This window comes from Chiroxiphia lanceolata, chromosome 9 (genome assembly GCF_009829145.1).
Source record: "Chiroxiphia lanceolata isolate bChiLan1 chromosome 9, bChiLan1.pri, whole genome shotgun sequence".
NCBI lineage: Eukaryota > Metazoa > Chordata > Aves > Passeriformes > Pipridae > Chiroxiphia > Chiroxiphia lanceolata.
The window spans coordinates 16041983-16186161 of NC_045645.1; the positions used below are offsets into that span (position 1 = coordinate 16041983).

At 40.3% G+C, this 144179-nt stretch overlaps 2 protein-coding genes and 2 long non-coding RNA genes across 13 annotated transcripts; all 4 read left to right on the forward strand.

Moving 5' to 3' along the window:
• The first annotated feature begins 1782 nt into the window (after window positions 1-1782).
• On the forward strand, window positions 1783-60575 carry LRRC8D (leucine rich repeat containing 8 VRAC subunit D). 8 transcript variants are annotated; one of them, XM_032697170.1, is made up of 4 exons: window positions 8813-8915; window positions 20224-20363; window positions 40740-40801; window positions 54890-60204. In XM_032697170.1, exon 4 carries the CDS (start codon window positions 54892-54894, stop codon window positions 57457-57459), a length of 2568 nt encoding a protein of 855 aa, XP_032553061.1. In that variant the 5' UTR covers window positions 8813-8915; window positions 20224-20363; window positions 40740-40801; window positions 54890-54891; the 3' UTR covers window positions 57460-60204. The 8 variants fall into 8 exon arrangements, with proteins under 8 accessions (XP_032553062.1, XP_032553061.1, XP_032553060.1 ...); XM_032697171.1 differs by lacking the exons at window positions 8813-8915; window positions 40740-40801 and adding an exon at window positions 1783-1799; XM_032697169.1 differs by lacking the exon at window positions 40740-40801 and having other exon boundaries at window positions 54890-60575.
• A 7529-nt stretch (window positions 60576-68104) lies between these two features.
• Window positions 68105-72043, forward strand: LOC116791321. Its single transcript, XR_004358693.1, has 2 exons — window positions 68105-69040; window positions 69179-72043. It is a non-coding gene; the product is annotated as an uncharacterized LOC116791321 (long non-coding RNA).
• A 422-nt stretch (window positions 72044-72465) lies between these two features.
• LOC116791320 lies at window positions 72466-77777 on the forward strand. The gene is made up of 2 exons (XR_004358692.1): window positions 72466-75825; window positions 77470-77777. It is a non-coding gene; the product is annotated as an uncharacterized LOC116791320 (long non-coding RNA).
• A 704-nt stretch (window positions 77778-78481) lies between these two features.
• On the forward strand, window positions 78482-104162 carry ZNF326 (zinc finger protein 326). Of its 3 annotated transcripts, XR_004358691.1 has the most exons (14): window positions 78500-78612; window positions 79110-79184; window positions 84729-84855; window positions 86905-87310; window positions 89947-90145; window positions 91855-91889; window positions 92848-92935; window positions 95182-95299; window positions 96314-96461; window positions 96779-96878; window positions 98054-98184; window positions 99117-99212; window positions 99646-99761; window positions 103438-103548. XR_004358691.1 is itself a non-coding variant. In XM_032697177.1 (13 exons), the coding sequence occupies exons 1-13, from the start codon at window positions 78597-78599 to the stop codon at window positions 103597-103599; spliced, it is 1701 nt and encodes a 566-aa protein (XP_032553068.1). In that variant the 5' UTR covers window positions 78482-78596; the 3' UTR covers window positions 103600-104162. The 3 variants fall into 3 exon arrangements, 2 of the variants coding, with proteins under 2 accessions (XP_032553068.1, XP_032553069.1); XM_032697177.1 differs by lacking the exon at window positions 99646-99761 and having other exon boundaries at window positions 78482-78612; window positions 103438-104162; XM_032697178.1 differs by lacking the exons at window positions 79110-79184; window positions 99646-99761 and having other exon boundaries at window positions 78489-78612; window positions 103438-104162.
• The last annotated feature ends 40017 nt before the right edge of the window (window positions 104163-144179 follow it).

Genomic DNA, 144179 nt, shown 5'->3' on the forward strand with positions numbered 1-144179 from the left:
AGACCAGGGTTGTTAGTCTGAGGGTGGAGTTAGCTGTGGTGCTGGCTGGAATCTCCTATTCAGAGGACAAGGAAGAAGAAAGGTGAGTAAAGGTGAGATTTGGGGACAAGGATTGGTTATAATGTGCTTACCTTGGAGGGCTTGATGAAGTGAGATTTTGAAGAGGTAAAGGATTGAGTATGGCTAAAGGAACAAACTGTTAGGAGGTAGGAGGAGACACAGTTTCTGGGGTATTTGGATAATCAAGAGCAGAGAATAGGAAATGCTGTTGACTGTGTAAGAGCCAGGGAGGGTGCAGGAGAGGGGCAAGACTGGCTCGGACACAGGAGAAGGAGAACTGGGAGAGAAGATAGAGCAAGAGGCGCTAGGGAAGAGCACAGAAGATGTCACTGGTAGGAAGATAAAGAGGGGGAAATGGTACAGCAGTGCAACAAAGCTTTGTATGGCTGAGGAGTGCAAGAGAAAAGTGGGTGGGAATCAGAAAGCAGAGTTAGTGTGAAGGTGGAAAGGATGGAGAGATGGAATTATTCCAAGGTGGGAGGGAAGGGGAGAGACAAATGAATAGGCAAATTATAACTAATGCAAGAATTAGCTGCTACAGCAGTAACTGAATTGTCACCCAAAGAAAGAGGATGAAGCAGGGAGTCTGTGAGCGAGAGGGTGGTATGATCAGGCTGGCAGAGGAGCAGAGGGGGGGCTGAACCCAGTGGGGGGGCAGAGGCAGCTGGCAGGGAGCAGCAGGAACAGATGCTGGGGCTGACGTTCCTATGGTAACACACGAAGTTTAATGCAACAAGTGTAGCAAAGTGGTGGCGTTAGCAGGGGACCGCTCAGTTCATTTCCATGTCATGCTCCTCAGGATGGGAGTGGAGCCATGCACCATCCCTGGCTACCAAGGCAGCAGAGCTCAGCCTTCAGCCCCTGCAGAAACCAGCACAAGTTACTGTCACGTTTTGAGGCCAGGCCCCCCCACTGCTGAGAAATGGATGTCCTGTGCTCTGTTTCCTCAATCCCAGGCATCTCAAAGCCCAGCAGAGCGAGAGCTGCTGAGCATATTGCCAGCAGCAGGGTGTGTGCATGCTATGAGGGGGCAGCTCTGCAGCATGTGGCCTCTGCAGGGGGCGATGGAGGAGCGGGCATCCCCCTCCCATCCCTTGTGCCCATGTGCCATGGGGCTGGGGGCTTAAATCCCTGGCTCACCGTGGCTTGGGGCAACTGGCACATAACCTCCAGGCACCTGCAGTGTGTGGGGCTGTCATAGCACGAGGCCAGTCTCCTTACACCAGGCAGAAAAAGCGTGTGTTTTTTATAGGCTGGGGCCTTATTATTGTTTCTTCACTCATTAATTTTTGGCAGAATTTTCCCTTCCTCTCCTATAGTATCTCCTGTATTTAATTGCTTTGGGTCTGCAGCTACTCTGCAGCATTATGCTCATGTCCTACGCTAAACAGCTGGAGACAGAGTACAAAGGCCAATTCTTCTGTTCAAAGAAGTCGTCTCCTAACGCGCTGACAGAGAGAACATCCCTGCAGTGTGTCGAGCAAGGATGCTGCTCCTTTTCCCTTTACGAGGAGACAGCTGGCAGGAGGAGGCTGACCCTGACAGGCCATGCTGTTCGGGCTGCTCCCACCCCAGGAGCCGCCTGTCTGAGCAGATCTGCCAGCTGCGCTTGGCAGTGCAGCTGCATCCGACAGCAGAGGGAGCTCCGGGAAAGGAAGAGGAGCAGGCTAAGCCCGGCAGGAGCAGCCCCGGGAAGGAGGGAGACGGGCTGGGCTTGGGCAGAGGCTTTGCTGCACTAGGTAAGGAGCTTTTAACAGCATAAAGGGGGAACGGGGCCTGAGAGAGGGAGTAGTTGAAAAGCAGCCACCATGGAAATGAAATGCCAGAAAATCTGTAGGTATAAGAAGACAAGAAGGAGACACGAAAAAGAAGTGTCTGGGTGCTCTTTCTCTTGTAAGATTTAAGACTTAGGCTAACTTCAGGGTACCTGGTGCTAAATAGCTGTTAGGAGGAGGAGCGTATCTTAGTTACTTGGAGAGTGTTTTCAGTGTATCTAAATGCTAAAAAGGTCTGGCTCCATTTTTTTTCCAAGGAGAATGCCCCGTGTTGAACACAGTTCTCAAGTCAAATTAATTTCAGAAAGTTTCAGCGACATTTTGAGAAACTCTAGTGCCATGAATTCACACCAGCATCAAAGCAAAGCATTGAATATGCCTTTGTGGCAGTGTAAATGCACCCGTTGGAAGTTGATGGCCATTTCTGTCACACTGGGGATGACAGCAATACCAACTAGCCACATCACAGCCCCTACAAAGCCAGAGTGTGGATATGATTCCCTAGCCACAGAATCTGAGCAAGAAAATAAATATTCTCGTCTTCTCATCCCTTGTTCCCCGTGGTCCTGGGTGCAGCACAAGAATGGGCATGATTCATTCTACAGTCGCCGGGCAACCCAGGGGAAAACTGCCTGCTAATTTCAGTTTTTGATGTCAGAACGTATAATTAACCTGACAAAGCAAAATGTTATTTTGAGTTAAGGCATGATCAGACCTTCCTTCTCCCTGTACCTATTTCCAAATGGTGATAAAAAAACTTGAAGGTATTTGAGGCTGGGGGAGATAGATGTTTTGTGGTGGCTATACAATTTTGGCAGTGTCCTGTAATACATAAAAATATTACCAGTGCTTTCCCCAGTTAATTTGTATTCAAGGTAAACACAGAGAAACAGAATGATTGGGACATCACAGTAACCTTCTTCCCTGTCACTGCATGTGTCCAATACTCTTCCCTTATATAAGTCTTTGGAACAGGAGATGAGGCAGGTTTAAATAAGCATGCTGATTGCCACAGTGGCTGTGGATAGGAATCATAGGAATACTTGGAATCTTTAAGGTATGTAATGTTAGAGTGGATAGTGTGATGCTAGATTGACAGTGGATATTTAATTGTAGAAGCTTTAGCGACTGGAATACTTTGGTTTGCTGTCATTGTATTTGAAAAAGTATTGAGAAGAGGATTTTAGAGGTGAAGCTATATCATGTTGTTGTTATGTTTTCCCTTGGGTAGAATCTCTAGAATGGAGCGATTGATTTTGTTTGATCTATAATTTGTACACATAACTAGCAGAATATGCTGCAGTTAATGTGAAAAGATTAATATCATTTCAAGCAAAATCAACTTTTTTTAGTGCTGTGCTGGCAAGCCTGGGTTCTGTAGGCTCCCAGGCACAAAAAAAAAGCAGCCCTTTTGCAGTTCTTGAGGTGAGAAAAGAGCTCCAAGTCCCTCTGGGTCCCTGATTAAGGAGCTCCATTTTAAAATAAGAGTTCTATGCTCTTCTTCTACAGAGTGAATGGTGGTTTCTTTGCTCCATGGCAAAACAGGAAGGCAAAGAGAAGATGCAGCATGTAAGAAATTAATGATATATTATTATTCTCTTATCCCTTTTTTTCTGCTGTTTTTGCCTGGTCTTCCTCAACTTTTGGTGGAGTTTTTGTATGATCTAGCTGGGTGAGTCCTTAATCTTCAGCCATTTGAATGACTGGAGATCAGTCATTTGCAGGCTCTGAGCATTTTGGTCCCACAAACGTTCCTTCTTTTTCCTCCTGCTGCTCAGAAATCTTTGTCCAGCTGTGCACCTCATTACATCCTTGTGGCTAGGCTATTTTAAGAAAACTTCTTCTAAAGGAGTAACAAAATCAGCAAGCTCTAACTATTGTACCTGTGTGATTGGGAAGTAAAGGTTAAGTGCTAGCACAGGTATAGCTCAGTACTCTGAAGATAACTGTTTTGCCATTTCTTTAAAGACCACCATTGTCCTAGATCCAGGTAGGGCACTTAGGGTTTGTGTCAAGCCATTTGCACATGGAGCCACAGCCATTTCACTGAGAAAACCACTTGAGATCTGAAGGGGGAAGAATAGCTTTCAGGCATGATTTGAAGAAAGAAATAACAGACTGATATGTCCCAGGGGGAGGCAGGGAAATTGTTCTCATGAACAGGGCTGGACAAACTGACAGCTGAAAGCTTCTTTTGGTCTTACCCTGCTAATTCTGATTATGACAGGTTTTTAATTTTTATTTCCTATTCAGTCTTCATGCTTTTTTAGTGTTTGTGGAAACCATGATGAGCAGAAGAGGTAGATAACAGAAGTAGTAAAGTGCAAAATTAGGAAAATAGGAAGAGCTAAGTAGATTAAGTGGACCAACACAAACTAACCCCCTCCTCCCAGCCCACTGGCTCTAAAGATCTGAAGGTACTCAACACCTCGGTGGTGGTTCTTACCTGGTGCACTACTGAGCTGGGATCTGAGTATGAAGATGCTGTGTTAGCAGGCACTACATTTGACTGACACAGGCTCTATTTGGGTTGATCAAGCAATGCACAATCTTATTCCTGCTTCTGCCAAATTAAAGTCCTGCTCAGGCAAGCTGCAGGGGTGAAGGGCAGGTTTGCCTGCAGCACAGCTTCCTGCCTTCCTGCCATGCCTCCCTTCCATCTCATATGATGCTGTGTGTTTTGTGAATTTATAGTCCTTTATTGATAAGTACAGAATGAAACAGATTTGCCATCTGATTTCATCCACTGGATGAAATGTGAGAACTCGTGAAAACTAGGTCTTCTGTGTAATCAGAAGCAGCCAGCATGTGTTGTTCCTTTGGTGAGCTGCAGCGTGATGACACGTGCTGCTTACAATGAACATCATCACGGCTGCTGCTCTTGTTTAAAAATACAAAGATACTTGCTAAGAATAAGGCCTCATCCCCCAAATCTCTGTTCCGTATTCAGACAGCCATATTGCACATTGGTGACTGCATTTGTATTATCACAAATTAAATAGAACTCGTGAGCACATTGTGGAGTTCTGGACATAATTAGAAGGGGGAAGAAACTGCTGTTTATCTAAAACAGCCATTCTGATGATGATTAAGATACAGAGACCCCTTCTCTTTTCAGCACAAAGACAAGGTAAGGAGTGACTTTTTTCCAACCAGGAAGTTCAGAAGCTGGGAGAGTCCCAGCTCTGGAGCAGAACAGGCTAGCTCGCAAGGCCTCCACAGAGGCTGCTGTGCCGGGTGTTTGAAAATAAGCATAACAGCTAAGTGTCTTCAGGAAAAGTGATAACACAGCATGGTAGGGACAAAGTTTTGCAATGCTCTTTATAGTGGAAAAACATGCTTTTTTGCTTCAGTATCTTTATTAGTAAAATGGTAGTTAAAGGAGGATTGTCTGACGTAACTTAGTTGGACTTTTGAAAGCTTTGACATTGTATCCTAGTGATGGGGCAGACTGAGCTGCAGCAGTCTTGCAGTGCAGCATCACAGCCCTCAGGTGACAGGCTTTCTTCTCCTCTCTGGAAGAGCAGAGGCCCTGAACCCCTCACCCCATGGTTGACTCTCCATGCAACAGGCTCTCCACAGCCAGCTGTGGGCAAATGCAAAGAAGGTCCTTGCCAGCATCATCTGATTGCAGGGCAAAGAAACAGCTGCCAACACATTGCCTAATTTTGCCTGGAAAGTCAGCCTCAGTGCTGCTGTGGCAGGGTGCGTAGTGCAGAGGGGGCACTAATGGGTGGGTGGGTGAGTGGATGGGAAGTGGCAGATCGGGGCTGACAAGTCTGACTGCAGCCCTAACCCCATCTCCCTGCCCATGTCCTAGATGAACACCACAGGTTGAACTGTTCAGCACTTAGAAACCCTTTTCTTGAGAACAGGTGGCCAATAGCCAAGTGAAATGACTCATGCATCCTCCTCCTCATTTAAACTGGAGTCTTCCCCTTCAAGCTTTGCCCATTGCATGAAGCCAAATTGCCCTGTTTCTGGAGAAGGGAAAGCCGGTTCCCTGACTGTCTCTCTCTTCTATGTAGCCATCCGCACTTCTTCCCAAGTAACTACCTCATTTACTTCTTAATCATAGAATCATAGAATAGTTTGAGTTGGAAGGGACCTTTAAAGGTCATCTTGTCCAATCTACAATATTAAGATTCCCCTTCATCTTAAATTTGCTTGGGAGAAAAATTTATCAGCCTACTTGAAGCCAGGACTGAAATACTTCCTAGTATGGAATTTCCGCACTGTTTTCCGAGAAACCACTGGCACTCTCTATTTTTGGCACTATCTCTTCCTTATGTTCACCTTCTGCTGGTGTCCCTTTTACACCTGGCTCCCTTGGACTGAACTTGGACACCCACTGGACAACGTCAAGCAGGCATATCTGAGATGCAAAGGACAGCTGTTTGAGTGAAAAAGAAAAGAACTGGAAATCATGTCAGAATAAATTATCAGCTTTCAGCCTGGCCAAAGCCATAACTCTGTTGGAGGGCTGATTTTTCTGAAATTTTTTAATTATATGCAAATGGGGACAATAATAAGGTTGAAAAATATGACATATTTGGCTAGTCAAGGTTATGGAATTTGAAAAATTGAAACTAAAATGCAGTTGTAAAAACAAACAGGATTAATTTATCCTGTGAGGCATATGGCTGCATTGCTATTGCTTCTTAATGTAATCACTAATTCAGTCCTCTGAGCCATAGATCAAAATAACAATATTAGCTTATTTTAATTGTAAAGGGCCAACGTCAAAACCATGCAAGCAGAAAGAAGCCATTTCCCCCCACTGCCTCTGTTTTTCTGGCATCTCCTTTATTACATGGAGTAACTTGGAGCTGGCTGATTTGTACTTCTGCTGAAACAACCCTATAGACTATAGCAGGATAACAGAACAGCTGGTATGTATATTTGTCCCAAGTGGAGCTCTTTCAGGTTTTTAACTCCCCTCTTCTCTCTTCCGTCCCACCTCAGCATGTCTGAGGTGATCAGAGCCAGAAACAGCAATCGAGAAAGAGCTGGCCAAAAGCACTCAGGCTTGAGCCCGGAGAAGACCAAACCCGAGACAGTGGGGGAGGTCTTTGCTAGAGAAGTTTGAAAGGGAGGAACGTAAAGAGTTTTAAATTAAAACTCCTTTGCATTACCTTTAAATCCATATCAAAACAAGGAAAAAAGAAACCAAAACAAACAAGTAACCCAGCATATGTTCTGTAGGAGGTAAGTTCTTCACACTTGTGTTTGCCCAGTCAGAAAGGGAATCTTAATTGGATCTCTGTCTGCCCAGTTCCAGGTGTCTTCTCTCTCAACTCCCCAGAGCTATTTGTTTGTTTTGCTGGTGTGCCTCAGCTTGGCAAAGTGTCTTGATTGCTAAGTGAATGTAGATTCAGCCAGCTCTGACCAGCTCTGGCATCTGAAAAAATCCTTTTTCTTCCGCTTGAATTTCTCTGCCAGCTGCCTTTGAGTCAGGATTTCCCAGCCAGCAGCTCTTGTTATTATCTGTTTTCACTTGCCTTGATGTTTACCAGATTGGACTGCTTTTATCTCTGTAAACCCTCCCTCAATGTGGAGCCCCAGGATTACACACCCTATGTGGCTTGGTCACTGGGTCAGAGCAGAAGTAAATAAATAGATAATAAATTCACCTTATTGAAGAAACAGTGAGGTCTAAAATGCTGGCCAAAAATAACGTAAGTGATGATGATCTCAGGGAAGAAAATAACCAAAAGGCCAAATGAAGATATTAAAAATCAAAGCTGAAAATAATTGACAGCTCATTAGACTAAATTTGAGCTCTGCTAAAATTCTCCACCAGATGAAAACTCTGGTATGAAAATAGTGCTGAACAGCTGAGAGCAGGACAAGCTGGCCTGATTTTCTTTGGTCTCAGAAGTGAATTGCTGCTAAGAAGTGCTTTTATTTGTAACCTTAGATACATCTAACAGTCATTTAGACCAGAAGGTCTGATTAAAAATGCATCTAAAAATATAAAGAGGAGATTCTCAATCTTTAAAGGGCCATAAAACTATTCTGAACAAGCACCAAAAGATCAGTTCTCATCTCCAGTTCCTAGAAATCATGGTGAGGAAATAAAATTTGGAAAAGATGAGTTTTAGGGGTTTTTGTTTGTGTTTTTTTTTTTTTTTTTTTTTTTTTTTTTGTGTTTTTTTTAATTCCATTCTTGGTCAAGACCAACGTAGTTTCGAACATAATAGATTACACCCAGTTCTAGTTAAAGACATGCAGGTCTGGTCAGTTGTCGGGCCAGTGTTCCACAAGTACTTCAGTATATCGGTGTTTTTTTCAGTTAAAGGAGGAAAAAAGTTTCTAATGGATTTTGAGGTGAGGATCAGGGTCAGTTCGGCTTCCTCAGCCCGCTGTGTTCAGCCTCTGGAGCCGCCGGGGAGGAATCAGTCCCTGCAATCCCAGCGGTGCCGCCCCCCGCCCAGGCTAACACCGCCTTCGACTTTCTGGTTCCCTCAAGGGCTCAAGGCAGATACAAGAAAATTAACTTTTTTCTCCCTCCCGGTAATATTTTAGTAATTAAACCACGCAATTTCAACTTGTCGCTGTTTTATTCACCTCACGCACTAGGTTTCATTTACCTGCACAACGAAAACAAACGCCTGGCTTTGCCACGAGGCGTTCTCGCTCCCGCTGCGCCCCGCGGACGCCGCCCGGCGTCCCCGCACGGGAACTCACCCCCCGCTCGCCCCGTCGCCGGGGGCGCGGGGCCCGCGGCCACCTGAGCGCGGCGGCTGCGCGGGGGGCGAGGGGCGGGCGGGGCCGGCCCTGCCCGGCCCTCACATGCGCGGCGCCGCGGGAGCCATTGGCCGCCGCCCGCCCGTCCGGCCCCGCCGCCGCCGGCAGCCGGTGCTGTCCGCTCGCCGAGCCATGCGGGTGCGCGTTGCAGGGCGCTGGTAGGAGCTGCCCGGAGCCCATCCCGCCCCGCCGCCCCCTGCTCTGCCCGCCCGCCGCCGCCCGCATGGCAGCGCCGCGGCAGTGACCGCGCGGAGAAGGTCTGCGCCGTGCGCACGGCTCGGCTCGGCCGGGCGGCTCTCGGGGTCCGCAGCCCGCGGAGCTGTCCCTGAGGTGAGGCGGGCGCGGGGGGCGGCGGGCAGGCGGCGGAGGGGCCGTGGGGAGGGGGCGGCATCGGCACCCGCACCGCTCCCTCCCCGCGCTTTCCGTCACGCTTCTCTTTTCCTTTTTTCCTTTTTTTTTTCCTGCGTGCAGACCGGCCTGGGCTGGTTCGCTGGTGTTGCTGCCAGCGCCGGTGTGGCTCGGGGGCGCAGCTGCCGGTGGGACACCGAGGGGCGGCTGCGGCTCGTCGCGGTGCTTCCCGCGGGATGCGCATCCACGCAGGACGTGCCCGCATGTGCGGGGGGCGAGTGGCGACAGCGGGGCCGGCCCGGCTGCGGGTCTGGGAGTACAGCGTGCGGCTGGGGAATGCGGCTGCAACAGCGAGCCCCTTTCGAGGCCATTGGGGTGGGATCCGACCCGTGTGGGGGCCGCCAGCTGTGCGGCTTTTGTGTGGGGTCAGCTGTGCTTGGTGTTGCAGCACACGCAGATTAAACGGCCCAAGCCAGTCAATAAAGCACATCTTCAGGACAAAACCAGCCCTTGTCAGATAGCCATCTCTGTTTCGTCCAGGCGCGTCTCCTCCCTTCCCCCTGCTCCCCAGTACGTGGCAATACCGACTCCTGCTCCTTTAGGATCCCTGAGCCTGGCACAACAGCTCCTGTCTTGCAGCCTCCATTTCTCCCCCGTCCCCGTTACAAGTGCTGCCAGTGCTCTTAAACAAATACGAATTCAGGCGCAGGCGGCTTGTGACTTGCCCAGCATCCTTTAGGGAAGCTGGTCTGCGGTCACTGGGGGGATGCAGGCTCTACGTGTGCTGTACGCCAGCAGCCCGTGGCAGTTTCTCATCTGGACGCTCCCAGTGTGTAAGAGCCATGAGGTAGGTTACTCAGACTTGAAAATGGAGGACGGTAGTGGTAACCAGCCTGTTGTTTGGTGGAATAAGTCTTAGCAGTACTTCCTGTAATGGTGGTGCTGAAAGTGATGTTTACTTGACTTAGCTGCTGGTGCAGAGAGCACTTTGGGGTACCTGCTACTTATAAGTCAGTTACAGCTTTACAAAACCCCCAAAACTAGAGAAGCATATTGGGTTTTTTCAGCATTATGTCTGTCAGCCATGATAGGAAAGGATCATCTTTTCTGCCTCTAAAATGGGGCAGGTGGGGAATGGCTGTGCCCCCTTGTTCGTGAGAGGGCTTAATTTGCAGAAACAATGCTGAGATTTTAACCCCAGAGCTCTGAGCTATCAAAAAAGCACTCTCTTCCCAGATGGTGTAGCTGAGTACCTTTCTCTGTGTTGGTTTATTTTCTTACTTTTTTTATTTCTGTTTTGTTTTTTGTTTTTATTGGTGGTAGTGGTTTTTGTTCCCCCTCCCCTCTTCCTGCAGGCAAAGGAAAACCCCTTTCTTCAAACTTAGGGTAAAGATTGGTATTATAGAAGGTTAGTCTTGTGTTATTGGCTCTTGATTGTCATCTTAAATTAATTCAACAAGTCTTACTCAGAGGCCAGGATCCTATTCATTCTTTGTGCCTTACAAATGCCCTATAAGCCTTTTATTGTTGGTTGAAACTGATTTATGAGGTCCTGACCCAGGAATATACTACCATAGCTATATTTTCTTTACTATACCCAATTTTCTCCTGTGTGTCTAGGCAAGCATTGCATTTATAGTATACTCATGCTTCTTATAGTAAACTTGTATCTTGCCTAGTGTGAAAAAACACTTGTCTGTTTTTTGTTGTGTGTTGCACATAATAGCAGGGAATAATAAATAGATGCTGCTATTTGCAATTGTGATTACTTTGATGCAAAGATTCAAAGTTTACAATGGCTAGGTGAGATAATGAGAGGAGCAGCATTAAGCTGTCATTTCTTTTGTAAGATCCAGGTATGCACAATAGATATCCATCCCAGTCCTGACATCCTTGAGGGGACAGTAATCTGCCCAGTGTGTTCAGACCTGGAGAAAGAATTCTAAAGCAGCAGTACCAGCAACTGAGAAAGTCTGCACGCTGCCGTCACAAGAAGGTAATTATTAATAGGACCCAACCTGTATAATAACAGTGCAAAGAGAGTGAAAGCACTCAGGAAAGATTAACTAGTGTACATTGCACTGACTGACGCATAGCCGTACACATGAAATATTGTTCTTGTAATCCAGTTTTTTCTTAGCCCTGTGTGCCTGTTGCCTCAGACAAACCTCCTCTCGCGTAGCAATACGTAAGTGGTGCTACAGGGGTATGACAACTGTGCCTCCTATGTATGGACACTTTTCATGACTGCATGCTTGGATAGGGAGGAAGCGCTTGCAGCTGTGTGTGTTGTGGCTTGGTGCAGTTTATTAGAAGTGACTATTGAAATTTCCTGCATTTAAGTTGGTTCTTTTAAATTCTCTAGGTCTTCCCATTCCTTCTGTGTATTGAGGTCCCATTCAAAGTCTGCTAAAGCCAGTGGGAGTAAGTGGCTTTTGAATCAGGCCCTGTACGACTGCCTGAGTTTCTTTCCCCCGGTGTGTTTTCTTATAGCACCAGCTGCTGTGTCAGGTCCTGCTTTTGTGGTATACTTGTGAGTTGGCTTGGGATGCCTTACCGGCAGAGTGCTGACTCAGCACATCAGCCCAGGGTCTCCCTTTGCACCTCTAAGAGCTAGAGAAGGGTTTTGATACAGGTACATGGATACTGTGATCACTGAGGATGAATTCACGTTCTGAGGCTTAAAGCATTTTATCAGTGTGTAGCTGTTCACGGCTGTTTTGCTGAGAAGTAGCTTGAGTCACAAATGGAGGAACATGATAGAACTCAGTAAACAAGTTTCTCAACTGAGTGAAAAAAAAAAAAAGGGAGTTCCAGAGTTAGTATTTTACAAAATAATGAACTCTAAAGGTTTTTCATTTCCTTTCAAAAAAGCAGTCTTTATCTTCTAATTAATTCATAAAGTTGCTGTAGATCCCTAAATATTCATAAAACACAATTAACAGTATTTGTTATACTGAAATGTTACATATAATAACATAAAGCGTAAAGAACAAAACATTTCAGTTTCTGCTGCTTAAATTTCTCCATTTCTTGCTAGCATTGAAATGAGGCTGCACAGTTCTCCTTTTGTTTTCTTTTTTTCATTTCTGTTTTATTTATTATGTCTCTTGGTGGTGGGAAGATTATATCCTAGCCAACATAAAAATAAAAAGCTATTGATGATTTAAGAAACACGGAAATATTTTTCCTCAGAAACCTTACGTTTAGATAAAGACTCGTCTGTGCTTTTGCATAACTTACATTTTAAACATTTTTTTTTCATAACGAGCAGTGAAAAATCTGTGAACTTCACCATGCAGAGACTTATGTCCACGATTAATTTTCCACATATGTATAGTTTCATGGGTACACACAACATGCATAAGGCTCTCTAGGGTTGCAGTAAAGTTACTTGATCTTGAAAGTGTTTATTGTTGGCCGTGATTTTGAGGTGCTGTGGACCTACACAGGGCTGAGATATGAAGAAGGTTGTTTGTGAAATACAGTTTTCTAGCAGTTACCAGCATTATATTTTGTAGGAGAGATTGTAATTAGTATTTCAAAGTTATTCTGTACCTCTCACCTTGAGAACACTTTGAGCTATATTTTTAAAAAGTTTGACTTGCTTACATTGGGGATGGGTTTGGCTAAAGATCTTTTGGTCTGAGCGAATTGAATGCAATTTTCTTTTAGCTGTATAATAAAGAATAGGTACTGATTGCTTGCCAAATGATTTTTCCCCTCAGAGATTCCAAACAAATTTAGGACGTAACAAAGCCAGTATTTCTAGTGTTTAACTTCTTGAGAATCATCTTGGCTTTGGCATGTTAAAAAGAAAAGTGCGTCACAAGTCAAGCTGGCACTCACTAATACCATCAGTAGTACTAATTTCCACATTGTTAATTTGAACTGACACTGCTTCAATCTTTCTCTCACCGCAAATTTATTTAATTAAAAAAATTGAAGCTCTTCTCACTTATTTCTATGTTACTTTCGGTTGTATTTTTCCAGTCTTGCAAGAACAGGTTCCTGTCCCCCTTCAGGAGATGGATAGGTAGAGAAGCTAAAAGACATTCATGTAGCAGCTGCCAGAGTGTTCAGGGAGATAACTTTGGAAGGAGAAAGTTTGTTTTCTTGGAATCAAGCCAGCAAAATGCCACTTTTGCCCAACACTTGGAAGAAAGCAGTAGCATGGGAAGAAAGTATGGCTGCACCAAGGAGTCATTTGTTGGAGCCATTTAAGAAGAAACACCTTCGTTTTTCTTCTTCCTCCTCTTCAAGTATAAATCAGGATACAAAAACACATTGTTCATGTAGCCTCTAAACCAATTTTCCTTCTTTCCTCTTGAGCTCTTTCCTCAGAAGTGATTTGTCCTGAGATTGAAGTAGTTGTGATATTCAAGACTTGAGAAGCAATCATGGTGTGAAATACAGCCACCCTTAGAGGCAGAGGAAAGATAGTTGTTGCTGAGATTTTTTCTTTTCAGAGGGTCTTTTGTAGTTGAAGGTAACTCAGATTAAGAAGCAGAAAAAAATAACCGGGCTGAAAGCATGTGGCAGTCAGTAGTGGGTGAGGATAGTATTTGCCTTTATTCATCGTGGTCTTCCATTTTGTATTGTGTGATCAATAGAAGAAGAAATGATCTGGTTCTTGTGATCTGCCTTGCTTCTTGTTAGTGTTAAAAAAAAAGCACCCTCTGTGTATACGGTCTTTTTGTCAAAAGTTAGTCATCTCAGGTGTTCTGTCTTATGAAGGTCTCCTTTGGAGACCAGAAAGTTGCAGTGGAAGATTTCTCAGACCCAAGGGGTGGGCATAACAGGTCATCAGATGCTGTTGTTACCTTTTTCCAAACAAATATCTTTTTAAACTGTTTGCTGTGCATATAAATGTGGAGAAAAAATTTGCACAGTTCCCAAACTGGAGTTTTAAAATCTCTCTGTTCACTTGCTCAGGATTTTTCTGTCTAAGTCACATCTCCTGATGATTTCCACTGAATGATTAGACCGTGGATGAGGCTGACTAAATACAGATGTCTGTTTCTTTATTAGATGTCTCACCTGTGACACTCACGTGGAGCTTATAAATACAATGAGACCATCTACTGGAGACCAGTGATAATCTAGATGAACCCTGTCCCTGGATTCATTATGTAAAGATACACAGAGAAAGGAAAAAGCCAAACATGAAGGCTCTTTGTAGCCCTTGTGATAAAGCAGGCTCCTACCTGTCCCCATGTAACCTGATGGCTACAAAGCCTCAACCAAGATGTAGGGTTGTCCTTTTTCCTCCTTTGAACTTCATTCTTTACAAGTCAGCACTGAGATAAGTTTCTCTGTAAAAGGTATTCCTGATTGCCCTCGAGTCCTACAGAAGCCAGGGCTGCCACACCTCTAGTGTTTTCAGGTCTGGCAAATGCCACAGATACCAACATGATTGCTAAAAACAGTGGGTTTTTTTATGTGGACTTTGTTTGAAGCACTTTACTCTTACTGTTGTGATTTTCCCAACCTGGGATTATAGCTCTAAGAAGACAAGTGTGTATGTGTATATGAATATGAGTTTGAATATTTGTTCTTCAGCTGTTGCAGGATAGGAAGGAAAGGAAACTTACACCCTTTCAGCTGGTGTGACAAGTTGTATAAAAAACACCGATGCCTGCAATTACTCTAGTACAGGCTTGCTGAAGCTGTGTGTGCTACAGATGGATATATTTTGATATGTGCACATAGAAAGTTGATTTTGTCATATTTTGTCAATAAAATGTATGGTTTGTTGTTTGTCTCAAATACACTGATTAAATAATCAAGCTTATACAACACTGATTTGTTAATCATTTAAAATGACCTTTCAGTTCAAAAGCTTCCTCTGCTAATATTAATATTTTATACGGAAGTGTTATGTAATAGACATTTTGTTGCCTTTGCAGTCCTGCACAGAGGAACACATTGTTAAGCTGATGTCATTTGGATTGTTCAGTATAAATTTGTTCACTAAACCAATGCAAATGTCAGTGAATAATTAAAAAAGAAGTCCATATTGAATATTTGTAAATGGTAGTTTGTGTACAGATCATGGAAAGGGAGGGTAGGAATTACTTTGGTCTGACAGTGTTTGCATTGAAACTTGAGTGAGAAGTGTTAGAGGTAGTGCAGTAGCTTGCTTTGTTTCCAAGCACCACTATGGTTACACACTTTCCACATGCATTAGCAATTGCCTTCATCAAAGATGCTTGGAGGAACCAGACTTCACGGTTAATCCGACTGGTGTTTAAAAATACAAACTGAGAAGTCTACATACAGGGTTCCTCTCAATGGCTGCCATCCAGAAACTTTTATGTACTTGCTTTCTGACTAATTAAATTAAGAAATAAAGCCTAATGTACCTAGCTTAGAAGAGGAACTAACAAAAGGGAAATGAAACTTTGCACTTGAGTTTTTAAAGTAATGTTTGCCATTTTATAACCCTTAGTAAATTTCTTCATAATTTTACCTCGTTGGCAAGGGAAGACTGGCTTGATAGTTCTGCTCCTCTCCTTTCCTATCCTTCTGACAATAAATCTGTAGGCTCTGCAAAAAAGGAAGTAGAGGAATGCGGAGACATAAATGCTTGTTGGCGCTGCAGAAAATGTGAGTTTAATCAGTGCTGGTGTTCCAATGGAAAGTAGATAAGAAAGTATCTAACAGTAGAATAATAGAGGAAAAGTGGCTCTTGGAAAAAGGAGTGGACTGAGTGAGAGACAAAATAGTATAAATAATAAATCAGGAAGATGAAAAATACACTGGTTTGGACAAGATTCTATTTCCAGTGTTTAAAATTTGTGTTTACACTATGTTTATTTTTAATGTAAGTTGCTTTAGGATGTACCTAGATTTAAAGAGTGTCTTTATTGTCATTGATCAGTTTAACCCAACCAGATTTTAAAGAAAGAAACACTAGGGCCAGAGTTACAGGAGAACAAAGATAGTAAAGCCTGAAAATAAAAACATGAGAGGGATGCAGAAATACAAAAGAAAATAGTAACAGTGTGGCAGAGAAAAGGAGATAATAAAATTGTTGAGGTAAGTGTGAGAAAATATAAAAATCATAAAGCATGAGGTTCTATATACTGTTCTGCATGTGGAATGTGTATGAACTCTGTTTGTTTGACTGAGAGCGTCTCATCCTAGAAACGCCGCTTTCACGCTCAGAGTGGAACGGCCAAGTTCTCCCAGTTTGCACTCAGTTTGAAAGCCTGTTGCAAAATAATGCAGACCCCTGTGTTCATTACAGCAAATGTGATGGGTACCTAAAGCTTATGGGTTGAATTGGTACAAGCCTGGTTTTGATTTCCGGTGCCTGATTTGTATTGTAAAATTGTGGTCTGTCCATGTGCACAGTGGCCCGGAGCAGCCTGGGCACAACCGGTGTGCAGCTGGTCAGTGCAAGGAGCAGAGTGCTCCTTCTCTGCTCTTCTGTGAATGAAGAGAGGATGATGGCCTTCTACACTCTGATAGCTGCTGATTCTGTCACCTCATCCGTGTTAAGACCTCTTCAGTGTCTGATTATTTACCTACCTGCTGTCTGAACTTGCAAGATCTTAGATCTGGCTTGCTATCTGCTAAAGAATGTAATACCAGAGCTACCAGCAGCAGCCCCCCTCTTCTTATTGCCTGTGGGTCAAACACCAAGTTACGTGTAGAAGTTTTGCTTCCTTGACCAGCAAGGTTTGATTCCTTGATGTCTTGGTTATATTCCTGCCTTCTGCAGCAGAAGAGAGGAAGCAGGGAGAAGTTTGCACACAGCTCCTGAAGAGGAGGTGGCTACAAAGAGAAGGAAACACCCCCTGAAATAAAGGGGGTGTTGGGTGTCATGTGAAAAGCTGCAGTGAGGCCGTAGAGTGGGCAATGAACTTGGCAGATCCTGTAGGCTCCCGTGGAGTAGGAGCAATGCCTAAGGTGCTTTCATAAGGGACTGTAGTTTCAAGACCAGCTAGAGCAAATTTGAGCTTGTGCTACTGTTGAAAGAGGAAGTTCAGCTTTGGGCAAGACACGACACCTCTCGCAGGCACACACCAGGGGAGAGAGTGGGAATGTTAAGTACCAGGGTGGCCACAGATCAGCTTCAGCTGACTGCAAAACTTCACTCAGAGCTGGCAACAAAATCTGACATTTATCTGGTTAGGTTACTTTTGACAATACTTCTACAGTAGATTTCTGTGCTGGGGTTTTTCTTCTCTCTTGATGACATGACACTTTTCCTGTGTGGTGGTTTGTTGTTTTTCTTATGGAGTAGCAAAGGAGGAAGATGGTGTTTTAACTGAAGTGATTGTCAAATATCTACTGTTGTCTAGGTATTTGGAGATACACGTAGAACTGATAATTACTCAGTTGTGCTGAAATTAAACCTCTAATGACTGGAACTGCTTCACTTATTTAATTAGCTGAGATTGTTTTTTGGTTTTTTCCCCCAAAATCTCTACTTCTCCAAAATGCTGTGATTTTCCTTCTTCTCCTTTCTTTACAGAATTCATAATAATTTGCTCTAAGTGCATGGTTTGTTTTTTTCACTCTGTTAGCAATGATTGTTTCTCTGTTAAATGCAATCCCTGTTAAATGCATCAGAAGTATTATTTTCCTTAGTGGAAAAGATGTTTGATCAAGTGACTGTGCAAATGAAGGCAGCCTCATGTAGGCTACGGTATATAGGACGTGGCGTTTGGAGGTTGCACGTGTTATGCCTGAAGTGCCAAGTGCCTGGCTGTGATTCAGATAAAACTGGCACTGGTTGATGCCAACACCCCAGTGTGAATGGGGTTTAAGTCTTTCCCTATACTGTAGGGCCCTGAAAGAAAAGTATTGAAGGGAACGAGTGCCAAAGGGTACTAGGTTTAAATAAGGAGCACATGTATCACTTCTCTTTTATCTCCTTCATACCTACTGTTCCACATACTGACTAGACCAGTGTGTGTTTGTGTGTATTCTTGTATCAAAGCAGATGTTCCTGTAAGAAAGATATTGCTTTGTTTTAATAAATTGAGATTGTCACTTCAAAAATGGGAGAGGGAGGTGAAAGAAGTAGCATAAAGTGAGAATATGTCAAATGGGATTGGGAACAAAATCCATGAGAATTTTTGTGGCGAGAATTGCCGGGGAGACTCCCTCACTGGTCTTGGCTATGATTTATGTAAGAATTTCTGCTTTAGGCTGGTTTTTGGTTTGGTTTTTGTTTTGTTTTGTTTTGTTTTAGACCAAAATTTTATAAGTGTTTTGTCATTTATTTCCCTCCATCTCCACCAGGTGTGATCCATCCCATGTGCTCAGCCTACTCTGGGAGGGGGAGGGTGGTGGTGATGGACCTCAGCAGTCTTTCAGATTGTGACTCCTCTTGAAGACGAGCTCTCCTGTTTGTCCATGCCTTACCAAGTGTGATGGTGGTGCTGTTTAGTCTCTCCTGACACCTTTTCTTAATGCTGATACATTGTCAAAAAACACAGCCCTCCTACTTTGGAAGTGGGAATGCCTTTGACTTGTTTTCAGAAACTGTTTGTTGCCTTTGGGGTGGCTGCTGAGGAGGGACTGGAAGGTGTGATCAGCTTTGTTTAGGCCCTTACTACGTAGGTCTCTGACCTTGTGAAAAAAAAGCTGCAGGAACAGACAAGGTGAATGGCCCTGTGGCTATGAGAGCATTTCCTGTTAGACCTCAAGTAACATCCAGAGGTCTGTTCTGAAGCCGACTTGCAATAGACTGGGAATTATCTAGTCACAGCTTTTTCCTCCAAGTATTTAAAAACCAGCGGTCTCTGAAAACTCCAGTTTTGGTCATGAATGCTGCACAAAGGGATTTACTTCTCCTGAGACCACTTGACCACCCCGACCCTTTTGAAGAAGAAAATTCTAATAAGAGGCATATTTTATTTGAGGATTTGACAGTATCTTTCCCATCCTGGGTCTCCACTGCTAAGAAGAAACCTGGAACAGCCGGTTTCTGCTGACCTTTAAAATGCTCTCAGTGGAAAGCCTGACACGGAGTTTGTTCCTGTGCGCTTCTGAGTGCCAATGGGTGCCAGCCCTGAAAAAGCTTCAGAAAAAATTTAAGAGTGAGATGTGTGTGGAGGAGGTTGGTTTTCGTTATTTGCTGCAGTGGTTAGGGAGCAGCTCGGATGGGTGAGTGCACTGCACTTGGTGCTGTGGGCACAGACCCGTGATCTGCTGCGGCTGCTGCTGGGCTGGGGGCTGAAACAGGGGATGCAGCTGGTTGTCCCTGCCTTTGAGCCTTGGCTGTGGAGCATCCTCCACACTGGGGGCTGCCTCTGTACCTATACTGTGTATCTGGGGCTTGCTAGCCTTGCAGTGAGCACCTGCTGTGCTTGTGTTTGCACCCTGGCGCAGCGTGCTGTGATCGGTGGTGCTTGGAAGGCCTTGGGGTGCAGCCAGGGCAGGAAAGACACAAGAAGGGCAGCAAGGCAGCCAGCTGTGCACCGAGAGTCCTGTAGCATCCTGCCTGTTGCTAGGGGACTCGTTTTGGATATGGAGCAGATTTGGTTTACATAGCAGCTTTCCCTGTGTTTGTTGATTGGAGGCAATTACTGTAAAATACTTGATTTATAACAAGGTGTACTTAATAAGCAACAAACTAAAATAAATATTCATGAATTACCTGCTGGAGGCTGGCTGTTCGTTTTGCTGAGTTGTCGCTTTCCATCTGCAGGCTCTGCACAGCTCTGGAGCCTCTGGATGTCTGGAGGTGGAGGCAGCCATGCTGGGTCTTGGCTGGTGGAAGTTTTGGGCTGAAGAGGGAGGGGCAGAATTCCATTCCTTTTCTGTTTTGTTCATCCTGGAGGATAGAGGTGTTTTCCTGAGGTTTTTCCAAGCAGCTCATTGACTCAAGATGGTCTGCTTGCCTGGCGTGCTGCTGTAATGCAGTACTTCAAGTGTGATCAAAGTGATTGTGTGTAGCACACGCAGGGTGCAGCTACCACATCACTGGGTTCGGGTCTGGCTTTTGTGGTGGTGTAGGGAAGTGATGACGTAGAAATAGCAGTGTTCTTGGTTAAATTAGGATAAACCAATATGTTTTAAGAAAATATGTGGGAAATGACAAATTACTGGTTTGGGATCTATGCTCTTCAAGAACAGGACAACTCATTTAGAGTAGTTCTGAAATTATTAAAGTAAGGATGTGTTAAGTCTTCCCCAGAGATGAAGTGCTGTCAGCAGAAGTATGACTAACACTGTGCTTCTGTGTTGCAGATTGGCATTCTTCTGACACCCTGCTACCGTGAACACTTTATTTGGCCGGTTTTACTAACAGCAGTTTGTTTTCATATAGGAAGAGTCTGTGGCGCTTGTCAAAATGAGAGAGTGACCTTCAGAGCCTGGCTTGGTATTCCTGTCACTGGAGCCTTCAGGAGCCAGCACTCAGCCCAGCTGAAGCCAGAGCAGGAAGGTGGAGAAGCACAGCCTGATCAGGTACTGAGCTAGTAATGGCAAAAGTTGTCTGATGCCAAGCTGAAGTTATGGATGATCATTAGTTATAAAAATAGTTCCTTAAAGGTCTTGCTAACATGTGATGCATTAGTGGCCCAGTAAGGACAACCATATCATCTGTGGGCCTAGCATGGGTGCATATTATACGTCCGAGTTCTGTAACAGATCTGAGGTAAACATAAAGAAATGTTTTCTGGGGTATTTGATTTACACATCTAATGTGCAGTACACCTCAGTACGTGTTTGCAAATACATGTGAGTTGGAAAGAATGGACTAGGAATGCTCTTAAAAAATGTTTGAATGTTGAAGAGCAATTGAGGGGGAAGAGTTTTTTTCCTCAGCTTTATTCTTTCCTCTAGTAGGGAGACTTAAGCGCCAGCTTTTGAGGAACACAATGTTATGTGGGAACCATGGAACACAGAGAGATATCAGCCCTCATGGGTTTTAGACAAAAGTGACTGTCAGCTTGCTAACAGTGTTTTTATTTGTTGAGATTTCCATAACTGTCCATGGAAATTGGTATTTATTCTTGCATTCATATCTTTCATATTGGCATACTTAAAAAGATTTAGTTTGGCTGATCTTGTATGAAGACAGAGAAGTTAAAGGTTTTGATTTATTGTATTTGATTTGGTTTTGTGGTTTTTTTCTTATGTAACTTTATCTTCCAGTTTATATGGAACTTCTGCTCTGAGGACCATGTTCTGAAGATATTTTGCATATTTTTATGTACCCTTAGAAATCCCTTAAGAACCGGGCTACTCCTTATGTGGACTTGGGTTGGCAGTGGCATGCAATTCACTTTTAGAGGGAAGAATTCTTTGAAGAGTTAGTATTTCTTTACCTTGAATGATACTTTCTCTCCAGAAATACCAGCATCTGTGCTTAGACTGTCTGAATTTATTAGTCACATTTTTGTTATTTTTTTATTTACTGGCCCAAGTGGAAGCAGTGAGGATTTGTTTAAATAATCTGTTAAGGAAATTATTCCTAATGTTCTAACGGTAATTTCCATCTCTATCTGACTATATCTTTCTTTGTGTGGTTAAAAAAAGGGAGTCTTCTTCTAGCAGGCGTTGGGAATACTTCACTTTTTTTTTTTTTGTCTTGGGAAATAAGAACCAGCATTTATTTGATTCAACAACCAGCTTCCTGCTTCCCAAGGAAGAGACAGTGGCTCATTTGCCTGCAAACATCCTCCTGTGGAGAGTCTTTGTTGGGGAGTTAGAAGGAAAGCTAGCAGCTACTAGTGAAATAGCTGCATAGCAGGATGAAGAGGGATTATTGAAGCATTACTAGGAAATTTATGGCTGTGTGCAAGACCTTATGTACTCTACAGACAAGCTGACCTAAATTCTGCAGCCAGGCCTTACTGGTTTCTGTGTTGATGTGATGTGGCAGGCTGGATAACCTGCAGCAGATCTGGGGTTTAAAAAAACAAAGGGAGGGAGTACAAAGAAGACTTATATTTGAGTGGAAACACAGACAAGCACATCTTTAGAAGTGTACTGAATCTGTCTTAAATTTTCTTGTTGTTTTCTAACCCCTACTTCTCTATTCTTAGTATTGAGTACTTCTCATGTAGTCAGGATGAGTCTGTATTTAAGGATGCTCATTAGGAAGAGTGGAAAAGTTGTTTACTGGATGGAGAATACATGGATGGTTTTGCTTATAAGAGGCTTTTACAGATGGTTTGGAGTTGAGGTAGGTTTTAGCGAAGAAATGGTGCTAAGCATCTTATCAGTAGTGAAATACTTAACACAACTGACACTTTATCTCTTGGGGGGAATAGGATTAGTATCTACTTGACATAAATGGAATGGCTTACACTTATGTTTTCAGGCAACGTTTGTTTCTCAAGATTATACATTACACGAAACATGAGACAAAAATCCAAATAGAAAACAAAATGTCACCTCTATCAAAGTAAAGTTGGTCAATCTGACCTACTGCAGTGTTTTCTTGCTGTTACTTCTTGTAGAAGTGTTGTGACTTTGCAGTTTAGTTTCTGCTGGCACTAATGTGGTGTGATGGCAGTTACTGCTTCCTCCCTTCTTCTGCAGATATAAGCTCGATTGATGCAATGCTCTCCTTTGCTTTCACACTTCCCACCTGCATGCTTTCATTACCTGATCTCACCACTTCCTCCAGAGGTGCCTCTATGGGTACAAGAGGAATTTTTTTGCTGGTGCTGCTTAAACCAGGTCCTGTGAAAGAACCTTACACAGGCAGAAAAATTTTGCAGCCACTAGAAGGGCTTCTGCAGTAGGGCTTTTGCTGGCGTAGTTGGGAAGCAAGAAAAAAATATTGGCTGATACAGTTAAATGAACAAAATGTTAAAACGTGGCTAGGGGCTTTCCTGTGCTAGTGTTCTGGTCTGGTTACTGTGATGGAGTATGTGTGTATATTTGTGTCTGAAAACCTCTTTTTGTGGGAGCATAAACTTTAAGCTCTTTTGAATTTTTTTAGAGGAAATTTCTGCAGCTGCAGCATCCTCAAGTGCCAGGGGAAACAGTGATATCCTAAAACATTGCTGACTTATTTTAGATCATGTTTCACTTGATGTGCTTTTGATTTGTTTTAAGAACAACTTGTCTGTATAAGCTATTTGTTTACTATATGCACATAATAAGCAGCAGTGCCGACCCTTCTTCTGGAAGCAGGAATGAAGGGGGACCCAAGGAGGGGTGGATTTGCTTAGTTATTTTGTGTCCTGCCTTAATGGCATTCTGGCACGTAATTCCTCCGTGCAATATAAGAGGTAGGCAAATCCGATGGATTTTATTGCTGTATATCAGCTCTCCATGAGTTAATTACAGAAGTATATTGTTACCAAACTCAATATTAGGAGGTAACCTGTCAGCTTGCTCTGATCTGTTCATAGAGTGAGTGCCAGGTGTAGCTTGTGCTGCTGGTCCTTTGTATTTTGTGTGTTTAAGCTGCGTGAGCTTGTGGCACAGGGTGAGACCTGGTGTAGCTCACTTATGAAAATCAATTTTTGACAATGGCTGCCAAAGGGCAGACAAAAGGTGGATATCCTGAAGAACTGTGTGTTTTAAAGTGTCCCCCAGCTCCTGGGCTGGGGTGTGGAGGTTCCAGATGTGTTCAAAGGGTAGACTTTCCTGGGTGTTTACGCACAGATAACTTCTAATCCAATACTGAGGCATGCTCCTGCCATGTTTAGGGGCTCCCTGCAGCTCTGCCTGCTCACTTATTAACTTGTGCTGATGCTGCTGTCGGCCGTGGTTGGCAAAAGTGCTTGCAAGGGCTGAGGGAGGGAGGGCAGGGCTGCCCCTCACAGGCTCCATCCATCTCCCCAAACAACACAATGTCTGCTGTGTGCCATAAGGGAGGCAGAAGACTCTCCAGGGACTGTGACCAGCAGAGGAAGCACCAAGTGCTGTCCCTGTTGCCCCACTTCCAGGAGCAGGTTTGGTGAGGGGAGCGGAGGGCAAGGGCTGTTTCCCCTCTGTGTGTCTTCAAAACCAGAAGCAGAAATTAGAAGTTTATTAACTGACAAATAAATTAAATTGATTTGAATTTCCTCCAAAATGATAAACTGCTTTCTACTTGCAACAGTGTATTGCCAAGGCCACCTCAAGGCAAAAGCAATGTTTTCCTTAGGTGTAGATATAGATGTCATTTTGACTGCTTCTTTGCAATGAAAAGAACTTTTGTGTATCTTGCTCCAGTGTTACAATTTTCATGTCAGGTTATCTTTTCTTTCTTCCTGTCCTCCCAGTAGAATTTTCAATGTTATCCTTAGGTACAGAAACTGGAAAATAGCTGGAAAATAGCCCTACTTTGATGTCCTTTTCAGTGTTTTTGCTCTCATATTTCTTTGCCTAGACAGGAGAGTTGTCCATTACTGATAGCAAAAGACAGTCCCCACAGCCATGTGTCAGTGAGCTGAGCTGCTTCCAGCCAGCTTGTCCTTCTGCGAGCCTGAACCCCGCCTGGCCGCGGGCGGTGGCACCAGCGCGGGGGAGGAAGGAGACGGCGCTCACGGGTGTTTGTCGGCGAACTTGCTATTGCAGAGAAAGATCTGAGCAGGGTCAAAATGCAGCAGTGCTCTCTCTAAACCTTCACTGGAGGAATGCCTTGTTACCTGTTTTCATGTGTATAGGCCTGTTTCCTACTGGATGTGTATCAAGTTCAGTAGGCAGCAGTAATCTTAGCCGTGTGTTTTGACACAATATGATGTTGTTTTGAAATATCTACCTGCTCTCAGTTATTGACTGGAATCTCAGGAGGTGTCTTTTGGATAGATGGGAAGAGATTCATCACGTTGCTCCCTCAAGCTTCATCCATTGTCTTTGGTAGGTGATGTTCTCTTGGATAAGGGAGCACCATCACAGAGTGCATGCTCTCTTGGAGGCTGACTATGAACACTGGAGCCCTAAATCAGCATAGTGAGGTTCAGCATCAAAGAGTAAGGTCTGTCTGTCCTTCTTTGTGCCTAATTTGTTTTCAGAGAGAGGTGAAACACTTCCAACAACTGAGAAACCACAGAAGAGATTGGGCTGGGGAAAAGTTAGCCTTTCCAACACCTAACAAGTTGTCTAGTAATGCTGTATTTGCACTTGATGGTAAAAAGGACATACTGTAAGATATTGGTGACATTGTTGCCTGGCACCTCAGACAGTAACGATGGGGGAGAGAGATTTACAAGGGAAAAAAATGAACAAACTGTTCTTTGTTGCTCAATTATTTTAGTGCTGCTGTGGTTTAGCTGTAGTATTGTGTTACTCTGTCCACAGCTTTTCATGGGCCTCTTGTAGAAAAATTTTAAATTTAAATAAATAATACATTTCTCTAGTTTTATTTATTATTTCACGTCCTAGAATATGCTTGCAGTTATAATAACATTCCACTGCCTCCAGTGATTGGATATATAAAATTCTGGCATTTGTTGCAGCAATGTTGAGCAATGAACTCCAAACTTTGTGCTTATCTGACTTTGCATTTCATGCATTTCATGCATTTTGGTCAGTGTATTATTGGAAACATGGAATGGTCTTCTGTGCATAATCAGAATTGTTTTAATCAATAAGGCATAAGTCTCTTTTCCATTCCATTAACTCTTATGTTCTGCAGGAGCCGGGAAAAAAAGTGATTTTTTTTTTTTTCCTACTTATAAACTGATTCTGCTACCTTTTGAAATAAAATGTTTTTTCAGGCAGGCTGCAAAATAATTTTTATGGGCAGTTCAAGTAGTTATGTAAGGAATTTAGTGATTGTTAACATTACTGATGTTTGAAACACTGGGGGGAATAAAATTCCATGAGAAGAAATTTTGTAAGAAAGGAAAACCCCGTGCAGCCCCTTCTCTCCTACCCCATCATGTGCTGTTTTGAGGTTCTGCGATAGTTAAGGAGAGCACTGCCCGGGTTTGGGATTTTTCTGTTTCACTCTTTCCTATGGAGGAAGCGTCGTGGTCTGAGGCTTTAGAGGCAAAGCTCAACTGCCATCCCACCCCCCCACCAGATTGCTGTTGGCACCAGAGCTGCACTCTGGGGTCCAACTGTTCAGTTTGCAGTTGGATGTGGCAACCCCACATGCTTTGCCTTTCTGGCAGGTTGTATGTTGTGGTGACTTGCTGCCTCCCATGATCCCGGACTGGGATGCTGGTAGTGCTGCCAAAGGTTGGGAGCAAGCAGGCATTCCTGTGGCACGGATGAGATGGAGAGGGCTGTCGAAATCAGGGTGTTAGATGGGTTTTTCTTTAGATGCAAGAAGCAATGGGCTGTGATAGAACTAGGCAATCCCCTGTCAAGACACCACCTGTTGGTTAATGAGTAATGGCTGTTTTTTCCCAAGTCTCTGTGCTCCCTAGTCCCTGGGCAGCAGCTAATTGGTGGTGACTTGCAGTCATGTCCACAGCAATGCTAGTTTTTCCCTTTCAGCTGAGGGAATGGGATGGGAAGCTGCAGGTAAGCTCTGCAGGATCTGGATGAATATTTGGGAAGACAGAGGTGGGCGGTGATGAAGCAGGGAGGTATGAGAAGGGAGAGCATGGAGCATAAAGCACAACTAATCTTACAGGAGTATATTGGCCTACTCCTCTGGATTGTGCTGTCCTGGTATGTGTGTTTGGACTGAAACAATCTGTGATAACTGGCTGTTAACTTGTTAAAATAATCAGGTTGCCAAGAACTCCATTATCTTGTTAAGCTTCACTTCAGATTTATTGCATATTTTTTCATCTTTAATGGAGCTAATTCAAGGTATGCAAACCCTGCTGTAGTTCCACTCCCTGCAGCTTATGTAAATTTTCTTTGCATTTGGTTTTGCACTCCTGCTCTGTCTCAGTCAGGGTTCAATCTGAAGACAACAACTGGGAAACTTTCTTTCTCTAAAAGAGTGTGTCTAGGATATAGGGGATGGGAAAAGGAGAATTGGAGCTCTCATCCATAAATATTTACCAGATTTTGTTTCAATATCCACTTCTGTCTTTCTTAGAATAGTTGGAGCTATGCCAACCTAAAAAGCCCCAAACCTGCTTTGCTTTGACATTTAGCTAGATCCTTATGTGTAATACTCTAATGAGGGGCAGAGCTACATCTGTTTTCCTTTTCTGTTGGATAGCACTTACATACATTGGTGGTGGAACTTGGGTGATTTTTTTTTTTTTTTTGCAGTGTCATTGAGTTTCTTTTGCTTGTGTGGGTTGTTCAAATAGCTGTGGGAAGATAAAACACTTGAAATAGAAAAATATGATGAGGCAAGGACTGTCAAGTATTATGCATCAGTTCTGTACTTTGCATGCTGAGGCCCTGACCTACTTGAGGCCTCTAGGTACTTCTGCAGTGTAAGTGTTTAGCAATGATAAACTGCAATGTCTGGCAGAGGGATTCAGTGTGCAAGAAGGACACCTGAAAAAACAACCTTTAATCCTTTCACTGAAATGAGCTGGTTTCAAGGTTTCTGTTCTTTCAGAGGAGTTGGACAGGGTGCTTCCATTCAGAGTGTGCTGGTATGCTATTCAGAGGTCAGCACCTTAATACTTGTCAACAAAGTAATATTGATAGAGCTGAGTTACTGGACTTTTTTTTTCTGTGCTGCATTTTTGTGTGCTGCATTAATTCTTTGACTGTATATATTTTTTTCCCCTCAGAAGTAATCAATATATCATGAAAAGCCCCAGTCACCAATAACATCTGTAAACAGCAAAAAAGGGCAGACAACCAGAAAGCCCCCAGATAGTCCCTAAACAATAACAACAAAATGAGCTATAATGTGGTTGAGGAGAGAGCTGCTTGTAGCCAAGGGCACTTGCTAAGAGAAATGGGTTATGAAAGCCTACAATTTATCTTTGATTTTTGAGTGAAAGCAAATATAGTTGTGTTCTCTACACTATAGTGTAGTCATAGTACTTATTGTTCCATATGATATTAAATGGCTTATTAATAGTAATAGCTTCACAGCTTGTCACAAAGCCTTGAATTTTATTCTTGGCTTTCTAGATAGTCTGATTACAGATGATGGAACTTGACGGGCTAAAGGGTCATGGCATTTTAGAAAAAGTTTCTACAAGAAAATATCTCAAGGACCTTATAGAATTGGAGGTGTTCCCAAGATAAGCTGTTACGGATTGATCTGAGGCCAGGGATATGAGTGTTTCGTGCTCATTAAATGCACCAAACATGAATAGGTGTGTGTAGGGTTAAAAGGCTGTGTGGATCAGCACTGGTTGAAAATGTTTTCTGAAGTTCCAGTGGATTAAGTGGTGTTACTGATGTTTCTTGACATCTTTTCTGCAGTGTCATCTACCATATTAACAGCATATTTAGGGGATGGGCTCGTTTTCATTCAGTACAACTGGAGGGCACATAAGGAGTGTCCGTCTTGTTTTCAAAGCAGTCATAGGCCAGTCCTCAGGAGCTGACTCACTGCTATTTTGTAAGCAGGGTTTGCCTTCCTTTCATGTGGTTCTGCATTTTTCCATTTCATAGTCCGTGGTAATTTAGATCTTAAGTGTGCTGGTGTCTAAAAGCCTGCTTCCTAGAGTAGTACCTTATCCCCATGTATGTGGGGTGTACTCAGCCTAATTTAATACTAACAAAAATAATTTTTGGTTGTTTCATTTATTTCCAGTTGGGTCTTCATCAAATTATGTTACAAAGGCACTTCCCCTGCAGCTAACATGTTAATTAATAAACGCGTGTTAATGATTTTGGGGTTATTGTATTTACTCTGTTAGTTATTGTTACACTGTCTCACTTGTATGGGCTCATTTTCAAATTTTCCTGCACAATATTTAAGACTTCCCTGAGTTTCAGATTGTCTTGTTCTACTTGCATTTTAACTGAGCTTTGCTATTGGGATGTCATGGTAGGGTGAGACTGGTAAAAAAGGACCACTGGAAAGAATCAAAGGGAAGACCATGGCTCCATACAATTTGAGCATTGGAGTTTCTAGTGTGTAGCACACCTTGTGGATAACATTGGATTCTATTATTGACTTCTAAAATCTCTCAAATTCTTTCTCACACCTTAGTAACACTTTATTCATGGCGGATCAGGTATTTTCCTGTGATTGATAGTAATTTTCTATTACTTCCTTTTACTTGGCTCAGTGAAATTTTTTAAACTTTTTTTTTTTATACTGGCATCTTATGAGGAAGTAAGGTGCCAGAAATCTTCAGTGCTGTCAACATTTTTATTTTTTAACGAAAAGCTTTTCTGAAAATAATGGTGCACCAATGTGTCCAAAAGGTCGGCTTACCTCTGTGATTTTTTTTTTTTTTTTAATAGCTTTGCTAGGTAAAAGCTGGAAGATCAGATTGTTTTAATTGATGTTTTTGCAAAACTTGTGTGGCTGGAAAACTGACAATAGTCATGTGAATTTCATGTTACTTCTGCATGATTAAAATCAACAGCAGCACTGTGGACTGCCACTAGAAATAATTCCAGAAAAACCATACAAGAGAGACTAGGGGAGATGACCCAGCAGAGGCTTCTTTTTCTTCCTCTTCTATTCCATGGTAGCTCCAAGGCTGAACATGTGAAGAGGAAAAATGTTCCATTCTTATGGAAAAAGGGTGGAGTGATACCAGTTTTTCTGATAGTAGTCAGGAGGCTGTGTAGAGGAGAGAAACAGTAGGAAGCTTTTTGTTTCCTGGGTGGAGTTTCACATTTGACACTGGTAAGTGGGAGCATGATACGAAGGCATTGGGCTGGTAGAAAGGCAGCACCTTCCCTGTGAGCTGCTGGACTTCAGCCTGGGTGTTCCTGCAGGAAACTCCATCCTCTCCTATCTCTGTCTGGTACGTTTTCTGAGTCTTGATGTCGTCTTGTTACTGCTGGCAAAAAGTTACGTGTGGGAGGTATGCAAATGTGTTGCAATGTTCTGATATAATTTTAGCACAGGAAAAGAGCAAGCTCTGTACATAGGTATCACCAACTGAGCTCAGTCTTGCTGCTTAGTTTATTTAGTAGAGCTTTTAAACTTTGAAAAGATGTTTTCATGGATGTGGGGGGTAGGATCAAGTTCATAATTTTGTAAGCTTAAAAGATAACTCCTATCAAGCCATGATTCTATAAAACTAAATTCCTTTGCCGACAGTAGGAGCTATCTGAATGAGCGTAAAAAGAATTGTATTGTTTAATGGCATGATTATTGAGAATTTCTGATGATGTGAATTCTCTTATTGCTTGCAGCATATACTGTCACTGGAAGAATACTGGCTTTGTAATGAATAACTGAGAGGGACTTTAACTTCTCTTTTTCCTCTCAATGTAAAATTCTACATACTGTTTTACCTTTTCTCTCTTCTTTTTTTGTGCATGTGTGTGTGATCTTTCTTTCCAGGTTTAATGGAAATTTGATCTTTTTGTGGGAGAGAGGAATGAATCTACTAAAATCCTTTTTCATATGCAGGGTTAAGTATTGCACTCAGGAGGGTAATGTTCCGGTGGAATTTCAGTCTTTCCATAACAATTTAGACTTTGGTAAAGCAAGTGGATGAGTCATTGCAGGGATTTGATGGCTGAAAAGATTGATTAATAATTAATTGAAAAACAAGATGCCCTCTCCTCTGTCCTAGCTTTCAGCCATTCAAAAGATCATCAGATTCCCACATGTAGTTTAACATTTGAGTACTATGGACATGTTTGTTTTGATGTCTTTCCCTGAACTGCAAATGTTGTTTTTTCTTTGCTTTTGCTTACAGATTGTTTATAGAGATATAAATGTCAAATTAGGTTTGAGTGTTTTGATGAGGTTACAGCACTTTGAAGGAGCCAAATGTTCCCATTATTTTGATGTCTTAGGGTTATACTTGCTTCATAACCTTTTTGAGGTGCACTGGTATACTAGGTGCTTCATGGGTAATGGCGATTCTGATTTTCTGTGTTTCGGTGCTCTTGCATAAAGGTTTGTTTGCTTTTCTTCAATAGGCGTTTGTCAGTCAAGGACTTGTATTTCTGCATGTTTGCCTTTGAGCTGGGTGTCGAATGGGAAGGCCTAGGTCCACGGTGCTTTACTGCCTTTATGCTGGGATAGTGGTAAAAGTGAAGAATGCTGCAGACTGCAGTGTGACCCTGAAGAGATGACTCCAAATGGGCCCATTGAATCTAGGTAAATTAGCATAAATATTCTCTGTTTGAGGGATATTTCAACAGCAGTAGGTCAGAGATGAAGGGTCAATCAAAACCAATTCATGAAAGGCACAGAAGCTTCAGCAGCCTTTTGAAATCCTTTAAGGTGTAAATTGATACTGGCTGAGTGCTCCAGACTGGGGCAGATCTTTGAGACAAGGTAGATCTTGCCATTCTGATCCTAGAAGAGGTAATAAACTGAGTTTGTCTTTTTTGTTAATTGAAAGCAGCTATGTGCAGTCCTGGGCATTTTTGGTACTGAATCTCGACTGTTTAGTGCATGATGAACATGCATCAAGGTATTTGTTTGCTGACAGTGTATGAAAAGCCACTCTCCAACTTTACTTTCATTTTTATTTATTTATAAGCCTGAAAGGTGAATGAAAACATGTAATAATTTTAACTTGAGCTGTCACTGTCATTCATAATTTAAACCTGAAACGCTTCACATTTTCAGTGCAATGGTCATTCCTTAATCATTAAATCGTGAACTGTGGCTCGGCTATAGTCTCTAATCAGGCTTCTCTAGAATGGAGAAGGCTGCCAGATATTTGGCACTGAGATGTAGCTACAACCTTCTGGTGTTAGTTTGTGATGTTGCATTTTGTGAGATATGCAGGGTGCTGCAGCTGCTGAGCCTTGCTCTCTTCAAGGCTTGAGTCTGGAGATCTGTCCAGATTTTCCACCTTGCGGATAGTGACACACTTTGGCCTCCTTTAATTGTGAACTTTAATTTACTGTAGTCAAAAGTTAAGATTTAGTTGCACTGCTTTATGAGTTCTGTATAATATTTATTGTGTGGTGCAAGAGTTGCTGTGAGTAGGGTTTTTAGGCTTTGAAAGGATAGCATTAAACTCCAGTTAGTTTTGTAAAACAAGATTGTTTGACCTTTGTAATAAACCCACAATTTGCCTGGGCACAAAATATGGAAGGAGAAGGCCTTTTTTTAATTTGTGTCAAAAGGACTGAGGATGGAAAATGTGGAGATGATGAGATTTTGGCTGCAGGGAAGGGTATGCAATTTTATTTATAAAACTAGACCTCCTTGAGTGCTTGTTTTACTCCAGTAAAACCTCAGTTGGTAAACGTCATGTGCAGGAGTGAGTGGGTGTTCACCTGCTGGGTTGTAGAGACAGGAGGACAGGAAAGCAGTTTGCTCTTGAAGGGTGCTGGGAAGAAGTGGATGTTTTCACGGCTTGAAGTAGATAAACTTACTCTGGTGTCAGTATGGGCAGTGAAATTTGACAAGAAGTGGGAGGGGAGAAGGATATGTGACAAGGGCGATACTTTATGTTGTGGAAGGAGGAAGCAGGGTCTGGAATTCATAGTTTAACATTTTTGAATGTGTGAAATAAGCCCAAGGAAGCTAGTGGGTGTTGGGACATGACTGATTTGCGCCAGTTTGCAGTGTAGGTGTGGACAGAAGGACAGCAAGAAATCACCAGGTTTTGTTTCAGCAAAGAGGCAAAATCTATGCAAATGCAATGGTCACCCAAGGCACCATGGCCTGCTCTAGATCCTGATCTTGGAGTCTGGCAATGCAGCTGTATTCAGTTCACAACTCCAGAGCCGCTTTGCTCTGGATTCCTGCCATTGGAAACCTTCTAATGCAGATAAGTCCCTGAAGAGTAGTTGCAGTTACATTTGCTTTTCCTGTGGGATCACTGCAGAACTCCTGGACGGATGAGATAGTGGTCAGAAATGGCCTGTGTTTCCTCCAGACCAGAGCAGACTTGCCGGAGGAGAGAGATTTGCGAGTTGAGCAATGGTGCTGTAAGAGGCTTCCATGGCAGAGCGGATGAATCTGGCTGTTGAAACTTGCCCCAGGGCAGCTGGCCTGAGTCTCTTGGTCCAGAGCCTGTAAAGCGAGAGTTAAGATACACTGTTACAAAAGTTACCAAAGTTAAAAGCAGAAGGATTGCCTAAATACATATTTTGTGTGTCTCCTGCTAATTACCTCACTGTTGAATAGGTGAGAAGTGAGATTGTTTGTTGGTTTTTTTTCTTTTCTTAAGCTGAAATGGAAATAGTCCCTATGGGTTTTGAGGCTTGGCCACAAGAACGTTACTTATCATGTGGTGTCACATCAGCTGAAATCCTCAGACAGTAAGCCTGCTGGATTTCCTGACACTTGCCTTTCTCCTATTCTGTCACAATTCTTCCATCATTCAGGCTGACTCTTCATGTTCTTTTGGGTTATGGGGGTAACAAAGCCTGTTTGTTACCTGTTTTCATGACCATCCATGAAAAATAAGTCTGTAATGATTCTTTCAGCTTTTCTAATGAGACAGTTTTTCATATGTACACTTGAATTAATAGCAGTTGGCTTCTAGTTAATAAATACAGTGCCCTGTGAAATTAATGGATTATTAAGATTGGATGGGTTCCTGTGGTGCCCTTAGTGCTGCAGCTTTCACTAACTAGCTGTGCCTTTGCTTGTGTGCACAGCAGAGTTGTTTACATGTTAGGAATATGCTAGAGGCAAGGAGAAAGGAACAGCTTTAATGTGATGCAGCTTAGATGCTCTGTGGGGGAGGCCTTAGAGTTGTTCATAACAGGATCAAATGTCAATCAATGTTTCAAGAAGAATAAAGTTACTGTTTATGAGAAAATTGAAGAATAGTATATTACATATTTTCCAGCCGTCTATTTTTGATCCTGTCTAGGAAAATGTCCCTCTTCTGTGGTTTTTTTGAACCCTGTAGAGTATCGGTGTGCCTAGGAGAAGCATCTATCTGGACCTCTCCAGCCGCTTCTCTGCCCTGCCTTTGGTAAGGAAACAAGTAATGTGCCAGCCAGCTTCTTTCAGCTCTTCCATGAAAAGTGTGGTGATTGTGTTGGTGAGGGTGCTGCCGGAACATTGTGGCTACTATTAAATTTCTTTTACAGGCACATCTGGAGATTTACTGGCTCCGTAGAGTAAGAAAACAGTTACTCTGACACCAGGCCATGAACATAAGAAAATGGCTTCTCCCTCATTGCAAGGGAGGCTAGAGAGGACTGGAGAAGAAAACAGCTGAAAACCTCTTCCTCCTCCCTCCAGAGCTATTTTTTGTCAGTGACTGAGAATGGTGGGATGAGCAAAGCTGATCTATATCTGCAGCAGGCTGTGGCTCTGATCTGAAAATGTATCCCCAGCAAAAAAACAATCAGAGCCTAGCTGTGGGGGAGGGAGCCTCTGAAGTCAAGGCACTTCTCTGCTGGATCTGAACCTCCAATTTCTGTTCCAAGCTGCTTTGCATTGTATTCAGGTGATGCTTGAAATCTTTCAACAAGGGGCTGTTTTGTGTTAGATTGTGCCCCATGTGTCAGCTGTCGGGGCAACAGGCTGGGGTTTGGGAAAGAGCAGCTGGGGGATGCAGCTTGTGGAGAAAGGGGAGGGAAGGAATGAAGAGGAGTCATGGATATAATTGTGTCAGAATAAGAGACTTTTCAAACTAAAGCTAGGTGCTTGCTGGAAATGCTTCTCTAAAACAGACCTGGCAAATACAGAGTCAGAAATTCATTTACCAGAATTCAAGCTCTTCTGATTCTGTGTCTTGTTGCATTCTTCTTAGAATGGTTTGGTGTTGACCCAGCATCCTGATGTGTTGTGTTGTCTGGGCCTGTCTCCCAGGGGAGATATTTTGGACAATTACTCCCAAGTAAATTCTGTGTGTGGTTCTGAAGTTAAGGGCTTGTCTTCACATGCCATTAAGAAATTATTCAAGTCAGCCGAAGGTGTGAATTTGAAGTGAATTGCTTCAACTGCCCTACATGTTTGAGGCAGAATAATTGAGAATCACTCTGATCTGGAAAGGAGCATTTGAAGAGGTTCTCAAGCAGTTTGATCAATCAGTTTTTTAATTTGCATGATTTTTGTCTTAAGTAATCCAAAGTGCCTTACGCAGACAAAGCCTCAAAGTGGATTATGTTATATGGGAAGGCTCTTCTTAAGGATTTGCGAGGGTTTATGTGGATGCAGATGGGTTACTAGTCAGGAATAACACTTGTATTTTAAAGTCATTCTGTACTTTCATCTGAATTTAATATTCAGGTAAGTCCTTCAGACTCTGCTAACCTTAAGCAGAAATTATGAGAGGATATGAACTGACTTCAGCCTTTGCAGTAGGCCTTTGAAATGCTGTTAATGGCATCTTAAAACTGTCATTAACTGTGTGATGACTGAAAGTTACAGTAGAAACTTCTAGTTCACATATTTAATCTTTTATAGTGAATGGAATGCACTTCTTAAATGGATAAAGCTGCTGATTGACTCTGAGATTTTCTAAGCTCATGGGAGGAGGATAAAGGAAGTTAGAGGAAAACAAACCCTCCCAGCAAATTGTGGACTTCCACCCCAAACTGAAATTCTTCCCATCCCATACAAAATTTTTTTTAGATATGTGTATGTAGCAGGGAACTTTAGTGAAATCTGGGTAGTAGAAAAAAGCTGAATGTTTTGTTATCTGATGCTTTTGGCAACCTGCATAGTTATGTTTACCTCAAACCTGAGAGGAGGGGACAGAGGAATCCAGCACAGGGTACAGGCTAAACTGTCTCTGCAGCCTGTCAGTTTTGAATATTTACTGCATAATTCAGGAGGAATTTATTGGAGAAGGTATAGGCACAGCTCTCCATTTTGCTTTTTAATGGACTGTTACACTGTTTTAATGACTGAACCACTGTAGGTGTTTTTCCTTAGTCATTTTCAGTTGTGCAAAGTAAGTTGCAGTGGCTGATGTACAGCCAGAACCCAGCTTATTTCCTTTTCAGCTACTGAATTTAGACTTGTGAAACATCATAAGGAATTTCTGCTTTAACTAAATGCATGCAAATATGTACTTCAGCAGCCATGTGGGATTATGTGGAAAAGTCCATCATGTATGTTGAGCTGCAGAATTCCATCTGCAGACTCTGCTGCTGCCGTGCTTCTAGAACATCTAACAGATTGCTGTGTGTGAATAGTTAGCATATTATTTTAATGACGTTGTGAAAATGAAAGGTTCCAAATATTTTTCTTACTGTTCAGGCAATTACAAAGCCAAATGCTGTGGTCTTCTTGCTGCATACTTTGATTTACTGCCCTGTGAAAGACTTGCTCCTAGAGGCTAAGGACTGATTCTGTACTAAAGTTTAATTGACTGCAGTGCAAATCTAGGTAGAGCATAGATGCTTTCATCTTGGGCAGATAAGGGATGTCGTATCTGCACTCCAAGTGCATGTGCTTTGCACTGCCTTTCTTTGCCAAGGAGCAGTGCAGTTTCTGTAGCAGTGTCCCACTGGGATTGGACTGAGGTTGGTTCATTTTGCCTTGTTCCTCAAACAAACAGCAGATGGCTGTTAACCTGAGTGAGGGTCAGGCTGATGAGGAGGAGCCTGAATGTCTATGTTGTCCAGTCTGGTTGACTTACCAAGTTGGTTACTTGGTACATACCTTACCTTTACAGTCAAAAGAATAGGAGAAATTAATATATGTCTTTTTTTAAATGCTTTTTAGGTCTTTTTAAAAATGCTTTAGATGTCCAAAGTGGCTGATCAGCAAACCTACAGGTTTGTTTCCCTTTATGCACTCTGTTTTGTTGATTTCAAAGTGCTGAACATCCTGTTGACATCACGGGAAGGTGTTCAGTGCCTTGGAAATTCAGCCCATTGCAGGTCAGTTCTTGTTTCAGCTCTTCATCTGAGACAGCTACTGTGGACTTTGGTATCACACAGCTGGAAGTTGGTGGTTGCCATGGGACCATCGAGTGTGACCCAGTTATGTAAAGGATAGACAAACAGAGAACAGCCCCAAAGAAATTATACTTAATGCTTCAAAAGAGCATCTTTTGTCATCACAGAGAACTTGATGTTATTGTAGGAAAAAAATGTGAATGGAAAACAGCGATCTCTGTAAGAAGATACTAAATATACCAAAGGCTGAAATTCTGGTTTAAAGAAAAAAGACATCTACACTAAAAGCCATCTGGCTTCAGGACACATCTAGAAATTTCAAAGTAAAAACAGTAATGAAGGGGACAATGGATACATGAAAATTAGCACAAGTTAGAAGTTAGGAAGTAAGTTAGAGAATTAACTACATGTTTTATACAGCTGAAGTATGCTAGAAATAGTTCCACTTACTAGACAGAAATAATAAATGTAGCTTTTGCAAGAAAAGTAGAAATATTTGTTAATACTGTTCTGTATTTGGGAAGGCGTAGAATGTGATGCCATTAATGCCATTCCAACAGAGAATTAAATCTGTCTTAATGAATAAAGATTCCTTCTAGGGATGCACATATGTGAATCAGCAGTGCTGTGACTTGATTGTTTTAAAGACCTTGCTGAAAATTCTGTAGGCCTGGAAACAATTTTTAATGACTGTTGGTACTGAGGTTCCTAAAATTAACTTAATCATATTCCAGCTATCTTGACTCTAATAATCATCAAAATATAGGAGAAGTTAAAGCAACCAGGACTGCAGGTGATGTAGTAAAGCTGTGTCTTCAAAAGTCATCTGATGCAAGGTCAGGGAGACAGTCCAACCCCTGCAGTCCTCTGCTACTCCCCAGCTCCTCCTCAGTCCTGTCTATGGTTTGCTTTCTCAGCAACAGCAGAGGCAGTCAGTTAGGACTGCTATACCCCTTTGGAACTCCTGTCCTGACACGTTACTGCTATGTGATATTGCAAAAGTAAGTGAATTAAGAACTGACTAACTGATGTTTAGAAGTTAGTCATTTACGGTGAATCATTATCAAATGGGAATGCTTCTGGAAATCTTGTTTTAAGGATTGAGGTGAGCCCAGATTCCATTGAACCTTTTCATCAAGTACCTAGAGACAAGGACAGAATCTGTACTGATGCAGTTGGCAGGCCATGCCATGCTAGGCGGCGTGGTAAATGAGGACGAGGCAGCATGCACGGAGTAATTTGGGCAGCCTGGTAAGCTATATCAATCAAGATGCATTTTAATATAATCTGTAATATCGTGGGGCCTGCAGGTGTTTTTTTACTTCAGCGTGGTGACAGACTAGGCGTTTGAGGAGAAGACTTCCTTGGGGGTACAGTGAGTGAACAACTGGATGTCACTGCCCTCTTGCAGGGCAACAAGGGAGTATAACTTTGGGTGTAGGAGGGACAATGGGCAAACGAAGGTGAATCGTGTGTGATTCTGGGGTCATGGGCAGCCTGTTGAAAACGAGAGTGCGTTCAGATAAGAGTCAGAGGAGATACTTGAAAGCTGATTGGTGTTCTGGTACCACAAGGAGAACTTGAAAAGCTCCTTCTGTGTCTAGATCTCTTGTTTCTTGATAGATAAAAATGGAGTGAGTTGATAATTGGTGGAGAGCACCTTCTGAGGGAGAGCGTGCTGGAGGCGAAAACGCTCACAGAAACACGCATGGCACAGAAGTGATGGCTGGGACCTGCAGTTGGGCAACTGGAAATAAGACACGCATTTGTAATGGTGAGAGAGCCATTTCAAGAGCAATAGAAGAAACTGGAGTTCACAAGTGGTGGTCAAGAGTTTCCTAACCATGCATACGGTTCCTCATGGACTCAAACTGGGAAACATGGGTACATTTCCACTCTGCTTGTGCTAGGAAGCCATTCCTCTCTGCAGCGTAGATTAGCTTGTGTGTAATGCTGTCCAAACTCTGCTCTCCTTTTTCTGGAACTGGTCTTTCTTACATATAACCAGTTTTGGAGTCTTTGTGCTGCTCTTCTCTTGCAAAGTAGCAGCTCAGATCTTTCTGTTCTTCTTGTAGGTGCATCTAAAGAAGTGTCAAGGAAAAGTAGGATGGAATGGAGTAAGTGCAGCACGAGGCTCACAAGCGATGAGTTTATAAGCAATATTTTTGAGTGTTTTTTTGGGAAGGTTTTTTTTCTGTGTTATAGTGGATAGTTAATCTCTTGTTGCTGCACGGTACCGTTATGCATAAGAATCGATAGGATTCTAGGAAGAATTAGACACCCAGGAAATGAAATTATTTAGTTTCATATAAATCTATACAATCTCTTGTTCTAGGCTTATAAAACACTTTTTAACAATGAGGTGTAATGTGGTGGGCAGGTTATTCTATAACTATTTACTAGGAAACTTCTTTTGCTTCATCTCTTTCTAGCTACTTGCAACAACAGGAACTGGTGATTCAGAGTTCTGTTTCTAAATTTAATATGAGAAGGAGCGTAGTTCGGGCTGAAGGAACACTGAGGGTGTGTGTACGAAGGGGAGGTGATGATAAAGGGAGGACGCACCCTGCATGCTAAAATGTGTCGTTGTACCTCTGATTGCAGGGCATACATACTGATCTACAAACAGAATATACATGGATCAGAGTAACAAACTGGTTTTGAGCATTCAGCTTCTCGGTGATGATACTTGCACAGTATTCCTGTTGTATTTAAAGTAATTGATCTACAGGGAAAATGCACAGTCTTTATTTGGAGATTGATACCATCAGAAGAGGAGAGAGAAATAGAACAGAGCAAGGAGATTTAAGTTGTGGAAAGAAGCCTGCTTCTTTCAAGGGAAAGTGTTGAATTTCATTTACAACTACCTCTCGACGCTTGTTTTGGATAAAGCTGCTCTTTGTTCTTAAATTGAGAGTTACAGATGTTGCAATTTTCATCACTTTTTTTCTTTTTCCTTTTTTCTGCTCCCAAGGTTGCATGTAGGCCCAGCAGGCACACCCACAACTGTATTTGTGTGTGACAATTGCATCTGGTGGACAGGAAGTATTGATGGGGAAGTGTAGCTACAGGCATAATGGCTGTGAGGATTGTTTCACTGCTGCTTCCCTTTCATGATCTCCTCAGTATGTCTACCTCAAGATGCTCCTGAGATGTCAGGTGAAGAGCAGAGAGCTCTTCTGTGTTTGTTACTGTGTCCACACTGAAACACATGTACCTGCTGGAACCAGTCATCTCGCAGATGTGTCTTGTGACCCACATCTGTGCGCTGCCCGAGTCTTGGTGCAAAGGAATCTGCAGAATTGCAAGGAGAGGGAAGTCTTAGAACAAGAACATCAGAAAAATGGTGATGCAATATGAAAGTTTTAAAACTTGAGCAGGTGCAAAAAAAATGAAGCATTTTAGCATCTCTGCCCTTGTAGGTGGGAATGGTTATTTTGTTGTCATGCCATTTGTGGTCCAAAGGTAGGGTCTTTCTTTGAAGCTCTGCACGGCTGTCAAAGGAACAGATTGGTCCTACCTCCCTGGGCTGCCTTTCTAGCTTAATCTAGCACTAATCTGGCAAAGCATCATGTAGGGATACTGGACTCTGAACAGAGGAAAATATGATGTTCGTAGATGCTATGAATTAGCTCCTAAGAGCTGCATGAAGAAACACAGTAAAGTGTGATATTTTGTGGCTTTTGTATGAATGCCATATTTTTCCCTGCATGTAGTCATTCCAACACAAGTTAAATTCTTTGTTGTAGAAAAAGCTAAATATTTTGGAATGTTGAGTCTGAAACACAGATGATATACTGCAGCGAAAGACTCCCGTGGGATTTTTTTACGAGATGAGTTTTATTTGTTAAATGAGTTTCAGTAGTTCTTCAGTACATGCTATTGTATTGCTTGTGTGATGTCTTACAGTGTCACTGGTCTGATCTGGACTGTGATGACTGAATAAATTGCATCATTTGTTAACTGTGGAAAGATGGCTTGATCTGTAAGACACATTTGTGTGTATGTGCGTTTTGTAATGTAATTGTAAATCATAAATTAAAGATGTTCAGTGAATGCCAAAGTGCATTCATAACTCGTGGTGTTCTTGTCTGCCCACAGGAGTTCCAAAAGTCAGAGTGGATCATAGAGGAAACTGAAACTGCTTTTGTACTCTGTTTGAGGTGGGATAAAGTAATGAAATAAGTTATGTAGTCTAAGACATCTTGAAAATGGAGACTTTTAAGTGGTCTTTGGGCTTCTACCAAGGAGCATGCTGCTGGCATTTTGGTTTTGTGCATTAGAGGAAACAAAACACTAGAAATCCCTTAGCTTTCATCTCTAGAGAAATAGCTGCACTTTGCTGCTATGTTTTGGCTGTGCTGGGTTTTGGCATGGTTGTGGTAACTTATAATTTTATGTCCTGTGGGTTTTCAGTGACTTAAAATTACTAAGAAGAAATAGTTTGTCATGCAGTGGTTGGTGAGATGGTGTTAGAGTTGTCAGGGAGACCTTGTCTGGGAGTTGGAGGATCAGACCTGTAGTCTGTTGTGGCTTTGACAGTGAAAAATGTCACAGAGGAGGACTGCAGGAGACTGTAGTAGCTGTCTGTGGTGACATTACCTGGTTGATAATTTTTTGCTGACCCTTGCCTTGGATGATAGAGTTGTAGATCTCATAAATAAAAAGCTTAAGTACAAGTCTCACTGGGCAAATTTGAATACTCTGTTAATCTGATTATACTTTTGCTCATTGCTAAAAAACTTAAGTTTTGAGTCCGTGCTACAATGAGGGAGTGAATAGAAGGATCTTTATTTGTGTTTCTGTTCAAATTGCAGCTATTCACAAACAGCAACTCAGAGGCAAGAAATCATTTTATGTAACTTGATAATTTCAAGTGTGCCATCATCACATTATTTTTTTGTTAACTGAAGGCAGTAAAGATTCCCTAATAAATGAGTCACACTAGCATTATTGCTCTTATTTATATAACTTGAGATCTTGTAGTCTAATTCTGTTGGCCTTTATCTCCATGACTGTTTGAATTTTTGGTGGGGATTTTGTTTCTGTTTTAAAGCCACTTCATGATTACTCATTTTGTTTGTTTCCTGTACGTATACAGTCAGTTATTTCTTCTTTCTTTAGGAGTGGGAGTAAAGCTTTATTACAACTTGCTTCTCTTAATTTGACAAAGCAAGTTTCAGTGAATATGGCCAGTTTCAGCAATTAAGTCTATGCAGAGCACTAAGTGCTGTACCCAGATTAACTATATGTTGAAAACTCAGTTACACTCCCTGAGGAGTGTAATTATTAAATCAGTTTTCAGAATAGTCACATATTAAGGAATAATTTCAATACACTGTTAATACTTGCAAACTCTTTTTAGTATGACTTTACTTTGTGATTTCTCCTGTGGTCAAAGTTTAGCTAATGTAGAAGATAAAATATTTATTCCAGCTTCTAGCCCGCAGCAGAGACTTAAAGGTTCTTCCATTTTGTAACTGGTCAAACTTGAAACTTTACCTTCCTCAAACACTGTTGTGTTATACAGTATGAAATCTGATGCAATTCAACTGAATTTTTGGGCCATAATCCTTTTGAGACAGGATTACACAATGTATAATGCAGTAAGGCTTTTATATAGAGTAGGAAATTGAACCTTTTATGCAATATAAGTGTCAAGTGCTAGCAGAGTCTAGTTCTTTGTTCAAAAATAACTTTGTTTGTTTCAATGTGATGAAACTCTGACTAAGATCCAGGAGCTGGAGATGCAAGGAGCATAGAGCATAGAATTCAGGTATTGTGGAAGGTGGTAGCATCTGATGCATGGAATGATGAGACAGAGACAGGATGCCCCTACTGAATCAGGAGCAGGATTGCCATAATGGTCTGTCATGTACAGAGTGTTTTAACCGAACAGTAGCTCTACCACTTGTAACAGAACAAGCAGCACAATAAACCATTACCCATGTTTCGGGAGAAGGCTGCAGCTTTCCATCAAGCCTAAAGAATGCTGTCTGTCTGCCTGCCAGCTGGCTGTTGTGCTGGCTCTACTCTTTCTTGCCTTCAAATCCTAGATAACAGCCATCTCATGCATGCTTATGTGTGGTGAGCAAGGATTCAACTTTGGTATTTCTGTAAAGGCCTTCTGAGCTGGGGCTTCTTCACAGTCAACACTGAGATGGCTGTGTCCTTTTGCGAGAATTGAGAGCTTACAGCAGTAGCACATCACCTGCCTTCTTAAGGTCACCATTTAGGATCTTTCCTGCTGAGTCAATTGGTGCTGTGTGTGGATGTCCCAAGCTTTGTGATGGGGGTACAGAACAGTCCTTCACTTTGGCTTCCTAAAGCAAGTCTGTTCTTGGGAAACTGAAACCTGTGAAGGCTTAAAGGAATAATTTACTTAAACTCTGTTAATCCAAAGTCGCTTGGTGGTTTTATATCTAAGAGAAAGGGTTTTTGTTTTAGCCTTTGAGGAACTTGAAACAGAGATTAGAATTGCTGTTTAGTCTAAAAGGGAACAAAAACTATTATAGAGTTCTAGACCTTGATAAAATTTTTCTTATTTAGAAAAAATGTACTTGAGGCACAATTTGGCAGGCAAAATTATTAGTGAAAGACAGGCTGTTACAAAACTTTATCTTAAATTAAGTGGATGGTTGTGTTCACGTTTTGGTCTGGCCATGACAAATCCTAAACTCTTGACTGACGGCTTATGGGTATGTAGTCATATGTATATTATTGCTGTACACCTTCCCCCCACAGGCAGTAACCCAAGTGTGCAGATGAGATAACAGGAACATAAAGTGGTTGGCTAGTTGTCCTAATGTTCTTGAGTAAAACTTTGTTAAAATAATGCCAGTCACACTTATGAATAGATCTGCTGTATCACTGATGACTTGCATTCAGTTGTGACGCGATACAGGTCACTGTGTAGGAAATTTGTGGCTGTGTTGTGTTTTGTTTTGTGTTGAGTCAACAACTTGAAATGCAAACCGAAAGCTCAAGTAAATGCTACTGTCCCCTGATAGTTGTAGGATGCTTCCAGACTACCCTGTTCTAAGAGAAGGTGTTTGAGGCCTGTAGGGCTGTGCCACCTGATCACTGGGGAGTGCATGGAGGTCTCTTCGTGCCTGTGGGAGGGGAACACTGTAGTTGTCTGGTCTCTCAGCAGCACCACTGCACTGGAACTGCTGTTTTCTGGTGGTGTTACAAGATAAAAGCAGCATTTTCTCCATTGTTTCTGCTTTGTGTGTCTGAATAGGTGATACCCTGTCCATCATACATGCCTATATAAATACTGCCAGAAGTGATGTTAAAGAAGAAATTGCCTTAGGACAAGTCCTGAGTCAGGACACCAGGGCAGCAAGGGGGGGCTGGATCGCACCTCTTTCTGAAGGCCTTGCGTTGTGCTTGATGGAAGTCACAGTGAGAGCCAAGGTGCTGAAATCAGTGGTGGTGGACTTGCACAAGCTCAGACTTCTCATATCCCCTGTTTTTTGAAATCTTAGCATGCTGATGGAAGGGCTAGAAGGTGATTTAGAAGAAGGCAAGGACCCTTCTTCTGCCAGGTCTTTATGATGTTAATGCTGTATCCTGAACTTGCCTTGCTTGTTCCTCACTCTTGCACAGAGTCCTGGGGACTTGCCTGGGGCCTGCTGAAGGATGTGAAAATTACCTGATTTGACTGTGTACTGAAACAATGGCAACAACAAAACCTCTTTTGTTTTCTTCCAGTTAGAGGGCAACTCTGCATTTATTTCTGTAGCAGCTGGGGAGCAGCTATTGTGCTACCATTAAGTGATATGAAACTTGCTAAAACAAGTTCAAACGGCAAGCACTTGCAGTAAGGGGAAGCTGCCTCTGCACTGATTTCCTGATTTGGCCATTCAAGCAGATAGCACACTGGCTGTAAAAGTCAGACAGACATGGTACATGGCTGCATGTCTGTGAAGGTGGCTGCCAAAAACTTTATTGTGGGTGTGTGGGGAAGGCTATAGTAATCACGGAAAGGTCGTAAGTGCTGAAGCAGAAGTGGTATCTGTCTGTAGATGAGATTGAGTGAAATGTATCCTTTTCTGTATTTTTATTTTGTTTGAGTTGAAGTGTATACTCAAAAGCTTCATTGTCTGTTTTATTTGACTGGAAGGGAAAGCTTCGCTGTCTGTTTCACTGGAAAGGTACGTTTCAAGATCTGCGGTGTTTAGTGCCTTATTTTTGAGATAGCACCAAACCAGTGGGAAGGAGTAAGGCTAAGTATATAGCAATGCTGTAACTGTAAATGGATTTATCTGGACATAATGTTAAGCCTTCTCAAAGATAGCAGTGCATTAAAATGTTAAATTTGATTATACTTTAATCATGCTGTTACCCCCCTTTTTTTTGTCTTCTTCTGGAAGCCTGAGGGGTTTTGGCTTCTTGCTTTGAATGTTACAGCCACAAACATGCTTATCATTGCCTAACAAATAATCACTTTTAGATTGTGAGCCTTCAGGGGCAAGGGTTGTCTGCCCACTCCCTGCTGGAGAGCCCTCAGTGCAGAGGTTAAATTGCAACTGGAGCATTTGGGTCAAATAGTAATATAAATTTACTAATAGTAAATATTTAAATTAGAGGCTATGTGGGTCTGTCAGTGCTGGTGAATGGCAGCAAGCAACACAACAGAGCCTTACTGAACCTTTTTACAGAGCTGAAAGTTTTCTTGTTAGAGCAGGAATGCTGCAATCTCAGTGAGGACAGCAAGTCTTTTGGAACATTTTTTCTATCCTGAAGGCAACATTTTGAATGGGGTTTTGAGAAAATAAAGCATAAAAATGGAGGTGACCTGAACTCATCAGCAAAATTTCAAAACAACAGCCTCCAAAATATGTGTTGTAGTGCAATTCCTTTTTATGTTTAAGTACTGAAGTACACACCCTGAACCAATTATGGGACTAGATGGACTAAGCAAATAGCTTACCTCTTACAGAAAGCAGCTTAAGTTTAGAAGAGGAAAAAGAAGTATAGTAAACTTAAATAAATCCCTTTGAGGATAAATGCTTCAGCTGCAGGCATTTTTCCTGGCATGAAACCACTGGAGATTCAGCTATTGAAAGCTTGGCAGGAGTGCGGTAACATTAATAAGTCATCCTTCATCTGCTGATCAGAGTTTTACATGAGAAGTCATCGTTGTTACCCATCTGGCAGGATGTCTGAAGCGTAGGAGATCTCTTCTTGATAAAGAGCAGGTAGGGTTGGGAGCAGGCTCTCAGTTGTGTGGTGTGTGCCCAGGGTGGGGGGAGACAGAAGGGGGGGGTGTCAGAGGCTGCTTAGCTGTTACCTCGAGTAGTTTCTGTGACATGGCTTGACAGCTAGCCCTTGACTTGAGTGAGGAAGTATCCCCTTCTCTCTGGGGAGAAAAGAAGCTGCGTGACATTTAAGTAGGAACACAGTTTGACTGCTGTCCCATAAAGAGTTGGAGAGAGTGTGTATTTGAAAAACTGAGGGTGCAGCCTATTTATTGAGCTATAAGCTAACCTTTTTATTTTTTTATCAAACCAGCATAGTGGGTAAAAGGAAAGGTGGAATTAAAGCATATTTTTTCATATCCTGATTCTCAGCTGCACTTGATGCACCTTCCCACTGCTCTTGCTACAGAAAAGGTCTTGGCAGAAGGAGAGGAACTGATGTGCGAGTAGGAGGGTCCTGTTTACATGTTGCTTGTTGTGTCACTGGGTGCTTTTTTTGTGTGTATATACTTGTTTAATTTGCTTTTGTTGTTTTAATTTTTTAATTTATGTTATCTTTCCTAAGTTGCTTTTAACTAGTGGATGTAATCAGTGTCACTGCAGATACTGGAAAATACAGTAGCTCCTATGTGTGCAAATCTTGTATGAAACTTCTGTTCAGTGTGTAACCCAGTGCAAGTCACCGTGTTTGGTGGCTGAGGAGATGAACCAGCTCACACAGGGAACAATAGAGTCTGTTCTTTAGTTAAAGGAACTTTTTGTCTACTTCTGACTCTAGATCTCCTGAGGATGCTGTAAATGTTCCAATGCAAGGTTGCTGACAATGCCCATTAAAAATAAAAAGAAGGGGAAAGTATTAATTGAAAATAATTTACTTTAGTTACCTAGTAAACCTGCTTCCATTCAGATGGGAATGCAGTTTAGAAATTAAGTAAATCTAGACTTATGGTGGAGAGGTCATTTTGCCCTTAAGAGGGGCTATGAAAATCTACAGCAAAGTGGACTTCAGCAACACATTTTCTCTGTGACAGGCACTCCTTCCTATTCTTTAGGTATGTTTAGGGTGTGTAGTTAGAGCTACAAATATATCCTGTAATAAGATTTGTATCTTTACATTCTGTGGCTTAAAATCACCAAACTATCAGCTCTGTGTATGCCAAGTTCAATTTCTTACCACTTTGAAGTTGCTCTGGTTCCAAGTGAATCCAGAACAAGATGAGACGGAGACTGGCAGTGTGTGTGGCTGTGGATCAGAAAGGAGAATTTTTCAGAGGAATTGCATGAGTCACTGAGTATCATCTCTATCTGAGATAAAACAATTGCATCTAACAAGCTTTGTGGACTTAATATTTAAATTTGCTTTTACATAAATAGCTCAGGATCTAAACCGTTTTTAACTCTGTTCTGTTTTTCAGATTTCTAAACTAAAATGGAAATAAGTTTGTTATATTTTTTTGCCTTTTTCTCTTCCAATCCTTTTATTTTTTTAATTGTATTGCTAGAGTTTTTTAGTGATAAAAAGCAGCCTCTAGGGACTAGAGTTACCAGATGTGCTTTTATTTTGGTGCAGCTTGCTTCTGCAACTGGATAAATTCCCAAAGTGCTCTGGTTAGAAGTGCCAGATGTTTACTGTGTGTTCCTGCACTTCTGATAGTGGTCATGAAAACACTGCAGAAACTTCACTGCCTAAAAGATAGGGGAACAGCAGATTTAGAAATGGCAAAGAGCTTAAATGTTTACACTTGAGCGCAAGCAACTGTACGGTGTAACTTTTAATTGCATTGTACGTCCATGTCAACACAGGTTGAATCAACTGCAGTAGCTTTCAGATGTGTCTACACTTGAATAGAAATTCTTGGTGTTAAACTGGGAGTCTTACACACACAGATTAGGCTGTCTTTTCAATATTCTTGGTCTGGGTGTTTTGGGAATTCTGTGCAATGAGATACAAAGTGTCCTCTCACTGTTCTTGCTCTAGGTAAAACAGAAAATACTGTGGGAAATTTGATCACTCAGCCTTGGTGGTGTGACTTTGGTCGCTGGGGATGTGCTGCTTCAGATAAAAGAAGGATGAATTGGCATTGCATAAGTAACAGTGGTTGTAACAGCAGTGTAAGGTTGGGAGCGCATGTGCCACTGAGGTGCGTTCTTTGCCTTCATCTGCAAGGTCCTTGCTACTCTGCTGGAGGATTTCTGTTCTGGCAGTTGTGCCCCTCAAATGCCTGGGTGTTGGTGGGTGGTTACTTACAGGTATGAAAAAACATGTAAGTTCAGTATTTACCCTGCTGGGGTTTAGCCTCATTAACCATCTCTTTTGGTTTCTTGCGTGTTGCCTTGCTAGGAGGTTTGTTTTATAACTATAAATCACATGTGATTAACTGACTTCAATTGTAACACATATTATACTGAGATCTTTACCAGCTATAGGGACCCATGAAAAGGGATGCTCATGGACCTCCCTCCAGACTTATTTCCTTCTCCCATCTCTTCTTTCATGCTCTTTCTGGTCTCTGCTGCTAACCTGTGAGAAGTAAAGATGGAGAAGTGTTGCTGAATGTTCAGCTTAGGGCCTCTCTGAGGTTTTCAAGGTCAAAAACCAACGAGTTGTATTCTGAAAGATCCTGGGTGCCTTCACTGCACTCTGAAGCCTGGGAATAAATGTCAGTGAAAACTGAAGCTTGGACTTTTGGTCAAAGCAGCTCTCTTGTAAGAGTATCTCAGGAGTACTGCAGTAGGCAGAGTGGGAAATTGCTAATTTTCTATGCTCTGTAGACACAGAGTTTGATGTGGCAAATACACAGTTAATTGTGTTAATAATCTTCCGGGGGGATTTGGGGAGCTTTAATAGTGTTAATAATCCTTGAGTATTTTGGGGAGCTACTCAGAAATATAACATTGGGCTCCTGTTTGGGAAATCATCCTTAAACAGACCTCTGGTCGTTTACAGCAAGGCAAGAATGAGGTAAGGTTTGACAAGTTTATTGTTAGGGAAATAATGGCTGCTAATACTGCTTTCTAAATATCACATTGATTACAAAACCATCTGTGTAGGAGTGATGTGTAGCACTAGACCTTCAAAGAGCTGGTAAACAAGGAAGATTCAATGTAAACACTTAAATAGCAGCATCCAAAAGTAAGTTAGAGTGTTATACAACCTGAAAAAGCCCAGCTTTGAAGGGCAGAATTTTTGAAGATTTTAAAAAAAGAAAAAAGTTTTTTTGTAGATTTCATTTTTGTAAGTGGTACCAATTTGACATTGATTAGGTAAAGAAGCTTATTTTTTGTCTCCAACTTACTGAAACCTAATATTTCTGTATGCAGTCTGAGAGAGATTAGATTTTGATAATTTTTCATTTAGCAAGTTACTGTCAGAGAGGTTTGTGTTGCTCATAAAGGTGTTGATTCTTTAATTGGAGAATGTATTTGCAGACTATATCAGAGATTATATGTTCCCTTTAAGGGAAAGTCCAAAATTATAGCTGTGCAGTTTGGGCAGTGGGATGGGGGAACTGGGGATACGGGTGATGTGGGAGTTTTTTGTTACACTGATTTTGTTTCTCAAATGATGAGTGTATGAGTAGTGCTAATGATTCCTCCTTAATCATTTAAGTGTGTTATCAAATAACAGCATCATACGTTTCCATATATATTTATCTAATTAGATTTAATTATAAATAAAAGCTATTGGAGAACTTACTTGAAATGTTTTTCTATAGGAAATCTCCTTTCAGCTTTGTGTTCATTCCTTTTTCCTTGTTCAGTTACCATCCATTATGGGATAACCAAACAAAAATAAATCAACCTAGATCTTTCAGATTGATTTTAAAATGAGTAGATTTGGTTGCGGTCAGATGTTTAGGGAAGAAACAATGAGAGGGAATTCTTATCATTCTAATTTGGTGGGAAAATATAATGAAAATCTTTTTCTATGAAGCTTTTTATGTTAAATCTATTTCTGATTTTTCAGAGACAAAAGCACCAATCAGGAAGTATCTGATAACATAAGCCACTCTCAGCCTTGCTTTCTGGTGTTAATGTTCTGCAGTACTTTTCATCACTGAAGAAGTAGCAAAACACTTCATATGGTAGAGAAACACTATAAAAATGAATGTGTCAGCATGCTCAGAATGCATAAATTCAATCGTAGGCTTTTCTGTATGTTTTTATGCATAATTTCACAAGGGTTCTGGGGCTCCTTACACTTGGTTCTTTGGAGAAGAAAAGAAAAAAAAGATAATGCCATCGTTTTGACCTGTGCACATTGTGTGCGGAACAACTGATATTTGCAGGGCCCTGGCTAACAGGAATCTCATAATCCATTCTTATCTCATTAAGGTCTAATAGTCTGCCTTCAGAGGTAGAAAAGGGAAATAGAAATGGTTGGTGGAAAGAGACAACAAAATATACAGTGAAAATAAATTTAAACCTGTGGTCACTTGATCAAAAGCAAGCTAGCACAGCCTTTTAGTTATGGGAAAACTTAATTTCCTGTGGGAAGGGAGAAAACAATTTTGTTCATGGTAGCACTTTCTGTTTTCAGCTAGAAATGTTGAGGTTTTTTTAGAAAATTCTTTACCAGTTGCAGTGACAAGGCGAATTCAGGAATCTTTTTGTTTCCTGAAACAAAGTGGACTTGTTTGGAGTCTTGGGAACCTAAGAGTAAATTGAGTGGATCATATGCTGCAATTCTTGTTTTATTTGTTTGTTTTGACTTTGAATTTGCTTTAACTTTAAATATGCTTTTAAGACAGGAGGGCCAGTGACTTACAGGACAGACAGTTTTTATCTGTGAGTACAGGAAGAAGTAGGATGTAAATAAACATTAGTGACATACCAGTCTGCTGCTTCCTTTTCCGCTAACTTCTGTATTTAAGCTAGAACAGTTTCTTAGGAAATATCCCCAATATATCCATTTTGTATTTCAGCATTTATAGCCTGAAATATGTCAGAAATTCACCAAGCTAATCACATTCTGAGCTCTTTCTATTGTAATTTTTCTTTCAAACTAATGAAATTATTACAGTTTTTAGGAATGATTTATGAAATTAGTTGCTACCCTTGCTGATTTAACGTGAACATGTAACAATTTTATTGTCATTGTTAATTTTTTCCTCTTGACATTCCATTCCCACTGTAACTTGTTTAACTGCAAAATGAACAAAGAGGGTTTAAGTCTACAGGTCCAGGTCAAACTACCACACTGCTTTTAGAATTTCAAGTTTTTCTACCTGAAATCTTAGAAAATAGCAAGAAACAGCTGTGCTTAGAACAGTTGCATTTATTTAGGCTAGAGATTTTTTTTTTGTTTCTTTTTGTTCAGGAGAGAGCATACACCCAGTAGATAGGAAGTTAATGGATGGAGCTTGGAGAAGTTAGTGTTATGCTAGAACATCATCCAGGTTACAGAACTGGAGACAAAGGGGTTGGGAGGAAAAAAAGATTATTTGTTAAAATTAAAAGTCCTTGTGTAGCTGTGCAGCCCTAAGGATCATAGGCTGCAATAGACTTGAATTAAAATCTGTGCTTATTAAAACTAAACTAAATATGGTATTTTAAAAAGGAGGCTGTCCTTAAAGTCCATGTTGGGAATTAAAAAATATTTCTCTTCGAGAACCACAGTTTTCTAGTTTGAGTCTCTTGGGATCTTGGTTTGTTAAGACCCCATGTTCTGCTGAGCCTCAAGGTCCATTTGGTGCCTTGCAAGCCCTGAAAAGGGCTGAAATAAATGTATGTTTTCACTGTGAGACATCAGAAATTTTAACATTTCAGCTGCACAGCACTTTGTTCTTCAGTTTGAGCTACCTGCTTACAGAGTTCTTCTGCATCAGGGTTGGGAGCAGACCATGCTCTGGTCTTGGGGGGGGACACCTGTGACAGGGTGTTCCAGGCTCTGCCTGCCAGACACAGACTGGCATTTGCATCCTTTTTTTCTTTCTTTTTTCCTTACTTCTGTGTTATCATTGCAGCTTATAATGAAACCCAAACCCCAGTCTGGCACTTCTAAAATAAGAGTTGAAAATTTGTGATGAAAATACGATCTACCTACTCCAAGGAATATTCTGGACATTAGGGTTTAAAAGCAGGTTTAAAAAGCTTTGAATAGTTTAAATTCAGCTGTGGAATAAAGAAAACCCAAGCCCATTATGATACAGTACAGACCCGTTGCTCTGAGTACCTCTTAATAGTTTGATTTTTAAGCGTGTGCAGAAATATAATAAAAGTTAACTTATATGGTTATTAGTTTAATAAAATCAAGCACCACTACATGTAATGATGGATTTAAGAGAGAAGATATCAAATTTATTTGCAGCCTGTCAGAATGTGTCTTATACTGTGTGTAGGTTTATAGTTTTTCATTTTGGTTTTAAAGACTCAGAGCATTTAAACATTTTAGACATGTGAGGACAGAAACCTGTTTTCAGCTCTTGGAATTGATTTTTGCCAGCTAGAAAAAGGTCTGCCTGTCTTTTATGAAACACAGTGTTAGTAATGCCACAGAGGAGGTTTTTGTGTTTTATAACTGCTAATCTCTGCCAAAACAGCAGCTCTTCTGTGAGTATCAGTAACTTGAAAGAAAAGACATGTTGAGAACATTGAATGTGGTACTTCTTGGTGTAAAGCTCCTGTTACACCATGCTGCCTACTGCCTTACAAAGAGGATCACACAGGCTCTGTTGTGTCTCCTAACCTTTTTGGAAATCATTTTGTTTGTGCAAGACAGAGGTCTGGTAGAGGCGATTTTTAGCTTTAGATTTTTTTTTTTAATTGTTCTTTCTAAGTCTTTAGCTGGAACCACTTTGTGCTCTGTTATTTCTGTCCATTATTTCACTTGTTTAGAGCGCTTATGTCTGCACTGCTTGGGTTTCAGTGCTTTAGCCATGTGTTCTCGTGGCAGAAGCAAAAAAATCACCTTTATTCTGTGAAAGGAATTCTGCAGGCTGTGCCCCAAACCGCAAAGTAACTTCCCACGTAATTAGCTAGTGCAAAGTTGAGGGAAAGGCTAGCCCCAGAGGAACAAGCAGTAGCAGCTACCCATGTTTGTTAGAGCAGTCAACTCATTCCTCCTTCCCATCCTGCTTGCCCTCCTCTCCCTGGACATGGCATAGCTGTGTGAGCAGCTGGGTGTGTGCAGGACTTGCCCTTGTTATGCGTTTGGCTTTTTGCTCTCCTGCTGAACTACTGCACTAGTAACCAGTGGGTGAGAAGTTCTTGTGGCAGCCAGCGTAGGTGAGACCACAGCGAAAACAGTCTGGAGACTGAGACTATCTCTTCCAAAGAGCTTCCTAGGAAAAAAAATCCATGCAGGGAAAAAAGTCACCTCTGCTGCTGTTTTGTGGTTCTCCTGTCCTGAGCAGGTGACAGCTGGGCCTTAGGAGTTTGGAGGATCCTTTATATCTATCTGTTCACACTTGCACAAATGACTAATGCTGTTCATTTGCACGCTGTTGTTATTTAAATGTCGAAGATAGCAATTCTAGGGCAAGCAGTCATGCTGTGACTCAGTGTAGGTAAGCCCTGGGAGACATTAAAGGAGTTGGGAGTAGCTAACTCCCAAGTAAGGCACTGCAAGGTTTTGATAGCTGTAGGGTGTGTTACTGCTTCAGCACTTTCTACAGCAACTACAGCCCTGGGGAGGTATGTGGGAAAAGGCTTAGGAACCGTGCTGCTGGGAGGAGGCTCTTGTGGAGCTGGGAGAACTGTAAGACCTCGACAGCTTGTATTACTGATGAGGGAGGAGTATTTGCCATTCATTTCCCCACTGGAAAGTAAAGTGAGAGCTGGAAGCTCCTTCTGCTGGTTCCCTGAGGAACTGAGCCCTAACTTCTAAGTTTTGGCAACTGCGCCAAGAGCACCAACGGAGATGAGTGCTGCAGTGAGATAAAGCCCTCTCCTATCTGGCTGCTTTCACCAGATCCCAGGCTTGGTATGCAAAAGTGGTAAAAGCTTCTGGGAGCAGAATGTGGGAGGCTGGGGCTGGGATCCCTCTCTGTGTTGGAGGAGATGCTTTCATAGTGAGCTCCATGCCAGTAAAGAGGACCGCTGGCCTTTCCCACAGACCAGGATATGGGAGCTGCTTGCACTGGTGTGGGAAGGAGGGGTGTTCATGCATGCCTTTGTATGTACATTGCCTGTGACACTGTCTTTTAGGGTGTATAAGGTGCAGGTCTGTATGAACTGGTATGCTACAAGTTAAAAATAATAAATCTAATGCATCTTAGTACTGCCTGCTTTGATCTCCTTGTGCTCTGCTAAGCCCTTCTTCTCCCAAGCAAAGGGGACCAGACTCTTTGATAATGTACATCCTGTCTTCTTCCCCATTGCATGTGTGTACATAAGCTAGATATTTTTCTTTAGAAGTGGCAAATTTGGGTCATAAGTTCAGCAGTTAAAATGATGATTTTACCGCATCCTGCTTGCACAGGAAGCTTACTTTTTAAAAAAGCTGATAAGTTGAGTCCTCTATATTTTGTCAAAACAAAAAGCAAAGCAAGCAGTTTAAAGCTGCAAAGATGTTTGGATTCTCACATGATCAGTTTGCTGCTTTGACTCACAGTGCATATGTTTAACATAAAGTGAAAGCCTTGCAGTCTGCTCCTGTGCTACCTGTGCTAACCAGCTTCCTATGGTCATTGGGCTGTGATGATAATCTGAAAAAATGTTTTCCCCATTATGTTAAGAGAAAGTTGTGGGTTTTTTTTTCCTGGTTAGCTGGGTTGAATTTAATTGGGGGAGAAAAATGCATACAGTACCATTTGATGCAATCATAGAATCATAGAATGGTTTGGATTGGAAGGGACCTTAAGATGATCTAGTTCCAGCGCTCCAGGCATGGACAGGGATGTCACTCACTAGATCAGGTTGTTGAGAGCCCCATCCAACTCAAGTATGCTACTCAAGTAGCCATTTTTGCAGAACTGAATTTTGTGCAGCATAGTCCGTCATTGCATTTCTTGTTATTAGTACATATCAGCTACAGCATTTTACTTTTCACATACTATAATCTCACCAGTCGACAATGCTGATTTTGTCTTTGTTCTCTTGTAGGAATGTTTACCCTTGCAGAAGTTGCATCGCTCAATGACATCCAGCCAACTTACCGTATCTTGAAACCATGGTGGGATGTATTTATGGATTATCTTGCTGTTGTTATGTTAATGGTTGCCATTTTTGCTGGAACCATGCAGCTGACAAAAGACCAGGTGGTCTGCTTGCCAGTTTTGCAGTCTACTGTAAATTCAAAAGTGCAGCCTGATACATCAGGAAAGGCTGACTTTACCACTGTTGAAACAACCACTGGTCAAGGAGAAGAAGCATCAATGAGAACTGTTTCCTTTGAAAGTACTACTGTAAGACCTGACATTTTTCTGAGCGGAGCTACCTCTTCTCAGTATCAATCCACTGAATCAGGTCAGGAGCTGAAGAAGGAGCAGAAAGATTCCTCAGGCCGTAAAACAAATTTGGATTTCCAGCAGTACATATTTATTAACCAGATGTGCTATCATTTGGCTCTTCCGTGGTACTCAAAGTATTTTCCCTATCTTGTTCTCATCCATACTATCATTTTGATAGTCAGTAGCAATTTTTGGTTCAAGTATCCCAAGACTTGCTCAAAAATTGAGCATTTTGTGTCTATATTGGGGAAGTGTTTTGAGTCCCCTTGGACTACAAAAGCATTGTCCGAAACGGCATGTGAGGACTCCGAGGAGAACAAACAGAGGTTAACTGGTGCCCAGTCCCTGCCCAAATATGTTTCCACTAGCAGTGATGAAGGAAGCCCAAGTGCTAGCACTCCCATGATAACCAAATCTGGCTTCAAATTTTCAGCTGACAAGCCCATGATTGAGATTCCCAGCGTCACGATTTTAGATAAGAAAGATGGAGAACAAGCCAAAGCACTGTTTGAGAAAGTCCGTAAGTTCCGGGCTCACGTGGAAGACAGTGATCTGATTTATAAGCTCTATGTTGGCCAGACTGTCATCAAGACTGTCAAGTTCATATTCATACTCTGCTATACTGCAAATTTTGTCAACACCATTAGTTTTGAACACATTTGCAACCCGAAAGTGGAACATCTGATTGGCTACACACAGTTTGAATGTACACACAATATGGCTTATATGTTGAAGAAGCTGCTTATCAGCTATATTTCCCTCATTTGTGTGTATGGTTTTATCTGCCTCTACACGCTTTTCTGGCTGGTCCGAATACCTTTAAAAGAATATTCTTTTGAAAAGGTCAGAGAAGAGAGTAGCTTCAGTGATATCCCTGATGTCAAAAATGATTTTGCATTTCTCTTGCATATGGTAGATCAATATGACCAGCTGTATTCTAAGCGATTTGGTGTCTTTTTATCAGAGGTGAGCGAGAACAAACTACGCGGCATTAGTTTAAACCATGAATGGACTTATGAAAAGCTTCGGCAACATGTTTCCCGCAATGCCCAGGACAAACAGGAGCTGCACCTCTTCATGCTGTCGGGGGTCCCGGATGCAGTGTTTGATCTGACGGATCTGGATGTGTTGAAACTGGAGCTGATTCCTGAAGCAAAAATTACAGCCAAAATTTCCCAGATGACAAATCTTCAGGAGCTTCATCTGTACCACTGCCCTGCGAAGGTCGAGCAGACGGCCTTCAGCTTCCTCCGGGACCACTTGAGATGCCTTCATGTGAAATTCACAGATGTTGCAGAAATTCCTGCGTGGGTGTATTTGCTCAAAACCCTCCGTGAATTGTACTTGATAGGCAACTTGAACTCTGAAAACAATAAAATGATAGGGCTTGAATCTCTTAGAGAATTGAGACACCTTAAAATTCTCCACGTGAAGAGCAATTTGACCAAAATTCCCCCCAATATCACAGATGTAGCACCACATCTGACAAAACTAGTCATTCATAATGATGGCACTAAGCTTGTGGTACTCAATAGCCTTAAGAAAATGACTAATGTTGCGGAGTTGGAACTGCAGAACTGTGAACTGGAGAGAATTCCCCATGCCATCTTCAGTCTTTCTAACTTACAGGAACTGGATTTAAAGTCAAATAGCATACGCACAATTGAAGAAATCATCAGCTTCCAGCATTTAAAAAGACTGACTTGTTTAAAGCTGTGGCACAATAAAATAGTTAGCATTCCTTCCTCCATTACCCACATAAAGAATTTGGAGTCTCTTTATCTGTCGAATAACAAACTCGAAACCTTACCTGCCGCAGTGTTCAGTTTACAGAAACTTAGGTGTTTAGATGTAAGCTTCAACTCAATTGCGGTGATTCCAGTGGAAATAGGTTTGCTTCAAAATCTTCAGCATTTTCACATCACAGGAAACAAAGTCGACGTTTTGCCAAAACAGTTGTTTAAATGTGTTAAATTGAGGACTTTGAGTCTGGGACAAAACTGTATTACCTCAATCCCAGATAAAGTAAGTCAGCTGTTGCAGCTGACTTACCTGGAACTGAAGGGAAACTGCTTGGACCGTCTGCCAGTTACACTGGGGCAGTGTCAGCTTCTCAGGAAAAGTGGGCTCGTAGTGGAAGATCACCTCTTTGATGCTTTGCCCTCAGAAGTTAAGGAGGTGTTGAATCAAGACACAAGCATTCCCTTTGCTAATGGGATTTAGATGGAGGTGAAATGCTCTGATAGCTGACTTCCAAATGGCAGATACTAAAAAGTACAGCAATTGTGAGACATGTGTTTTAGAAAGCAGAATTCGTTGGAAGGCAGGACTGCTAGCAGGATTAGAAGAGGTGTAACTGAGTGTTCAATGTTTGCAGTGTTTCAAAAGATCATTTCCAAAATTTTTGAGAGGATAAAGAACCTTAATAATCTCAATTCTTTTTTCCTTAAATTGTTTGTAACTTGGATGCTGCCGCTTTTGAATGTTTACAAATTTGCTTGCCTGCTTAAAGTTAATGATTAAATTGATGACCTTTTCTTACTATGCAAGTTATTCCTTAAGGTCTGGTTTTATTTTAGTGCATTATGGGGAGGAAAACCAAGGCTAAATGTTGTATATGGTATGCGTCTAACAGCACTTGAAGCACACACTGAATTGTGTTGTTAGTGTTTAGCCATCCTTGGCAAATGAAAACAGTTTGGCTGTGATTTGAACTGCACCAGAACCACCATTTCCCTGCATTAAGGTATGTGGTTTCATAGAATCATAGAATTGTTTAGGTTGGCGAAGACTTTTAAGTTCATCAGGTTCAACCATTAACCTAACACTGCCAAATCCACCACTAAACCATGTCCCTAAAACCCACGTCTATGCTTTTTTGAATGCTTCTGGGGCTAGTAATTCCACCACTTCTCTGGGCAGCCTGTTCAGTGCTTGACCACTCTTTCAGTGAAGAAATTTTTCCTAATAAACAAAACCTTCCCTGGCACAACTTGAGCCTGTGTCCTCCTTGGCCTTTTGCTTCTGGGAGAAAAGACTGACCCCCACCTCACTCCAGCCTCCTTTCAGATAGTTGTAGGGAGCAATAAAATCCCTTCCAAGCCTCATTTTCTCCAGGCTTAATACCCCAGCTCCCTCGGCTGGTCCTCTTAAGACCTGTGCTCCAGACCCTTCACCAGCTACATGGCCCTTCTCTGGACATGCTCCAGTACCTCAATGGTTTGTATCATTCTTCATCCTCAAGGCCTCATGTTGTTGGGTTAGATTCCTTCTGTGTGTGTTGCTCCTTTACTCCAGCAAAGACTGGTCACCTTCCTGCAACTGATCTCCCCCTCAGATTCCATAACTCCTCTGTCCTATGCAGCAGTGGGTGGTAAAAGGAAGAATACAGCCACTTGGCATTCAAGTTGTGGATAGTTTTGAGGGTTGAACTGTTTTGCAAGGTGACTTGGAAAGTCATTAAACACCAAGTGACTTTGGTGCTCATATTTTGCTCTTCTGAGTTTTCATCTGGGAAACTCGAGGTGTTTTATGAGTTGGTGATTGGGTTTTTTTTTTCATAGCCCTTGATTAGGACCTGGGGTGTCTGTTTCATTTACTGGACTAATGACAGACATAAGATTTTTGATTTACTCAAACACAATTAAGTTTTATCACCTGTTGTGGTGTCTTCCACACCTGGACTTTACCGTAAGAGCACCCTTCTCCCCACCCTAGCCCAAGTAATTTGATGTCTTTGAACACTTACACACTGTTAGCAAACCCTAACTGTGTGCCAGATCAGTCATCAAATAAGGAAAAAAACAGACAGCAGTGAGTGTGGGATTTTTGTTGTTGATTTTTTTTTTTTTTAATGTTGTTTTTTTAACTTGAGTTTGCATTGCCAGAACCATTAGAGAAATATAATCCATTAAATCTGCAAAATCATCAGTTGTAAATCTCGGTCATTTACATTCCATGTGTGCAGAAAAGAAGTACTATGCTGGGAGATGATTGCATGATTACTCATGGTTTAAACACAATTCCCTATTGTAGTGTGGTCAGGACTGAACTAGTCTGTAGTTTAAGGGACTGTTCTTCTCACAGAAATCCTCATGCACAGTGATTTCTACTGTAACTTCACCAGAGCTGCCCTGACTCACACCACTATTAATGAGGGGATAGTTTAGGCCTAGAGGCATTGAGCAGGCAGGAACATTTCAAATACTGCTCTTAGGAGTCTTGCACATTTTATTGTTAATAATTTACTGTTAGTCATGCTGGGAGGACTGTTCTCAGCTGTAGGTAGCAGTCTCTGAATACATACCTGCACCGTATGTTTATGTATATCAGAAGACCAGTTTATGAATAGTGGTTTTCCTACTTCTCATGGGGATACAGTCTGTTTTCCACTTGCCAGCAGGTAGTAAACTTGGGATGTTGACAGTTTTACAACACCAAGTCACAGGTTAGGCAGAATACTTGCAGTTACTGATCTGTCCTCCACTGAGAAACTTAGTGCTAATCCTCAGATTTTTATTTTTTTTTTTAAAGTAGAAGTTAAGGCTGCAATGGGTTTTTTTTTTTAAGAAACTCTTTAATTTGTTTATTTTTTGCACATAGATCACTTTAAAATTGCTGGACTATTGACTCTTTAGAAAAACTGTGGAATATACTATTGGTGTATGCTTTGTATTTGTTGTTGAGTGTAATTTCAGCTTCCAAGAAATTGTGTGTAGGAGGGAGGAAGAGTTGGAGGATGGCAAAATAATTAAAATATTTAGAAAAATAGTTCTATTTTTCATCCGTTTTTCCTTTTCTGAAATAGAAGAGTCACGCAGAATGTGGCTGTGTATTGATCTAGCTTTTAAAAGCTTTTTTTGGTGTTTCTGATTCTCCTACTGACCCTATTGATGTTCAAAAAATAAACCTGTGTCTTTCATATGAGTATGGTATACTCAAAAAATAAACCTGTGTCCACTTAATGAATATGTTATACATAATTTAGACCATTGTTTTGACTAGTTATTAGCCGACTGTACTTTAGACAAGTTCCTCCAAAATAAGTGTATGTTAAAGTTAATTTCAGGCTTCTAATGCTTGCTCAGCATAAACTCCATTATTGTTTTTAGGAAATCTTTCTCAGAGTGGGGAGGAACTGCCCATAATCCCCATGTCACCTCCCCCCAGTCCTTCCTCCTCTCTGTGACTGTTTATAATGTTCCTATTTCCTTCGTGTCAACTGACACAGTCTTGCTTTTACAGTCTTGGAAGTTCATCTCTTTTCCATGTAAGGCATGTAAAATATATTTTGCATTTCTATTTGATTTAATAAATAAGATGTTTATATCTTCCTCTAATCTATTTTTTTAATGGATGAGAAGTGTGTTTGCATAGTAAAAGCTCTCTACCTTATGCTGAATTTGTTCTGTGGTGCCTGTAATCTAAGAAGGAAAAGGTATGAGTTACTGCTCCTAGTAAATCCTGCAGGTATGGTTTCTAACTAGGATACAGTACTTCAGCATAATTTTCCTCTTTTTCTTCCATATGTACAATCTACATGACCTACCACTGTTTTAATTTGGCTAATGGAGTTTTCAGAACGTATGTATGGCCCCGGAAGAAAGACTTCCGTGTTTGTTCAAACAAGAGGAAGTAAGAAATTGCCCATTCTGTTTGCTCCTGCCACTGTAACTCCTTTCTCTGAAGATCCTTTAGTTTTCCAATAAATTGACCTTTTGGAAGCTGCTTCCAATGATGCAACAGAGCTGTGGCTGTCCTGAGCAGGTATCAAGCCTCTTGGTGTAAGGCAGGATGCTGACACTTGTGAAAGGCTTTCTGCTGCTAAATAAATGGCTTTGCAGTCCTGAGCTGCCCCCTCTGGTAGCAAAGCAGGATGCCCAGACACTGCCAGTCATGTCTGAGAATGGGGCATCTGCTTTGTGGACTGTATTTTTAATAAAAATCTTACAGAAATAGCTGTTCTGTATATTGTATTTCCAGGGATGTGCACAGCAATTGGTGGTGTATGGTTATGTGAAGGCAATGGGCTAGGCTGTGATTCCTGCACTTGAAGTCAAGTTAAACAAATGAGGTGCTCCTACAGCTGTGATGTTGACTGTCATTCTCATTGCTTGCAGGAACAGGTTTTGGCTTTCAGACTTCTCGGTTCTCAAGGCTGGGAGTGGGGCAGGAAACCTCACAGTCCCAAGTGTAACTCTTCTGCAGCTTGTTGTGAACATGAAAAACGAGGCTTCTGTTGAGTCTTTGGGTTGGGAACCCGTGAGGGTGCTAAAGATGAGCCTCGAATTTGCTGAGGGATTTGCTGGCAGAGCCATGGGCACAGTGGCAGTGGGCTGAGGGTCGCTTATCTGGGCAGCTGTCTGTGATGGGATCATTGCCTGTGCAACAACTGGCCTCGAAGATATCGTGGAGTGGGGCACTGCTCTTCAGTCCAAAGCAAGGAAGGAGGCTAAGCCTGGTGACTTGAGACCTATTTTTGGGTTTGGTACAGCCTTCTCACCTGGGGTAAAGGATATTAAAAAAAAATCAATTTCCTGTCTATAAGCTGTGGATTCTTTAATGGAGGCAAAATGCCTTCATGATTGTGAAAAACACAAATCATGCAGAAATTATGTCATGTAGAAAGATTCAAGGGGCTTAGGCAGTCTTGTCATTAGCTGCATGGCAGAGCCCTATCAATGCGTTTCTAATGTGTGATCCCAGAACAATTTGATTTAGACAGCAAACTATCAGAGGCAGGACTAGAAGATACCTCAAGATGTGTTTAAGCCTGCCACCCTGCCTCGTGGAAAAGTAAAGTTCCCTAACTCGTTCCTGCCAGATGTTTGGCAAGATGTAGGAATGGGTTAGACAGTGATGGAAATTCCAGCCTCTCTAGGCAAATTGTTTACTTAATGATCTTCCTGTTGAAGAAACACAGCTAGACAAAAACTGCTGATACTCTGTTTAGGCCAAACCAAATGATTGGAAATGTATTAACCCATTTGCTTGCAGAAGTACAGACTGAGATAGACTGACTGCTATATGGATATGTTGCATTCCAAGCACCTTGGGAAGACCAAATTTTGGGATTCCTTTGAAAAAAGCCCCGAGGAACAGCTTGCATCAGTTTGGTTGCGCTGTATCTGTAAACAGTTGCATTCCCCAGTGATGGCAAGGCTATCTGCAACACTGTGCAATGCTTTTATGACTGGTCTGCCCCATCTTAGGCTGGTGGCTGACATCCTTGCCCTTGCAAAGCCTATATGGTTGGTTTGTTCACAAAGACATTTTGCAAAGGCATTTAAATAAGATGTTTCTTGAACAAGTTTGCTGTAGGAACATGCAAGTCGATCCTTAAGATTGCCAGAACTGAAAGAATTGAGATGAATTCTGTAGTGTTTTTGACCTTGGCATTAACCTCTTGCCTCCCACTGTGAATTGATAAAATTACTGCACGAACTACTGATTAGAGTACAGGGTTATCCAAATGGTTGGCATTTTAGCACTGTAGAAGACTTCCCAGTTCAGGCTGCCTATTTGTGCTTGTACAGTGTGTTCAGCACTTAAACCAAAGGCATCAAACAGTGAGGTTGCAAAACCCTGTGGGCTTATGCTGTGACCAAATTTCCAGGATAGCAAATCATTCCCCATGCTTCTGAAGGGCGGGTAGCCTGTGTTACCGAGTACAGTTGTTTCTGTAGCAAAGATGAAGCTTTAGAATTAAGCTCAGAAACAGATTTTCCAAGCCGATTACAAACACGCACCCTTTCCATGATAAAAAAAGTCATGAGAGATGTCATTTCTGGCAGAGATGCTGAAAATAGTTCCTGTAACTCAGCCAGGCATGGGTGCAGAAGTGGCAGCTCTTTAACGCTGCACATCAACACAATACAACTTAAGTGAAGATCTTTAAAACCACACACGCTGGAGTTGGGCCAGGCTGCATCTCCCTCTTCCCTGAAGAGAACAGCCCCTAAGCCCTTTTGCAATTACTATTGCTAGGACCTTTGTTCTGTCTTGCCTCCAACAGCACATTGCCCCTTGATGCTGGAGGTAATATAGGGTTATTGGTTTAATAATGACTGTTTGGGAAGAATGCCATCTTCTAAATTAACACCACAGTTGCTTGCAGGAAGTCTCCCAGCACAGAGCAGGTCTGTTCCCATAAAATGAACATGTTGTGCCCATAAACAATAAAGTCTCAAGTTGGGACTGGGTTGTGTATACCATTAGCAATAAATGCATGAAATGTTGCTGTTCAGCTAACCAGTTCTGGGTAGTTTTTCTGCTTTACATGGTTTGTAAAAATGGATTTTAAGACCCTTTTCCCTGACACCATCCTGCATCATCTCTGGACCCAATGTTGCAGGCCTGGGGCAGGCTGGCTTACCCCAGAGGGTGTTGCTGGAGCTGTCCTGGCAGAGCTGGGGTGGGAGAAGGTCTGGCAGCTATGCCAGCACCCCACGGAGGCTGGAGGCTCCCCTCTCCTGAGGAAGCCAGAATTATCTCGCTCCTCCTGAGGCGTCATCTATGGGAGAAGCCATACGAGAGTGTGCCCTGGACCACAAAATAAAGGTAATACTGTTGAATGAAACCTATTGCCATGTCATGTGTCTGAAAGGTGGAGATTGTGATAACAGGAGGAAATACAGAATAAGAGAAAAAAAAAAGGAATAAATGGACCTGAGGGGAGGTAGAAATTTCAGAAGTTTTAGGACAATAGTGTAAAATCTAGAGTGTAAGTTACGTGTGCTGCTGGCTAGAGCCAAGTTCAAACCTTCAGGTTTGAACCTTGGCCTTTTGAACTCTTGGCCTTTTCCTTTCCATTTTGTTTTTCTTTGTTTACTTTTGTCCCCTTTGCTTCCCAGAGAGGGCCTTAGGGCGCCTGTGCAGCTGCTGCTTACATGCTCTCCTTCCCCTCTTGCTCCTGTGCAAGTATCCATGATAGCTCATCCCCGCAGAACTATTTAACACTTATCCCAGCACAGCCATACCTGGAACTGCACCCCTGCTCCTGTAGTTCTGTGCCCTAAGAGCCTTCCCTATCTTTGTTGTAAATTGGGTTGTGTGTTTTTTACCGTGTTCACAGAGGATGCAGAGAACACCTGATGATTTTCACAGCTGCCTTCTGCAGTGAGCGCTGCTTCTCCACCCCTTTCATTTTTTTCTCTGCCTTGGGTTAAACACCTTCCTTCAGCCTTTCACCACGTGTTGTTCGAGTGTGTTTATTATCCCCGTAACTCATTACTCTCTTCTCAATCCTTTCAGTTTACCAAGTTTGGCGATTGGTCTCCAAGCCCTCTAGTCTCTTAGCTGTCCTGAGAGTTTTATTCTGGATTTCTGCTGCACTGCAGTGTAGCTGCAAGGATGTCTTGTGGATGTAAAATGCCAGGCAAGTGGAGACTCCAAGTATGTACCCAGGTCTCTAGGGCTGTAATGCACGACAGAGCTGGAAACCGAATGCCTTTCAGGGCCTCGGGTTTTAACCTATTGAAATTGTGAAATGTGCTTAACAAAAGGAAAAGACCAGCTGGATTGTAAATTGATCACTGTCAATACTGGTTTGTGTATTTGAGACCTAAGAAAATGCCAGCGTGATCTGACCCAGGAGAATGAAATAGGTTTCTAGCTGTCTTTGTATTAAAATCTTGTTAAGTAAATTGGCTTTAAAATTGTGTGTGGAAGCGCTGTCCCTGCAAGTCAGCACTAGTGTGGTTGAATAATTCACTGAGTACTTGGGAATATTCCTCAGACCTTCAGAGCTGTTTATGGCTGAGGACATGTCCCTCTCACCACAAATTTCAGCCTTCACCCAGAGCATGGGTGTTTACCCCAGGTGCTGGTGATGTGAAATCCCAGTGATCTAGTGCCATGTCTGCAAGACAGAGGTCAGCTCCAGGAGTCCACACAGGCACTGCACAAAAGAGCCTTAGCATGTCCTCTCACGCGACCTTTTCTTCTTTCAGTTTAGGACCAGTAAAGCTGACAGGCTGCAATTTTGAACTAGAACTCTACAGAAGAGGCCTTAATTAAGTAATTTTTCTGAAGTAATTAAATGACTGTAAAATGATCATATAGATAGTAGCGCTGCACCATGGTTTGAAACCTGACTTTCTCCTCCCCACCAGGAAATCAAGAGAATCTTGGCCACCCCTATCCCAGCACAGCAGTTATGTTCCTAGCCAGAGTGTCTCTGTAGGAGTTGCCCCACAGAAGAATTACACCCGCTGCACAAGGTAAGCATATCTTCAGAGGAAGGCAGTCAGGGTTACTGTCCCAGGTAAAGGTCCTTGTGCCTCTGGAGCTTTGTTTATGTTTGTTCTTGCACTGATCATCCCTAGCAACATGTTTAACTGAATATATTTGTTTAATTAAATGCTTTTAACATTTTTTACGGGGCCTCTAGTTGTTGAGTCCCCCAGAGGAGCTCGGCAGCAGACAGCATGGGTTGTGAAACACTGGTGAACAGCCTGGGTGGGACACAGAGGGTCTGAAAATGAGCATTTTAGCTTTACGTTCTGCTGCTCTCTCCTCACCAGACTGAGAAGGGGCTGGCATGGAGGAGACCTTAAAGATCTAGTATCACTGTGGTTTTGTTATGTGGCAATCAATGCTCCTGACAGACTGAACGGCTGCTGCTATTATTAGCACAGTGTTGGTGGGGTGATTAGCTCTGTGCAAGACTTGAGTTCAAAGAAGCTTAAAGGATGAATAGACAGATGAAAACTGGACTAGGCACTGGATATTATAAAACTATACCAGTTCTATGTGATGTGGAAAAAGGTGTGCAGATGCTGATTCTCCAATTGTTATCCTGCTGGCCACAGCATTTCCAGTGCTTAACAGCTAATGGGCCTCAGTGTGAGCTGCTGCTCCTCAGCGTATGAGGGTAGAGCAGGCTGGGTGCCCAGGAGAGGTTCCCCATGCTGGGATGTGCAGTGGGATGGGCAGATTTACAAGGACTTGGGGTAAAGAAGTCACTGCCTGCAGGGCTGGCTCTGTTCCTGCCAGTAGCTGTGAAGGACAACTTTGCAGGAGAAAAACAACTCTAAACACTCGTTTTAGTCCAAAAATATTTTGGTGTGGTGCAGTTTAGGAAGTTTGCAGCTGTGAAACTCCTTGCTACAGGATATTGGGGATGCTGTGAGTTTTCATAATCTGAAGAGGATGCAAAGGAAGTTCATGGGAGAGAAGTTCGGGGAGAATTAGCAAATACAAGGAAACTACCTCTCCTGTGGTATGGCCCTGGCTTTTGTCCTGATTTTCCTATGATCTGCAGCACCTCCTTTGGCTGCTGTGAAGAAGGAATGTTCTCCCACAAAATGCCCTAGTGGAGAGCAAATGGCCGCTATGTGCTGTGCAAGCCTCCCTCCTCCCCTCAGGAGGCACCACAACCACAGCACCTGCTGATGCCCCAGAGCACACAGCATGGCTGCTAGCCTTGGGCATGGCTTCACTTCCTCCATCATGGCACCTTTATTACAGACTGCTTGGGATAACTTTCTGTGACAGAAAAACCAAATTCTCTGTCCTTCTCTGCCTTGTTTTTATCCATCCTTCACATGCCCACTTCGTTTTTCCAGACAGACCATTGTTGTCTGGGCACAGAGGTGCCATCTGCTCAAAGAGGGAAGGCATTACTCCTTGGTGTAAGCTACAGCCTTTGATAGATATTTCTTTGATTGTGTCACACAAACAGACCTAAGTCATGGTGTGTGCCCCAGCCACTCATCTTTGCCCTCTTTAGGGGCTTCTCACTGGCAGCGACCCCTCTCCTTCCTGCCATGTGCAGGATGCCCCGTCGTTTGCTAGTTCCTGAGTGGTCTGAGCTTGTACAGCCTTGTGGCTCCTTGTACAGCCCTTGTGCAGAAGACAAGGATGGGGCTTCAGGCACTGCTGGCAGAGGATACTTGAGTCCCACTCCTGCTCACACAGGGGAAGAAGGGACTGCCAGATACCACCATCCTCCCTGATTTGTGCTAAAGACAGGCACATACCTCTGGTCTGACACACGGAGGAGAGGAAGGGATGGATGGCTGGTGCTTGGCTTTTGCTGATTTTGTGTCTCTCCAAAGCACTGTCCAAAAGAGGACCCTGATGGGGCTCTTCCACTTCCCCTGCATGCTGGGAGTTGCTGGGGGATGTGCTGATTTTGGGGCAGGGCAAGCCAAGCGTTTTGGAGCTCTTTGGAGCTGACTTATAAATGCAAAGCTTTTTTTCAGACTGAGTACATAGAGCAAGACCCTTGCTGTCTCCTGGAGCAGTCACCACATTTGGAAATGCAGGTTTGTTTCCTTCTATGAGGTCTCACACAAAAACAGTCACTAAGTGGCTGTCAAAGGCCAAGGTGGTGGAAATTTCCTGCTTCTAGTATTGCAGAGTCAAAGTGAGGCACAGCTTGGGAGATTAATGCAGTGATTATGAGGAGTTTGGAACTGGTCCTAACGCATCACAAAAAGCAAAGAAATCCTGCAGTTCAATGTGCTGACTGTTCACAGGGCTGTTCTGCCTCTTCACCGCTCACCTCCTGAAGCTCTGTTGTTAAAAAGAGTATGATTAAATGAGCTCCAGTGAAACAATCCTCTAAAAAACCTGGTTGTTGCTCAGAGCTTGATCACTAGCTGGGGTAGAGATGAACTGCTCCTGCCCTAATCCCCCTTAAAGAATGTTTTTCTGTTACCAAAATGTTTGTTCTGAATTCTTTTGGCTTCACATCCAAAATGATTAAAAACTTGTTTTTTCCAGATGCTTCTTTTGAAAACTGCTCACTCCATTTGGAGTGATCTTTTATACATTTCTGTATCCAAATTATTTCCCTGGAAGAAACTACACGCTGTCCTGGAGCTGCTGAAATTAATCACTCAGGTAAACACTTCCTTCTTTTTTGCTGCCAGTTTGGAACAGGAAAAATTCTGTGTAAATCTTTCCTCCCTAATAAAATCTAGTGCAAAACCTCCATGCATCTGAAGGATTCTGCTGCAGCACCTTACAGTATGTGGAGACCATTTTCTTCCTGAAAAGATTTTACTGTGCCTTTATGCTAACTTCATCAGAAAAAAAAGCACCCTCTAAAATTCAGGGCCATTTTGGAGATGCTGCTATCCTTCATTAACTAATTTGCTGTTTTATTGAAACCACAAATTTGTGGGGAACAATTCTGTGCCAGACCTTTTCAATGGGCTGGTTGTGCTCAGGTAAGCGCTCAGTACTGCAAAAGTTGCACAATCCAGCCCTTCAGCTTGTGTGAGAATATCCTTTTACAAGCTCTAAGATCAGGAGAAGTGCCTGCAATATTTTTACTTCAGTGCAGTTCTCTTTAGCAATGAAGGACTGTGTGTATGAGATGTTTATTGGGCAAACGCCATGGCTTCAAACTCCTGCAAGTGAAACTGCCTTTATTGATTTTCACTGTCCCAGGCATGCCAAAAGAAAATACATACACCAAATGAGGATCTTCAGATGCCATTTGGGGATAAATGTTTACAAAGACATGAGTTACAGACAAAGAAACATGCTCGTGGCTGAAAAAAAGTTTCCAAGCTTTATGTTGTCTCTGTATTTGCTGATCTGGTTCAGCCAAGGAAATAGCAGTGAGTGCCTGGCTGGTCAGCCCTGCCCTGGTGCCTGGATCCAGAATTGGGCAGGGAGCAGACATATGGCTGAGGAAGCAGGTCACTCCTTTTGTCTGCTCTGTGTATTTTGCTGAAGCCTCAAGAGGAGAGCCAGACAGTGATATTCATTCCAGTGGCACTGAGCAGCGGACACTAGCCTGCTGGGAAAAGATCCAACACCATCAATTCGTTTTCATTTCCCATGAATGGTGAGAGTATTGATTTAATCCAAGGGTTAGAATTGACAACGCCATATCCATGCTTGCTGATATATAGCTTTGCTTTCCTTGTGCCTTAGAGCATTTGGGAAGTGGCTTTAAATGAACAACTTTTGTGTCTTCTTTCAGGAAGGAGCTGGTGAAGGTTCATGGAGACATGGTTGCTCTGGCACAGCCTTCATGAGGCTGGATGGATCCTGGGCAGGTGGGACATTACTTTGGTTGTTTTGGTCAGCCTACAATTTGCTGAAGGAATCGGGCCTTACAGGGCTATAGGGCTTCATGAACAACTTTAATTTTCTCTTTCCCTATCCTGACTCAGATCCTCAGGTGAAGAAGGTGTGAAGCTTTGATTCAAAACTCCACATCCTACAGCTGATGTCTTAGGTGACCCTGTCCCACATTTAACAGCAAGTTAATTTGGTTTCTGTATTTTAAAAAAATACACGGAAGTCTCTGACCTTTTCACTTGAGTTAAACATATATGCAAAGGCAGGGTATGATCACAGTGGAGGGTGGTGTTGCAGTACTGCCTTTAAGTTGGCTGGTCTGACCAGCCGTGTCATGGATGTCAGCAAGAGGTCTTGAGACTCTACTTCGAATGTTTGTAAAAATACCTTCCCTAATGTTGCTGGCACAGCCCTGACTGCACACACAGGAACCCCACCTTCAGTTGCTGGTAGGTGGCTCTGATTCCCTGTGCTCTTGGTGCCAAGGGATTTTGCAATTTTTTTTGTGTAACTTGGATGGAAAGTGGTATTTCGGTGTTTTTTCTGTGACTGCTGCTTTTACTCTCCTTCCCCTGATATATATCTTGGAGAGTTTATACATCTTAATGAAATTATGCAAAGAGGAGGGGGTGCCCAGAGGAAAGGAGGGAGTGGAAAAATTATATAAGCTTCCAGAAATAACATGGAAACCAATTTTTTTCTCTAGTACTGAAATCCTGTTCTAGATGACTAAATTAAAAGTGTTTGTAGTAATACACTGAAGAGACAATGTAAGTGTACAAGTGTCTGCTAGGAACACCCACCTGAATGGGATTCCACCTGTACAAGCACTACCACTAGAGATTTTTACTGGCACAGCTGGGGGTTTTTTAGGGGACAGGCACTGGGATGGCCCCTTTCAAGTGCCATGAATCACAGTTTTCTGAGGTGGTTGTGGAGCAGTCTTTGGCTCCACACATGAATTCCACTGAACAAGAGCAATGCAGGAAAAATTTCTTGTACATCATATGAGGCTAAAGCTGGAGCCAGTCTAGCCCATGTCTGTTCCCAGGGCAGCCAACTTACACGTGGTCTCTGACTCACACCTAGCTGGAACTGGCCTTTATATGTGTGTGTGAGCTAGGCAACCAGAGTGCTTGGTGCCAGTGTGAGGCTTTGCCCCCAGTATATCCTTTTCCAAAGCGTGGTATTTTGTGTGCAGGAATGTGGCAGGGGGCAAGGCAAGCCGATTGCTTTGTGGAATGCTAGTCCTGGTGGCCTGGGTCTCTGGGCCTAACATTATGCTAGATGTATATGTTTGCATTTATTATTGCCTCATGAAAAATACATAAGCAGATATCTCTCACTCTGTAGCTTTCTGTTAGTTTGCCTGTAGTTGTTGTAGTCTTAACTGGGAAGGGAGAAGGAAAAAGGGAGAGGTGTATCTCAGCCACAGGACAGATCTGGGTCAGAGCCCAGAATAAACTCAGTTCACCGGTACCCATAGCTTGAGGTGACTGGGCTGGGTGGAAATTGTTGACAGGAGGGGGAAATGTATGCATTTCCTTTTTGTTTGAATTGTGATTTGACCTTTCTGTCACAGATTGCATAACATACATCACTTAGAAGGTTAAAATACAAGTCTTCATGACTCACTCCCAGAGCTACCTAAAATACTTCTGGGATTTGTGCAGGGGAATCTCAGTGGTGAAGGGGGTGAATCTAATAACCTTGTAGAAGTTGAGGTTACATGTCCCTTGGTAGCAAAAAAAGGTGAAAAAAACCTGCCTTTGAATCCCCCATCACCACAATACTCACTCCTGCCCTTTCTCAGAAGTTCCTTTCAGGAGAGCTGATTCAGCTGTTTGTCTGGCTGCACATAAACGGGACGAAAGAATGAGATTTTGAAAAGCCCTCAAAAAGGGAGGGTTGTGAACCTGTGCAGAAAACACATGTTGTGCACCCATATTAAGATCTATAGTTATGCTTAGATGAGGTTATCTGCACTTAAAGTGCTTCTGGATTTGGACCACAGATGATGAGGCTTGCTGGAATCACGTGCCCAAGAAGTATATGACCCTGGAGCACAGAGCTGAGTGAAAGCCATGTTTCGCTAGGATTTTTGAGAGGCAGCCAGCACTGTTTTCAAAGTGCTCTCAAGTATTGTGGAGTAAATGTTGACAGATACTGCAATACTCACACTGATGAATACGCTCAGGCTGCATTGAGCATCTCTACGTTTGTGCCAGGACTTGAGACCCAGCATAACAAGTGCAATACAAGAGGAGGAGGAAGGAAAAACTGATAGTGGGCAGGTGCTTTCTATCATTTTCTGGATGAGCTGCTTTGGCCTCAGCGGAAGAAGCTGTCCCCAGGCAGAAAGAGCTGTTCTGTGGAGCGGAGCAGGCAGACTTACCAGGGCACAAGTCATTTTTCAGACCACAGAGTGAAGTTTCTTTCCCAGGGCAGAGCTGGGGGCATCAGTGTCAAGGCACGAATCTCCCTGATACCCTGGAGCTGCTGCCCTGATGGCTGACACATGTGGGAGGGTGTGGGGGGTGGCACAGCACCCACCTTTTGCAGTTACTAAGCCTACGTGGTCTCCAGACCAAGGCTCCAAAGTGAGTTTACCAGCACAATTATTGAGCTAACAGTGTGTAATCATCAGATGTTTCACAGAAATCAGAATGTTTGGAGGCTCCTCATTGCAGATTAAGTCAAGGCACAAGTGGAAAGCACAGAGAATAATTATTTTCAGCATTAAATTTTCAGATCACACTACATGTAAAAACTTGATTCAGAAACATGTGCAGCATATGTAGGTTTTATGAGCCTTGAACAGTAAAGAGTTTGCTGAAATTTCTGTCATCCTTGAAGTGCATGGGAAGTAGCATGCATGCAGTGTGAGAAAGAAGCTGTATCTATTTTCTTCTCTTACACATTTTAAAGGGTTTTGCATATGTTCCTTGTTTTCATAAAACTATGCAGTGATTCCCCTATAAAATGTCAGTAACCTGGAAACAAACTGTTACATGAAAGTTTGACTGTGTTCCATGATGTACACATTGTATCATAAACCCAACAAAAACACATGGCAATTTTCCCTTCCTGCACATAGGGAAAATTTCTTCTGCAGACTAGCTTCTTCAGTAATACTCACCAACATAGCACAACTTAAGGAACAAAACGCTGAGCACTCTCAGTTCTTAATGTTGAGGTGGAACTTCTTGTGAAGTCTTCAGCCACTTGAACTGTATTTTTTCCCTACAAGGTGCTTTTTCACACCTCTCATTTGGCTTTCTTGTCTTCATTCAGAGTAACAGTATTCTAGTTAATGGTGGCTTTTATTTTAAAGGAAAGAGCAATGCAAGAAAAGTAAAGCACTCCACTGATAATTTGATGATTACTAGAAAGTTGCTCTGCAAAGATCATTTCTGTGTCATAACGAAGCTGATATCTTCTCTCTATACCCAACCAACCAGCTGTTGGCAATCATGCCAAAAACCAAACCAAAACCTGAAATGGGTTTTCTATTACCTGCACTTCCATGTTCTACTGTGACCCAAGAGTTATGGCAATGGCTCTCTTTAGCAAGTACCCACTGCTGCTTGTGGGATGCTGCCGAAGCTCCAGCAGGGCCACAGCAGGATGCAAGCTCTAGCAGGTTTGTGCTACGGCATATTTGAAAGCTTCTAGTCTTTTCTGTAAAGAGCTATATGAAGAAGTTTGTTAAGTTTGGTTGACTTTTGATCTATATTCTAAGTGGTTTTTTTCCCTGAAGGAAAGGATAACGTGATTAGTGTGTTTCTGTATTAGGATGCTTCCACTCCCTCCTTTTGAATTTTAGGGCATCTTTTATGCTTGTATTCTCAATATATACATACAGAGGCCATAATATTTGACCTTTGGAAATCCCATATTATGGCTCTGATTTATGCTGTGATGACAGACATAAGAGCTCACTGAAATCGGTGTGGCTCTGGATGGTTACTATGGTTCTTCTCTGAGCCTCGGAAGGATCTGCTTCTATGTTAATATCTAAGAAGAAACAAAGGAAATTGGAATTCATGTTTTATAAAGAATCAATGTAATTTTCATGTTCCTACCTCACTCCCCATCATCCTAAAATGCAAAGAAAGCTAACCCCTTAAAATGTCAAGTGTCAGTGGAGATTTATGTTAAAAATTAAAATATATATTTTTTTCCACTGCTGTGAATACTGTTTTAATGGCACTGGAGAGATGTGCTGTTGCAGACAGGTGCTCCTGTAGATTTAAATACTATGTCAATCACACCTGCTCTAAACAGGATTAAGAGGTAGACAGCTTTCATCAAAGGCCAGATGAACCCCTCCCAATTTAGATCAACTCCACTGCAATTAAACAGTGTTAGTGTTAGGCCTTCACAATTGTCAGTACCTGGTTGTTAGCAGCAATTGATAGTTATTCTACAGAATTTCTTTAGGTTTTAGAAAATGCTTTAAATGAAAGCGTAGAGGAAAACACAGCACTTGGAAAAAGGAGGAGAGGGTGTAGGTAGTTACAGTACTGAACTGCAGAAGAGCTGTATTTCATAGTAACTGTGCTGCTGTTTGTTCTTGGAAAAATCACTTATTGTTCTCTTATCCCTGTACTGCTCTGAAGAATCTACAAAAAAAAACATTAAGAAAACAAATTCAAGGAAGCAGTGGAACGTGAATTCAAGAGCAGAATGTGATTGCACAAGGAGATTCTACACTGAACTGAAACATTCATGTTTTGGATCATTGAGAACAAATGAAGTACAATACTGGTCTGTTCCCTTTCTATTCTTATGTCTCCGTTTTGTTTTACTTTCCTTAGCTTAGATTTTTTTTCCTTTTTGGAGTCCTGCAGGGAGGAAAAAGGAGCCTTTGTTTTAAAAAGTCTGAGACCAACAGTGGCCCATTGATCATAATTAAGTCTAAAATAATACGCTTTTGCTGACCTGTTTGTATTGAATCCAAAAAATTTTATGTTATACCTGCTGTAGTCTTGGTCTGCCCCCAGATTCAGTTGCTTGTTCCTGAGCTTCTGGTTCTGGGGCATTAGCTTTAAAAGCCTAAATAAACCTGTGTGTTTTCAGGACTGCATGTGAAAACACCTCCTTTTTTGTATAAGAACAAATCTATCATAATCAGATGTTGTCTTTTGTCATGTACTCTCTTTTCTTTGACAGACAGCTGTCCCCATAACAGCCATCTCTGTTGTCAATAACTTCCTCAGATCATGAAATGTCACACAGGATTGCAGTAGTTCTCATAGTAATGCTGGGAGGTTGCATAAAATTTTTAAGTAATCTTGCCGTGATGTGCTTGGACCCAATTCAGAGCTTTCTGAAGTCTGTATGAAACTCTGCTGATTTCAACAATCATTCATCTCTTCAGGGGCTGCTTCTGACCTTCTGCATTCAAGTTTTTAACATGACAAACTACAGAGGCTTCACCCTGTGGCTCTTGGTAGTCTAGTACGCTCTAATCAGTCAATATGCTTAGTCAGAGCAAATATGCTTCAGGAAAATAGTGGAGAGATTCACAAAAAATATGTCTTGGCATCATTATCCTATGAATGGGGAGTGTTAGGTGCCTTGGACATGCTTCTATCTGTTCTCAGCCTGGGTCTTTACAGACACCCACAACACACACGCAGGCATAGTCCCATCCAGCTCCTAAGAATGCATGCTCAGGTTAAAAGCCCTTCAAAGGTCACCCAATACCTGTCTCCCAGACTGCTCATTTGACTCACCAGCTGGTGTGATTTGGAGTTCATTATCAGATCAGATGCACAGACATAGAATAGAGAATCACACAGAAGGTAGTTAAAAACTGGAATTTAAAAAGAGGATAGGACAGACAGTGGCAATTAGCCATGGGGCTCAGTCACACAAACATACTGACCAGCAGCCTGCTTACATGCAGATGGCCTTTTTTTATATCCTTGCTCCAACACACCTCAATCTTTTTAGCTCTTCCCTGATCTGCCTTTGTTCCTCCCTTCCTTGTCTTTGGCCTTTTCCCTAAACATCTTACAGTAATCCTGTATCATTGTAATAGTCTCCTAATCAATCACAGTGTTTCCCTCTCAGACACTTTCTTGTAAATCCTGCTCTCCTTTATGCAATAGTCCCCTTAGGTTGTACAGCCTACCAGAGGGTTTTGATTGTTGAATTTCTCAGTAGGTTTTGCGCCAGGGAAACAGCTTTGGTAGTCTTAGGGACAGTTGACTCAGATGAACCCAGTTTTCTGGATCTTTGTGTTTATTTTGAATAGCTACACTGATCACAAATCTGTCTATTCTGCATTATTTACTCCCTTCAGAGCTGCTTATTCAATACCATTATCATTAAAAATCTTATTTGGCCCAACCAGATGAATTGGAATAGGGTGAGAATCCACTTAGTGCATTCCACAGCAACCCATCCTGCAGCATGCATTGAGTCCTCAAGCAGAGATTATACTTTACAGTTTTGACTGTTGTGTGTTTTAGGGCATCTGAGAACACAAGCTTGGTACTGACTTGCTACTGAGGATAGCCTTCAGATTCTGTACAAGTATATGCTATGGTTTAATCCATCAGCTTTTTTATTTCATATAGAGCTGTGCCTGTGTGTTTCCTTGCCTGGGAAAAATCTTCAAATATGTTGTGTTTTTTTCTTCTTTTTTTTTCTTGAGAAGTGACAACATCTGTGCAGGTTATGGTGGAGTGGCAGCCAAGCCCTCACAGGCTGGCCCAGGCAGATGCCCAGCAGGAGCCCCTCCAGCTGTACAGCTCACAGGTGGGCCTGCGCCTATCTCCAGGGCAGCGGGATGCTGCTCCATACAGATCTGAGCCCATCTGCAGGGCAGTGGGATGCTGGTCCTTGTGCCTGTTCACAAGCACAAGTCTGCAGATCAGGCTGTGCAGTGCCGAACAACTACTGCACAAAAGGCTGCAGAAAAGAGGGTGCTATGTTGCAAACACGAGACGCACAGCCTTGGACATTCAGGAAAATGTCTACTGCATGAATCTCATGTTCAGTACAAGAAACTTGTCTGGTCTGCGTGAGGGTGTGGGTGTAGAGGGATGGGTACACAAACAGGTCTGTGTGAGGGTTATTTGGTTTTTGAACATTGAAATCATTGCCCAAGCATAACGTATCATTGGACAACAAGTTGGTGGTAAAGCCGAAGGAAAGGTTCCCTTTGGCAGGGAATAACCACTGTCTCCGCATGTATGTCTCCTCCGATGCTGGGGTGAGAAAGGAGCCGGGAGCTGCCCGCGGAGCGCTGCCGGTGCCGCGCTCTGCGGTTCACATTCGTTCGCAACTACTGCCATCCAGAGCTCGGGGAGCGAAACTGCTCTGCCAGGCTCAGGGTTGAGTCTATTGCAAAACTTGGACTCTTGACCTCGGTGAATTGTTGTGGTTTTTTTTTTGCTTTCCTGCAATGGGGTTTTTATTACATTTTGTATGGGGAGAACCTGTAATTTTTTGATGCTATCCTGCCAGCCACCCAAGACTCAAGGATTTCCCGGGCAAAATCAAACCTCAGGAGATAGCGGCTTTGCCTACTCGTGCAGCCTGAAAGTTCACCCACAGCCTGTCCTCACAGTCATATTCCAGGTTTTCTGTACCAGATCTGCTCATTGCCATATAATTTTTTTTCCTCTCTTTGTTTCTTTTTGTCAGGGTTTTATGAAACATTAAGAAACAATAGGGAATGAAATACTTTTCCACATGTGATCTTCACATAGGTCATTGGGGTTTTTTTGCATGATCATGTATCTAGGCAAAATCGTTTTCTTCTTCAAATCTTTGTCTGCATAGAGGAATAAAGTGTTACCTTACTACTAACCTAAAATGAAAGTCTATGTTTAAGATGGCAAAATACTTTTATCTCAGGATTGGTGGATCATAGAATCACGGAATCGTTGAATGTTATGGGATTGAAAGTGTAGGAAGTAAATAGGACGGTTTTATTACAAGCAGGGGTTTCCATGGCTGCTGGGGCACTTGGAAGCCATTTTGTTTAAAGGACTGGGGAACTATTTTGTGGTCAGGGACTAGTAGACTGCTTGTGATTCTGCTTAAAGTTGCTTATTGCTGCTGCCTACTTGCTGCTACATACAGTTCTGCTTGGGGTTGCCTATTGCTCTGCTTATAGTTCTGCCTGCTTACTGCTACTTATTGTTACTTATTGTTCTGTTTGCTTTACAGTTGGAAGGCGAGCAGGGAAGACTGTAGGGTGGTGAGACCAGCCTGGACTCACTGCCAGGGAACCATGTGGCCGTGGCAGGGACACAACCTGGTAGGTGGATGAAGACAATCAATGGGCTGCACCAGAAAGCGAAGATTACCTTTTAAGAAAAAAAAAGAGCAAGGCCTAGCATGGGAGGAACGAGGGAGTGGTTGTGCAAATCGAAAGGTCTTAAAAGGGCTCATCCCTCCCAGTCAGGTGTGCTCGAACCTGGTCACGAGTTCAGTGCAGCCAGCGCACTGTTAATAAAGCTCTTTGTTTCACTTTATTTGGCCATCTTCTAAATTTTAATTAGAGATATTTCTCACAAAAGGGACCTTAAAGATCATCCTGTCCCAGCTCACCCTGCCATGGGCATGGACATCTCCCACTAGAAAAGGTTGCTCAAGGCCTTACATGTTCTGGCCTTGAGCACTGCCAGGGATGGGACATCCACCACCTCCATAGGCAACTTGTTCCAGTGCCTCACCACCCTCACAGTAAAGACTTTCTTCCTTAAACTGATGTTGTTATGTTCATTGAAGGGGAAGCATCACGGGAGAGTCATTGCTTAAATAAACGGTTTATTTTGTAAAGCCACTTGGTTTGCACAACGCCACAGCAGTGCACACTGGGAGCTGGCAGGGCACCTCACGCCTGAGGCTGTGCAGCTGCAGGGATGCCACTGAGGGCTCACTCCCGCCAGGCAATGCCTGACCTCAAGGGAGCGTTTTTTGCAGCGGCCACTTCAACAGGGCCCGCGGGCATGTGTGTGGGAGGCTGAAGGTGTGGATGTTCTGCCACTCCTCGTCCTGCAGCGGCCTCAAGCGAGACAGAGCCCTTCGCCAGAACACAAAATGGCGGCTGCCAGGGCTCAAAATGGCCGCCGCGCAGCTTCCCTCGTGACCCGGCTGGTCCAGGAGCCGCGCGCAGCGCTGTGCGCGGCCGTCCCGGGCCCCTGCTCACGTGACGCGCAGCCGGGCCAATCGGAGCGCGCCGTGGCCGTGCGTGCCGCGCGCCGGGCCCGCCTCGCCGCGTTGTGGTGGAAGGCGCCATTGGAGCCGCCGGAGCCGCGGGAGCAGCGCTCGCCGCCACCGCCGCCGCCGCCATGGACTACGGGGAAGGTGAGGGCGCGCCCCTGCTGCAAGGGCAGGGCCTGGCCGCCGCCGCTGCTGCCGCTGCGGAGCCCGGCCGCGGCTCAAAATGGCAGCGGCCGCTTTGTTACGCGCAGGACGGAGCTCCCCTCACCCACCTCCTCGTCCTCCTCCGCGCCGCCACTGCCGGGCTGGGGGAAGCTGCGGCGGCGGCCGGCGGCGGGAGGGCTGTGCGGGAGGAGGGTCCTCCCGGGGAGGGGCGCGGGCGGCGGGGGGCGCGGGCGGGGGCGGTGCCCCGCGGGGCGAGGCGCCCTGGGGCGCGGGGAGAGCGGGGGGCGAGGGGGCGGTGGCGGCGGGCGGGGGGCGCGGGCAGAGCCGGGGGAGCTCGGGGCGAGCTCTGTGAGGGGGTCGTGTCAGGAGCCTGGAGATCCGACAGGAGAGAGAGCCGCCTCTTGTTGCGGCTCCCTGTCTCTCCCCTCTAGCTCTTGCTAAGCACTAAGTCATTCTCACTGACCCATCCTCTCCAGCTGAAGACAGAGATTGGAGATTCCCAGATACCCCCATGCATTGTGGTGTGAACATGCCCAGTGGGTCAGTCTCAGGTATGAGCTATAAATACGTCTAACCTGTAAAAAGAGTTGGGGCTGAACAGTCAGTGTTGACAAAAACGAAAAGCAAACGGGTTGTTAAAAGTGCATAACATGGTTTAAGTGCACATGTTGTTTTCTGGAGGAGTTATAACTGTCTGGGAGTGAGACTTGATTTTCATCTTGGGCATGTCAACATGAACTCCTGCAAGTTCCAAATCAAAATTGTGAGATCAAAGAATGGGGATGGGGGTGGGGGGGGAAATACAGACTTTTCTTATGATGATGCCTTTTTTGCATAACTGTTTTCTTACAAAGTACTGTATTTGATTCTTGCTACTGTTGAAAAGAAAGGCTATTCCCCTTCTTTTATACAAACACAGAAAAAAACCCAGCACCTGTAACTACTTGAGTTTTCTTTATTTACTGTTTTTCATAAAGTTTACCTTAACTAACAGTTTGGGAAGGAATATAGGAAGCATATAAAGTAAATGTGAAACACCAAAAGCTAGCTCGTTTTTGCACTGTCAAAAGTACCAAACAGATAAAACAAAAAGGAATGCACGTATTTTTGTAAGATGATTAAGTTTGTGAGTTTAGTAAGACTCAAGAAATGATTTGACATCTCTTGCTAGCATGCAATCAAGTACTAAAAGGATGTTAATATAAAAACTTTACTGTAAACTGTACCCAAGCTTCATTTACAGATGCCGGCAAATAAGCGCTTGCTGTTGGATCTCTTGATGCTCTTGCTGGCTGTTGGATGGAAGTAACACATCGGATTACAGATGCATCTTTGATTGCAGTATAATCATTTTTGTGATACATTTCTTGAGTCTTAACATTTTTTTCCCCCAATGATATTATTTTGCATTTATCTTTCATTACAGTAAAATAAATAAATTAAATCTATGGCCCTGTTTTTTAATTTTCTATATTGATTCTTAATTGAATGTCCTTCTGATTTTTAGTATAAAAAGTTATTATTAAGTGGCAGCTTAAATGTCTTATTGGAATATTCACTGTAACCGTTAATCAGAACCTGCTTTTCTGAGATCTAGTGACAGTAGTATTAAAGTGAATCCAGGCTCATCCTATGGAAAGTAACTAATCAAATGTGTGTTGTACAGTTAGCATGTTCCTTTTATGTACCTCTGTAATATGAGTTTTCATTATGATAATTAAGCTATTATTTGTATTTATTAAAAAAAATTAATTATGATGTATGTGGCTTGAGACTTTTACAATGACTGTTTATGCACTGTGTGTACATGAGCAAGGCATGCAAAAAGAGTCTTACCCCAGTTCTGCACAGGGAGCTGAAGGCTGTTTTGTGGGGGTCCGGTAGATGGCAACACAGGATGGATGTTGGGAATTCTCATCTTTGTCCGGTTTTCATTTGGGCTTTTGGCAAGGTTCCTACTGTTGGAAACTTTTAGCCAGTGAGAAGCACTTTTAGTTGGATGTCTGATGACTTCTGTAATTTCACTGTTGTTCCTTGCTGACGACTCTGAGACAGGGTTGACATGCTCTGCAGTATAAATTCTGTAAATATTATTAACAGAAATGTTAACTATTCATGTTAATATTTTAGTTACTGCAACTACTGTCCTTCTAATCTGGAAGGGAAAATGGCCTAGTGAGAAGGTTGTGATCCTAATGTAGTCATAGTGTTATGAAAATGTAATGTGCCTGGAAAAAATACTGCTTCCTGTTGCACAGTGGATCCTTAAGGTTGTTGCAGTCATTGCGGATTATGAATTTAAAATATAGTGAAATTTAGCTTTTTAAATTTATTATTTATTGCTGAAAGATCTTTCTCCTTTCTCATTTTCCTAGCCTTTTCATATGCTTCACATGGAGAACACTGTTGAAAATGATATTTTCTCTTTTTACTTTAAATATGGTTTGAATTTTCTCTGATCTTAACCTTTTTTTAAATAGGGTCGTTGTGCCAAGAGATTCTGAGTGTTATCTAGTATGTCTTTAACTTCTTAGTTCTTTTCATAAAGAAATTTTGATTTTTCTTTATTGGCTATTGAGATTTATTTCGCAGCTATTTTAAATGATTTCTCCACCAGATATGGCTTCTTTTTTTTTTTAATTAATCTGAAGGAATACTTGTACATTAACATCTTAATTTGTAAATTAAACTTGTCTTTTAGTGTCCCGTTCTTTTTTTTTTAGAGGTAATATTTTTTTCACCTTTGACATAACTCTTCTCTCTTGTCTATGTCAGTAGACTTTTAAGTATGATATAGAAATTAAAAACTAGATAGTTCTTCTTGCAAGTTCTATTTCTGTACTTCAGTTCAACACTTCATTCATCTGCACTGTATTTATACAAGAGGCTGCAGATACCAAAACCCAATTTAGTCCTTTAATAAATTCTTTGTTTAAGATACTTTGACAGTGCCTTCATCAGTTCAGAGATTCACTCTATTTTAAACTTTAGAAGCAAATACGGACCACTGTTTTTTCATATTTTTTTTATTCATAGATACACAGATATAATACTTCTTCAACAATTTCTTTGATAAACAGTTACTATTTAAAATAAAATTAACTTCTTTCTTTAGTGCTTAAACACATGTTCTCTTAGCATGTGAAACAATTTCGCATTTAGTTTGAATAATTTTCATGGACAGGGAACTTTTGCATATCTCTACTGGTGGTGACTGATTATTATTTAGTTACTATATTCAAAAATTAAAGTCCTTTTAATTTTGGTTCATCTAAGTGAATATTTACTGTCGTCTTGTATGTTTTCTCCCTTTTTAGGGTAAAGCCTATCTGGAGAACAGACTTTCAGAGTAAAGAAAAGTTTAATACCTGAAGAAATACTGTGCTTGTTAATTTGAATGCAGTATCTTTGTCAGGCTCTGGACATGAAGTATAAAATCTAGAAATCTTTGGTGAAGTTTGCAGCTGACAGGATGGCTGAACCAGGAGGCCTCTGGTTGGAATGATAGGTTAACTGCTCAGCAGTGTGGAATAGTGCATGAAATAGTCGGAAGGAGATCACAAGGTCACCTTCATTACATCAGGTCAAAGATGTGTCTGTCCCACCTCACCAATATCCCGTATGTCACTGTGTTTGGGGGTGTGGAACAAGTGGTACAAGTACTCCTTTAGGATGTTTATATGCCTTCACTGGTTTGCAGCTTGGCGACTTTCTGAGCCAGAGACATAGTGTTTGTGTTTGACATACTTTGAATATCTTGTCAGTTGATTTATCCAATTTCTGTCTTAAATCTGTATAAATTTTTAGTAACTTCTTGTTACTCAGTTCCGGTACTTGTATATCTGTTTTGTAAAAAAGGATCTAATTAACTCTTTAGCTTGTTACTTGTAAGTTTCATTTGCTGCCTCCAGTTTCTTATAGTAAATCATTCAAGTGATTATTTCTCTTCACATGTTTGTACTTTTGTATCCCTGTTAACCATTTTCAAATATGAATGTATTATAATGTAGGTAAATGCAGTGCACTGAGTCTGGAAAGGATGAGAAAGTTGTTCGCTATTAGGGAGGAGGTGGTGACGTCCTAAAGGCAGTGATTTGAGGATTTAGGGACTGGCATAGCTCTACAGCAAGACTGCTGCTGTTATATAACAGGGACTGTGAATGAGTAAGGAGAGTGTTGAGCTAATGTGGCTGTCAGAAGTGATTGTAGAATGGATTTAAGTATTTGCTTTGATGCTAAACATTTTTAGACTAAAAATTTATTTCAAAACTATGCTTTGAACCATTTTTTGGAAGAGTTCTTTGCCTGTGAATGTTTTTGTGTTTTTCCAATACAGAACTTCTGACGTATAGACAACACTGGTCCCTACTTGCTACACTGTAGTAGAATTGAATTGCGATGGGAGGGATCTTGGCAGAATGTTGTGTTCTTCCTTGTTGGATGATTAGATTCACCTCTGCAGCTCAGCCTCATTGGTTTTGTGCCCTCTTAGGGCCTGCTGATAATAGAGAGCAGGTGAAGCTGATTAGTTATACTGTATTAAAAATACTAACAGCCTGAATCTGAGATTGACCATGGGATCATCTAACCTTAATTTCTGGGAATCTGAGTTTGTTTTGTTGACTACCTTCCTCTTTTTGCTGGCCTGCATCTTTATGTACATGGTCTTGAGGGTATTGTACTGGATTAGGTGGCAGATCATTCAGTCAAGCCAGAGAGGAACATAAGTTGCTTTTATTAGAAGCCTCAGCTATTTCTTATTGCAGTTCAAGTTGATGATGTGTTGTGCTACATGATTAGTATTTTGAAAAGCTTTTTTTGCGCTTTGATTTTTGAATCTTTATTGTACGTTCAGCATATAAAAAGGTGCAGTGTGACTTCCGTGTTTAAAGTTTTTTTTTTTTCCAGAAGTATCATCTTTTAATTTTTTATAAAGTACCTATGATCATTAGAATAAAAAAAAATCAACAGGAGGTCTTTATTTGTTGGAGTCTTTATTCAGGTATGCTAATAATATCTGTGTAAAAGTCACCTCAATACCATGTGCAGAATTTTTGTTGACAGACATGAGAAAGTAAGTTAGAATGACATGGTGCTAATAAAAAGCAGGTACAAATGGGATATAGTTTATATAGGTATTTTCAGCACTACAGTTACCTTCATGAAATGATATGCACACAGAATTACTGTGTTTCTTTCAATATGACAATTTCTTATGACTTCAAGTGAGCTAATTGTCCTGGAAAAGTCAGTGGTTTACATGTGGAGAAATGTGTAAAATACTCTCTCTTGTCAGAGTAAATTTATTTTTGTCTTTTCTGTGTTCATTCCATTTTCCTTCTCTGTGTTGCTTTTTGTGTGAGTCTTGACTTGCCAGGTTTTCTTTGTATTGTCCAAAAGTTAGTGTTGATTGGTACTGGGAAACAGTTTTGGCCTCTAGAATGCTAGTGAAGCACAAATTGTGTATGTTCCAGAAGGACAGTGGATCATACTTATGCAGATTTGTGACACTGTTTTAGTGCTTTGAATTAATGAGTTTTACTTTTACATAGGACTTCCAGTGCTGAGGAATAAGCTGGGAGAAAATTAATTTGTTTGACTGTAACCTATATACAGAGTCTGTACTGCAGCAAGACAGCTTGTAACCTTGACCCAAGGTCTCTGTCAGTGTGAGTGAAGGTTTTCTATGGCCTTGGATAGAGAAAACAGATGCCTGTGGCTTGCGTGTATTATTAAAGGGTCATAAGCGGTCTTAATTCTCCGCAAACTTCTGTCATATTCTACATCAGGTGTCTCCATTTAATTATCTTAATTTAACTTGTATTGATTCCAGCTGATGGAACAATAATCCTGAGTTACTCTCTACTGGGGAAGAAAATACGAACTTGATTCCAATTGTGACGTGCTCAGATGATGACAAAGACACACGGCTTCTCTAAGCACAGTGTCAAAATTGTTTTGCAATTGGCAATTTTGTATTTTGTTTGTAAGCACCATGGCAAAGAGTAAACCTTTTGCTTAAGAATTTAAACTAGATTACTTAATAAGACTCCTCACTTGCTTTCTTTATAAACATTTTTCTGCTCTTTTTTTAGACATGGACCGTGATTATGGGCATGGAGGCTATGGTGGCCCACGATCCATGGACTCTTACCTTAACCAATCCTATGGGATGGAGAGTCATGGAGGTGGAGGCGGAGGAGGTGGTGGTGGTGGTAACAGGTAAAATAATCCTTCAGTTGTCCCAAGAATTGATCAAATCCAATTTAGGTTAAAATCATTCTGTCTTCTAACTTAAGTGTTCCTGAGGCATGTTGTTACGATTTTGTACGAACGCTTCCGTTCTGAGTCTTCATGTCTGATAAATACTGGCAAATACTAGACTGTAAGAGCTGGATTCTGGTAATAATCAGCATTTTTGTGGAAAAGTTTGACAGTGAAACAATGCGTCTTTGAATGAAAATAGCAAAAGTTCTGTTTTTCAGTAATGACTAGCAACTTGTAGCTGATTGGCCTGACATATCATATTTGACATAGCAGACTAGACCTGACTGGTTTAGTGCCTTAGACTGAATCTATCAACATTCCGTTTTCAAGGAACATTTAGGGTATGTGTTCTTTGGTTTGAATGCGGAGTGCTCAAATGATCTTGGTGTTGAATCTGAAAGTCATGTCCAGATTATTTCATTGGCAGGTACTGATTGCACTCGAAACTGTGTGCATGTTCTGGGCTGCTTTTTAAGATGGATTGGTCTAAACCTAAAAATTCTGATGCAGTGGTCTTAAAGTTGTGTATTTCATGCTAGGATTCTATTACTGTTGCTCTTTCAGATAAAAACAGTAGGGAGCAGCTGATTTGATTTAGGTCTTAATATTGTATTCAAAGAAACATGCTTTTCAGAGTAGCGATCCTATCTTGGAGGGGATAGAATGAAAAGAAAACTTAGATAATACGATGGTTTTCTTGTGAGCGCCCTTGAATTTTTATCTGGCTGTAGCCAGACTACTGTATGATTCTTGTCTGTAGTCACTGTGGTGCCTCTGGAAAAGGACAGTACTAAAATAGGGAGGCTGGAGAAGTATTGTGTTTTGCTTCTTGGTTCTGTTAAACATTTTAGTTAAGTATAATTTGTTCAATAATGAACGTCGAGGCTGACTGAAAATTCTGAGCAGATTCAGGAATGAGTTGTACCTACCATATAGTAATCTGCATATGATTGAGGTCCAATGACTACTTGAACACCAAAATGTCTCTTGCCATGTTATGTTACTATTGTGCATGGTCGTCTTCTAGTGTCATTTTCTGTGTAGCTTTGGGTCTTCTGAGACTAACATATTTTAAAATTAAGGCTTTCAGTTTACTATAGATACAGTTAATAAGTTGAGTCTCTCCTAGTTTACATTGTATCAGTCAAGGGATTGTCTTTCCCAGAGCCTTCTGAATCACCCTGTTATAACCCAGCGGGGACACTAATGTGTTTCCCTTCCAAGTGGTTACAAATATTGATGATTTGGAGCCTGACACTGCTCCCACCCCAGGCATAACTAAAGATTTCAGCTCCTTGTTACTTTACTCTAAAATTCCAAGGACTGTTTGTGTCCACTGTGCATGCACTGGGTAGACTTCGAAAATCCTGAGTTGCTAGACTTAATGGTCTGCAAGTGAAATCTGGATATACTGAAGACCGTGAACTCTTTTAACTGGGAGACTGAATTTTACAGGGAAGAAAATTTCCAAAACCTACAAATGTGAATGGAAGAGCATGTGTATTTTTCCTTTAAAATGAGAACTGTGGGGTACTTAAGACTCACAACTGTACCACTAAAAAAACAAAAGATTTTTTTTTTCTCAGTTCAGAACTTAGCTGCCTTTTTTAACTGCTGTTTAACTGTTAGACTGTGAGGGTATGATTTTGAAGAAAGGGGAGTTTGACTAGCCTATGAATGTCTGCAGGTGATTATTTTTGTGAGACTAGGGCTGGGCTCTAATAATGTTTTAGTAAATACATGTTGCTGAAAATTTTAAGTAAACAAAGTTCAGATATACTGAACTTTAGAATTGTTTGTAGCAAAAATGACTCAGATAGCTTTCTGTCTGGTCATAGTGTGAATTGCCCAGCCCTAATCAAGATTAAACAATAACACGACTGTACGGACCAGTATAGTAATAAATTGATTTTAGTTGATAAATGTCAACTGATAACTTGTCTTTTGTAATGTGTAACATTAGTAAGCTTACTTTTTTTTCTCCTCACTGTGCAACTTTTCCAGGTTTGGACCTTATGAGTCTTACGACTCCGGGTCTTCTCTGGGTGGGCGAGATCTGTACAGATCTGGCTATGGTTATAATGAACCCGAACAAAGCCGCTTCGGAGGTAGTTATGGTGGTCGATTTGACAACTCCTACCGGAATAGCCTTGACTCTTTCGGAGGTAGAAACCAGGGCGGGTCTAGCTGGGAAGCACCTTACTCCCGTTCAAAATTGAGGCCTGGGTTTATGGAGGACAGAGGAAGAGAGAGTTACTCTTCCTACAGCAGTTTTTCTTCACCCCATATGAAGCCTGCACCTGTAGGCTCTCGGGGGAGAGGAACGCCTGCTTATCCTGAAAGTGGATTTGGAAGCAGAAACTATGATGCTTTTGGAGGACCATCAACAGGCAGAGGCCGAGGCCGAGGAGTAAGTACAGAATCTTTTCAGATTCTTTTCACTAGACACTCTTTTAAACCCTTTCAAGACCACTGCTTTAAAATGAATGCACTGTTCAGTACAGTGTGGGGGTTTTGTCCAAGCAAACTATCATGGTTGACAATGTTGTTTATCCCTTTGAAGCTGTCTTCAAGTAGAACCCAGTCCCTCTTTCTAGAAGACTAGTTGATAAGGTTTGTTAAATCTCTCCCTTTTGCTTGAAAGGTGAAGATAAAAGTAGTAGGTTTGGTCTAAAAGGGATTAAAAGGACTTTCATTTTTCCTTGTAAACACTAGCATCTCTGATGCTGGTGGGGAAATTCTCGAATATTGTAAAAGTTGAATTCAAAGTCTTTTGAAGTTTTAAGTAGGTTAAAGGTGCAATGTATAAGCAAAAAAACCCCAGGTTGTGAATGCTAGGGTAGTTTTTGTTTTCTGTAAAGGCCAAAGTTTAGCTAATACTTTAGTGTGTTGAATACATGTCTTATTAAACATCAAGTCTTCTTTTAATCTTAACTCTTGCTCTGACTTGTATATTGGAAGGGTGATGGGGAGAAAATGGCAAAGGTGAGTGGTTAGCAGTTACAGTGATTCTTTCTCAAAATTAAAGCATGGTTAAAGGGACATCATCAATTTGAAATCAGGTCCTTTCACAGAATTGAAATCAGTCTCCACATAGTGTGCCGAGTCCTGTTACTTGTATTAATTAGATTTGAAGATTTATATTATAACTCCTTTTCAGTGGATTCCGTTCCAGTGTAGGATGTAAAAACTGTGTCCGAGGAACAGCATGATTAACTGTATGCAAAACAGTGGATCGCAGTTTGAAGAAGTAATGCTTGATGTTAAGTGAGTTGGGGGGGGAAAAAAACACAACAGAAGAGAATAAAAAAAACTCACCAACCTGACAGAAGTACTAACTTAAGTTGATGGTGTCCCTTTGTCTTGGTTTTGTAATACCAGTTCTGGCTGTTTTTTAAAGTACGAAGAGTTCAGTGAACACTTTCCTGCCTGTGCCTGTAGGTATAACTTATCTTTTAAAATTTCTAAGCGTGCTATATTTCTTTGGGAAGTGATTCTTTAATTTTAAACCATACAACTTATTGTAGTTTGAAGCTTAGAGGAAGACTGGTTTTTTACTGGGTCTTTTAAATGCCTATTTGCGTGGTGGTTTTGTTCCAGAAAGTCTACTTTGCAGCATCCTTGAGTATTGTAGTTGCCATATTCAAATTTTAGCTCAGATTTGCACATGGCTGTTAGGTAGCATGTAGCATGGTATGAGAAATAGATTCTAATCTTTGTTTCTCTACTTGTGACGCTGAAAGTGTTATGTTCTTAAGCCTCAGTTCCATCCTTTCAGAATTCATTTAGATCTGAAAGCTTTGTGCAGTTACAACTGAGTTCTTTTTTACTTTGCTTTTGAAATTTATCCTTTTAGTCTTTTATGTAATAAAGGAAAATGTAAGGGCTAAACTACTTACCATATGTAAAATGCATTGCACCTTTAATAGGTAGATTGTCTGTTTAAAAAAACCCCGAACTTGAAATGATCCAAGTGCGTACTTCATGTCAAATTGATGTGTCCAGTGTAAATGTACATGCTAGGTAGTTTATAGCTATCTCAACTAAATGAGTTAACATGGAGATCTTGTGCATGGACTTCTGATAAAGAAAAGTGCTGGCTTTGGTACATTCTATCTGGCATTTAAAATTTACTTTAAAAAAGTCATACTTTTCACAAGTATTTTTAAGTTATTTTTAATGTTCTTTTGACAGTGTAATATTAATTATCTTCTCATGGAAATACAAATATTTCTGCTTATCCAAGTCACCCATCCAGTCAGTGGGCTTTCTTCTGTCCTTTATTAATCAAATAATTGAGTTAATATTAAGAAGTATGTTAGCACTTTTTAAAATTTCCCTCTTGAGATTACTCATTTATTCCATGTCTTCAGAGAGGTGACTTTCATATACAAGTGTCCACAAATGAGTGTACATAATTTTAGAAATAGTAGAAAGGTTTAGTCTTTCAGCTGAATTTTCATTCTTATTGGTGCCATGTTTTTGTATCACTCTCTCCAGGCCCAACTTAAAAATTTTGATTTTATTGAATTCAGTGGAAAGATAAGTAAAAGAAAGAACGATCTTCTTTCAGTTAATCTCTTTTCCACACTGTACAACCTTCTTTACTCAGTTTTCAAATAACTGATATATCATTTGGCATAAGATGCAGAGCAAAGAACCTTTTTTTTCCTTTTTAGTGTTGAAAACTGAGTCGTTTAGCTCTGTTTTTTTTCCAGAGGGAGATGTCTTTCATCATCTAGAGAATCTGAAGAGAGTAACCAAGATAGTAGGCTGAGATATGAACTTTGATAGATATGTTCATTGCCTGGACAATGGTTCTGAATAAGCAGAAACGCAGTTTATACAGACATATTCGTTCTACTGGACAAACACCCACAAAGCCATTGCACAACAGAACATCAGCCCAGGAGCTTAAGTTTCTCCTGCGTTTTGCTGTAGAACGCAGATTTTATTTACATTCACAGTTGTGTTGTACCAAGTAGTTGTTTTATTTATATTGATTTCATATACTAATACCTTCCTCTTCATTTTGCAAATTTTCAGCATATGGCAGACTTTGGAGGAATGCACAGACCTGGGATTGTCGTTGACTATCATAACAAACCCAGTCCTGCAGCAGTTGCTGCAAGAGGAATAAAAAGAAAAATGATACCACAGCCGTATAACAAACCTGGTGGGACTTTCATCAAGAAACCCAAAATGACAAAACCTATTTTGAAGCTGAGTCAGAAAAAATCGCCTAGTAAGTAATAAGTGCCAAAATTCTTAAATTTAGATTACTAATGTTTTTATTCATTAGAAATGACTTAGCTTTAATGTTCAGAAAGAGGGCTGTATGTGCTGTTTTGTAATTCTTTATTTTCCACCTTTAAAGTAGTCCACAACAGATTCTGTGAATATACTCCTCTAACTTTTCTACTGCAACAGTAATTTGCTGAATGACATTGAAGATTTTGATGTGTTCACATATGTACTGTTGAAGACTGTCTCATTGAGACTTCATAATGATACTTCCTGGAGGCAAATTTTCACCACTGAAAATAATTTCAGGTCTCTGAAATTTCAGGTTGTCTTAAGTGACAATGCCTGACAGATATTAAAATGTGCTCTTGCATGAGCCTGGGCGCCACTGTCCAAATTCTTTGGATATTAAAAGTAGTGCATCAGCTGCAATAAAGACGTAAGGCGTGGGTCAAGAGGAGGGGGAAAGGGAAACAAACTGAGAAAACACTGAACATTGTTATAGAATAATTTATGAAAGGCAGAAAGAGTTTGCTCCCACTTGCAAATGAAATGCTGTAATGACAAGAAGAACTCTTAAATGTGATAGACAAACTGTAAATATAAATTTCAAATTGTATTAGTGATGCTTGGTTTCTTCCATAAAGATGTCCTACAACTCTAATAACTTTGATGTTGCAGGCAGAGTTGGAGAAAAAAGTCACTAATGAGGTTTGAATAAATTACTTGCTTTGAGGGAATGTAAGCTTGAGTATTAAATATTATGATCCGTATGTACAGCGGTCAGATTTTAGTTTTTTGTGCTTGTAATTTCCTAGTTACTTGGATCTGCAGTGTTTTATATAGCTTGGTTTCAAATCACATCTGAAAATAGCTTAAAGTTACTGTAGCTCACAGCTGGCATGGTAAATGCACAGACTTGGCAGAAACTTTCATGTCTAAATTTTATTTTTGATTTTGTAGTTCTGGATATATTACTGTTTATTTAAAAACTGTTCCCTTAGCTGTAACTTCAAGAATACTGTACAGATTTCAGGCACTGGGTGTATAGAACACATTTCTCTGCCTTTTTTATAGGTAATGTTATTGGTGGTCTTATTAGTTTTATGATGAAATGTAGAATATGCATCCAAGTTCTTCCAGTACTTTTGTACATTTTCCTTTTCTAAGATGTGTTCAGACAGAACACTTCTAGTTTATTATCTGATCCCCTTCACTAATTTCCACAATCCAATATTGAAGTTACTTTAAGAAGTAGAACAGATAGCACCTGCTAGAATGCAGGCTCTGAGATGAGGGGGAAGAAACTGTTGAGTGGTTTAACACAGTTTCTGAAACTTGAACTGAAAGATGCCCTAAGCCGTATCATGTAGTTGAAAACTAAAAAGTAGGTAGCAACTAACAGAAGATATGATGCAATTGGTATACAATGTATGTATGAAAATATATCTCAAAATTATATTGTCCTTTCAGTGTTGATTTTCTTTTTTGGAGTTAAATATAGGTGACTGCTTCTAAAAGTGTTTAATTTATATTTCTAAGGATAATTGATTTTACGTTTAGTAGTATTATTAAACTATGATAAATTGTAAATGTAGACCATCCTACCTGCATAACAAGGATTATGGGTTTTTTCCTAAATATCTTATTGTCTTAAAATGAATTGACAGTGACAGAGCTTTTGAATTCTTTCTCATTTTGTGTTAATAGACATGAAGACGTCTTTCCAGGATTCTACTATAGAGGTAAAGATTCTCGGAATTGAAAAATGTTTGTGAACCTTTGAGAACTTTGCATAGTATGCCTTAAGGCAAATAATTGCTAAGCTAGAGTTATGAAGTTGAACATTAAATTATATAAGCTTTTCTAAACACGTTTTTTTTCTTCACTTTGTCTAAAATTGTCTTATTTTGATGCCAGTCTGAAAGCCTTACTGATTTTGAGTAACAAGATGCAGCTAGTGCAGATAGCCTGGAAAATAAATTTTAAAGTGCATTTTTAGGCCCTCCCTATTCTCATAATGCACAGAGAAGCTCTCATGTGAATGCTTCTCATGTTGCCACAGGTAGACAGCTTGAACTCATACACCTATGATCTGCCTGGGTGGGTTGAGAAATTAAATACAAAGGAGATTGCTAAACAGAAGTGAAGAGGAATGGATAAGACATAAGACACATCAAGGAGAGAGGGTAAATAAAAGAAGAACCGGTGTTAAAAGTTGTTCTCTGACAGGGTACAAAGGTTAGTCTCCACTACAGTTGCAACACTGTATAAGAATGTGTTAGAAAGCTAAGTATGTGTATGTGTGTGTATACAGATATATATCTCCTGGTTTCATGTTGAAATGCTGGAATGGTGTTTTCCTTCTTTTTGAGTGGAGGTATTAACATGTTCTCAACTAAGTAGAAGTCTGGATTGGAAGTCAGAATATTTATGTAGAAGACAATGAAAGTAATTGACTGTGAAAGTAATTCACTAAGGCTGTAAGGCATTAAGGAGAAATGCAGAGCTAGAAGTTTTTGCTCACTGAGTCCAAGAAGATACTCAATTCACTTTCTTTTGTCGTCATGTTTGATAGAAATAGCAAGTAACAGATTATTGAAAATTAAGTAATTTATGATGCCTTTCTGGATTTAGAGTGACATTGTTTTAGGGGGTGTTTTTGTTTTGTTTTTTTTTAATTTATGGATTTGACTTTATTAGGAAATTGAAGTTGATACAAGTGGTGCAGTCGTTATATATGAAGACTTTACAAGAGATGCTTATGATCTTGGATATCAGACTTTTGGAGGTAAGTCAGTTTACTTTGTCAGGTAAGGTATTGTAGGTATAGTACTTGTAAGTCTTTGAGTGAATAGATATAGTAAGCCTGTATGTATGATCTCTGATAGTTATTCAGTAGCATGACTATTTTTGTTTGTTTGTTTTTCAAGCATTTATAAATTTAGGCTGTGGAAAAGATGATTGTTTCTATCATCCATCCATCACTTGGTTTTTCTCATGCTTACTGTTTATGCTCTCTGATCATCTCTGTATGTTGTTGTTTGACTAGTTTTAATTTTTGTGAAACTAATGTAAATGGTCTTAACTACCATTCTGTTGCTTGAATGTTGTTAATCCCACTGGTTCCTCACCCGTATCCTATTATTTATCCCACTAGCTGATCAACCTCACCCTTAAACCCTAGGTGAGTCACTTTTATAAAAGTGGATTCAGTTAACTCAGAGAGCTGCTGTTAAGAATGTGGGATCTGTTTCATGTACAGTCTTAATGAAACAGGTTTATTATTAGTTTACATAAAATCACTTAAAGAGTATATTAACTGTGGTAATTTCAGACACATACATAAATCCAGTGTTAAGGCTGAAACTCTTTTTAGTCTCCTTTTCCTTGTGTATGCTGTCCTGTTGCATATGCAGTCAAATCTGGTAGTAAGGAGTGCTGGAAATTTGCGGCCAGGTGACAAGTGTTTCTTTCCTTGAAATAATAGTAAATATTTTTTAGTTTATTTTTAAATTGCGCAGGTTTTCTTTCTTTTTAAAAGCTTGCATAAGCGCACTGACAGTGGGAATCTTAGTTTATATGTAGATTCAGGCTTCCATTCCCCAGCTTCTAACAGGACAGACACTTGAATTTGGAGGTTTGAGGGAGAAGATAGAGGCCATTTCACTCCACAGAATGTCATACCAGATGATTTTTACAGCAGTAAAACAAGTGACCATTTGCACATTTCCAGGGTTCGTGGTAGGGCACGAAGTGAAATTTAAATCCTGAGAGCAGTACGGGAGTTGCCTCTGTGAGTAGGTGGTTGTTGTTTGTTGTTTTCAATTTGAATTTTTAATTTTATGGATGGAGTTTTTACCCTCTCTGGATCACAGTACATTTTGAAACTCTTCACTACAGAATGAAAAACCTTGGGATAATCAGGAGTGAAGTGTAAGCTGTTAGTCAGTGAAAATGTTTTCAGTACTCAGTGACACTTGTAGAGCCACAGTGTTTTGCAAGTCTTGGTGTGTTCTGCATTGTGCTGCTGTATGTTCCTTTCCGTTGCTGGTTGGATGGAGGTAGATTTCCTGGAGGCTGACCTCTGTTCTAAGGTTGAACTGCAAAAGAGAGCAAAGTGTTCCTCTTTTTCTTGCTCTAAACCTACTCACCGAATAATACTCTGTTTCCATTTATCCGTGGAGTTTTAAAGCAGACATAGGAAAGGCAAACATAAGTGCACTTATGCAGAAAGTCAGTGTCCTTGGAAGTCTTTAATGTTGCAAAACTAATTTCTATTCATTTATTTGTTCACACTTACGTGCCAGGTGATAATTTAATTAGGTTCTCTGAAGGTTTGGTTGGGTTTTTTGTTGTGTGGTGAGTCTGTCTGTCCTTGTCCATCCCACTCTGCCTCATTAACTGATTTGTTTCTTTAGCTGGAAGTCTTCGGAATGTTTTTCTGTGAAATAAGTGAAGTCTAGTGGGGAAAAATAATAAAGTTGTTGGAGTTCATTTTCGGTACCTTATGTTGGAGATACACTGTCTTTTCTCCTTTATGAGAACTTTTGCTTTTGGTTTTGGAAACTGCCTTCTCAGCAGAAGAGTCTGTTATATAGTTTCTTTTTATGTAAGGGGATTGTAGCAATGGTTCTCTCAAAACATGGGAGAGTTTTAAACAGTGTGTTTCTCCCTGGGTTCCAGCAGTCACCCTTTCCTAGTCACTTGAAGAGGCCTCTAATAACTAGGAAACCCTAACAACAAGGAAGGGTTTGTTCTAACTCTGAATTTCCTTGCTTTTATGACTGTAACCTAGAATGTAAACCCTTAGCTAAGTGGACATTGCTGAAAGCAAATGTTTAACTTGGTTGTCTTTAGAGGAGGAAAACACAGCAAAACTTTCAGGACATTTAAGCGAACCATTGAACCATGTCAGTATATAGTCTTTCTCTGCATTTTGAGGTGTTTGTGGAGGAGACAGGGTAGACAGGTACTTTTACTGTTGTTGTTCATTTGGTTTGGGTTTGTTTATTAATCTTTGTATTGCATGTTAAGATGGCAAAGGAGGAGAAGTTAAAAGTGAGGAAGAAGAAAAGCGGCGAATCGAGGCCAGAAGAGAGAAGCAAAGGCGTAGAAGGGAAAAAAACAGTGAAAAATATGGTGATGGATACAGGTTTGTGCTGTAACTTCTGTGTTGTGTGCAGTCTTTTACTTCTCCTTTATGCATCATATTCTTTCCTGAAAGCCCTTTTGGACTGATTTAGGAAAATAAAATGGAACAAAGAAACAAGGAAAAAAAACCCCACCTCCTTCCACCCCTAGCTTCCCCCACTCCCCAACAAAACCAAAAATCTAACCCAAATAAGGAAAAAAAAACCCCTCAAGCCAAAACCTGGCACCCAAATTCATTTCATGGGACCACTGTTGTATCAGAAAATGCACAATTTACTCACTCCTTCTCCCTCAGAAGTGCACACTTGAGAAGTAGCTTAGAATGGTATTCCTTTTGAAGTATATGTTCATGCTGACTTAAGAAACTGTCAGAAGTTGACTTTATTCTGGTTTTATATGTGTGTATAAATATATATATATATATATAGTATATATATATATATACTATATATGTATATAGTCAACTGTTTGGTACAAAAATAATTACACAGTTTTGTAACTTTTCTTAATTTTGCCTCACCCCAGTGGACTGCACTGTACAAAATGTTCCATGTCAGTGCTGTATATATCATAACATTACTGTCTTTTCCTCATTGTTCTGAGGAGGTTTTATTTTGTTATAAAGATTATATAATTTTTGTATGGAAAATGAGCTTTAAATGAATTCTTCTGACTACTTGTAATTAGGAAACCATGGCCTGGCTGGACTATGATTCTTTGCCTGTGAGAAGTATTACAAAAGGTGACATGAACTAGAGAGCTGTGATAGACAGACTCACAGAATAATGTGGCTTTTAAATGCCTGGCTTGTAATTTCAGCAGTTTTTGTCTTCTGCATAGATAATTAATTGCTCTGGTGCTGGCCTGATTTATATTTGATTCTTTTAACACTTATCCTTTATAATGGAAAAATACAAGACTTTTTCTTTTCTTTTTCACTGAAAAAAGTGTCAAGTCCACATAGTCTTGATGAGTTTTACTTTTAATAGTATATTTAATGTATTTCTCTTAATAGAATGGCATTTACTTGCTCATTTTGCAAGTTTCGAACGTTTGAAGAAAAAGAAATTGAGGCACATCTGGAGAGTGCAGCTCACCAGGAGACATTGGATCATATCCAGAAGCAAACCAAATTTGACAAAGTAGTGATGGAATTTCTTCATGTAAGACAGCTGTTTTTGATCTATATAATACTTCTGTATGAGAATAGTTACAATTTACCATGTATTTCCAAAATATGCTTAACTTATCGTTGTTACTCCTTTTGCAGATGACTCTTGTCGCAGCACATATTACTAAAAGTTGAAGTGAATTCAGAGTCCATAAAATACTGTTACTTTTACAGTAAAAAGTGAAAGTAGTGCCTTAAGAAGTGACAGCAATTAGTCGCTGTTTATTACAGAGGTCTTCTGAATTCCTATTGGAATATAGACAGTTGTAGATCAGATGTTTTACAGTTTCTTCTTGTGATCCTCTGCAGGAGTGTATGGTGAATAAATTCAAGAAGACAGCTATGCGTAAGCAACAGACAAGTAACCAAACAGAAAATGCTCAGGCTGCTGAAAAAGATATAATGGAAGGTGAGCGATATGCTTTATGTGAAAATGCATACTGTGGGGCTCTCCTTGTCTTTTTATCCTTTCATTCGTCTTCAAATTTAATAAAATGGGTTAAAATAGTCAGTTTTCCCACCTTTTCTGTACCTGGCTGGGATACCTTTCTTCATTTCTGGCACAATGTGGAATGTAAGCACAAACCTTATTTATGTTTGCTATCCAGGTAGCCTTGTCAGAAGGTGTGATAACATTGTGTTAGGTACTTGACAAACATAATTATGTGGGCTTTGCCACAGTCTTATTCAGTATAAGGCAAGAGGAGTCGCAACAGGTGGATGCAGGTAGATTGAAAGAGTGTAATAAAGCAGTAAGGTGATAATGGTCAAATATGATGGTAAGGGTTTGGGTAATGTAAATAGGAGAGTTGCTGCGGTTTTGAGGGACAGTGACAAAAGTTTGAGCACTTTCTTGGCTACCCAAGATGCGTCTCAGCCTGAATATTTTTCCCATTGGCTGCTGTACAGGCAGTTTTCTAGAGCATTTCATGTGTGCCCACCTTGCTGTGCCATATTCTCCCACTCTGTTCTTTTCTTGAGGGATTTGAAAATATGTGCTAGAGCCAGAGGAGACATCTTTTGAGTACTGTTATTTTAAGCAATAACTTTATTTGAATGCTACTTTAATTTGAATTTAAATACTAAAGGCTATTTTAAAATGGATATAGCCAGCATCTTTACAATCTCACAAATTCTGTTTGTGTACTTTCCTTGAGTACTGGAGGGCCTGTTTGCCTTTGTGAAGAGAATGTTTTATTAGCACGCTAATATGTAAAAGTGCAAGAGGAATTGGGTTCATGTGCTTCTTCCTGATGGTGAAGGGAGGCAAGGAAATAAATTAGTTGTTCTTATAAGAGGTAAAGTAAATGCAACTGCTTTGGTCAAGCTTTGTTTGTTTGTTATATCAAAATGTGTATTGTACATTGCCTGGATCTCATGTGTAGTCTGTGGAGAAGTGGAGTTGGAGAACTTGAGTGAAAAACTTCCTCCTTCAATATTGCCCTTAGGGAGCCCCTGTGGTTCAGTTTCACATGTTTAACAACTGAGAGCTCTAATTTTTGAGTATAAAATAAATAATCCGCTTTTCCACTTGTCTAGAGTAACACATTTTGTGTTAATGATCTGTTGCATCTTCTTTGGCAGGGGTTACTGCTGATGACCATATGATGAAAGTTGAGACTGTTCACTGCAGTGCTTGCAGTGTGTATGTTCCTGCATTGCACAGTTCTGTTCAGCAACACTTAAAATCTCCTGATCACATAAAAGGAAAACAAGTAAGATATGACATTATTAAGAACAGAAGGGCTAGCATAATCTAATAGTAGGTGAAAAATGTTCGGTTCTTGGTACAAGTAATTTCTAAGTTCTCACTGATGTGATTTATCCTCTTGAAAGCTGGAATGTCCTTATTTCACTTTGTAAGCATGAGATCTCATGAAGTAGCCAGTGCTTAGGCACCCTCGGTTAATGAAATGTTGGTGTGCTTAAGAACTGACAGTAGCAAGTCATGGAAAGGTTACTAGGAATGACTTTTTTATTTTATGGGAATTTGTTTTACTGAGCTTAACTGTTGGAAAAATTATTCAAATTGCAAAACATAATACATGTGTTTCTAGCAAGATGACAAACATGGTGCCTCTTTTTTTCTTGTCTGTTATCTTTTTAATTTGAAGAAAAGCGAGACCAGGTAAGAACTAGCAGTAGTGTGGTATTTGTCACTGTTATAATTTATAATTATATACTTTTAAGACTGGTAGAAGGGTTGAAAGAGAAGCATGAGCATCATATTAAGCAAGATTGCCAAAGTAATGTTTTGTTTATATATGAGCTTCTGTGATTGTGGAGTATCATAGAACGTGTTGGGTTGGAAGGGACCCTGCTAATGAGCAGGGTCATCTTCAATAATATGCTAGGCTGTGATGGAAAAGCCTGTGTGTTGTCTGTAGATGAGAACAGATAACTCTGGTTGCAGTTCATTATTTATCAAGATGTGAGAATATATTTTGGTCAAGCTAAAGCAACAAGCTATAAACACTACTAAACTTAATTGAACTTATTATGTAATTTGGACTTAAGTGCTAAGAACAAACAGATCATGCTGCAATATGTTCATTATTTTACTTATAGAAACTGACCGTGAATTCAAATTTATGTGACAATTGTAAGAGGTATGTGATAGTTATTCACTGTAAAATTTGTTTCCTAGGCCTACAGAGAACAAATAAAAAGGGAGAGTGTTCTCACTGCCACCAGTATATTGAATAATCCTATAGTCAAGGCACGGTATGAGCTGTATGTGAAGGTAAGATGCAAATGGAAAGAAAGTAATTTGTAATGTTTGCTATGCCACCATTTTCTCCATGTTGATGGAGTTTAACCTCTGTACTCTGTCTGTTAGGTAGCTCACAGATTGATTATGCTTTTAATGTACTCTGCTGGTCTAAAATCATTGTCTTGAATAAATTTATTGGCAGCAAAAATTACCACCTTCAGATTTACCAGCTTTTGGTTGTTATTTACCCCTTATTTGTATTTTAATTTTTAATTAGATGCTCCTAGAAAGGAAAGTCAACCTTTAGGAAAGCATCAGCAGTGTCTGTATTCATAATGCTAACTGTAGAGCACAAACTACTTTACAATTGAGTCCGTCTTTACATTTAGAAGCAAGAGTTCCATCATGTGGCTTTGTACTGAAGTATAACACGCACACGACTCAGCTGCTTTTTATTCCATAGAATTTCTAGGGTTGATGGCAGCATACAAAAATGAAAGCTTACAACAGTAGTTGATGAGATCAGAGAGTTCAAAAGGCATGGCAGCTTGTGTTGCAGATACGTGGCCTGAGAAACAGGTAAATTCGTTTAAGCAAAATACAGGGTTTTTTCTACTGGGCCACTTTGCTAAATGACTCTTTCTGTAATACTATTGTTAGCTGTTTCTGGTATTATTTTTAATTGATTTATGATTTTGCCTGTGCCAAACAATAGACTCTTTAAGACAAAGCAATACTTTCTTGAGTAAATATGGCAAGGTATGAGCCAGTGCCCAAGTTAATTGTGATTTAAAATGTCAGATTAGCCGTGTGCTGCAAAATGCTGTCGGGATGAGCATGTGAATCAGTTTCAGACAACTGTTCTGTATCTGTTAAGAGAAGGTTGCAAATGTCCAAAAAGCAGAGCCTGGAATATCTGTCTGTACTTCCAGCCACCTCTTCTGGTGTTCCTTGTGCCTGGCATGTGTTGTCCCATACAGCCCCCTAGTGGGAGACTGGTAAAAGGGAGAATGGAAATTTGCCATTCGTCAGGTCGACAGGGGGCAATCAAAATTACCTAAACAGAATTTTTCACAGGAAACGACAACAGGGCAAGGTGGGTCTCAAATACTAGTTGTGGTAAAGAGTTGGATGACTACTAGTCTTAGCAGGGTGTAGTTCTAGCAGGAAGTACTAGTCTCAACTGGGGCCCTCTGGTGGTCTAGTGGTTAGGATGCGGCGCTTTCACCGCCGCGACCCGGGTTCGGGTCCCGGTCAGAGGAGTCCCCCGGGTAGATGGAGCTCGTTAGCCCTGTAAGGCCATCCATCTAAGAGAAGGTCACTCTAAACAAACCTACGTCCTGAGGACCTCACTGCCACTGTCCAAGCTTGCTCGGCCCCGGCAGATGAACCTTAGGATTAAAGGGTGGGCTCAGCTCAGCGCACACTGTGTCTCACCTAAAAAATCCACTATGCAGGCTCGAAGGGCAAAGACCCTTCCCAAATCTTCGTTCGCGAAGACTGGCCATACATTATACACTAGTCTCAACAGAAAATGAGCTTTTCCTAATTCAACTTTATTTGGGATATGTACCTCTTCCAGGGCACACCTTAAAAGAACAAACTTCCCAATATGCACAGAGAAACCAAACTGTGTAATAAGAAAGAAAAAAATTTTTTTTCTACTTATGTTAAAATGTATCGATAGGGATACATAAACCTCAGGAGTTGCTGACCTGAAATTTTGTTCTACTTTTGTCAAAGGCATTTGTCATACTAATGACCCACTTTTACCACTTGGTACAAAACTAGGCAGCTTTGCGGGTCTTCCCTGCTCTGAATTTTCTCCCTCCGCACTGCATATGCAGGGTAGACAACACTTTGCAAAAGAATGTTGAGTTTGGGGATTTTTGTTTGTTTTTGTTTGAGTTTTGGGCTTTTTTGGTTGGAGGGTGGGGAGAAGTGTTTCCCCATACAGTCTACCCTACATCTTAAAACAAGCTGTTTTCAGCGGTTAACAAGGATTTCCTGGAAGATGGCAGGCTCCAAACGCGTGTGTGCTCTGCTCCATCACATGCTGTATAATAAAACTGGACTGCTGCAGTCTGCGGTTGATTATACATTTGGATAAGGATGAAAGGGATTTGCATAACCAGAAGCCGGATACATCTCTCTGAGCAGGTCCTGGTGAAAGTGTATTCAACCCATCCCAGAAAATACCAGTGCTAGCCATTCTGAAAATGTCAGTGGTCTCCTTGTGAAGACTATCTTGCAAGTTTTACCTTCCTCAGTTTTCTAACATGTCTTCTAATGCTTCTTCTGTTCTCTGTGCTGCTGCTTTGGTGCTGGTGTCTGCCTTGTTGGAAATTTGTCAATATATTCAGTTTCCTGAATAGTAGTTTTTTTTCAGAAAACTACTGTACCATGACTGAGGTTTCCAGCAGTCAAAACTTGCATGAGATCTTTATGATTCTGTTGGTTCTGGTGGCCATCTTTTGCACTATCTATTACATGACTTCTTTCAATTCCTGTATTTGAAAGTCCAATTTAGAGCTTAGTTTAACAGTGTATTGTTTGCATCCTGTCGTTTACGTGCAAGGAACTTTTTAATTTCTTGTTTGATATTTTCATCATAGATACTTTAATCAAAGAACCTTGAAAGGATTGTTTTTTACCTTGGACAACCTTTTGAAGAGCCCTGTTTCCCTGGTGCTGTTTTTGTGTGGTACCCCTTTATGCTTCCAATATACTCTTTGTGTGCTTTTTTGAAGATTTTCATTTCTCCTTATTCTTCTGCATCTATAATGTGAAGGGGAGAAATCTACCATGACCCACTTTCTGACCACTCTGAAACAATCATCTTAAAAGTTGTGAATGTGTAGAAAGTCCCTTTATAATAAGGCCCATTATAAAGTCCCTTTATAATAAGTGGTGTGAGCTTTACCTGAGGGTTTGGTTTGTTGTTTTTCCGTAGGGCTCAGGTAAATTCTGATATCTGATACAGCTTTCTATGTACTTGACCATTATGTATGAGAATCTAATCTCAAAAAAGCCAAACTTAGTATCTTGAAGTTTAAATGCTACCTTATTCTTGAAGTTTAAATGTTACCATTTATATGTGGAAGCTATGTCTTTGTTTATGCTATGAGTTGATTGGGCTCAATAGACATTACTGTCTGAATACTCTAGGCTGACCATTACAAAGTGCGTGCATAGAATTATCCAGGGACTTGGAATAACATGGTCTCAAAGAATTCTGCTTTCATTGGGTTAAATCTGAATTTGAATCTGAATTTAGGATTTGTCTTGATTTTTAGAATAACACTGAAACCAAGCTTTTGTTTAGTGGCATTTGCTGAATATTTTTATAGTTTTTTTAATTTTTCAGTGGCCACCTGAAAGATTGTGCCTTAAAAATGTAACTGAAGTGAAAAAAAAAAGGACAAGGGGCCTGGCCCCCAATTTTCTTTTGTATCTTCTAAATTATATTCTTAAAATCCTAGTCTTGGTGCAATTAGTGGTTGCTGTTGTATGTTAAGATCAGATTTGCTCTGTCATGTTTGAATATGAAAGGAACTTTAGCCAAGAAACTCCTAGTGCTTTTTATTGTTATTCTTCATTGTTTATCAATTTTTCATGTTCTTAAACATCTGAAACAAGTGAAAGCTGAGATATGTCTTGTACTGAATGAAATGAAGAAAATAATCTAGAATGCCAGTGTATTTGAGGTACTGAGAAAACTATTTGATAATCTTTGTAGATCAAAAATGGAATAAAGTTCAGGCTACTCAATGTAGTTATTTCTAGGTTTCATTTACTGAAGAGTTTGTCTTTTTTGATAGAGTGAATAGAGACTGTACATCAGGCAAAGCAGAACAAAACTCTTCAGTTCCAATTTGGTTGTAATCAGGGAGAAGAAGGTAGCAGCTGTAGTTCTTAGTAAAAGCATTTTGAAACTTAACCGTGTAATTTTAATTTCTGAAATTGGAAGTTAAACTGAAGTTTGTGTGTGGCATGCTTTGGCTTTTTCTCAATGCCATTTCTACTTGCGTTAAAAGATTTTATTGGGATCCCAGTTTCCTATGTGCCTAAAAATGTGGTATTGCTAATTTTAAATCAAGCCTCTTGATTTTCTTACTAAAAACCCCAACTATTAAAAACCTGTATAAAATACTGTAACATTTCTTAGTGGCTGCCCCTTTCATTCACTGAAAAAGTATTTTATTTTGTGCTTGAAATAAATATCAAAGTGTTTGTTTTCAACCTTCTGCTTCAGGGTGAAAATCCTTTTGAAATTAATGATCAGGCTCAAGAGCAGCAGACAGAGGAAGAGGACAAAGCTGATGAGCCAGCTGAGGGTGAGGAAGAGGAGGAAGAAGAGGAGGAAGAAACTGAAGAACAAACTGACTTCACTTTAGACCACACTGAAGATAACTAAGTGCAAGAAAATAAAAATACATTGGGGGGGACAAGCCAGCTTTTTATTTCTGCTCTAAAGTGGCTGAGACTTTTTAATAGTCTCAAATGAAGTTGAAGATTCCCCACCATTTGCATGCATTCCATTCCGTGGAGAACTTGTTTATATGATTCCTCTGTGTTTCTGATTTTGTTTAAAATGAAATTAAGACTATTTTAGTTGAGCTTTTTATAGAAAACTGACTATTAAAGCTGATCAGAACATTGTGTTGTATATTTTTTTAAGCATCCTATTTTTTTGGTGTGTGTATTGAAAGTTGGATATAATAATAATTTTTGGTCTAATCAGTTGAAAAGAAAGGTGGGTCTCTGGGGTAAATACATTAAAAGCTTTATCGTGTAAGCTTATAATATTTACCTCTTAGTACAGAATGAGTAACTTCAAAAATTGTGCTGTTGAGTGTGGCTGTTTGGGGAACTGCATTGCACTCTGTATAATAGAGTATGTGTTTATAATGCCTTGTAGCTTTTTGTGATAAGATGTACCAGTTTGTAGCAATAAAACACTTAAGAAATGTTACTGTTTAAAGTGTCTGTAGTTAAGTATTTCAAGCATTTCCCTATGCTGACTACTAAATTGGTTTCCAATTAGATCTTGATTGATATTGTCATTGAAATTATTTAAATTTGTAGTTGCATCTTAGTGACTTGTGTTGTTTATTGCTAATTTTTGATGTATTCAGACTCCACCTAAAGAGAGATAAGGACTTGAGCCTTCATAGCATATCTTGGGGAAGTGTGTTTTCTGTATATTTACATGTGGTGTACTCTTGTCTGTCTTAGAAATTACTTTTAAGTACACCTGTGTTTTTTCTGCAATTCTTGCTAATCTAGCTTTTGACTAATGAGAACTGAAATGTCTGATTTAACGGTTTTTAAGTGCAGCAAAGTAACTTGCATTATTTTTCCCTAGATGTGGTAATGTAACAGAAGTAACTGTACAATCTCTGGTGGTCTTTATGGGGATTGTTTTTTAAAAATCTGATCATACGTATAATGTTGCACATTTCTGTTGGAGAGCCCTTTTGTTAATTAATAGTCATCACTGTATAGAGGTGGTATTACAATACTTCTAACCTCACCTGTAAACAAATTTGCTTTTTCAGTGATGAATTTTACAATGGGAGGAAGTGTGCAAATGTTATGGGGGAGTACTTGACTTAGATATTAGGCCACCTAACAGCCTAGTAGCAATCATCTCTGAAGAATGCTGTGCATTGCAGTCATTTAGGTGTTGCCTTTTAGTGTAACTTTGAGAGCAGAAGATACAACACCATGAGGAAAGAGAGGGAGCTGAGTTTGGTGTCTTGACCTCCTATTTATGGCTTTATATTTTTTTATTTCTATTTTAAAAAATCGGCATGATGTAGACTACATTGTTGTACCTGTAAGTGTCAGCTTGGACCCAGAAGCTGCATGGGTTGATTGAAAGATGTGTTAAGCCTGCAGCTGTTTGAACAGTATCTCTTTTAGCTGTGTAAGCTTATAATAACAAAAAGGCTCCCTAGACCTCTAAATACTCATTCTCCTGTTCTCAATCTTAAGGCTAGGATCAAGATTGATATTTGCATTGCTTTTAAGGTGTAACTCCCCTTCTGCCTTACAAGCTGGTCACTCAGCTATTTGTGTTCTACTTGTAGGTCTCTTGCCTTACAAGAGAGATGCATCTTGTAATCTCTTCCCAGACAAGTTAACAGGAAGTGTATCAGTGTTCTAGAAATTGGAGAGAGCTTTAGCATGAGAACTTGTTTGCAGTAGTTAAGAGAATTGAGATGCTGCCCATATTTCTGCAAGTGGTGAGTTTTTTTCTCTTTGTCTATGGCTCCTTTATTAGTCGGAGAGGATTAAATTGCTTCTACTCAGCTAAGATAAGCCCTTCTACTTAGGATCTCAGTACTTTTTACTTCCATTGCTGCAGTCATTTTATCCATATGGGATGGCATCAGGATCTTTGAATTCAAAGCATTCATGATTTGACTGTTACCTAAAACATGTAATTTACTACTTCTTTATAGTAATAGTTCTCATGTATGAAGTGTGTTAAATGATAGCTTATGCTTGGATGACAGATTTTGGGGAGTGGAGGGAACAACTGCTGGTTATAATGGACAAAATTACCCTTTTCCATAGGCTTAGAAGGAACTTCTAATGGAGTTCCTGGGTCCCTTTTGTAGCTAACGTTTTATGAAATTAATTTTCCTAGATGAGTGAAGTATGGGCATAATTTCAGAGGGAGTGATGGCTGCCTGTTCAGGTGACACCATTGGTAAGACACACACACACACCCTCTCGTTCCAAACTGAGTGAAGATAGCGTTTGTTTGGTTCAGAATCTCAGAAGTAAAGACTACAGTTTTATGCAGTTCTGGAGAAAGGTGCCTGCTGATTTACACATCCCTGCTCAAAGACCTTTAACAGTTTCCTTTGAATTCCCCAAAGACCAGCTATGTGCTGTCAGCTGCCTCACTCTTTATAAGTGTTGGTTGCAGTAGGATATACCTTTCCCTAGATGGTTTTCTGAATAACTTTCTTGGAATGTTGAGTACACCAAGTGAAAACCGTTTATAAAACCACAAAAAATTTGAGAGCATGTTTGTATCCCCCATACCTAAAGACCACTTTAAATGAAAGATGAGTGAAGGACTGGACTTAAAATGTAGTTGTTGATGCTTCACACTCCAGATGATAACTGATTGCTAATGGTGTTTCTTGGAGAGTCAGATGATTAGGGAAAACAGTTGGAGGGAGTTTAGGCAAGTAGGTCTTATGCTGGAAGCAGTATTGAGAGGGTTGAAAAATTTTACAGATGGTAAAGTGACACTGAGTGAGAAGTATTTCAGGATGTTTAAAAACATCTTTTGGGAATAAAAAAGGCTTCCTTACATTACAGGCAAGATCTCTCTAATCCTGTTTCAGTGCATGGGCTGCATAACTTTTTAGTGTTTTGAGTGGAATCAACAGAGAAGGTGTGGTATGGCTGATCTGAGTAGTGAAAACTGCATGGAATGTTTCAGGTGAGAATTTGCTTTGCAGAAGAATTGCAGGATTTGACTTGCACAATGATGCTAATGCTATTTTTATTTCTATTGGAAACATCCTGATGTGTTTTTAATCTTCTGTAGGGGTATTGAATAGTGTTCTTGGTTTATAGTTGTGCTGAAGAATACATGCAACTTACATTCTAACTACCTCTTTCTGGAGCTAGAACTTAAATCTTTTTGCTCTGAGAAATGTTGACAAATATTATGTGGGGTTTTGTTTGTGTTTTTTGTTTTGTTTAGGGTTGAACTTGCAAAGTAGCCAGTACAGTAATATGGGCAGTAATCCTTGAAACTTACACATAACGAATGACTGCCCTATATGTGTACTCCTATGTGTATTGTGGCCCAAATGCACTGGGCTTTTTGTATACACAGTATAATTGTAGAATAATTAGCATCACACCTGTGCAATACTCTCCTTTTTTTCATGCTGTGTGAGGGACTGAAATCCTTAAACAAGCATGTAGATTCTCTTGCTTTGGCTCTTCCTGTATTTCTTACAGTTGAGTTAAATCCGTTTTTAGCTTGCTGAATAGTAGCTTTACATTTTCTTGTTCTCATCTGTCAACAGACTTTTACAAAAAAAATTAAGCTTTTCTTTAAATGTTCTTTTCAGTTGCTAGAATGTCTCCTGCTCTTTTTAAGTAGCCCTAAAATAAAGGATCCAGAATTTTGCTTCAATTGGTTATCCTTCCACTAACTGAAGTCCTTACCCACTCAGCTTTTAAGATTGTAGGGAGAAACTTTATTGTAAGGAATGCCCATAGCCATCAGAGTTGGGTCTCTCCTAGAGTCTTCCTCCCATCTTACATGAAGGAAAGACTTGGTAAGTCCCACATACTCTTGAGTCTAAAGTCTACAATGAAGTTCCTCAAATCATGTGAGAGGATAAAAATTCTATATCCAGTTTGTTAGCAGTGAAGGTTTATTCTGATTTAAGTATAAAAATAAATAACATATCATCTGTTTAATTTGTTTTTAAGTTGATTTCTAAACTTGTGTCCAGTTTTTAGGCTTACAATCTTGTACTTCCTTTTAAAATAAGTACTACAGCTCAATTAAGCTGTCTTTAAACAGTTTTGACTGGTTTAAAGTACAGTTAGCCAATGAATAAGAATAAGACTTTCTGTATAAGTAAAATTGTGTGTAGACTGAAGTCCAACATGTAATGCAAAAGAGTTTCTGATTTTATTCTCCAAATCTAAGCTTTCCTCATCCCATCCTTTGGTACTTCAAAGCTGATGTTGACAGGAAAAGGAATAAATACCCGGAGGGTAAATTTGAGCATCAAAATCTGCTGGGGCAAAAGCAAAAGAGAGGACTTCTTAAGAAGGCCCCACAACCCCCTACTATCCTGATTTCAAACAAAGTCCTTCCTGTATGCAGAAATGTGGTTGGGTTTTTTTGGTGTGTTTGGATCTTTTTTTTTCATGGTTGAAGATTACCAAATGTTATGGGAGAACAAGGAATAAATAATCTGCTTACCTTTTTGGTCCCCTACAGGTGAAACATTTGAGTATTTACACCAAATGTGCCTGTTCTTTTTATGGAGACTTACCAACTTCATTCCTGTTTACCCTGGACATCTTTCTTGTGGACTCTGTAATACGTATTCCAAACTGTTGCTGTTTTTGTAGAGTTCTTTTATAAACCCAAAGTTATGAAGGTAAGTCAAGAGTGTTAGGAGCTTTTGGGAATCACCAAAAAAGCTAAAGATGGATAATATGGTGGCAGGAGAAATGCATATATTGTGAATAAGCACAACCTACTGTGTATTTGAGTGAATATTTGTCAAATATTTTTAAGAACTGAACAGCTGTATTGACTTAGGAAAAGAACCACAAGTGTCGATGTGCCCCATTTAAAGAAGAACATCTTGGTTAATGTACAATCCGTTTCAAGCTTCTCACTTCAGACAGGTCAGAAGACAGATGTCCTTCATCACCAGCTAATAACACTGTGGTCCGCATCCTTTTTTTTTCTTTTGTTGTCAGTCTGTAAGGTTGCTGTCTTATTAAACCATCAATCATTAAGCTTCCTTCAAATGTACCTGTAAATCAGTCTTCCTCTTCCCACACTGAGGTGACTGAAACACATTGGAGCCTGTTTGAGTTTCTTAGAACATAGCTAAGATAAGCTGTTTAACTACTACCCATATGGGAGTGGACAGTTAACAGTTGTCTTAACATCAGAGTTGGAGTCAAGCAGTGCTGAATGTCTTACGGTATGACTCATTAGAGCTTCCTATCTGGTCCTGCTCTCCATAGGTATCATAGGGACTACTAGGGTCACTGGGATGGAGTAATCTCTATGGTCTATCCCTCTTGTCGCCCTGCAGACATCTGCTGAGTGTCTGGAACATATGATCAGATTTTGTATTTCTCTCTGAATTTCCTTAGAACTACATCCAGGAGTTGAGGTCAGGTCAGGTTGCAGGTCAATGTTGCAGCAGTTCCAGAGAAGCTCAATGGAGCTGGTGAAGGATCTGGAGTACAAGTCTTACAGGGAGCAACTGAGGCAGCTGGTGGTGTTTAGTGTGGAGAAAAGGAGGCTTGAAGGGAACCTTATCACTCTCTACAACTACCTGAAAGAAGTAGTGAGATGGGGATCAGTCTTTTCTCCTGGGTAACAAGCAATAGGACAAGAGGAAACAACCTCAAGTTGCATCAGGGAAGGTTTAGATTGGATATTAGGAAAAATTTCTTCACCAAAAGGTTTGTCGAGCTTTGGAACAGTCTGCCTGGGGAACTGGCTGAATCACCATTCCTGGAGGTATGTAAAGGGTATGTAGATGTGGCAGTTAGGGACGTGGTTTAGTGGTGGACTTGACAGTGTTAGACTAAATGATTCTGTGATTCTGAGACTGACAGTAGCATGTTTTTAAATAATGTCGTAACTGATTTTTTATGTACAGAAATTATAATCTGTAGAATATACCTAATTCTGTCTGTTGCTTGTCTGAAGGTAAAACCTTGTGCAGCCTGTTACTGTTACAGTGCACAGCAGTCCTAATGCTGGAGTTCTCAACCCACTGTGTACCAAAGAGTTAATTTGTTTCCATCACTGGGGATTTGAATTGCTTGTCAGTGCTGAGGTCACTGTCACTGTTAAATGACAGATGTCTTTCTGAAAATCCCTTGCATCTTTCCTTGTGTTGTAAAGTTCAGTGACTGCAATAACAGGGTGTTGTTCTTTAATAACTGTTAAATTTATTCTTTAGAGAATTTACAAAGATGTCCTATTGCTCTGGGAGAGCTCCCTTGATGCCGAACTCTGCATTTTCTTTTTGCATAATGCCTACAGATTTAGAGCCACTGTACTCCCAGTTGTATAGCTTCTGTATCCCTTGTTCAGTGCTGCTGAAATACTCGTAAATCTCCTTTCTTCTAGTGGCTTTGTGCAGCAGCTGGGGTATGACAATAAGGTCCCTGATCTATAATTCCAGACAGCCCCGGAGGGTGAACAGATCGACCAATCCTCATCCCCAACGTAAGCCTGGGGAACTCACTGTCCCTGGGAGGTAGTTGTCTAATGCTTTCTATTAGTATTCTGTATGAAACTCTTCTTGATGCTGGACTGTTGTTCACTTAGAGAATTATCCAGCGCACAGTATATAAACTCCCACTAGAGATTGAATGCATGTAAATAAAGCATGCCTTAAGTCTAGCATAATGTAACTTTAAGTGAGAAGAAATAGACTCAGTCTAAGCACCTTGTAAGGCTGCATTCACCGCTCAGATCTGCACAATGCAGTCACAATCTGCATTTCTATGTCACATGGATAAGAGGTAAGGAGGACAGCTGTATAGGTTTTCTAATTCCAGAGATTTCCTGGGTATTTTACTGGTTTGATGAGAATACAACACCGAATTTTTAAAATAACAGCTGTTTTTAAATACTGTTGTGAAATAGCAGCATTCATGTTGTAACAAAGAGAGACATAGTTTAAAAAATGTGATTGATTGACCTTTATGCTACATATGCCTCATGAAAATGTTACTTTATACTCTGTTTTCACACCACCTAAAAGCCTGGCAGGCATTTCAGAGTAGAGACAGAAGATGATCCTTGCCCTACAGCTGTTGCAACCTCCTTGTAATCTCTAGCTGTATTCACTTCACCTATATGATTTTTGCAACTGTCATGCCTGTGTAGCAGCATTGACATGTATTTTAACTATAAATTATTTAGAACAGATCTGCTTGAAAAACTAGTACTCATTTTTTCATAAGCCTCCATCATCTGGTTAAACATTGAGATTAATGAAGTGTAAAGGGCTATTTTTAAATGCAAGGTGTTACGCACATGGTGTCAGTCTTTGATTACACTTGGCGTATCCAAGCAGCTTTAATGCTGACAAAATTGTCAGACTGATTTTATTTTCTGCAGCAACTTTAAAGGAGATTAAACTGCTTCAGTTTAGTGATTTGCTATTTGCCAGAAAAATATATTCAGTATATGGAAAGTAATCACATGTTTGATAGAAGTAATATGCTCTGTGCGAAGGCCTCTGTGCATCAAGGCCAATGACAGCAACGCAACCAGGGCAGCACCCAGCCTGTCCCATATTGTGTTGGACACCTCATCAGTGCTACTCTTAGAAAAGTGATGGTTCTTCTGATATTAGGGAAATACAATTCCATACCAGCTCTGTGAAAGCTAATCCATAAAGAAAAGATGGAATCTTACTATTTTATTTTTCATCTGTAGTGACCTATTACTTTCTTATGCATATTTTTAGGAACTGATAGTCTTCTCTCCAACTCCTCCAGAAAGGTAATGTGCCACTGGTCTGTTAGAAGGAATAAGAGCAGCTTACAGAGGACAAACCATGAGTCATATTTTACTTGTATTTCAGTCTCCTTTGTAAAGATAGCTCTACATTTCTGGTCCTTAACCTGTCCGTCCTCAGATGGGAATTCAGGAAGGCTGAGAGATAATTCTATTCAAACCTTTATTTTAAACAAGGGATTCAGTTTCCCAAGTTAAATATCAAAGCGTGTAAGTTCATCCCTAATAAACTTGGATTTATACTTAGATATAATTAAACTGCAGTAGGCTATTTGAACTGAGATAGTGTCTGTTTTCAGACGATCTAAAAAAAAGATATCTCAAGCTCTGAAAGTAAATGTAAAATAATCATTATCTGTTCAGTCTTACTTAACTGCAGCAACACTTGGTAGGGACAAAATCCTTGTGAATGAAAGAACATGTACAAGAAACTTGTACATGTTAAGAGCACTCAAAGTTCTGTGTGAAAGCACTGTGGTTTCTTAATTACTTTTACATGAGAGCCAAGCACTGTACTTTTTGAGAAGATGGACATTAGTAGATTTACAATATATATGTAAATGTATTATGTAATTAATGTAGTCTTGGTTAGCTAAAATGAACTTTGCATCAACATTAACATGTATTTGATTTATCCTTGCTGCTCTCAAGAGGTTCATTTTATCTGGAGGTTCATGGCAACATGATTTTTTGGACATTAAATATGGCCAAAATAAGGAAAGACCTTCAGTGAAAAGAACTAGGTTGCTTCCATTTCAAAGATTTTTCAAAAAATCAGATTTTCATTTTATTTCTTACAAAAAAATGCTCATAAAGACTTGAACTACATCAACAGTGTTTGAAACATTTTTCGTTACGGTTGAGAATGGTTTTCAAGAAAGTAAAAAAATATTTCAAAATGAGATATGTCAAATGTAGAAGATAACAGCGTGGGAAGTTTTAAATGCAATGGGATTTTTTGGTGAAAGTTTTATTCTTACAAAAAGGCATTATTTCAAACAAAAAGTGACCAATTTCCTGCTTTACAGAAGTTGTGCCTCTCAGAATGTGAATTTTGCCTGCTGTTTTTTTGGATGCTGTAGCCTTTACTTCTTTTCATCCATATAATAAATATATATTTAATGTCCATGGAAGTAAGCTGAGGCTTGCTAAATCAGAGGCAACTAAATCCTACATATTTGTTAGGATATTATCTTTTCATTTACTCTTCTGCTCTCTTAGTGTCTTTTACTCTATTCAGAATCTTTTATGATTCAAGCCTGGGGAGGATGCCATAATGTGGCAGAGTACCCAGTTGTGGTAATTGTTCTTTCTGCATATTAGCTATGTTAAACAAATGTTATTTCTTAGGTTGATGTCAATGTTGTAAATCAAGAATGATTTATTTTCCCCTCTGTGTCTCTTGATTCCTCCTTCCCCTATCACATCGGTTTTTCCACTCATGGTCCCTAATTTGTCATCGAAGTGGTAAGGCTATTTCACAGGGGACTGATTTCTTCTTCTCCCCTTTCCTCCCAGTTGTTCATTCACTATTTCTTCGTTTGAATCAATGATAAATGTTGCTGGCATCATAAGTATGGACAGACTGGCAAGTCTGTCTGTATGTTGAAAGAACATACTGAAAAATGGATTACTGCTTTTGTATATTTGTTTACTATATTTTTATAGTAGCAACTATATTTAAATCCAGATGCAGTTATGATACTGAACACTTAAATTCACACAGATCTAACTTCAGTGTACCTTTCATATTTCAAAACTAAAGTGCCTGAGATTTTAAAGGACTAAGACACTCAAAATGCAGAAAAAGAATAGCAATATTACATTTCTACTTTTAGTTTTGTTGAACTTGCATGATGGAGTACAGTTGTGATGGTACTACTATAAAATCCTTAACTGTCCCCATAAAATTTCTTGTATTTGTTCCTTTCCTCTGAGTGGGTCAGAAAACAGAAAACCATTCACAGGAGAATAGACTTCAGGTTGCTCCAATTCTATCAGTGGAGATAAACTACTTTCTTAAAGTCATAGTCCTTTATATTGACCTCTGAATTTTGAGAGCTTTTATGGTTGGGGAAAGAATTGCTTTGAAGAGTTTTTGTTGTGGCCCTTCTAGTTTCTTATTTGTTTGGCTTCTACTTGGGAGTGCTGGTAGTTAACAAAACCAAACCAAACAACAAACCCCTGAACCAAACAAGAAATCCCCAAACTAAACACCAAAAATGTTTTTTGAATGAGTGGTGATATACAGTGAAGCATTGCTTTAGAAGTAACTAAGAATTGGGAGTTCTCTGCTTGCATTTAGCTCTTGCACAGACTTCTGATATCTTGTGGAAATTCATTTGGTAATAGTTAATCCTCTCACTTGGATAAGGAAATTATAAAAGTTAGTAAAGCAGCTGAAAATATTTTGATATTCCGAGAGAGAGTCTACCACAGAATCACATGTTTTTGTTGCTGCTGTGACTTAGTAACCCCAGGACCTCTGTGTTCTTTTCTTGAAGAAGTTGCTTTCATTTCCAAAGCAGCTCTCCGTGGTTTCCATTAAAAAAAAATTGTTATTTTTCTCATTTGAAACTCATCAGGTTTTCAGTTCCTTTTGAAAGACTTGCCCCTTTTTCTTTCTTTTTTTTTCTTTTTTTTTTTTTTCCTGAGAAGTTCACAAAAAATAGTTGGTTTGTTGTTCTTTAAAACAAACTCAAGATTAAAAAGAAACCCCAACAAAGTCTGAATTGCTGAGTCTGTCTGGCTATCTGTCTTTAGACTTTATAATAGAGCCCACTGGTGTAGTTTCTGTGCAGCAGTGTGGTTAATAAAATGAGATCCCAAGTGAACTTGGAGGCTTTTTATCCTCTGCGGTGGTAGACAGCAGAGCCTGGTGTAATCCTGAGATGATCAGTGTTGATTTGTTAGCTTTGTCAGAGAGTGGAACCTAGACCATGACCGAGAAAAGGTCTTTTCAATCCCTCTCACTCTCTGGATGGTACATGCTCTTCTTACATCTTTACAAGCTTTACAGAGCAGGCACTGTCTCAGAAGTTTTGCCATTAACCCTAACAAAAAGTAACTTTTTCTCTCCATCCCGATTCCTTGATTTTAGTAACAGTCAGATCTGAAAGGTTGCTAATATTACTGGAATGAAACATGTTGGAACAACGACTGATGGGGTCTCCTTCTGTGTGAAGAAGGGCTTTTCTCTGGAGTAAATCAAGGGCATGTCTAAAAAGGTATGCTCACTTTGTTTTACTTCATACTGGCTTTCAGGAAGTAGAATTAACAAAGTGGATCTAGCCTGTGTGTTTATACTCCCTAGATGCAAACACTTCATTATGTTTTAAAGTTAATGACGTACTCTGGATGTTTGACCTGGTGTGCTGGAGTGTGTGATACATGTAGCCTGAGTGATCTGTCTTAATGTAGGATTTCATTAAAATGCAGTGGATGTTCACTGTATTCCATGTATGCCTACTTTTGGCTGATGGCTTCGCTTAACAAAAGATGAGGTGACGGGGTGGAAAGTGTCTCCTTAGCTTTTAATTTCGTATAAGCAAATGTTGATTTATTCTATTTGTTTTTAACCATTGTGCTATTAAGGACATCGTATCAGTCTCTCTGTTTCATAGAACCAGCTGGGGCCATGAGAAATATTTATTGGAAGGTCTTACCACTCTTCAGCGAGAGAAGGATGGATAGGATACTGGGGATTCAAAGAGGAGGGTTTTTTTCCTAGCGTTTTAATTAAGTGGGTAATAAGAGAAACCAGGGAACAAAGTACAGATTTAAAAAGGGGAGAGTAAAACTGTTGGCATCTAAATTAACAGTGTTTGAGTGCAATAATGATTGTCCTAATTCTCTGGTCACGAGTGTTTAGCACAAATGCAACTTGCTTTTCTCATGAAAGAAGGCGAGTAATGAAGAAGAGGGGTTTTCTTTTGTTTCAGTGGTTTCAGTCATAGATGTTCAGCACTTTTTAGTGCAACAGAAAGAAAAACTGATGAAACAGACTGATTCCTGCTTTATTTTGCAGGTCTTGCCTTGTATAAAGAAGCAAAACAAACCCAGAATTTTTGAGGAATATAGCCTAAAAAAGGAAAGGGACTGTGAGAGAAACAGAGGTAGAAACATTGCTGTTGTCCTTCATGCAGTGAAATGGAGTTTCTTTGGCTCAGGGAAACATGCTGGTAGGCTCAGTAATGGATGAGTAAATGAGTGATTTTGGGACAATGTGTCTTACAGCTGAATATAATTAAAAGCATTTAGCAATCATTCCTTCACTGGTAGTTCATATGGCACTCCATGTTTAATCATAAGCTGGTTGGTTGTTGGTATTTTTCATATTTCCCAAATAGTTTTATAGCATTCATATAGCATTTATAACATGACAGGCCAGTCAGTGTCATCTCAGTGCCTGGAAGGATCTTGGAGCAGATCCTCCTGGAAACTGTGCAAAGGCAGATGGAAAATTAGGTGATTGGTGACAGCCAAAATGACTCCACTAAGGGAAAATCATACCTGACAAATTTTGAGCCTTCTGTAATAGAATTACAGTATTGGTGGATGAGGGAAGAGCAAGTGATGTCTCTACCTGGACTTGTGCAAAGCATTTGACACTGCCCCACACAAGATCCTTGTCTCTAAACTGGACAGGCACTGATTTGATGGATGGACTACTCAGCAGATAAGGAATTGGCTGAGTGGTTGCACTCAAAGAGTTGTGGTCAACAGCTTGATGTCCAGTTGGAGACTAGTGATAAGTGGTGTTCCTCAGGGGTCAGTACTGGGACTGGCTGTTTAACATTTTTGTCAGCAGGGTGGACAGTGGGATCGAGTGCCCCCTCAGCCAGTTTGACGGTGACACTGAGCTCTGTGGTGTGGCCGAGGCGCTGGAGGGAAGGGCGGCCACCAGAGGGACCTGGACAGGCTTGAGAGGTGGCCTGTGTGAACCTCATGAAGTTCAACACGGCCAAGTGCAAGGTCCTGCACCTGGGTCAGGGCAATCCCAAGCACTAACACAGGCTGGGCAGAGAATGGATTGGAGCAGCTCTGAGGAGAAGAACTTGGGGGTGTTGGTTGACAGGAGCTCAACATGACCCGGCAACGTGCGCTCGCAGCCCAGAAAGCCAATCCTGGGCTACGTCAAAATGAGTGTGACTCTCCCCCTCTACTCTGCTGTGATGAGATTCCACATGGAGTACTGTGTCCAGGTCTGGGATCCCCTACATGAGACATGGATCTGTTGGAATGAATCTAGTTGTGGGCAACGAGCAATCTGCTATGCAGACAGGCAGAGAGAATTGTAGTTGTTCAGTCTGGAGAAGAGAAGGCTCTGGGGAGACCTTAGAGCACCTTCCAACCTTAAAGGGGCACCAACAGAGCTGAAGGGGGACTTTGTAAAAAGTCAGGTAGTGATAGGACAAGAGGGGATGGCTTTAAACTGAAAAAAGGTAGGTTTATGTTGGATATTAGGAAGCAATTCTTTACTGTGAGGGTGGTGAGGCACTGGAATGGCTTGCCCAGAGAAGCTTTGGATGCCTCATGCAAGGACGCATTCAGGCCAGACCGGATGGGTCTTTGGGCAACATATTTTGTTGGAAGGTTTCCCTGCCCATGGCAAGGGTGCTGTAGCTATATGACCTTAGTCTTCCTCACTGGAGATGTTTTCTGGATGCAATCCTGTGCAATGTGCTGTAGGAATAGTCTGTTTGAGTGGGGAGGTTGGACTAGATGACCTCACTGTGGTCCTTTCCAACCTTACCCATTTGGTGATTGTGTGATTCTGTGATCTTCAAGGTCCCTTCCAACACAAACCATTCTACTCCCTCATTTAAACTCAATAAATGGGCATAATAATTGTGACTTTGATTTTCTCCTTGGTCAAGACAGATCATGTAATTGTAGCTGAATTCTGACGTCTTTTTAGAATTCTGTGAAAAGTCTGGGACTTTGGACTTAGCTCTTATTTTTTCTATCTTCTCCCACAATCTGAGAATTGACAGGTAGAGGGCAGCAAAGTTCTATTTTTTTGAGTAAAGTTCAAACCATTTTTTAATTGAAGTGTTTTTTATCAGATAAATAATGATTGTCAGTTTGATGCATTGTTTGATGCTTTTCTGATTCAAAATAAATATAAAATTTTCAATTGAAGTATTTACTAAAATACAAATAAGTGTAAAACTGTTGCCTACAGTACAACTTAACTGGTTGTGAAATAGCTGCAATAAAGGAAAAAATCATTTACAAGACCAATTAAAGGACAGCTTTTTAAAATCGTACTGAGAAACTTGTGCTGGTTTGTGCCAAAATCTATAATTACAGACTGCATGCTGAATTGTATAATTGGAAACCAAATGACATCACACACAGATATCTCCCACTTCACTTAAGAAGAATAAATGAAAGGGAATCTTGCATGTGGCTCTGGATTGATTTTTGGATAAATGCCCCATCTTTGCCTCATTTATCTCACAATGTGAAATTATTCATATTCCTCAGCGGTGACACTCTATTCCCCTGTGATTCCTTCAGTGCAGTTATGAAACGATGGCACTGAGTTTGAAATCAGTTACTCCTCTAGCATCACTGTGTGAGCTGTAAACATTTCACAAGAGGAACAGGAAAAATATTAAACTGCAAGTGGAAGTAAATTCTCATGAATTCACCCAAAAGGAATACCCCATGCAGTACTTTAGCCATTAATAATGAATGTTGATCATTAATGCAGAAAGTAGCATTTACTTCGTTAAATAATTGGAACGTATATATTATCTTTTAGAGTGATTATGCTGTTATACTGTTTAGCTAGTACTGTTGCATGGTACTAGTATTGCTTGTTACTGTACAATGAGTATGTAGTGAGTTTGAGCTCAAAGCCCTGGACTGATAAGGAAGATCAGGGTCAAAAGCTGGCAACAGTCACACTTTACTGTGACTTGCTTCCTATTCTGAAATATATCTGCAAAAAACCCCCAAAACAAAACCCTGAACTTCTGTTCAAATGTTCTGGATCATTTCAGAGTTAACTTTCATATCATGTAGATTGACTGATGGCAGGTATGTAAGGACTTGTAGTGGCTCACCGGGTCTAAAATGTTCAGATTTTATACAGTCTGACTGAAGCTGTCAGATTAGGGGTAGTTCCTCAGTCTTTACAAAATGGAAGAATTCTTAGTTTGAAGACTGTAAACCCAAAGATGCTGTTTCTACTTTGACTGCATATTTAAGAGATGGAAAGTATTTTTCAGGTTTTAATTGTGAGTCAGTATTAATATTACTCTTGATTTTTTTTTTAATTATTATTTCTGGGAGGTTTCTGATGAAGTACTAGTATTGTTTTAAACATTTTGCATTAATTTTATCTCGTGCTGGGACTTTCACTGCTGTCAACAGGTACCCTCTTTGAATACCATAGAAAGCACAATTTGGCTTTTACATTCTTAGTCTTGTTGTGCTTTCGAGTTTGCATCATGTTTTGTTTTCCTTCTGTTTGTTCATTCATCAGTGATTCCTGGGGAACTCTATACTGTACTTAGTTTTAAAATGTCTTTTTGAAGGACGTCACATTAGATATTCCTTGTCCTTCTTTTGTATCTCTCCCAGACAAAATCTTGAAGTGTTTATTCTGGCTGAAACTGTGATCCCAAATTATTGCAGGTATTTTGAAATATCTCCTGCTTTATCTACACCAAATTTTCAGATGTGTTGCTTTGAACTCTATCATGTCAGGATAGATGAGTCTTAAGTTGTGTCTCGGCAATGGTTTTATTTTAGGTTTTAAAGTCTCATTGTTTATTTTTTGTAACAATTTCATATAAGCCTTAGCGTTATCAAAAATGAATACACGTTTGTAAATGCCGTATTGGAGTAGGAAGTATTTAAGTATTGGATTAGGAACAGTGAGTATTTAAGTATTAAAATATTTATTGCATGTTAATTCTTCATATAAGTGACAAATATTTGGATCTGCAAAAAAACCCATAAGAAATGTAGTAATTTTGTACATAATGCAGTCATTAAAAACCAACAATCCATAAATCAGAAAAATAACATTAGCTAATGGGTTGCATTGTAATGTGAAGCTACAGATATTTGAAAAATGAACTTTTATGCTGTAAGAGCAAGCAGCTCTAAGCTGTTTTAATTTCTGCATGGCTAATGTTTAGGAAATATGATTAATGAATTTTTAATGCGTGATTTTTTTTTTTGCTGTTATTGTTGTTTTGTTTTGTGCATTTTTTTTTTAACAGAAAAGTGTGAAGAGGGTAAAAACCAGACTTCAAGAATTGCTGCTTTGAAGACAGGGTAGGTCCAAGACACATATTTTTTTGATCAAATCATATAATCTAAAAATAAGCTAAATTGAAACAGTGAAACACCCTTTACTATGTAGCATCACAAAAGCGTAGCTACTATAATGTGCAAAATGTTGCATTTTTCATTGGCAAGGCCATGTCTGTAGTACTGCTGGTAAAAAACAGATTGACATTTGGTCATTATTTCTTATCAAGGGTGTTTTACTTGTAATGCTATTTGACAGCTATATTCTAGGTCTGACAGCATTGAACCAGCTTAATTCCCACTGAACTGCTCTAAATACGTGGTATTGCAATCAGTTTAACAACCCCTGGAGGCAATAAAATCTCTCCTTTGAACACACACAAGGGGAAGAAATCTAAGATTTATAAAGGGCAGCAAGTATTCAAGATAGGGGCAAAGTTTATGTGTGAGCCTATAATTGATGTTTCCTTTGTTGGAAAAGAAAGCTTGAGGATGCTTTAAGAATTAATCTTTAACAAGTTCTAATCTGCACTAACAAGATCTGCTCAAGATGAGTGAGAGAAAGATATGATACCAAGAGTTTTGTCAGATTCAGCCAACAATGAAAATTCAAAGGTACTCTGTAGTTCAGGAACATTTTTGAGCAGATAAAGAAACTTCACAATTAGATGTGAAATCTGCTAGAGCCCTCTGCTGCAGGTGGATGAGAGCAGAACCTGTAACCTAGGCTGCTTGTTCTCTGCCATATGTTCAGGTGAGCATTCCTAAGGCTATAAGAGCTTTCCGTTATCTGCTGAACATACAAGATAGGTGGGAAGGTGGTGTGAGTTTGTCTGCTCCTTTCATTGCTGCAGCATGTAATCTGGCAGATCAGGCAGTGACAAAATAAGGGTAGATGCTGATGAACTTACCAAATAGTATCTTACTTGCCAAGGGATACCCAGTGCTTTAAAAACTACTGCATTTGGTATTACCTGTCAATAAAACGTAGCTGCCTCTAGGATAAATGGTGGTATCTTTAATGCGAGAAAGAAGATTATTATGGAAAAATGTAAACCCTGCCATTATTGTGTAATTTAATAAGATACTATTAATGCTATAGGAACATGTCATTAAAATGTATATAAGAATGTTTTTATTGCATATGTAGGAAGAGCATTAGGGAAAAAGGTTTTCAGAGCCTTCCTGGCTTCCATTTGTAGAACTACACAGTGCAGGGTTAAAGCATAACTGTCTAAGAGAAGTCTTTCTGTTCCAGGTTACCACCTGACCACTGCTTTTATATCTGTAAAGTATCAGTCGATACAGGGAGCTTGGGGATAGTCTCCCGAGTGAGGGGTTGAAATAACAGTGTTATTGAAGAGGGCAGGAAATCTCAGGTTATCCTAATGTGTGAGAAGAGCTCTAAATAGGGAGACAATGAACACATTTTCTCTGATAGCAGAAAAAGTGGGTGCTGTCATAACATTGCACTGTGGAATTGTATCTTAGGTGGTATCTGCTGTTGCTGTGAGAGGCAGCAGAAACTTGAATGGGTGGCTGTGGGACTTTGCAGGCAAAGATTCAAGTGGTGTGCAGTTGTATGGTGAACGCTGTTCCAGCAAAAACAGCTAGTTCCTTGTTGTGCTGGTTTCCTTGTTCAGTGCTGCCACAGATTGCTGCAGGCAAGATGAGGTTCCAGTAATTTTCTAGTAATTTTCAGTCTGATTTTTTCCAGAGGTTGGAGAAACTTTACCTGAAATAATTTGTTTGTCAAAAATATTTCCTTCTTCTCTGTTATAGACATAATTTGGTTTAAGTAATCATGTCCTGTAGCATTTTTATTACAATAGTTGAGATTCGAGGCTGTCAGTCTGCCTCAGTACTGATTCATTTTCCTTCAGAAATGAAGGTAGCCTTCTTTTTAAGAGTTATATTACCTGACTTTTGCATTTCTGTACAAAATTAAGTAAGTATTTGTAATGGCGGGATGGATGGTTCCAGGTTTGATGCTGTAATTTTTTGCATTTACTTTTCCTTAATCAGCTATAAATCTGATAGTGCAGAGAAAGGGACCTTATTATGTTATAGAAAGAGGCCATTTCAGTCTATGAACAATAGCTTCTGGTTTAGTATGGAAAAGGGGAATAGGCAAAATCCCTGTTGCCTGTGGTGAATAGATAATTGCAAGGCAACACTTCTCTACAATTAAAACTGGAATGTAACTAAGTACTGGTACAAAGCTACAAACTGCTGGGCATATCTTCTAAGAATGCAAAAATTATTTTTGCCCCACCTAGCGTCACCAGAACTCTGAGAGTTTTCATCAGATGATAGCAACATCTGATAATTTCTCTTTTTATGTTCAGTTACAGTTAGTAGGCATTGTCAAAAGTTACAGTTAATAGATATTTTCAAAAAATTCTATATTCAAAGGTTTCTGGCATTGCATTGCAGTATGCCCTTGGCCACTGTATTGCTTCCATTTGAAAAGCTTCTTTTCCTCAACTATCATTTTTGGTTTTGCAGACCTTTAAGTTGATTAGTTAGGGGAGTGTTTTCATTTAGTTCATATGCCTGTTGCTGGATGTAGGGCTTCCATGTAAGCCCAGCTGTAGGACAGTCTTGGTCAAATCATTATGGTGATGATCAGATATGCTCTGTAACAGAGCTGATTTCATTTGGCAAAACAGGCTACCCACTTGCTTTTTCGACTCCATTCTGTGAATAATTTAGCAGTGTAGTTCTATTCATAAGTCCATTTATTATTATAAAAGTTGTTTGATTGTTTTCTTCTCTTTATGAAGATTTGAAGGTAGTAAGTAATTGAGACCTATGTGAATCTCTCTTCAGTCAAGTGCAGTGCGGTTGCATCTCAGGTTGTTATTTTGGTCAAAAGACAAAGACTTTTTAGAATCAGTTGATTCAGTGTTTATTGCCAATAGAGACAAACTCTAAAACTCCTGCCAACACAGGCTAGTTTTAAAGAAACTTCAATGCCTCCATCTCTAATATTACAGTAGAAGCTCAGTTATGCCTTTCATGCTCGATAGTTTTGCGTTACCCATACACCTCCTACAGGAGGAGACTAGCCCTTTCTGCTTGACAGTAAACTGTATTACCAAAGAGCAACTGTGGCACTGATATAAAATTTACTGTAATGTACTTATTTTTATAATGCAATACTTGTATTATTCTGACAGATTTTGTAATCTTTTACTTCTTACATAGTAAAAAATTGAAAAAAAAAAAAAATTAACCAAAAACCACCGCAGCAGGTTTTGAAGAGGTCGTTAGTTTCTAATGTGAATGAGGAAGGTTCTCTCCTAAGTAATTAAAAACAAATTAAGTAGAGGCACTAAATCTTTGTCTCATAAATGAAGGTTTCTTCAGGATGAAATTGTATCTCACTGGTCATGGAATGAATAATAAATGAACCAGAGAATCTAGTGGATCGTTTCAAATGACTAATCTTAGTCAACCAGGTAAGTGAAGATGGCTATAAATTGGGTTAATTACTGTAGCTTGAGTTTTAGCTCAACAGCTCTTAATTTCAACTTTCAAAGGCTACACAAACCAATTTTGTACTCTTAGATTATAATGAGCAGTCTTTATTCTTTAATCAGTTCATCCAGTATCTGGCTGTCTACTGTAACATTCCTTTGAAGTCGAGAAAGATCTAACATAATTGAAGAAATGTCTAACTACTTGACTCTTTCTTTTTTTAATATAAAGGAATTAAACATTAATCAGACTTGTGCATCTCAATTAAACCAATTAAAATTATCACAGAATGTAGTGCACAGAGCAATAGGTAGCTTTAATGTTTGAATATATTATCAACTTTTACCTAATGTTCCTTATTTAAGATGTTTGTTACTCAAAATGGAAACTCATGCAACCCATTAAAGAACACTGTCATTGTTTAAAAAGTTTGACTAACTTAATTTACTTAGTGTAATTGCCCACGTATATACACAAGATACATTAAAATTTGTTGCATTTAGTTTAAAGTAGTTGTGGATTCTTTAGGTCTTCCTACGCCAGTCTAATTTCCATATGTTTTTGTGCTGATTGGGATTTTTTATAAGAAAAATATTATACACTATATCTGAATTAATTTCTATCACCACAAAGTATGGCTTCGTCTTTACTGGCTGAAGTGTGTAAGCAAAGTCCATATAATTACTAATAATTTGTAACAAGTGTTAATTGATAAACAACTCCCTCTGGTAGCTTAATTAAAGCTGTAGGATAGCAAGGCGATTTACAACTGGGATTGATCTCAATTAGTCAACAAAATCTGTGTAGTCTGTTCAAAGAAGAAGGAGGAAATTTAGCCTAGTGAGGCTTTGGGGATTTTGTCTTGTAATTTTCTTTTTTTTTTTTTAGCAAGAGAAATAAAATCACAAAGTATAGTAATGTTTTCTGCAGTTATCTACCCACTGTATACTATGCTTATCTTTTACGCTCCCCAGCATTTGTTCTTTCATTTGTTTGTTCATTGTCAGGTTACAGAACAATATTCAAACATTTCATTATACACAATGTGATAAAAAAGTAATTTCATACAGGGATGTACATTTTAGAATAACACCCCCAGGAGACCACAAACTAGAGAATGAAAAACATTTAAAATATGTCAGTTTTTGATCTTACTTAGAGATTTGTTTATAAACTGGCATTATGCAGCCTTAATTAAAAGATAACACAGGAAAGATGGCATTAGGGAATAACTGGATATGTGGAAGCACAGTGATCTTATAAAGTCAGCTATGCTGTTTCAGGATTCACTACTCTTTCATCATTTGGACTGATAGTAAGAATATAATCTATGAGTACTTGAAATTGCCCCTGTGGAATAAAAAAAAGTGTCATCTCTGTTTAAACTAGATCACAGACTGGCTGCAAACAGCTGCTGAAACATTAATTAATTTGTTTGCAAATAAATCATGGATATGTACTAGCTGAAAATACAGATATAAACAAGCATGAATGTTGTGCTCCTTAGATTACCTATGGATCCCTGGTTCGCCTTCATTTTTAAAGATAATTTTATATACACCAACAAAACAAACACATAGACCAAATAATCCGAAAGAGCTGAGCCTTTTTATTAAAGTATTTCTATAGATACATCGATGTGCTGAAATGCAAATCAGTTTCAGTGCTTTAAAAAACACACATCCATTTTACATTTGTGTAGGACTGAACCTCATTTAAGAAAGATTTGTTAATCAAAGAGAATGAAATATTTTGGTGGAGGCATATGAATGTGGGTTTAACAAGTTTGCAGCTAAAAATATGGCTTGATGATTTCAGCTGTGCAATTTATGTTCCTCTGTATTTTGAATGCTCTTTTGGTAGCTGTGTGGCATCCTATATAAATTCTGCTTTACTTGGTACCTGCTTTTCATATGCCATCAAGGCTGCTGTTCAATGTCTATGGATTGTTTAAAGAAACAGACTAAATGCTAGCCTCGTAGCTTCACTGAGCAAGAACTGAAGCAGATGTACCCAAACTTGCACTTGTAACAACACATGCGCTTCCTTGGGGCTGCCCTTGTAGCTTTTTGGTGCTTCGCATTGTAAGGGCAAATCCTTGACTCTTCCCAGTGCTCCCCTAGGCTCTGCATATGGTAGACAGAGAGGAGGAAGATGACACTGCAGGCCTTGTCCTCTTGACATGAGCTTTATTTTCAAGAGTAGAAAAAAATAAAGGTTAGATTCTGCCAAAGGAGGGGACTTGCATATGCAAAATGAACAATATAGGGAGGCCTCTGGATACCAACTAATCTTCCAGTGGCAGGCTGCTCTGTAACAGAACAGGCATGTTTGTGGAGGTTGTAGGACGTGGCCAGGGAAGGTTGCATGGTCCAAATTTTGCATTCTCAGAGAATGTTGTCTGCTTCACAGAGCTGTTGGGGCTAACTGTCTTACATAGACAGTCTTTTCTCTACTTTTTTTAAAGGCTTTGTTTTGAATATTTTCTCATATGATGAGTGTAATTTCTAGTCTTTGGAAAATTAAGTGTTTGCCAGCAGGATAAAAATCACATTTTGACATGAAAAAGTGAAGTCAGAACCCCGGGGAAAAAATAAAACTTCTGTACAAGAGTTGATGCTGTGACTTGATGATGATGATGTGAATTTGATTTTCTTCCTCTTTCTAGAGTGTATATTTTTTTGAATACAGGCTGAACTGCCATGTAAAAGATTCTATTCCAAGCACATCCTACTATCCAGATGTTTTTGTCAGTGGGAGCGGGTAGGCTTTCTTAAGTTTGGCTGAAAATTGTTTGAGCAGTATTGATCTTTGGGAAGTGACATTATGTCATGCCTTAAGATTGCCTTTTCTGTAGATAGTGCAAGCTCTAGTGTTAGTTCCAAGAGCAGTCTCTGACTTCAGGGAGTGTATTCCTGCAAAGCACTTGGGATGTACTGTTAGCACCCAGATACCTCCTTCACACCTACTTTCATCCTGATAGAGAAAGCTTCAGGTCATTTAGTCTTTGTACTTGAATTAAATACAAGCCTTTTGCTTGGACTCTCAGAAAGCACTGGCTAGAGCACAAGTTCTTTCCAAATTCAGAGCCTGTTAGGGCTTTTTGAGAGGTTAATGTGACCACTCCAGATTGTGTGACAGTCATGTTTGTTTGCCACCCCTGCCCCAAGGTTCACCCACCAGCTGCTCCAAGTTCAGCTATTTAGCTTCTTGTGGCATAGTATTTCCACTAGCCTGATTCTTCAGTGATAATCTCTGTCTAGAAGCTTGACTTTCATACATTTAAGGAAAGAAGGAGAAACTTTTACTTTGTTTCCACCAGTAATACCAGCTTGACTCTCTTTCTGTGGAAGATCTGAACCTTCATATTTTCTTTTGTAGAGTGGGGGAGGAAGTGTTCATCTGAACATGTGGGCAGGAATGGCATTACCTGCAAGCAAGTGACCTGAGGGAAACTGTGTGCTCTTACAGGTCATGTTTTTACATGAAGGATGGTGATGGCTTCTGGAAGCCAAATTATGATCCCTGGCCAAACTTCTCCCTTAAAACAGGCGGTCTGGAGAACAGGTTTCACTGATGGTACTGTTAGGAGAGATCTCTATATTTCCAGGTGTAAACTCCAAAGAAATGTATAACCATCACAGTTTTTGATCAAATTAGGGAGGTATAGATTTTGAGAAGAGGTCTTTTTGCTTCTGTATTCTGAATTTTCCTTTTTTGGAACTTCTACTGTATATATAATCATTTCTGATAAAATTTAAGCTTTTTTGTGCTCACAGTGGTTAATAAAGTCAGTAGGCAGCCAAGGATGACCAGAGTTCTCAGAACCACTAGCACAAAGAATTTTTACTTACTTGTCTGTCATTCCAGTTTGCCATACACCATTAATGTTTTTGGCTGTTATGGTGACTGGATTCCTATATAGTTAGTCTCCTAACCTACATATTATATGCTGTCTGTGCGATGTAAACTGTTGTGTGGGTGGAATATGTGCTTGCCATTTGAGCTCTCCAAGCTTGGGATGGGCTCAAACTGTTCAGTTTACCCACGTTATCTTGCCACAGTCCTGAATAAGTCTCCAATATATAGCTTACAGGAGGAGACTTTTTTTTACCATCTTCATTTTAGCATTTAATGTAACCAAGAAGCAGAAACAAGGTGCAATATTTTGGGAAGTGGGTGATACCAGAGTAATAACCAAGTAAAAATTTGCTCACTGAGATGACTATATCTCCCTTGAGTTATCCTGGTACTGGAGTTCCTGGAACCAGTGGCATCAATTATTCAAGCTTCTTTCCACCTTTGATTTGTGCTGGAGATATTTATGGGGCTTTGTTATTATCTTGATATTCTCTGCAAGATGATAATTGAAGGTATAGCTTTTCATATGTTGGACTAAAATTGGGTTGTCTTCTCAGAACTGACCCCTCTGTGGGTCTCTCAGGGCTGCTTTATTGTATTTTGCTGTTTGAGTTTTTGGTTATGTTCTGCTGCCTGCTTCCTTCTTTTCCTGAGTTTAAAGTGCTATACATATGCATTGACTTAAGGACACTTCAGGCAAAGCTGAAGCAAGAGTTGGGGATTCGGCCTGATAACTTTTCACATTACCCTGTGCTGCTAGTTCCTTCAAGAGCTTAAGTTCCCTCTCTGATCAGCTTTAAAATGCTTAATTTATTTATGTACTTATTTCCAACCAGTGTCCCCAGCTCATCTCTTTTCTTTCTAGGAGGGCAGGAGTCCCTCTGTCAGCATGACCCACAAGCTGTCTGGAGGGCGTTACTTGGGGGCACGCGGCAAGGCGGGGGGGCTCTTGATCACGCTGCCAGACCATGAGGAACTGTACTTAGGACCTGAATGCAGCCCTCCCTCTGGGTTTGTCTGCTTGTTGCAGCTAATTATAATTGTAAATTTGCCCTTAAAATCAAATTCTGTTTAAAGAGCAACTTTTGCCTTGGGGCAGCCTTGTAAGCGGAAAATACTTATCCAAAAAGCAGTTTACTTGGCTTATGATTTCCTGTAATCCCTATATTGTTCTTTAAGATATTTGTATGAGAGTGAAGAATTGCTTTCCATGGCTCAGCCTCTCCTCTCTTCTTTATGTCTGATCTTGTACAGCAGTCATCACCTTTTGTTTTATGGTATCGCAGCCAGTTCCATAGAAATGGCTGGATGCTCCCAAGTTTTACATCTTCCAGCAGGGTCTACCTTTTAAGCTACCACTTTCACAAATGAATGCTTGGGGCTTGTTTCCTCAGGAATTTAGGCTCTTAGTCCTTTCAGCATAGGACAGTTTAGATAGAATCACTTTGCCCAAACTACCGCTTATTCTGGGCTCTACCACAAAACTTATTTATTCTTGTGGCCACACTACTCAACAGTTTGGGACCAAGAAGCAAAGAACAGTATCATGATTAACTGAGGTGTGCACTGATCTCTTGACTACCTGAAGTCTGATTCACTACCTGAAATTAGGACAGTGTTATTTGCCAGTGATGTAAAGTCCTGTGCTTTGGAAGATTTAAATAAATCTGAATGCATGAAGCTATTTGTGCAAAATAGGCCATGGAATAATTGAGTACAGCAGGTACAACTGCCAGTTTTCCAGCAGGTCTGGAAGACAGGGCTTCGAGCTGCATGGGTTCTTTGTATTGGCACTTATCAAAAGAAAGTACAAGGAATAACTAAGCTTAGCTAACCCTCCTCATTATCCCATGTCTTCCTGATTTATAAAGAATGAGTTTCTGAACAGTTTTGGCTCAGTTTATATCTTTGGTTCTTGATTAGTAAGTTAAACATCAACTAACGGTTTCAGAGTCAGAAAAATGGAACTGCTAGGATTCAACCACAGGTAATTTGGTATCAGTTTAAGTATAATGGATTAAAACTTACATAAGCTAAAATGAGAATCACTTACGTAAGTGTGAAAGTGTACATAGATGGAAGCAAGCTGAGAATAAGTAAAGAAAAACATAATTAAAAATTAAAAAGGCCCCCAGAATGCTATTCTGTTCCAAAATGCCATATGGTCAATTGCTTGGCATCATCTTCCCAAGTATGCTAGCAATACTCTACAGGTTGCTTAACATCAGTGCCCAGACAGGAGGCAATGGCTGAAATAGCATGATGTGAAAAAGGGAGCAGCTTGAATGCTTCCATCCATGTGTTGGCAGTCAGGCAGTGTTGGATTGCTTCAAAATGTGATGGTTGTGTTGGAACTTTCTTCAGTAAGAGTTCAGTAGGAATTGTTCAGATGTAAGTGAAGATGTTTTAACACTGTCCTTGGTTTGGATAGCAGAATTTTAAGAAAAATCTGTTAAGGTTTCTCTTTTGCATATTATTATTTATTTGTACAATGAATAATTATGATTCTTGTCAGGAGGCCAAAACACACATCAAGCTACTTAAGGGTAAGGAGTAAACAACACTTGTGAGTTATGACACATACTCAGAATAATGCAGGGAAACAATGAGGGATATTCTTGAAGCAAAACTAATTTTTGTTCTTGTATAACATTTTGAACAGAACAGTGAAGGACATCAGAAATCCATTCCTTTATTTCAAAATTTGCAAAACAAATCCCTTCTTACACGTAGTATTTGTACAACATGAAATTATTATTCAATAAGTTGACATTTTAAACCTATTACTGCCTAAACCCATCTATTACTGAGCTATTCAGAGCACTAAGTTAACATTTACCAGAACATTCATCCTCACATCATGGGGAGATCAAGCTCAAATCCTTTATTTCATATTCAGATCTTGTTGGGTCAGGATTGAAAACTGCTACCTTTCTGATACTTTACCGAAAAGCCACTCTGAAATCCACAAAAGAATTATTATCAAGTTACTGCAGTTATTCAGCTAGATGTTGACTTTGATATGTCAACTCTCTGATCTTTAATAGAAAATTGATGGTCTTGCACTGAGGGTCAGTCATATGCATGACCAGGATAGGCCAAGGTTTGCATTAAATTACACCCAGCCTTGCATTCTCATTCTCTGGCAGGCAAAGTCAAACAAAGCCAAATGGATCTCTTGTTAGTTTTGTTTTCTTCATTGTTTTGTGTTGGGGTATGGATTTAATTCTGTAATGAGTGACTGCTGGGCACAATCTGCTTTAGTGACTTTTCTGGGGAAAGTTTTTGTGAGAGCACCCGGAAATATTAATAACATAAAAGCAGCTGGTGCAATTTTTGTTCTTGTTGCAGTAGATGCCTGTTATACCATTTATTCAACAATTGACTGTGTCACAGAAATTCAGGTTAAATTTGTATTTCCAGAAATTTCTTCTTTTAACCTGAGCTGAAGTTGTGAATCTCACTGTGGCTTTTTTTGGTTCCTATAAATTTTGTACTTGTGGTGACTGCAATGAATCATGCAAACTTTGGCCCTTTTCAGCGCTGTTGGTTGTCAGTTCATACAAAGTTGCATTTTTAACTTGTCTGAGGAAGGAATGTTGTATGGCAGAGCTAGGATATCCATGGTCTAGGACTGCGCTTCGAATCCCAGCTTCTAAAGTGTCGGCTGAAGCCACAGGGGGTTGGGTGAGCTACCGCACTGTGCATAATTTCTTTGATGGCTGCAGATGAATATGTTGTACGGCAGCAACTAAAGGAAATGAAAGAAAGGGAATACATTTTCCTTTAAAAAACGAGTCCACCAAAAAAAGTGTTCTTCACTTTTCCTGCAACTGCTATTATGTAAATACCACATCAGATATGCCTACAGAGACTTGAATGGCACATCCTCTGGTCTTATATGTAGCTTTCTGCAAGGTTTTTAGGTTTGCTGTCCATTTCACACTGCTCAAAATAATGACAGAAGATGAACACGTCCTTTCTTTTTCAGAATGAACCAAAATTTTCATACCAAATCCTCATGGAAGATGATGGACAAGTTTGAACATACGCCGCTTTGGATAATGGCAACAAAAAAGGTCTCGTTCCTTTCTGAGTGGAAGTTGGCCAGGATGGTGGCCAGTACAGTGGGCCTTGTTTGGACAGTCACACGGAGCATCTGTGCATTAACTAGTGCATACCTTTTCTCATATGAAATCTAGAGAAGGTCCTGGATACAAAGTAATAGTTTTTGAGGTATCTTACCATTTTCTAAGTAGGCTGATCTTGGAAAGACTCAATTTACACGACTTGTGTCTATTGTTTGTGTTGATTTTGTGGCAGTGTTACTTTGCCTAGATTTTTCAAAGCCTTAGCTGGGAGGCAGCCAACTCTCACTGAAATGCTATAGGATCTAATGTTCAGAAAACCTAACTGACTTAGGAAGACAAATCTCATTGACTTTCAGTAGGACTTACATGCCTAAGTCTCTTAAATGCTTCTGAAAATGCCAGCCTTGGATTTGAAAGCCAACCAAACGTGTACTAAGCACTTGCACAGAAGCAGACCAGTCACAATACACTCTGCAGGACCAAGTTTCACAACAGATGCATAGAAGGCATTTAGCTGTTAGAAAAAGGGTGTCAGATTTCAGATTTGAAGGGGACTGCACACCCTAATGTAAGTATAAATGGAGCTCTTAATGCCAAGTTAAGAACAGCAGTGCATATATAGGAATGATTTTTAGGAATAGCCCTTGTTACTACTTTGATGTGAATCTCCTTCATCAAACTCAGAATTAACTTTGCTGAAGTCAATAGACTTTTGCACCCTTGTAAGTGACTGCAGTCAGGCAACCCTCTAAGTATATATGCTCTTTTAGAGCAAAATATACAGATTATAAATAACATCACAGGGAGACTGGGTCCGCTTTATCTCTGCTGTAATTCTTCTGATATGCTTTGAGTTGCATCAGGATAAATTTGGCCCACTGAGATTGGTATAAAAAAGCAGATAGTGTTTCTTAGCTAGAAAGGTGCATATAAATCTCTGTATCTCTAACTTTGATCAGCTTAACACTCAGCTTTCTGTGTGAATCCTTTACCTTCTTTCTTATTTCAGAGCAGCTAATGCTGGCAAATGCCTGTTGGACCTACAAAATTACAGTGCTGTACAGCAGAGGTGCTGTGAAACTCCCAGAGCATACAAGTGATGCTCAGATCAAACTGTCTTTCTCCTCCTCCTAGTCTATGAAATTGTGTAGATGACTCCTTCAAATCTCTCTTTCATTTTAGAGCCTGATCCTGTGACCCACTGATTCCTCTCATCTCCCTTTAAAGCTAATGAGAGTCAAAAGTGCTCATCATCATTCATGGTGCAGGATTAGGCCCTTCATTATCCTTGGAAATAGTCATTCTCTTCTGGATGATGAAATGGTGGTGTTTCAGCCTTACCTGGTGACGGTAATGCCCCTTCACGTTTGTCTTAAAACGCCTTGCTTTGTCAAGAGAAGGAAAATTTATGTGTCTGCACCCCCTGCCCCAGTCATACACGTTATACAGCAATGTATGGCACCAGCCTGGTTTTGGTTTGTCCCTTAGGAAAGAAAAGATTGTATCCACTCTTTAAAATAGCTCATCATTTAATGCTTTTCTGTATAATTAGGAAATGATGTTCATCTGACAAAGTACATTCATTAAATAATTTCAAAATAAGCCAGAGGCATTGTTTAAACATAGTGTCAACATAAACTGTAAAAAATGTGCAGAATAGTTAAATTTTAGCCAAAAGTGTATGTTAATGGAGCAAGAACACTAAATGTTTTTTCTGCTTTTTAAGGCATCGAACTGTCTTTTAGTGCAAGTTCTGCCTCACAGCCAGATCTGGCCCCTTCTTCACCCTAGCCCTTTCATCTCCCTTTGTTCCATGTCTATGCTGAGACTGAGATTTTCCCACCTCTCTCAGTCTTACTGTGGCTCTGAAAGATGATTGCCTTCCGGTGAAGCCCTTTCCCCTTCTTCTGTACCCAAGCTCCATGTTCAATGAACATCAAAAAGCCTTATCATACCCTGATGGTTTAAATCTTTAAACAGAGAGTAACAGCCTGAGTACATCCAGACCCCTCACATCCTATAGTCTTGTCACTATGTGTTCCTGCAACAATTACCAGGAGAGGGAGGCTGCGGAGTGAATCAAGTAGCGTGTGTTGTCTCCCTGGACTCCATGCTGATGCTCTGATCAGGACTTCAGCAAAATTCTGTTTGAAATGAGAATAGACTAATTTTCATCAGACTCTTCTCAGAGGAATCCCATGTGGGCTAGCATGCCAAGGGTCATCATTAGAAAACTGCCTTCAAAACAGCTGAGGTTTCTTGTGGCAAAGCTTTTTCCCTTTACTAAATTTATAAACATTTATGTAAAAATGTATACATTAATTGTTCTGCTTCCTTGTATGCCTGCAATGTAATGTCCAAAAACGTACTTGAAGAAATACACTTGTAAAAATAGTCCAAGTAAGGACAAAAATGTCCTCATTTTGACTGAAAATTCAGAATACTGTGATCAAAGGATGCTGTAACTCCCAGCTGTTCAAAGGGACTTGTATTAAAAAAAAAAAAAAATCAGATGTGACCAAGAATAGAAAATAACTCATTAAGAGCTTAACTAGATGATGACAGGTGAAGCCATCAGTTGCTTAAACAGTGTAATGTTTTTCTAAGCAGTTTCTGTTATTTTTCTTTTTTTTTTTCCTTCTGGAATCAATTTATACTTTCTAGAAATAATTATGAGATCAAATAAAGTTTGTCTGCTATGGAAAATAAACACATACACAAGACACTGGGCTGTGGAGTAATGAAGACATCACTTTACTGCAGTTGCATTTTTTTAGGCATAGAGAAATTACTGAATTTATTTTACTCTTCCTATTTATCAGTTTTCTTCTGAAGTAGTTGCAGTTCTTAAAAGGCAAAAGAAGGGTAAGGGGAAGTCTGTAAGAAAAAGAGTGATGTCTGGAAGTTTTAAGCATTTGGACGTAAAGAAAAGGTCTTTTCTCTGTCTTTTGAGACTTAAAGGCAATGAATGGTAGGTGGATATGATTCTCCTCATTTTTATAGCTATTGTTTAGCTACTACAGTGTTTGTAAAATGCATTAAAAAAATCTTTATAATTCTCTTAAGCAGCTTAAATCCCTTTTCACTTTCCCCAGGCAAAACCTGATTCACTTGCATGTTTTTGGGCTCTGACCTTCACAGCACTGATCTCCCAACAGTAGTAGCCAGTTTCTTATTCTTTAAGTGCTGGAGGAATCATGAAAAATTCAGACACTGGGTTTCCCTGAGACCAATCTGGTGGCTTTGTCTTTGTGCTAACTGCTGCTTTCTATGCATCATTCAAAAGGTACATACTGTTGTCAGCCCCTGAACTGCTACTTGGTGTTAAACATGAATATTTGTAGCTTAGCAAGGGACTAAATTTAAAAAAATTAATATTTGACAACCTTTGAGAAGGCATTACTGGCATGAAACCATACGAATGAAAGACTGTATTTGTGAAAAATGGAAACTTTCTTCACTGGGGCAGTTTTAAACATTATGAGATCTGTTTCAAAACAGCTCTGGTTGTGGGACTTTCTTCCTGATGCACAGATTATGATTGTACCAAAGAAAATACTGTAGTAGATTTATTTTTTCCTGTGTACTGCAGGGGAAAATTCATTCTGTGCATGTGCCACTAATCCTATCCGACCAGAAAGCAGAGAAAGATGGCGTATGGCTTATTCTGGCTGCACATCAGAGATACATCCAATGGTAAAATTGCCTTTTTCCACATTTCTTAATTAGAAATAGAAACGGCTTCTACTAATAGAATCTCTTATTAATAACAAAAGGAATTGCTAGCTCTCTAGTTCAAGTGGCATATCTGCATAACTTATAGCCTTAAGAGCTTGTAGAGTCACTCACACTCCTGGCAGAATGCCTTTTACTCTCCCATATTAATGAGTTGTTCTAAATTTAGTCTACTGTGACAAACTAATATTAATACAGTATTTTATGGCCCAGAGCATTGTTAATGCATAAGAATGAAACACTGAATCAGAAGAAGGGGAAAGGAGGCAAGATTACTTAGTATGATTGTCTAGATATAAGATAATCCAACTATGTAGATATTAAGACTTAAATATAATACTCTGCTTATAGATTTATATTATGTGAAACATTTTCTATTATTTTAAATCCTTACAGTATTAGTTTCTTATTTTCAAGGGTTTATAACTCGGCCATAAAAATTCACTCTGGGCTGAAGCTTGGCATACAAGGTCTTAACCTGGGAGCATTTTCTTAAGTAAATTTTCAAACAAATCTGTATTTGTCTTTGATAAAAGTGGGACAACAGTCAACATATGACTATATGTCATTTTCATGACAGGTCTCAGAAGACAATGGAGACTAATAAGCAAAGCCAAGAAGAGTCTGTAATAAGATTTAATTGCTGGTTTTGTATTATTTTATTTTTTTTAATTTGCAGGTTATTAACAACATATTTGGCAGGTAGTAGCTCTTTAGATGTTGGAATTTCTTCTACTGAAGTCAAAGGGAGTTCTGTCACTCTTTGAAGGGGAAGTAGGATACAGTACTCTATTTGGTAGCTATTTTACAGTGATGATTTTACTCTCTTAGTCTTTATCTAAATAGATATTTGCATGACTATTATTTAGATATCATTTTGCAGGAGAAAAAGACTTCCTGCAGAATTTTATATGATTTTAATAGCTGTGTATTATAAACATACATGCACGTCCATACTTACAAATACATTTCATCTTTGCAACCTAAAACTGTGTCTGAATAGAGTTAAACCAACTACTTATGTAACTTAAGAAGAAGAAAAGCATATGACCCTAACTCATGGGAGAAACTGTGCTCCTAACTATGCCAAGTTATGTATCATGCCTGCTAGAATCCCGACAGTTGTAAGATGTACCATGGATTTTCATTGTAAACAGTAAGCAACAGACAGCAGCTGAGCAGATGTGAAAGCATAAGGTCAGCAATGAATTGTGTAAGGTGCCTGACTACATCCACCATTACTGAAAATCCACCTTATATGAGGAGGGATGATGAAGGTTTTTGACTAGCTAATGGCATAATGTTAGAGGTTTTTTACAAATAAACTTTCGAAATGGTATACAAAAAGTAACTTTTGCTGTACTTTGGATCTCTGACCAAAACATTTGGGAGATAAAATTTAACCCCTGAATTGGCTTCTCTTTTCTCAGATTTGTATGGATTAGGAAGTTCTATCTCCAGTGTTTACAGGGATAAACAGATTAGTTAAGGAGTCTTGAGTAAATGTAAAACTTGAAAAGAAGGGCCTGGGATGTGCAATGTCAGTGCGCAATAGGTCTTGGAGGAAAACAGTTCTCAACCTCATTTGGGTCACGCTCCAGCGCTGTCAGGATGGAAGCTTTGTATAGGTGGGGAAATGTTCCATTTGACACTATTATCAAGGAAATATTTAGAAAAATTAATCTACTTTATGGCTGCTGGTGTGAATCTAGCCCAGATTAGTTAAATCGCATCCAGCGCTGTTGTGATATGCTCCTTTGAAACATGAAAAGCATCTGAATGCTTGGTGGTGGGATAGGAACTCTAATCAGTGTTTCTGTGAGCAGTGACATAACTTGTAATTGGTGCCATTCAGGAAAGAACAATCTAATTGCAGTGAAGTTTCCATGGATGGGGAACTTAAAGAATCAGCAGGTGTCTGGCTAGCACAGAAGCCCAGCACAAACTGGGTTGTTAACTTTTGTGCTGGTCAGATAAGAAAATGCATAGAAAATAGCAGAGTAATTAGGAGCCCTTGCTCTGCAGCTCTTTCTGCAGTGCCCCACACTCCAGGAGGAGGGTGAACATTGGAGTTGGGTGCATGGTTCTGCCCAAGGCCCCCCTGTCAAACTGATGACACTAAGTTTCATGGGCAGGGGCAGATCCATGCCTGACTGGGCAGGGGGGAATAGCAGAAGTTACGTGTAAGTGACACAGCTTGGTTATCAAGAGAGCAGTGGTAGGGGGCTGTAGCTTGCTAGAGGCAGATTTTAACGAACTGCTTCACAGACTGGGCAGAATCATTTCCAGCACAGCCCTCATTTCGGCACCGACTCAGTCTCCATAAGACCTCTCTGTGCTGACAGAGAACTACAGACTAGAAATTATCTAAAACTGATGTAATTTGGAATAAAATCACAAGGAGTGGCACTGGGGATTAGTTGCCTTGCATATTGTGTTGCTCAAGTTGTACCCAACCACTTAGGTGGGTAAGATGCAGCCAAGGCTTGTTGCATTCTATCCCACAGTGTTGGGAGTCTTTCTGCAAGAGCAAAGTTCTGTTTATTCATGTTTGTTTTATTGTGCAGGATGCTGGTACTTTCCACATTACACAAATTATGGAGTTCATTAATCTCCATATGCTATAATGAAGTCTGTTTAAGTCTACAGTGCAGTCTATGGATTCCTTTTAGTGGGTGTTGGGGGAGCAATGGATCATTTTTTACCTTGCTTTCCCTGCCAGTACTAAGTCTTTACCAAGCACAGCTAATGATCCAGCCAGCCATCTTTGTCCCTGAATCCTGGTCATATACACATTCACTGGAGAGCGAACAAACTGTCGTTCTGGGGAAGGAGTGTTACTGAGAACTCTTTTTGTTGCCTAGAAAGCAGGATGAAAGAAAGGAAAATGCAGTCTTCTGTCAAAACTGAAAGTGATTCCCGTACTTGCTTTGCACTCTTTCAGAAACATAAAATAGGTTATTGAAACTTAATGTATTTAGATAGTATTTTGGCTTTTGTCTCCTGCTAGCTTTAATTCCAGTCATGCAGCTGTGTTCTTGCATACCCTCATGAAAAATCCCTTCAACAGAGTCATGTCAGAGGTCTAAGGACTGAGTGGCCCGTGGAGGTTGTGAATGAACAGTCATTGTCAGTGCAGTGTTTCTGTGCCTCACCTTCAACAGTTATTTGCATGATACAAAGCCTGGATCTGCACCTAGCAGGTTATTTTACATGATAGTGATTTATATTCTGAAGGAAATAATCTGAACAGAAACTTAAATTTTCCATTTTTGTACATAAAATTTTCTCCCTGTTTCTCCTAGTTTGTTGATTTTGTTGTTGGTTGCTTTTTTTCACCATTTATGGCTTTTTTCAGATGCAGATAGAAGGATAAAATCAAAGGTGTCACACCAGTAGTTTCCAAAATTTGCCTTGCCTTCATGCATCTCTATTGGCTAGTATTTCATTGAGAAGCTTGAAAGAAGACTATTTTTCAAGAGTTAAGTGCCAAGCATCTTCTAAAAGGCAGACCTCTCAAAGCTGTGTGAGGTAACCACTCAAAACAGGATGCCCTTAGATTTGCCAGCTCTTCTGAAGACTTGCCCTTCTTTGGCATTGTTTTCCTTTGCAGTGAAAATCCTCAGCATGTTGGTATTGTGGAAGAAAAAAAAAATTCAAGCAGCTGCCAAGATCTGGCTATTTCCCATGCATAGAATGCTGATACCTCCCATCTTACGAGTCAATATGTTCCTAAGATGGACTGAAGGATGAGGCTTCAAGCTAATTCATATGACTGCCTATCCACTGTAGTGGACAGAGTATCTCTTTGGTAGCTGTGACTGTAAAAGTAATTTTTAATGTTACATGTTTTATTTCATGTACCTTCAATAAAACCCAAGTGTTTTATTTTTCGGGAAAACACTGGAAGGCACAGCCTTAAAGAAATGTTTCCATATGACCCTATTACACACAGTCTTTTGGACTGCAGTGATAAGTGGGTTATTCTTTTATTGCTGAAAGAACTTATTAAGCATATGCAATTTGCAAAAGGAGAAAAGCTGAGCATTAGAGCATATTACCAGTGTGCACTTACAAGAAAATTATCCCATGAAAAACAAACCCCTCTACTTAAATGCTCCTCATAAACTATAAGGCAACTAATTCTACCTTAATGGGTGAAATTACTACTTGATGGAGAAATAAAACCAATACTATTAAAGTATTGAGCTAGTGCAAATGTTAACAGGTTGGAATCTATTAAATGTGTGTTATTGTGGGAGCTAGAGAGGCTCAGTTTGTATTGGTGGGTTTTTTTAATTATGGTTTATGAGAATTTCCCTTCTTTTTTTCTGAGTCGCTTTTGTCAGTGCAGTTCTTTTCATTGATTGGTAAGAAGCAGAAACTTAAATTTTGTGTAGGGCAGTGAAGCACGGGAGATAGCCCTTTCATGAGAAAGAATAATATGAATCAAGCATGGTGGTAGACATTTTTCACTGTTATTTTTCTTCCCTTGCACACTTTGGGGTTTTGATACAATGCCATTGAACTCTGTTATCTTGCAGGCTAATTTAAGGTTCAGAATTTAATTCCAAACAGGCTACTTGTATGAAGATGGAGAGTCTCAACAGTGGTGAAACATATCTTTAAAACTTGACATGCAAAATACAAATGTCTGACGGAAAGATGCTGGAGATGCGAAGGATTCAGAATACGTGGTAATGTCTAAATGCACTGAATTCAGATGCTTATAAAATAGTAGTGGGAAAAAATGACTAGCAATAATATAACAATGTAAGAATTTCTACTAATGATTCAGACATCTCATTTGACTCCTTTGTCTCGATTGGTGTGCACTTCGGTTATTGAGTTTCTCATTTAGACCATACAAGTGTTTCAGTCTCTGTGTGTTCATTCTGGAAGCCATCTGTTCACTAGAGGGCAGCATTTGATAAAATGTTTAAAAGCAGGCTTTTTTCCACAGAAGTGAGGAAAATACATGCAGATCACTTTAATAACACTTTTAACAGTGTTCTCTGACATAAGTTTTCAGATCTCTTTGTTGGGCTGGAACCTGAAACAATGTTGGCTCGATGAGAATTTTTGAAAGAAATTTAAGGATTTATTCCACTAATAAATATGAATTGGTTTGAGATGGTTATATTATTTCAGGTTCGCAGAAATTGCACTCTGCATCTTCTATCTTTTATCCTTAGCCTTTTAAATGTACATAAATTAATATTTTAAATTCTATATTATTGCAAAAGAATAAGACATGAATAGGTTCACTTGTCTATTAGCCCTTCCCTTTTATTATTTTTTTTTTAATTACTACTGATTTTTAAGCAGTCATCTCAGCATTATTACTTTATTTGGCAAAAATCTCTTGTTACTGCAGAGTCTCAGCAGACCTACATGGTTGGGCACCTGTGGAGTCCCATCATGGTACTAGAGGCAAAACCTTTTCTTGTGCTGGTGTTGGTTCCTCAATGGTAGGCAGTTTGCAAGGCTTTGCCAGGGCTTCCAGCCATCTAGAGCAGGCTGACAGCTCCATGCAGCCTCCTTGGGGCCAGGGATGCAGATGGCCAGGAGGCAGGCTACCTGGACTGACTGATCAGACAGGAACCCTTGAAGAAGTGTGATTTGGCATTTAAGGTTAGATAAACAGGTATTTTCTGATTCATCACTAGCCAAGAAATGCCATTTTGCTTCTCTGAACTAGGGGCATCAAATGAAAAGTGACTTCTGCCACCAAGCATTAGGGATCTATTTGAGGAGACTACATCACCCTTGGCTTTCTAGTTGTGGGGGAGGGAGAGATTGTTAAAAAGGGCAGTTTAACTGACCTAAGACTTGAAATGCCTTCTGGAGATGTGCATCCTCTAGAGAAAGAAGTTGAGTGATAAGACATCTAATTTATATGTGTCTAAAATGCAGTAGTGTAACCTGGACTCCACAGCCACATATGTGATGCCAATGCATTTCCCTGGTGAACAAGAAGCATTTATGACCAGAGTTTGTACTGGGACCATTATGTGTGCTGGCAAAAGCTGTGGTGGTTTGAGACTTCCCTTTCTTACCAGATTAAATGGCCTTGACTTAGATGAACTCTTTGTAAATGACATCTTTGCTGGGATTCTGTCTGCATGGCCAAGGTGGAAACCTGATCCTGAGGATACGTGTATGCAGCCTGCAACAAACGTGCCAAGGACACTCCTGGCTCAGAAGCTGAGCTGTGGTTAATCACATTGCACCTCTTGTGGTTCAGACAGTGGCTGCCAAGTGGGTGAAATTCTTGTTTCCTATTTTAAGCTGTTAGTCTCCAGTACTGACTGTAACTTTATCATTATAGATATTCCTTTGTAGTTAGCAAAACAGAAGAATTAATTTGAATGACAGGAGATGTATAAATGGAATATCATTATCGTTATCTTTAGAATTATATCTTTCACATGACAGGTAAATCCAAGAGGCAGTTAAACATCTTTCCCCTATGACATTATCACAAATGTCATTTGATGCTTCAAGACTATTTGAGCAAAATAAATCCACCAGCCAAGCTGGACAGTGATGTTTGTATCATCATATATATGTTATTTTTTGCTGGAATAGATTGTCAAAAGCTAGACTTTATTCAGCCCTCCAAGACAAACCAATCAGTATGTTTGGGGGTTTTTTTTGTTTGGTTGGGGTTTTTTTGGTTTTTGGGTTTTTTTAACTGTTGTTAAATACCTCTCATTGTGTACCTGTTTGTCTTGATGCTTTGCAGGTGTGTGGGCTGACAACTGGTTTAGAGATGTCTGGAGAACTTATTTACATGTAGTGTAAGATATCTGCTTCTTTGGTCCTCATTTCATGGTTCTATCTGGTTAAGTGATGCCTTTGCTCAAGACATGCCACAATAAAGAAAGAGGAAGGAACCATCCAACAGCCCTGATAACTGTAACTTCCTGAGACCATTCAACAGAATCTTCAGTCTACTTTTGTATATCTTGACTGGTTAAACTGTTGCTGTCTGGCAAGTGAAACACTGAGTGCCACTGGAGAGTAACATCAACTGATGCTTGAGTGGTCTTCATCCAGTAGTAGAAAGAAAACAATTTGCTTTACGTTTTAGTCATGGTAAGAGCATACAAGAGATGTCTGTCTCATGGTACTAGGACAGGGTGCTAGGACAGCACATACACCAAAGGTATAGGCACCCAGCCCTGTGTCTTCATTTTGTTTGAAATAGTTCATCTAGCCAGCTCACTCTGAAGCCTGCAGTTTAGCCTTCAGAAAGGTCTTTGCTTACTGATGAGGTATGGGGCAGAGCTGTTCCACTAGTAAAGACTGAAGTTTTATGCCATCTTATCATCAGTGGTTCCTGAAGAATACTATGCTTACTCTGTGAACTGTACTAAAATACAACCAGCTCACAGTACTGATCCTAGCATGGTTGATTGGTGTAACTGAAAGGGGTAGCCAAAGAAAACTCTTCACAGTGAAAAGAGCCAGAGCCAGATTTCTTGGTATCAAAGATCATGTGAACTGTATAGTAATACTTAGTGGTCCCTCTTGGGCAGAGATCTATTGTACAATAGCTGCATCTGACTAAGGAGAAAAAACACTTCATTTTATTCCCAATAGCATCATCCTGTTTCCAGACCTTTGGTGTCCTAGAAGGGTCTAAATGTAGTTTCTTCTTTCCAGAGCCAACAGAAAAGAGATTCTTCAGGACTGATGTTGTTCTTGTCTGTTCAAGAAAATTCAGCTAGTCCTTTGAGGTGCCTCTAGTGAAAGTAGCTTGTTATCAATTAATTCAGTCCAAGAGCTTCTCATCCTATTGTAAAGTACCCACGGTGATGCACAGTGCTGGAATGTGGTCAGCCAGGCAATTATCAACGAAGCAAAGAGAATAGAGTCCTGGTCTGTTCACCAAGGTGAGATACCTGAAAGGAGGTGAGTACAAGTGTCCTGCTTCTGCTATATCTACCATTGTCCCTTTACACTAGCCTTGATTAGTGGTGATCCCTGTAACTGATTGCCTCTCTACAGTAGAAGGCAGGAAGCAGTAGCATTCCCTCAGTCTCAGCCTCATGTGGCATCCTTTATGCCTTTCTTTCGCTCTCCTGAACTAAGGGGAAATGAGAGGCTAGGAGTGCAGATCCCCTTGACTTCTAACCAGCAAAACAGGATGTGTGCAACAGCTCCCAAAAGGTAGAAGTCCCTGCTGCTGATATTCCCACTTGCTTGGATAGAGAGCCAGCCTACGTCCCCTCCCACATAGAGCACTGCTGACACAGCTGGCAAGGACTGGCAGCTTCTGGACTTACTATCTGTGGCGTGACTCATGGCAAACTGCTCACTATTGTTATGGTGGAAACTGGAAATGATCTTAAAATGGAAATTGCAGTACTCACATGCCTTCAGCACAGAGGTCTTTTTGTAGTGGCCCGTACTGTACATGCCTTAATACATCCATACTGTTCAGTTAAAAGAAACCCCAAAAAACGAAAAAAAAAAAATGAAAAAAACCACCAAACCCTTAAATACGAGTGCAGAGGAGCCCCCCAAAACATCAAGTTGAACATCATGTTTGATGGTGTCTGGTTCTGGTTTTTAGTTTTGGGGCTGAGGTATTCAGTCTTTTACTGAGCAAACTCAGCTGTGCTAAGAATATATAACAGTCATTTTCCTACTTTTTATTGCTTGTCACTCTGTTTTCTGCAATCATGTTCTTGTTGCTGACAAGATGACAATAGGTTTAATAAACCCTCAAACTCATGAAAAAGCTCATTTAAATAGATATTGTAATTCTATAATTTCACAGCTTTTTACAGCACATAACCAACTGCTGGGAAAAGATGTGTACAGAAGTAATGCTGTCAAACTTTGGCCTGTTACTGGGAAATTCTTGGTGAGTAAATCCGTGATTATACTGGTATGACAAGGCCTGAACACCTCTTCTGAGGCAGCCTTTTCACTACCAAAGCGGATTAACAAGAGAGGCAGATGCCAGTGACAAAGTGCCAATATTTGTTAACAGATGTGATCCTTGTAATGTAGCATGTGTTCTTAATTTGGCACTGCTTGACACCAGGAGGATCTCTGTAAATAAGGTGTCATTAGCTGCATCCAATAGGCTTTCCTCCTAAACTGGTCTTTGGTTAGTATCCATACTCTGGTTGAAACTGGCATTCTACCTTGTGAATGGGCTGTATGCCACTCTGACAGATGGGCATGACAGTAGACCAGTCAGGGAAACATTAAAATCATCCAAGCTGAGTATTAGTGTCCAAATAGTCC

Excerpts from the sequence above, each read along its gene's own strand:
- LRRC8D (XM_032697171.1), top strand. The coding sequence starts at position 54,892 with ATGTTTACCCTTGCAGAAGTTGCATCGCTCAATGACATCCAGCCAACT.
- ZNF326 (XM_032697177.1), top strand. Across the intron at positions 84,856-86,904 it reads GGTGGTGGTGGTGGTAACAG|GTTTGGACCTTATGAGTCTT; the intron begins GTAAAATAATCC and ends CAACTTTTCCAG. Across the intron at positions 92,936-95,181 it reads TGGATATCAGACTTTTGGAG|ATGGCAAAGGAGGAGAAGTT; the intron begins GTAAGTCAGTTT and ends TTGCATGTTAAG.